At 41.0% G+C, this 144179-nt stretch overlaps 2 protein-coding genes and 1 long non-coding RNA gene across 6 annotated transcripts; 1 reads left to right on the top strand and 2 right to left on the bottom strand.

Moving 5' to 3' along the window:
• The first annotated feature begins 11928 nt into the window (after positions 1-11928).
• On the top strand, positions 11929-79985 carry ROS1 (ROS proto-oncogene 1, receptor tyrosine kinase). The gene is made up of 44 exons (XM_059468286.1): positions 11929-12051; positions 13747-13800; positions 15664-15723; positions 16421-16447; positions 19214-19274; positions 19898-20046; positions 21199-21337; positions 21817-22018; positions 22688-22764; positions 24904-25026; positions 25981-26165; positions 27245-27342; positions 27870-28381; positions 28976-29188; positions 30038-30148; positions 30642-30823; positions 31779-31970; positions 36151-36251; positions 38204-38418; positions 38804-38968; positions 39535-39696; positions 40497-40759; positions 41575-41638; positions 42220-42422; positions 42895-43106; positions 43512-43798; positions 44689-44865; positions 46672-46889; positions 47299-47440; positions 51419-51651; positions 52463-52639; positions 53643-53817; positions 54301-54418; positions 56401-56588; positions 57211-57303; positions 57655-57790; positions 58202-58364; positions 58620-58684; positions 61369-61498; positions 62310-62407; positions 63024-63227; positions 64346-64480; positions 69542-69705; positions 79691-79985. Exons 1-44 carry the CDS (start codon positions 11929-11931, stop codon positions 79834-79836), a joined length of 6942 nt encoding a protein of 2313 aa, XP_059324269.1. The 3' UTR covers positions 79837-79985.
• LOC132071017 (uncharacterized) lies at positions 72891-90356 on the bottom strand. 2 transcript variants are annotated; one of them, XR_009418067.1, is made up of 4 exons: positions 90191-90342; positions 77321-77453; positions 73661-73718; positions 72891-73556 (listed from the first exon to the last, which is right to left on the bottom strand). It is a non-coding gene; the product is annotated as an uncharacterized LOC132071017 (long non-coding RNA). The 2 variants fall into 2 exon arrangements; XR_009418066.1 differs by lacking the exon at positions 77321-77453 and having other exon boundaries at positions 90191-90356.
• A 1941-nt stretch (positions 90357-92297) lies between these two features.
• VGLL2 (vestigial like family member 2) lies at positions 92298-99343 on the bottom strand. 3 transcript variants are annotated; one of them, XM_059469005.1, is made up of 4 exons: positions 99140-99343; positions 96710-97001; positions 94447-94965; positions 92298-93339 (listed from the first exon to the last, which is right to left on the bottom strand). In XM_059469005.1, the coding sequence occupies exons 1-4, from the start codon at positions 99218-99220 to the stop codon at positions 93299-93301; spliced, it is 933 nt and encodes a 310-aa protein (XP_059324988.1). In that variant the 5' UTR covers positions 99221-99343; the 3' UTR covers positions 92298-93298. The 3 variants fall into 3 exon arrangements, with proteins under 3 accessions (XP_059324988.1, XP_059324989.1, XP_059324987.1); XM_059469004.1 differs by lacking the exon at positions 92298-93339 and adding an exon at positions 93408-93501; XM_059469006.1 differs by lacking the exon at positions 94447-94965.
• Positions 99344-144179: the final 44836 nt, after the last annotated feature.

The raw sequence follows: 144179 nt of genomic DNA on the forward strand, positions 1-144179 counted from the left end.
CATTAAAGATACTGTATTCTTAGTTATGACAGACATGCATGCTGATAGTTGTTCTTTGCCCTGGGGTTCATAAATGGTCCTAAAGGCCTTTTTCCAAATGTGATAGACATAGTTGAGCTCAAGTTAGGTCTGCCTCCAAGACTTAAATTCAGCCTGTATTTTAATTTTTTGCTCTATATTCAGTATGGCATTTGTCCACCAAAATCAGACATTCTTACCCTCCTTCCCTTGAGCATGATGAAGGTTTTGGTTCAGGGTGGTGGGGTTGGGTTGGCTGTCCATGTGGATTCAGCCCAGGCATGCACCTACTGTGGGCTGCTTGCCTGCACAGGTGAGAGAAATAAGGGCCAGGCATCCACTGTGTGAGCAGCTCTGCTGCCTAACCTGAGTTTCCATCTCCTGCTGCCTGGGCATGTTGAGTTCCCACACTAACATTTATCTATTTCATACACTTTTATCCTCAATAGCTTAAAAAGTTTGAGTGAACCCTTCATGGCGTCATTCTCCAGTGGATGAACAGAGCACCTGGGAACAAGGAAACCTTCATCTGTCGTGAGCAGCCGGGGCAGAGAACAACTGTTTGTGGCCGAAGTCCCTGTAAGAGCGCCCACCACCCAGCCACAGCTCCTCATGTGCACAAAGAATCAGGCAGCTTCACAGAGGAGATGCCTTGGGACAGCTGGGATTAGTCTGGCACAAAAGGATTCAGGATGCACACCCAGTATGCCAAATGGTGAGCAGGGTGTTGGTGAAGTCAGCCACAGCTAAGACTGTTATTAACTGCTCTAACCAGGCCAAAACTAACCCTGGTTATAATTACCTGCTCAGGCTCTCCAGTTACCTCTGCTCTCAGAGAAGATCTGAGTCCCTGCAGTTTCTGGCTTTCTCATGCAGCACCCTGCTCATGAGGGATTTACAAGGACTCACTCAGCACCTTTTCAGGAGTTACCATAATCTTTTAGGCTCAGAGTTCTGCTGTGTACATTTGAATACTGTACCATTTATAGGTATTTGACTTCCTGTTTAAATAAAGATGAGCATGGTATATTAATCAATAATTGGGATTAACGTTAGCATGTGGTACTGTCTTCTAGCTGACTTTGTAGCTTTTACTTAGAAAAGAGAGCGATCAAATGGGTTTTGATTAGTTCTCGTGGCATTATCTGATTCCTCTCCTACACTCCCACCAATATGCTCCTGTTACCAGGGATCTAGAGAGGCAAATCCTATCCTCTAAATGAGCAGGAGCAGGAAGCTCAGCTGGTCTTCAGCCTGCCTCTCAGTTACCAACCACTCTGGAGCACATGTGGGTAATTTCACCTTGGCTTCTTCTGGTTGCAGCCTGGATTTGGTGGACCATGAACTTTCGCTTACTTCCTTGCATTTTATGCCCAGTATTTTTTCTTGATGTTCTTTGTTTTACATTACTGTCCCAAGATTTTTTTTTGTTGTTGTTGCTTTGATCTGTAGAATTACATTAATGCAATAAAATAGCAAACACCAAAGCAAAGGAAACTGTAGGGGGATAGAACATAAGTAAATAAAGGTAGTATAGAAAGTAATCTTACCCCTAAAGACTTGCAGCTGAGCCAATTATTAAGAATTAGGAGCAGGCCTGATGTTAACAAGCCACACCTGTAACCAATCAGAAGAGTGTTATAAAAGAGTGGATTGGCTGGTTGAGGGGAACTGGAGTCAGTGCCTAGAGGAGTTGCCTGCAAGAACCATTGAGGGGGTACAAAACTCTAGCCATACATATCCCTTACAATGTAATGACAATAGAACTCATGCACTATGATGACAACAAATGGTGACCCTGATGTAATTTGGGAAAGGGGACTTAAATACTAAACTATATGACCCCGTGGATTGGGGAGATAAAGAACTCGACTACTAAACTGTATAACCCTGTGGATTTGGGGAAACAGGACTCACCTATATAACCCCATGGATTCGGGGAAAAGGACTTGAATACTAAACTACGGGTAACATATATCAATTGCACCTATTAACGTTTGTTAAATGTGAGTATAAAAGATTTTGAAGATAAGTACTTTGTAAACTGAGAAAATCTGCAAAACTGAACCAACACTCAAGAAATATATATATTCATGCTATAATATGTTGCCTGAACATTTATATAACTCTTAGTTCTAAATGAAATATATGCATGTATCATAATGTTAATTTATTTGAACATGTCCTTCTAGAAATGCTGCAAGTCTGTAATTAAAAGAAAAAGGGGGAATTGTAGGGGGATAGAACATAAATAAATAAAGGTAGTATAGAAAGTAATCTTGCCCCCTAAAGAGTTGCAGCTGAGCCAATTATTAAGGATTAGGAGCAGGCCTGATTTTAGCAGGCTGCAGCTGTAGCCAGTCAGCAGAGTGTTATAAAAGAGTGGGTTGGTTGGCTGAGGGGAACTGGAGTTGGTTGGCTGCTGTGAGGGCAAGGAGGAGTCAGTGCCTGGAGGAGCTGCCTACAAAAAACATCAAGGAGGCACAAAACTCTAGCAATATGGAACCCTTGCGATGTAATGACAATAGAACTCATGCACTATAATGACAACAGGAAACAAAAACAGCATGACAGAGATACCATAGTCATAGAAAATAATTATAACATTTGCAGGCAGCCATTCTACCAAGTAAAGGCTAACTTGTTGCTACATAAAAGAAATACTTATAGCTGTGTTATTTTACTAGTATTATAAAGACACACTTATAGACAATTCCTCATATGCATTACATTTATCTGAAAAATTTGTGTGAAAATGCAGTGAACTATTTTTACTGGCATACAGACATTGGAGTAGATCTACCTGGGCACTCTGTGCACCTGGAATCTCCACTAAATGGAACATTACTGCTTAGCAGTCTTGTTTGGGCAGAGTATCTTTCTTCAGATTAGTTCTTGGGCCTAATCTAAAGTACCTTGACATTACTGGGGGAGCCTCTATTGACAGCAGTGCCAAATGTGTTTTGGTCCCATGCTTTCTAGATTCTAGTGCTGTAACATTTCAAGATATTGCTGTATCATAGCTCTTCACTCTGCTCAACTTCTGCAGCTTGCAGAGCAATGGAAGACTGCATGTGTCTGCACCTAATTTAAATTGCTGTTAGGATGGTTATTCCCCAGTACACTGGACTGAGAACACAAATGCCCAGGGAGGTTGAAGGATATGGTCTTTACTTAACCTGCGCGTTATTGTGAAAGGGCACGTTAACCTTTTTTCAGAGAATAGTCTTTCTGTGGTTTGTGATTTAGTAGAAATCCAAAACATGGCTGGAAAATAAATTTTTAACATGACCAAACAAAACCACCAACCCAACCAAAAAACAAAACCAAAAACCAACCAAAGAAACAAAAAACCCACCCCCTACCCCAACCTAGCCAGAAGAATCTTCTCAGAAATAGTTGTTTTAGTTATTGTTTTAAAATTATTCATTCTCTTATATCCATTTTGATACAGAGATTTTCTCTTTTTAACGAATCCCTTTCTTTGAGCTCCACTGAGTCCTTTCAGCCTTAGAAAAGGAAATCATTGTGCTTGTGCATGTAAATAATACTGGAAAAATAATGTACTTTTCATAAACCAGTTTAGGTCTTTAATCTTGGGAGCATAAACATATGAACCTGTATGACATCCCTTGTTTAATGTTTGTCCTGTCTTAGCCTGCTTTGCATTGAGGTAGTGTTTGTCATTACAGCTTAAGCATGTAATTGTTCTGCAAATCTTTTAGGAGTCCAGATGTTCTCACAATTAAAGGCCACCTCTTACTACTTGTGTTATCATAATGCACAGAGAGGTCACTGCTCTGTTGTGCAAGATCACACTCAAACATGTCATGACCAGCAGACCCTGCTCCCCAGGCTTCCCTCTATTAAGGGACAATAATGTATCAGACCTAAATTTAGTCAACAATAGCAGCTGCTAGAGTGAAGGCTCAAACCAACTGGGTCAAAGGGTTCCTTTCTTTGCCTCACTTCCCCTCTTCCTGGAGCTCACCTGATGTTGTGTTGAGCTAATTCAATTTGCTGACGTAGCAGAACATTCTCTTCACAACAAGGTGGATGGCTTTCCACTGTGCTGGGGACCTGAATTAGCTCAGGAGAGGATCAAAACCGTGCCAGAGCTGGTGCAAGGGGGAGGGAAGGACTGCACTGCTAGGGCAGGAAAGGAGAGGAAAGCAGGTCTGGGACCATGCCAGGGCTGATGTCCTTTACAGGTGATAAATTCTCTCGGCATCGGGATGCACCTGCGCTGGCAGCGTGAGGGTTTAGCTCTGTGTGCCTGTGCCCTCCTTGCTCTGGGACCTGCCTGGCTTCTCAGTAAAGACAACTTCCTGAGGAAGGAAACTTCCCTCAGCCTGAAGGAAATTTCCTCAGCAAAAGAAAATAAAAAAGCTGGTTTAACACCCAACCCACCATCTTGCTGTGATTCTGACAGCATGGCTGTACCAGCTTGGGGGTCAGCACATATGGCTGTGGGCAGATAATACTTAGGCTGTTTAAAAGCATTGCACTTAATTTAAAATCAATACATCTAAATTTAAGTGACTGCTGCTGCAGTCAATGGAGTTGGCAGACTCAGATCAGTGGCCTTTTGAGATTCTTGAATGATCGCTGTGGCTCTCAGCTACTGGTCCAGAATTGCAGGGTTCCCTTGCTATGGGGTGACACCTGCTAGCCCACCCTGAGGGTGTACCTGGGATGGGCTGGCTCTGCCCAGCATCCCTGGGCTCCCCCATTCCCCCAGGGACCAGGCCCCGTGTCAGCCCCTGAAGCCCCTGCCCCAGGAGTGTAACATCAGGGCCATTCTCCATCCCTGGGCAACATCCCAACCTTGGCCTCTCTGTCCCCAGCAAGGTGCTGGATGATGGCCCTGGCTGCCCTGCTGTTGGCTGGGGGTGGGATGGGCTCTGCCCTGGGAACACCCTACCATGGTACTTGATAAAAATGAGAGCAAGCTCCCAGACTAAAGTGATTTCAGCTTTTATGATAAGAAAAAGAAAGGCCTAAAGCATGGGGGCCTGCAGGCCGAGCAGGAGCATTCCTGTTGAGGATGCTGCAGCACTGGTGCTGGGTCTTTTCTGTAGCGTAGTCCCCGATGTTCCAGATGGAGAGGACAGATTCAGTGGGTCAGAAGCCCCTTTTTATCCTGTTTTTTTGTCCCTTTGGATTGGTTTCTTTTTGGAGCCTTCATTTGCATGAAGGTTTAAGGTGCTTGATTGGCCCATTATGTTCTGTCCAGGCTGGCTCGTTTTTGCCTGAGGGAGGCCTCACTTTGCTTAAATGTGTTATGCTTATAACTACCCTTTTAACCCCTTTTACAATATAATAACCAAGCTAACAGTACATGCTTAACCATCTATCAACTATTTTACAGCAGTTTCTAACCTATTTTTGACAGTACCTCAACACTGCTAGTCCAGGGTGAACATCTGGTACTCCCAGCAACAGGTGTCACAGGGGACCTGTGTTTAGGGAATGGGACCAAGCCCCATGTCCCTCATAACAGGGGATTGAGTGCACAGTGGGGGAGCTCAGCAGGGGCTGGCCCTCATCAGGTTGATCTGAATTTGGGGCTGTGGAGCTCTGCTCAGGCCTTTCCCTGCACCCAGAAGGGCAAGGAGCAGACTTGTTGGTGTTCCAGAGTGGTTTAAATCCTTGGAGGATAAAGCCTGAAGCTGACTGGGCTGCCTGTGATGTTGGTGCATGCTAGCAAGTCGAGACAAAGCGTTGTCTTGCCCACAGCATTTACCTTAGCAGTTATTGCAGGTGGAAATGATGTGCTGGATTACCATCCCCAGGATTTCTCCTGATGGAAGATTCCAGCCCTCTCCTTCAGAAAAGAAGGGATTAGATATATCTCCAACTGTTTGCAACAAGCCTGTGTTTTAGAGAACATCCTTAATTTTTGTCCCCCTACTGTGAGAAGGTTTGCTCTTGCTTGCATGGAGAAAGGGATCTGCTTGTTCCTGTGCACCAGCGCCTGTACCCAGGGGTGCTGCTCAGTCAAGAAGAGGAGGGTGGGAATTTATGGGGAGAGAAAGACTGGGACTCTAGATACCTACCAAAAGGTTAGTGAGCAATGCATCCAAATAACAGTCCAGCAACACACTTTCTCAGGCTGGTGATTGAAATGGTCAAATCCAGCCCCAGTTAATTCCTGTCTCCACAGTGGGCACTGTTGCTTCTCAGTCTGTAAGGAGCTCAAGGCAGATGGGCTCTCTCCTGGATTGCTGGATAAGCAATTTCTTTTTATGGAACTACTGGGAGATGAAATGTTCAGGTATTTGGGAATGCCATGGAAACCAGGGGTGTTAGAGGTAGAGACTTTTATGGGAGATGTTTATGCAAACTGAACACCTGACTGTTCTGAAGATCTTTACAAAAATTGAAGATTGTGTAATCTGCACTACTGCTTCTGCACCTTTTGTCTTTTTCTCCTAATCTTGATTTTATATCTTCTTACACACTGATCTACAGGCTCAGAGCGATAAGTCACTCCCTCTGTGGTATGCAATCTTCTTTCCTTCTGTTTCCCTCTAAAACCCTTTGCACATCTTTTTCATGCAATCCTCTTCAGACATCCTGCATCAGGCCATTTTACCCTCACACTGTTGCACTGCCTGCTACTTGTGTATGTTAAAATTTAGTTTTCTTCAAATTTCAGACAGCACATTTGTTTAGTAATAATCAGGAAATAGCTAATAGATAACACAGTTGAACAAATCACCGAATAGCTTTGCTAATACTTTGCCAACTCACCGTCTTTAAAGAAATACAAAAAAGTGCAAGCTTTACCTACTTAACAGCAAGGTTTTTATTGTTACTTTGTGCTCACTCTCTCCTAATGTTGTGTATGATGATCACACAAACATAGTTTAATAAACTCTAATATATTATTTTCCTTTTTAGATTTCAATTTTCTAGCAATGTATTTATAGATCCATGTTACCCTTTAGCATTCCTTATCTTTTCTATCCTGGCCTAGCTTTTACATCTCTTCCTGTTAATCTCCACAGCTCAAATTTGCCTAGTCTGAAACCCATCGTTGTGCATCGTTTAATGAGACATTTCTCCAGTCATCATTACTGCAGATCAATAGAAGCAAATCCCTGTCTCCTGACTGGTTTAGCTAAGGATCTCATGCATGACTGTCTTTCCAATTTGATCCAGTTTAACAGTCTGTTTCTCCCCCCCTCCCCGACCCCACTTTTTTAATCTGCAGAGGTAGATATAAATCTTGAGCCAGACTCCAGGGGGTTTCTCTTGTATGGCCTTCCCTCTGTTTGTGCACAGCACTCCCTGATCGACTGGCTGCTATTGCCAGACAAACAGTTGTCTTAGCAGTCGCACTAACAAATGAAAGGGGAAGGAGGGAGGCTGGGGCAGTGGAGGGAACCTTTTTGCCCTAAGGGTCCTTGTTCATTTATTTTACTAAGAAATTCAAAGTCTAATGGGGGCCCATTGCTGGAGGGAAAATGAGAATAATCTATGATCTTTGGAAAAGAGTGAAAAATCCATTATCACTCTTCACATCAGCATATCTTTTCACGATGATCTCCCCAAGACAAAGATAGAAACTGATAAATAAAAGCTGAGGTTTTCCTTTTTCTGGCTCTGCCCTGTAGGCTGGTTGAGGGATTGACAGTCTCTTCTTTCTCACCTCTCCCAACTTTCCTTCTCATCAAGATAGGACTCAGGAACTGTGGTCTAACTTCAAAGAATTTTTTGTGCTGTGTGACAGGACACAAACAGTCCAGTTTAGACACAAACCTCTGTGGGCTTTTGGGTGTTCCTGCCTGCCTCCTCAGCCATCCCGTGTCCAGTTTTTGTTGTCCTGCCGATTCCTGCTGTGTGTTGTTGTTTTGTGAAGCCGTGCACAGATGTGTTTGAGAGGCAGCACACAGACAATTGTTTCATTTGATGACATTTTAGGTGCCTGACTCAAACGTGGGAGGAGATTAAAATTAGATTGCTGGAGTGGATATTACGTTGAGATTTTTGGCCAAACTTTGTGATGGAGGTTGCTGTCACAAGGGCAGGAATGATGACACAACTCCAGGTCTGGATCAGCTGGGAGTTGACCATTTGAGAGCTTTTGTCCTGTACTATTAAAATAAGCTGAAGTTGCCATCAGTTTATGTTAATGTGTTGATCTGTAACCTTTTGGCAGCCCAAAAGGTGTTTCCCAGCTGATCTTTCTGGCTGTATGTGCAACAGCCTGTGGCTGTGCACTGGGGTGAATGGTAGAGGCTGTGCACACCCACCTTGAGCCAATAATTTTAATCTTCTGCTGTAAGTGCAGCAAAGCACTAAAGCTCTGTGTCTTTGATCCTTGGTCTGCTTATATTATACTATTCATGTGCACAAATGCACAGCCTTGTGCATGTCCATGTACGGGAAAGTTTTGATTTTATGGATTATGATGATTTCAGGTATAAAGAAGCTGTTATTCACTTTTACTGGCAGTAACAATGTACATGTTTCTCCTCAAGGTATGATGGCCCTTACTCATTGCTATCAAGGCTGACCCTTTGTAAATAGTTCTGTTTTTCTTACAAGAGACTCAGAAGAACTTGAAAGATGAATCCATAGTTTGAAAAGAGCTCTGATATGTACTTCTGTCCGGGTAGGGAATTGTGATCAAGTTTTCTCTATTTTTCTCTTAATTCTCAGTCTTCTCCCTTGCGGATATACTGGTCTGTACTTGTGCTGCTCTTTGCAATAAAGGAAATTATATTCTGTAAGGAGATATGTAATATAAAGGACTAGGTTATTAATGATATCTCACAAAATTTGGATCCCTAGAACCACATCAGTATGCAGTGTGATGGAAGTGATGTACTTAAAAATTACACTTAATGTTTTGTTATTTACAGATATTGCAAACATTCCTTTTAAAGTTCAGCTTCTAAAACCCATACAATGCTCTCTTCTTGTAGAATTCCTGAAATTCAGGTTAAAAATCTAAAGACTCAGGTGACTGTTACTGCTTGTTCTCCCAGTGTGTTCAAAGGAAGGTAAGCAAGAAAGGAGATATTGCAGTGCTTTTTTTTTTTTTCTTTGAAAGTCTTGGTTTATGGGATGTTACAGTGACACCTGGTGGAAAACGGTGCTGGAAGCTGAAGAAAAATTTCTGCGCCATTTGAGTAGTTCATTTGAATCGTATCTTTAATATTAGTATTTTATTAACTAACTGTAATGGTTAGAGCCCATTTGTGCAAGGCACGTGTGCACTACCCCTATATGAGTGTGCAAAGACACACACTTATAGACTGACAAGAATTACCCTCATCAGTAACAGCCAAGCTTTCAGGTTACAAAGGGTTCATTATGTGTGTTTGATAGTAACCACATTTCCTTGTCTGACAAGCCAAATGCTGTTTTGTTATTTTTAAGGTGCTGTGAACCTTTTCTTCAGACGAAGATGCACCTTGATCATATTGCTCACCAGGAGTTAATGTGGTTCTTAACCTGGTGGAGTCACCATCCCTGGAAGCATTCAAGAAACCTATGGACATGACATTTAGTGCTATGGTTTAGTTGGCATGGTGGTGTGCAGCCAAAGGTTGGACTCAGTGATCTTGGAAGTCTTTTCCAACTATAATGATTCTATGATTCTGTATTTCTCATCTCCCAGTGCTTCTCCCTTTACATCCTGAAAAAACACCCTAGATATCCTAACAATCAAAAAGTTCCTTTAAAAAATCCAAAACGAATTTAAAAAAAAATGTTGACTGTTTAAATCCTATTAAAAGATTTTTTAAAAAAGTTTGAACTTAGGCATATTCTTTTACCTGTGCTACGTCTAAGTTAGTAATTTAATACCATGCCAGACAGCACTCTTAATCCTGAGTGACCACATAGATCAATTGTTGAACTCTGTCTGATTTTGATCCACATCAACACTAACACAAATAATATCCAGGAGCAGTTTGGGATACAGTAACTCTAAGAGCCACTGACCATAGGTATTTCAGCTATGCCTATCCTCTCTTGGATGAATAAGAGATTTTTAAAATGTGGATGTGGGTACATTGTCCCCATGCCACTTGCTGGGGTATTGATGTGGCTATATTGAATTTACTATTATAGACCTAAAAGTCCTAGAGACCAAATCCTGAAGGTCCTACATGTCCTAACTGTCCAAAGCCAAAGTTCTTTGCTCCAGGAAGGAATTGCAGCCTCCATTTGCCTGTCACCAGCTTCCTCTTCAGTGTTGCTGGTCACGTGAGCTCTGACGAAACTTCAGCCGAGATGAGCTGGATTAACAGAGACCTGCTATTTAAGCAGTCAGACTAAACTGGCTTATTTTGGCTGGATCTAAGGAGCTCCTTCTTGAGCAGCTTTGCTCATGGGCTGGAGTGGGGGCAGCATCCTTCTTGAGTGGAGAAGTGACAAGCAAATTGGGCAGTAATTCCTCCACACCTGCATAGCTGAAAGCAAACCTCACCCTAGATGAGCCTTACTCTCATCTGGAAGCTGCCTTGAGTAATAAAGACTGAGACAATGCACAAGGAAACCCCCCAGGGCAACTGGAAAAAAAGGAAAGGAAGAATCCTGGTCCTAAAAGCCTTTCCTTCCTTGGACCACATTGAGCCATGTCTATTGTCTGTTTCCATCCTGGCTTTTCCTTTCCTCCTGCCTTAGGAAAGGAAAAGCCTTTCTTTACTCCTGTCACTGCATGGGCAGGACAGCACAGGGGATTCTGCTACAGCCTGAGCCAGAAAAAACAGCATTAGGTTAATGCCAACCAATTCAATTCACCTCTGCTGTTGCTGGGTTAGTGTTAACCAGGTTCCCAGCCTGTTGTATTGCATGACTGCAGAAATGTTTCCTTGGCAAGTCAACAGGGCTTGGAAAGGTATGGTGGGAAAGCAGGTACCATTTCTAAGCAGCAATAATAGGATGTGCCAGCCTCAACTGATCACCAAATTCTGTGTTATTTATAAAGTAGCACATTTGATTTATAATGAGTAATACACATGCACAAAATGGCATAGCATTTATTTATATATACATCTATGTGTGTGTGTGTGTGTGTGTAAGCTAGATTGATCTTCTACTGCAGAATTACTCTGTGGATATCTCTGCTGGTACAGCACAGATGTGCCACAGACCAGAGCCTGGATGTGTCTTAAGCTTGACTTTTCACGGACCTCTTTAATGTGAGTCTTCAACTTTCAGCTTCAACCATTCTTTAAATCAGACACATGATTTATCAGCTTCATTTTTCTTCCACGATATAGATGCAAACTTACTTGTACAATTGTGCCTCCTCATCTAGAGAGCCCCTAGCAAATTGGCTCTGGTTAGTTTGTGTCTAGATTGCATCTGAAGGCAGACACTGGTCTGTTCTGCATGATATTCTGGTGTGGAAACAGAACATTTGGAAAGAGTCATTAAAAAAAAGATTAATTAAATTCTTTTCCATGTCTGATATGACGAATGGTATTCTAACAATGTTATTCATCATCAACAACAAATTTTCTTAGCTGCATCTACATACAAATACTTAGAAATAACTTTATCTAGTCAAAATTAACATTAGGCTGTTTTTTCCCACTGTTTCCCTGTTTCCACGTGGCTCGGAGCACCTGGTTAAGCATTGCCCTTGGTTTCCTTTTTACGTTAATGATATTTGTGTAAGTCGACACACTGACTTTCATTTGTCAGCTCTTTTGTTTCAGTGGCTTAATAAGAAACTATGGAATAGAGGTTGCGTAACCTCAAGACAAGTGCTCCAGGAAGCAGAGAAGTTGTTGAAGGAGCGGAGTGTAAACTAGGATTTGGAAAATATTATTATGATCTGACATACAGAAATTTCACAGTTGTATCTCCGTCACCTAAACTAGAAGGAGTTTGTATGGCCGAGTCAAGGGAAGAGGCAGGTTACCAGATGAAATTGTTTAAGTTATGAAGAACGCTTGCCTGTGGGTTTGCCCCCTAAAAAGGCTTGTTGCTCTTTGCTGTCTATGGATCTCTGCAGTGTACTGTGCTTTCTCAAGGAACTGTCAAAACTTATGTACAAGTAACCTGGTAAGTTTTCAAAACTTGTTCCTAATCTTTTGAAATACAGATTGTTGTTAGCACTGTAAGAACTTCATGTTGCTTATCAGTGTTTTCAAAATTTCTCAAAAGAATATTTTTTTATTAAGAGCAGAGTTCAAGAATTAACGTTTAACATTTGGATTTGTGATATCTGGTAAGGAACAAGTCCCACTACTTTGATTGCATGCAATTACTATAAATGCTAAAGACCCTGGATGGTGGGGAAGATAAACTTTTATTCTTTCAGTTTATTCATTTTACTTATTCATTTCAGTTTAGTCCAGGGCTTTTGTTATATAATTGAGGAAAACTGTAAAGTCACAAGAAATTTTCTTTCTGTGGCACACAGCACTATCCTGAACTGAGCTGCAGCTTAATTTTCAAGTTAGCTGGTTTAAACTGTGGGTAATTCTGTAAGTATTAAAATTAGTTATCAGATCCTTAGTTTTATAATTTCTTAATATTCCTTGGAATACTGTGTAATACATTCTACAACTGCAAGACAAAGATAAGGAAAACCTCTGAAATCTAGATAATTATTCTGCCTTCAGGAGTTGCCTCCTTGCCTCTATTTGCCAGAAATGTGTGGATATGTTTTAGAGCACTGTATATCTTTGCTTTGCAAAAAGGACATTTTGTGGCTTGGTGCTAATTGTGGAAACCTGCTGCAGAGAACTATCACCTGCTCTATTTTATTTCATACACTTCTCTGACAGTTTCTTTAAAACTATTTGGAGCTCTTTCACCAGTGAAAGAGTTAATTGCCTTCCCTGATGGAAACCTATCATGCAATGATAACTTTAATGGGGATCCTTTGATTTTAGTTCAAATTAATTCAGAATAAGAAATAAGCTGCTCTTCCTTTCAGCTTTGAAAGACAGGAAAATCACATTTATGTTCAATGAATGTATTGATTCAGGCGTGAAAAATGTAATCTTTGAGTCTGAGAGTTGTAAATCTTATTTTTCTCCTCTGATCTACTTGTTGTGTTCGATTTTCTTATTTTGTGACAGCTTTGGTTCTCACTATTGTCGCGGTGTACTTAGTGTGCTGGAAATGTCTTCCTGAGAATTGTTTTGTTAAGGTTGCTCTTATCTGGTTTCCAGTCAAAAATTTAAGAGCTGCTATTCAGCTTCTCTAAGGTTGTTGCATACATCCTCAAATCATTTGCACTTGAGTGACAGTGATGGTTTTGCACACTGTGAATGATGTGAAAAAGCTGGCAGGTTCACTGGAGAGCACTTTTGGCAGGAGAGGAAGGGTGGTGGCGATCACCATATGGCTGCGTAAAACCCCTTCAAAAGGTGGCCAAGCAAAAGGCATTTAGCTGGAAGGGAAGGTCTTTCCGCTCCCAGGAGGTCAAAGCCACTTGGCTTTGTCATTGAAGCCCAACATACTTGTGAAGGATTTGTTATTGACTCAGTGAACCTGAATGGGGAGGTAAGAGCCAAATTCCTACCTCAGACGCTTTGACAAACACCAACTAATTCCGCCAATGTCTTTGTTTGATGGTATCTCGGAAATCAAGTGAGAAGCTGCTTCTCAACAGTAAATTTCTCCAGATGAGGAAACATCAGCCAAAGAAATTTCAGGTTACAACAAGCCAATAACTTAGTGTGTTTTAATCAAAGAATTTTGGGGAAATATTTTGATACTTTAAAAAAATTATATGTTTGCCTACAGGAAGGAGAACTTGGAATTACTAACCTTTGCAATGTTAGTGACATCACTGGAGCAGTGAGTAATGGTTTACTTTGTTAATTATTGACATTTTATGTTCCTAGGATTTGAATACAATGGGTACAATGATCATATTTTCAAAGAATTAATGAAAATATGCACAGGTGCCTGTCTAGCATAAGTCACTGAGTGGGTAGATTTCGTTCAAATTATTAGAGACATGGATATAATTTTTATTTAAAGAAAATGTGTAAAGGGTGATGATCTCTGCTGTGTGTTATGTTTACATTTGTGATCTACAAAGTTTATAACCTCTCATTTTTGAGACAATGAGTCAAAACTAGTGTTCTGTCCAACATGCAAATCATTAAGACTGTCTTATTCAGTTACCTCTGTACAGTTAAGTAGTTTATTTCATTTTCTCAGTGATTCAGCATAAGAAAACTTATAATTGTTGAACATTTAGAGTTCTCTAGGACTTCAAATAGTTGTGTCCATCATGGGGGTTTAATGTGAGCTTTCCATATGTGCATTCTTTGAGGACTTCAGCTGATTTCCTAGTTCAGATTGCAAATGCAATTCAAGCTGGTGGTGATAGGTAACATAGAGAATAAAACTTTTCAGCTCCCATGAAGTTGCTGAATAAAGCTTAGAGACTAACCAGCAAAAAAAAAAAGATAAAAGGATGGAGAGGTATGCATGCAGGATGATAAGCATGGTTGGAACCAGGGGAGATGAGGTCTGCAGTGGGGTTTTTGCAAGTTATGTAACAAGAAGCAACAGTGCATGCCCAAAGAAAAAGTACAAGGAAGGGTCACCTTTAATATTGAAGCATTCAGTGAATATGGCCATCAGAGACCTCTCTTGATAAACCTTCAGGACCATAACAGGACTTCCAGTAGGAGGCAGATGCATGGAAATTAGTTCTAGGAAAATTATGTTAATGTATTATGTAATTTTATAATACCTATAAAACACAATTTATAGGTATGATTATAGTGGATAAATATTTTTTGAAAAGTCTCACAATACACACAGAAATAAGATGTTCTTCTGTGAGTCCTGTACAGCAAAAGAATGCCTGCTTTCTAATGGCTCAGGTTGTGTTAGAAAGTTTTTTCCTGCCACTTTCAGTATCAGTGATTACACATATTCTTTGAAGAGTGGTGGAGAATTCAGTCTTCAGTATTTGCCACAGACTAGTAACAAGCAGCCTCTCAGCACCTGGTATCTAGTGAGGCTGGGCCATTTATGATGCTGGGATCATAAAAGTCTGTGTTGTCAGTGACAATACATAGCAAGGTTGACTCACCTGTTTAATTTGCTGAGTATCTTTGCTCAGCGTTACCAGGTTTTCACTATATTTTTCATGAGGCTTTTCAACACTCAGTACCAGTCTTCTGCTTCTAACGGTGTTCCAGCTTCCCTTTAAAAAGAAAAACCTTCACAATCACTAAGAAGTAGATGGGACAGCATAAACAAGAGAGGTCCAATATCAAAACATGATATTTATTACTTCTCTGAAACCTCATGGTTTTAAAGCCGATGCCTATTGGCATGCTCATGTGGGAGGGCTTGTGCTGAACAGCTTTTCTCTGTGCTTTGCTGTCCTGCACACTGCACATCTGCTGCTTCCGCACAGAGTAAAACACAGTGTTAAAACAAAGCTGGGCTGGTGGGAGTGCTGACCACATCATAGCTGGCTGAGTAAACTCATTCCCACAACAAGACTCAATTTATTTTGCTTTGTATTTGATTTTGCATGGAGAAGGGCGCTATACAACATAACTCTCTTACTGTAGGATCTGAGTATTTATAGTAACCATTTACACCTTTAATGTATTGCTAATGGTGGAGTAACCCTTGCCTTTGGAATTCTGCTTTCAAAGACATTTTTAAAGCCATCCTCTGTCTTTGCAGTGTACACAGGGATGTCAGTTTTGGAATGCAACCGTGCAAACTGACTGTCCACTGAAATGTGTGAGTATTACCTGAGTGTGAGTATTACCTGAGCTTTGGCTCTAGAGCACTTGTCTCCAGCCTGTCAAGTATCCTATCCAATGGCAGATGTTCAAAATCCAATCAGAGCAATTTTTCTGTGAAAAGATGTAATGCCTACTTTTTTTTTCTCTGTTCCTTATAAATTCTGTTTTGGGAAATTAATAATTCTTGTTATGCAAATTGCATCTAATATCAAAGGTTTTTAATTAGTTTGTCAGAATATATGTATTTTGCAGCTCATTAAGCTAAATGCAGGTTTTTAGACAGTGAGAATGCACTAGTCCTTTTCAGGATTTTACTCTGTTTGACCTGTTTCAGAGTTGCATGCAGATGTAAATGAAGCACATTTTAGGCCCTCAGTAGATTGGTTTCTTGTTTTTACTAAACCAGGCAGCTGAGAACTAGCTTTGGTCTGGGAAAAATGCCATGATAGCTTTCAAACTCCTATTTTTTCTGCATATCTTGAACACCTGAATCTTATTCAACCTTAGCATCACTCTAATGTTGACTTTCTGTTTTTCAAATGTGGATTTTCCTTCTTTCATTATTTGCCAGTGATAAAGTTTTGTAATGTACTTTCACTGGAAGTAATTTTAATAAATTGGTATTATCTGTTTGAAATACTCTGTGATTATATTTTGCTAACCGCACATTTTATTAATTTGTTTCTTGGCAGAATGAGACATACATTAGAACGTGTGAGGTAAGTTAAATGCCATCAGAGTAAGACAAAACAATCACTATTTCAGTGATTGCTATGTCCTCACAGTGCTAAGAAATACACTGTAGATACACAAACTTATCAATTCAGGTCTAATTGTTTTTTATACTCCCAAAAGCTGAAGAATGAGTTATGTACCTTTTCAGCATGGTGACCAAGGGCAGGCTTGCATTAAGAAAGCAGACAAATCTCACTATTGTGAAACAGGACAGATCTATGTAAACAATGTTCTAGGCTCTCTCAACAGTGTTGTTCATCCAGCTTTCCATGAATTCCATCACAGACTATCCAGAGAGAATGCTTGTTAAGGTGGTATGATACCAGCTTGGCGAGAAGTGGAAACAAAGAGCTAGAAGAGCTCTTTGGGAGCTAGAGGACAAAGCTCTTGCCTGGATAGAGCCTAAATGAAATAAAATTCAATTCAGTAAGGGGCAGCATATGGCCCCTTAGAAGGAGACCTTAAGTGGGGAGTTCTGTGGATGGACTGGCGTTCACAGTGATGAGTTTGGGTCAACAAAGTGCTGGTAAAGAGATGGATGCTTTCAGCATGAACATAGAGGATAGGGTAGGATGGGGATGAGATGATTGAAAGATTGTTTTTGGCACTGCTGAGACCTCAGGATGAAGGTTGATCCCAGGTGGAAGCAATACATTTCAAGAAGGTGATGGAGGAGTTGGAGAATCATGAGTAGAATACCAACCCATTGGCAACCTGGAAATTTCATCAAAAGGATTTTTTTTTTAATGCTTTTTAGTCTGTCTAATTGTGATGATGACAAAGGTTTACTAATGCATGAAATGGTGGTTTTGGTCTGTTGGCCCAGTCCAAGAAGTAACCAAATTACTGTTGTAGAAACATAAAACGAGTGCAGGGTTTTGTTGCTTTTGTGTTGGGGTTTTTTTCTTTGCCTGTCTGGTCACACAATATGCCACTTAAATGCGCTGACTCTGCAGGGGCTTTTTTGAGATTATCTTTCCACTAGATCTGCGGACTGACTTGATTACCAAAATGTCAGGCACACACTGTCACTGCATCCAAAGGATCAGGTCATTGCAGACTGCAGAGCAAAGGAGTGGGAGTAAGAGTGAGACATTTTCTTTGGCATTAGCTCAGTTCTGTTTTCTGAATGCACCCTGTGACTGAAATCTGGTAGTATTTCTTGTTCCATCTAGGAACAGGGGATTGCCACTGAATTTCATGGGAGCAGTCACAAGAAAAGACGTCAGACTGTGGCTTATATAAGAACATTGCTGATGGATGGAGCAAATATGAGGATTTATTGTTCACAAGTAGAGCAGCTGGCAAATTTCTCTTAAAATTTAAGGTTAGGAGCCTTAGCAATCCTCTTATCTCAAGTAAAAATTGGATTTATGGTTCAGATTCAGACAAAAATCAGAAGAAAGAATAACACAACAAATAACAAATGTTCAGAAATATCTGTGTTCAATGAGGCAGAAGGCACTATGAATCAGCATGAAATCTGGGGACACTACCTCTTAAAACAAATAAGTATTAGTCATAAATTAATGCTCCACTGTACATTAGATAACTACTAATACCTGAATTTTCACCTGCTAACAGTGGTGATAATTTACCTGGAATTATTTTTTTTCTCTGAAAATGAAAATATTGGAAAAAATTGTACACTTGGCAGTGTCACTTGGCACTGACTGTCTAGATGTGACATAATGTACATAGGAATATACAGCTAAGCAAGTTTTCAAATCTGTCTTGGTTGCAACTGTGTTGTCTGAAATAACATGTCTTATCAGTTTCCATAGGGTACTGGAAGAGTGTTTCCTCAAATCATAGGAAGAGCAATTAAAAAACCTCCCTCACTTGCCATAATGAATTGCTTCTGAATGATCTTAAGGTTGATTATCACTTGAAAGGTTGCTGCTGTGTGGAGCAAACTTCAAAACTTTAAAGGCTGAATGAACTTGCAGAATAAAATGAGCCCAAATAAACCTCCTGCCTAGAAAAGCTCAAATCACCACTTCTCAAAAAGTTTGGATTTCCAGGAGACTCAGTCTTGCCTTCAATTTTAAAGCTACTGAGACCCACCTAGAACATGTTTCTACTTCTTCTTAAGTTCTCTACATAAAAAGCAGGATGACACTGTATTTATCTTCCCCACTCAGAAAACTCAGGAATTTTCTGTTCTTAAGATGCCAGTGTAGAGCTCACTGCCCTGGGGTATTTGTTATATTTGCAGCTTGTAGGCACAACTGTAACAGAAGGAGTAGCTGCTGAAAAGGAAGTGTGAATTAGGCATGGCTGTTATAAAAAAATTGCTGATTTCAGCTATTTTGAAAATTCACTGGAAATATATTGTAGGAATGTGCCTCATTCATAGGGAATACATGAAGCAGGAAAGGGTGGAATGCAACATGTGGAATATATTAGTAACTAGTCAAAAACCTTGTCTTCCGAACTCCATGGTCATCACTGAAGTGTATTTCCAGCTGTAATGCAGTCCCATGTTCATGCTTTCCACAAAGGAACAGTGTGTAAGGAGGAAACCTGTAATTCAGGGCCCAGTGAATTGATGAAAAGTCTCTCAAGAAAATCTTTGGAGTGAGTTCATGATAGTGCTATTTTTTAGATTTAATATAATTATTTCCGCCGGATTTGTGCATATGCAAAATGTCCACAGAATTTGTATGTATTTAAAATATGTCTGCATGATTCTGGAAGGAAGTTTCCCTTCACACAATGCTAACCAGTGAGTTCTGTACCTTACACAGACAGTTTCCTGTAAGTTTGGCTGTAGCTGTGCAGAGGATGCATATGGAGATGAAGCACTAAGTAAGTCTGAATAGAGTCCTGTGTCCAACTGACAGTCTGATAAATTCTTAGTCTTGTTCTATGATCTGGATTTATTTGAGAAATAGGAAAGTCTTGAGTACTTTCATTAATCAGAAAACTACTATTTTTTTTCTTTTAACAAATACACTGAAGTTTATCTTGGAGTAAAACATTTTTCCCTCCCTTTCATGGACATGAGACTTTTTGAATCCAGTCTCAACTGTTTAAGATGATACCTTGGGCCAATAGAGTGCTATTGAAATAGTCCCCTTGAAAATATTTTCAAAAGTCTCTCATGCCTTCTCCATGTTTCTTTTAACAGAAATTTTAATAAGTAGCTGTAACTAAAAATGCACTTACACAAATATGGGATAGGAGTCGCAACTGCTCACATTGAACCTGGCCCATTGCTGTCTGACTTATCAAACTGTCTTTGTCTTTAAAATGCCATGCAAGTTACTCAGCAACATTTTATATATTCTTTTATATAATAATATATTCTTTTATATGTTTTTATGGGCTTTGCAGCTTTTAGGTGTGTGAGGTAAAAGGTTTTTACCTTTAAGATGCAGGAATTGCCATGAAAGATTATTTCTTACTGTTATATTATATTTTCACTTCAGGCTATTTGAACAAACCTAGTGCACCATTTGCATCTGTCATTGGAAACCACAGTGTCACATTAGGGTGGAAGGCAGCTAACATCTCTGGGGTGAAATATGTTATCCAGTGGAAGTTCAACAAACTCCCTGGTGACTGGAGGTACACAGAGGTAAGAGAGGGCACATCCTTTTACTTTGCAAGGAAATTGGCTCTTCTTTGCTCTTTTTTTTTTTTTTTTTTTTTTTTAAGATATTGGATAATAGGTACATGAAAGAGATTTTCAAAATCATGAGTGGCATGGGGAAGCTGAGAAGCAGTGGATGATTCCCCATTTCCTCCAGCACAAGAACCAGGGACCTTGATGGAAACTAGCAAGATGTATTTCCTCACTGAATGGGTAGTTGAAATGTTCAGCTACTTCCTGGCACGTGTGAATATTAAATTGCTAAATTTAAACTCCTGAATATTAAAAATGCTGAAATTACTAAATCAGGTTTGAGAAGTGACTGGAAAAATTAGCAGAAGAAAAAAATCGAGTTCTAATAAATGCAAATATTCCCATTGTTTCATGTTGAGTCATGCTTGTGAAAAGCCAATGAGAATATTCAGGAGAAATATAGCTGTAGGCTTTCTTCTCTTTTTTTTTTTTTTTTTTTTTTAAACACCTTTCCCTAGAGAACTTTTTTTGGTTCTTGTCAAAGCACAATACTTGGCTAGAAAGACCTTTGTTCTGACTCAGTAGAGTTATTCTCATAATTTGTTCTTTTGCGTCAGCTGTACACTTGTTATCTTGCCATCATCTCTATTGGACCAGTTTACAGGGCATGACAAGTTGGTGCCACAAATCAAAGGTAAAGATAATTTGCTAAGCAGGAAGTTACTCTGAATGAATCATTGATGAAATAATAGGGAGCAATTACTTCAGACAATAAATATTTCAGTGTAACTAGGATCCTTTGTATCTGAAACTTGTGGTATACGTTTAAAATACATTGCTTGTAACATGCTACTATTTCAGCTTTTTCTTTTAACTTTTTTCTTAAAACTTACTATTATGTTGCATCAATCCTTTGATCTACCTGCTCGTTGTTGGGATTTGGTGCTGTGTTTTGAGGAAAGAGAAGAGAAAATGTTCTGAAGAGATGGAAAATCAATGTCTATGCTGCAAATAAATTTCAGAATTCCCTCTTAATTAAACTTACGATGCTGCCCTTTTCTATCCTGAAATATGTATATTGTTGTATGAGACCTCTTTTGCCCTCATGAAAGTAGCTGTAGCTGGAGGAAGAACAAGCTCAGTTGTGTTTGTGCATTAATCTAGGTAGTATCTGAAACTTCATATACTGTCAAAGACCTTCAGGCCTTCACGGAATACGTATTTCAAGTGGTTTGGATCATTACATCTCAGCTGCAGCTCCATTCTCCACCTAGCCCCAGCTACCGGACACATGCTTTTGGAGGTAATGAATTGTGCTATTAATTCCATCTTTCAGGACCTTAACAGAAACATTTGAGTTTCATTGTTGTTTCTTTGGCAGAAGACATGGGTGCCTAATCTTTAGAATCACATGTATGTTGTCTCTTGGGCAGCTGCAGAAAACAAAACTAAAAAAAACTTTAGGTTCTTTTTGTTTGACCTAGAAGATTTAGTATTTCTCCCTGCCTTTGGTTTTAAAAACAAGCACAGAAACATGGACAAAATTGTGAGGGCACATGGGATACTTTTGTACATAAATATGCATGTATTTGATTGAAACACACTCCTGTTTTCATGGACATTTAAAAAAACCCTGAAATATTGCTGAAATATTAACTGTCCCTTATAATATTTGTTGGCGTATAAATGAATTAACAGGAGTGAAACCTAAAATTATATTTAAAAATCAAGATAAATTAATGTCTTAATCAAGTACCAGAGCCAGATATTTCTCTCTTGCAGTTCCTGCAACAGCTCCTGTCATTAAAGACATTCAGAGTTCAAGTCCAAACACTGTTGAAGTTATTTGGTCTCCACCACTTTTTCCGAATGGATTGATTATCGGATATAACATGCTCCTGACCAGTGAGAATCATGAATTGCTGAGAGCCTCAAGAGGGCACAGCTTTCAGTTCTACTCCACCTTCCCAAACACCACTTACAGGTACAAAAAGAAAAGATACCAACGTGGCCAGGCGTGAGGTCACACTTCTTGCCCAGATAGCACCAAGTATGCCTTAATGCCACTTCTGCACAACTGTGCTGTTTACTTACATCCTTGCCAAAAGCAAGGGTGCCTTCCTTGAGGTAACAGAGTTACCCCAGGTAGCTTGGCTGCTTTTGCAGAGCTCAGATGGTGAGGAAGGAAAAGCACCAGTATATAGGGCTGGGTGGCTCCATTTTCTTAGTTGATGTTTTTAATTTTTTTCGGCTTGTGTGGCATGTTTTTAGTATAGTGGGAGAAAGAGGGGTCTTCTCTAGTCCTGTAAGCATCTAGAAAAATGCCTTCATTTTTATTAAATGCAGAGGTCAGCATTCTGCTTGTACTGGTAAAGACAGATTTTCCTTTGAAATGAAGTTGAGTTGTTCTTCTGAGTCTGAAAATATATTTTGAATTGAAATTTAGAAGATCGTGTTGTTGTTTTGCCTTTGAACAATTCAGACTTTGGTTGGTTTTGTTTTTATTCTGAATTTCCCCAGAGCATTATATTTAAACAGGCATTTTCTGAAAGTCAAGCACTTCTGTAGCAGCTTCCCAGCTGGATAAAATGTTTCTCAGGCAATCTTTCAAAAGGAACCTGCCAACCAAACCTGTCTCTTTGGTGTGCCATAGGTTCAGTATTGTGGCAGTTAATGAGGTCGGTGCTGGACCCCCTGCTGAAGCCAACATCACAACCCCGGCAATTAAAGGTAAAGGAGCAGCAGAGTCCTGGGGACAAACTGTGTTCCCTGGCCTGCCACATTCCTGGCAGGAGTACAGATATTTAGACTGTGAACATATCAAGGAGTTGTACATGGGGGAGTCAATAGCACATCAGAGGGAGGTCCTGCTCTCCAGCTGTGGATACGATAAGGCATCACAGCATGGAAACGATCACTTAATGTGAAACTCGTTTGTCAAAAATTCTCAATTATCTCAAGCCAAGTATGTGAAATCATACCAACTTTTCTTTTGCTCTTTCATGGAGGTATTTGTTTTATTACATCAATTAATTAATATTGAATGTAATGATGCACTATAGCTATTACTCAAAGAATTGCAGAATTATCAATTAATTGGCAGAGAAAGACATATGTTGAGATAGAACACAAATAAGAGTGAAATCAATGTTATCAAAATGTTCTTTTAGGAAAGAAAATAAAAGACTTCCCTTCTCATGAAAAGATTCAGTTGTCAAACACCTGGAAATGCTTCAGCTTTATGAAAACACTTCAAGACTGTCTCTGAATTGCCATTGGTTAGAGACATTGAACTTGCTTCTCTAGTGCTTTTTAAAATATTGTTGTTGGGTTTTTTTGTCTGTATTAGCTCAGACACACTGATGTTTCCTTACTTATAGCTCCACAGAGATTTGCTCTAGGGTTGGCTGACCCTGAGTTATAAATATTTGTATCATTTTTGAAAAGTCCAGACTGTGTTCACTATGTCAATGCAATTGGCAAACAATTAATTTAAGGTAGAAAACAAACAAGAAAACAAACCCCATAGCCCCTGAAACCCCCACCTGATGGGGATGGGGAGCCATCCCACCCCCCCTTACTAGTCACCACATAAAATTTCAGTTGTTTCCCCCTGAATTGCACAGGCACATACTTTCTCTCTGTGCTAACATGAACAGGAACAGCCTTTTGTCATGCATCATGTCCAGAAATGGTGCTACTGCATCAGGCACTGAGCTGTGTAGATCTGAGCCCCAACAAGGGTCGGGGACAGAATCTGATTTCTGCTGTAGATTGCAAGAAGCATTGCTTGAAAAGAGATAAAAAGGTAATATTGGCCTCTTGTACTTTGCTCTGAAAGCATCATTATTGAAACTACTCACAGTACATCATGTGAGAAATTCACACAGCTCAATCTATGCAGATTATCAGAATAAATTAAGACAGCATTTGATCACAGTTTTGTGATATTCGTATGAGGAAATGATATCTGATTGCAGACAGCTGCTTAAGCTGGAGAGGAGAAAAAAAAGGGAAGGATTATTTGCTGATGGAAATTAGCCAAAATCATACTTGAAATAATACACCATCTTTAAAAATGAAGGTAACAATCAATTTAACAAGGTGTGTGCTAGATTTCCAAGGATCTGAGATTCAGAAGCGAGGCAAGCTATCTTCCCCAGGTCTATGTATAGACCAGACAGAAGGTACAGATTTACTGCAGAGGTTTTCATGTAAATCACATGGGCCTTTATAAGCATGAAATCAGTTTATTTGATCAAAACTATCATTGTTGATTTTTTTATTCTGTGACTTTATTAGAAAAAAAATAGTAAGTTTATCACCTTTGAAACAGATGATATTATCCCATTATCATCTGTATCTGTAATAGGTACTTGTTTTTTGAATAAATCACTAATCATTACAATAAAACACATAAACATACTTGGCTTGCTTTTCTTTAGCTCTCTGAGATAATATTTTAGTTTGACTAAATTTTTTCAAAGTCCAGAGGGGTTAAATGTCCTATTTCTGCTGGATCTTGAAGTCACATGGGTGTCTCAGTGCCTTTATTTCCTCGAGTCAGTAAGGCTTCATTTGCTCCAGCTGACTGTCCCTCCCTAGGGAACTGTCTATTGTTGGAGGAATGATGGTGTGAAATTCACATGGCCTGTTCTCACCCTGTGTGAGGAGCCAGAATCAACTGTAATGGTTAATAACTCCATATACTTTCAGCACTCAAAAGGTTTAAGTTTTGGTCTGTCACTGCGAATGTAAGGATACATACAGACATACGTACATTTGGGCGCACATGCATGGCTATTAAGGATGTATCTGAGTTAGCCATATGCTGTGGTCATCTAAATTCTGAATTTCTCTGCTTGCCAGTTAAGGAAAAAGCAGCATGGCTCTTCCTATCCAGAAAAGAGTCTTTAAGGAAGAGATACACAGGACATTTCCTCGAAGCTGCTCAGTGCCTGCCAAATGATGCTATACACCACAACATCACAGGTAAAATCAGACTGGGCTCTCTCCTTTTCTGTCAAGTGCCACTAAGACCTCTTTACACCTAGGAAAGAATGCACCTCACATGGCTTGAGACAGTGTCTAGTCTCCCTTTATAGTCGATCAGGAGAAATAGGAACTTTGAGGACATGATGTGATGTATTTGAAGTGACAGGCATTAGGAAGCGATAAATGGTTCTCCCCAGTGCAACTGTTTCTCCACAGTATCTAGGCAGCTGGCTCATTTTTTACATTGTAGGTATCTAAATTGAGGAAAGATGAATCCACGTTTCCCTGTGATTGATATCTAATTTTTCTCAATGTGAATACAGGGAAATGAATTGATTTGAACTTCTGGATAAAATAATGCCAAAGTTCTGAAATATAGTGCTCATGTGTTAGCATACTAATGAGGCATTTAGCAGCCGGAGTCACCAGATAACCATGTTATCTCAAATTACTCGCCACTCCAATGTTTCTTACCTACACTGGTCCTTGGTGACAGTGTGGAAATCAGAGTTTATCTACCAGATTTCTCAGAGCCACAAAGACTCCAAAGAACGTTGCCCCTGACAAAATAGCCTTGGATAGTGCAGAGGTGGCACAGATTATGTCAAGTTTGAATTCTAGAGTGAGTGGTGCTTTGTGAGGAGATGCCAGCTGCATCTGTTTGACCTGTAGAGGGGCAATCAGTGTCAGTTTGCATATTACATGTCCTCTCTTTGATTACCTTTCTGAAGGGCAATTCTCTATAATATTGTCACTTACAAAGCAAATGGGAATGTTTCCTTATTATCTGAAAGAAGACTAGAAGTGAGGAGAAAAAACAGTTAACTTTTCTCTGATGATGATGGTGGGTTGCAGACTGAAAAATACGTATTTTCAAGGCAAGTAGAAAAATTAACTGAAAAATGGAAACTTTCTTATTTTATCTGTGTGCACATATCTTTCTATTTTTAGGTATTTCTGTGAATATTTATCAGCAAGTTGTCTATTTTTCTGAAGGGAATTCTATCTGGGTGAAAGGAGTTGCAAATATGTCTGATGTATCCAACCTAATGCTCTTTTACTCTGGCTGGGGGAATATTGTGTCCATCTCAGTAGACTGGCTTTACCAGAAGATATACTTTGTCATGAATGAAAAGGTAATGCTCTAGTGCTTCATTTGAACCATTACACAATTAATTTTACATGAGAAAAATTTTATTATGTATAGACATTTATGCACAAAATATAGTTACAAAAACATATTTTAATACAACATTAATATTCACATATTAGTAATTTAAAAAAGAAGAAAGTCTTGACTATCAGGTCTTATTTAAAGTAAACACCCTATTTGGAACTCTGGTTCCTTGCCTTATTTTTCTCCTTAGGACATAAGTGTTTTGGTTTTAATTTGGTTTTGAGACTGCCTTCACACCCTCCTCATATCCAGTATTGGCACACTGTTTCTCGTGGTTACCCATCTACTCTGTTCATTTCCTACTCGGCCTCAGGAGGTGGTCAGATAAGTAGATAGTGATTTTTTGCCGTCTGTCATAATTGACAAAATATGTTAAATGTTTCATACAATAGCAACAGCTCAGATTACAGCTGCTTCAATTTAAAGTGAAAATGGAGATTAACCCTGCACTAGATTTCCTACCCATAAAACATCAGTTACACTAATGGTCAGACTTTGCATGTACCCATGTAATCCTCTAATGCACAAAGGACTAGAAACCTACCCATAATGGTGAGTGGGGGATTTTTATTTTTTTAATCCTCTTGCCTGTTTGATCTTTTGCTTACTGCACAGGGAAGAGGGAACAGGAAAAGCAGTAGTGATGAAAAGATAGAATTGAGTTGTAGATTAACAGACCGATGGCAGAGATGTCTGAATTCCAAGGTATTCCTTCCAGGACCAGAAAAGCACTTCCCTTCCCTGCCAGATCATTTCAAAGAACAGTTTGCCTATACCCTTCAAATTGAGTATAGGCAGTTGGATATCCAATTTTCCCTCCAGCTTATGGGTATGACTGACAGCTTCAGGGTAAGCTGTCGTGGCTTTGTGTACAAGGGTTATCCTTGGCTGACTGGACACTCAGGAGCCCAGAAGGACCTAGGACTGTGGGAGAGGTGTTTCACTCTCTCCATCCCCTGAAGAAATCTCAGGTCAGCTTGTCTGCTCATTAGCAAACACCCTATGAATGCATCACCCATTTTTCTTCTCATTCCCCAGATACATGTCTGCCACTTAGAGAACTGCACGGTAGCTGAAGACGTCACTCCTCTTTACGTGACATCCCCTAGGAAGGTTATAGCTGATCCCTATAATGGGTAAGTGAAGTCCTTTGGGCACTTGGTGCCAAAGGTGCTATAAAGCTCCTCTCTAATTTTCTCCACTTCATTAGTCATCTAGGTTCCTGTTTCAAGCACTTAAGTTAACAAAACAAAAGCAGCAAATAACAAGTTACAAAACAACTGGAACAAGACAGATGCCATGCAATATTGTTTTGTGCATTTTCTTCTTTAGGGGGTTAGCAGAAGAGATAAAGCTTTTCCAAACAAGAAATTTGAGTTTCAGAAATTTCATGCTTTTATGAATATGAAGCTCTATGAATTTGAAATGTTCTTGCTTAGCATTTAAGGTATTATAGAAAAATATTCTCCAATAATCTGCTATTCAAAATTCCCAGAAGGTAAAAACTGATGTGTCTACTCCCCCAGTATATATGTACTAATACTCCCAAAAGTATTTTTCTATTGTTCATAAAGACAGGCACATGTCTTAGCTGCTAAAATATTTGTGGCTTTGCAGACTTCTTGCACTGTAGTTATTTGGGTTTATTTTGCTCTGTGGCCAGTTATATCTTCTGTCTCCTGGAGGATGGCATATACAGAGCAAACCTTCCACTCATTCCTGGCACTGCCTCTGCAGCTTCACCAGTGGTGAGATCCAGTGCTCTGAGAACCTTCACAATCAACTTCCAATCTAAGAGACTCATTTTCTTCAACAAAACAGAACAGGCCTTTGTGTCAGGTTTTCTTGATGGTTCAGAGTTTCACACGCTGCGATCACACGTGCGATTTAATGACATGGAGAGCTTTGTTTATGAGGATAACACATTTACAGTCACAGATGGCTCGGCAGTTTTCCGTGAGGAGGTCTCTCCAGTGGGAAGTTCTAGCTTCAATGAGTACATTGTGGACTGCAATTTGGAGTACCCAGAGTACTTTGGCATTGGCAACTTGGTTTTCTATGGACCATCAACTCAGCCTTTTCCTTTACCAACTGCTCCTCGTCTTGTCACGGTTCTATTTGGATTGGACCAAGCTGTGATCAGCTGGAGACCTCCTGAACACAGCATTGGAAGCAGTAAGTTCAGCTGATTATCCCTGAAGGCCCATTTCTTTTCTTTCTACAGAAGTAATTTCTGGTTTCACTTTTCTTGATTTGGACTTTGGTGATATCAATAGCAGATATGGATGGAAGTTATGGAATTACCTCTGCTTCAAAAATTTAGCCCGTAATTTGCCAGTAAAAGAGCTAAATTGTCTAAATTAACACAAGTGTGTGTTGGCAACTCATATGCCCCCTGCAAGGATTTTAAGCAAAACTTGATCTTAAGTATGTTATGGAGTAGCAGTAATGCTGGGTACTGGTATCACATAGGAAATGGATGGCAGAGATGTAATGACTTTTGATCGGTGACTGTGCTATGGTTTCTACCCTCTGTGCATGTATCTTTGAATACCAGAAAATCACCTGGCCAGGGAAAATTTTTGTTCTAATGTCATTCTTCATGGGGAATTGAAACATGGGGCCAGAGGGGATTTAATCTATCCCTTTCTTAATTCCACTCTATTGGCATTTTTGAAAGGAGTCTCCAATATACATCTTTCTCAAAGGTTGTGTATCACCAGTTACAGCAATTTACTCTGTACTCACACAATTGTTTGCTTCACACAGGTTTATCTGCTTGGCAGAACTGGACCTATGATGTGAAAGTGTCGCCTCAGCACCCATTTGAGGAGGAATGGGTTGTCTCAAATATTAGTAACACAAGGCTTACAGTAAAGGGGCTGGCCAGCTTCACAGCATATGAGGTGTCAGTCAGAGCTGTGTCTCCTGCTGGTGCAGGGCCATGGTCAGAGTCATTTAGAGGTACAACTTTAGAAGAAGGTGAGAATTGCTTTGTCACACAGGAAAAATGAAGAACAAAGTGTGTGTAAATCTTTCCACCTAGTGAAGCACACACTTTTGGCAAAGACTACAAAATAAGGAGCACAAAAAGGTTTTTCTTAGAATTAAAGAATACAGGATAAGTAAATTTGCTTTTATTTAAAGTAGTAAGATTTTCAAACTAGAATAATATTAAATATTATTTATGCATTAACATTGGTAGTTATCTACATTTTTCTAATGCAAATACTCTATTCAAAATATTATTTGATACAATAAAATAGGTGTTATCCCTTTTCATTGCTCTGTAAAGAACTTTATATGATGAAGTGGTTTGTGCAATGCCCTGAGGATTAAGGACAATTCATGGAAAAGTGCAGTTCACCAAATGCTGAAAATCCTTGATTTGAGCATAGATAATCAGGGAAAATGGATGTGTGCAAAATGTCTGAGATTTCCATGCCTTTGGAATGTTTTTTGAAACCTCGTTCACCCAAATTAACCTAAGGCTGAGGGGAAAATAGCTTCCAGTTTAAGGGGCTGGACTGGCTTAGGGGTGACATTTACCTGACTTTGGTAAGGACAGGTCCAAATCCACAGTGATTTTTCAGCATCTAATAGGATTCCAAATTGCCTTATTTTTCTGGATCTGAAGATGCCCTGAATCTCTGAATTTCTCAAATTATGATATTTTCATGTATTTCTTCTTTGTCCTTTATTCCTTAGGACAGGGGCAGCTTTAAAGGTGCTTTTGTAGCTTTCCAGGAACAGGAACAGCTGCTATTGAAATACAAATATTAAGATAAATTGCTTGTTGGTGTGCAAAACTGCAGTTTTCTTCCTTTGTAGCTGAAGAACAACCATATATATTGGCTGTGGGGCCTGAGGGTCTCTGGAAGCAGCGATTGGATAGCTACAGGCAAGGAGAACTCCTCTATCCTCATATAAGAAATGTTTCAGGTACATACTAAACAATTTGCACGCTGCTGCTGCTACAGGCTTTTTGGCATTTGTTAGCTCTCCATAAATTTCACCAACAGCACTTAAAGGTGAGAGTTCTCTAGACTTGAATGTCATGAAGTGCAGTACAGCAGCTTCACTGAGCCAACACTTTGGGTTCATCCACTTTCTTCTATTTTACGAGTCAAACTAATCCTTAGTGAAACCCTTCTGACATCACCACAGTTACAGCAGAGCTAAAATCAACCCTCTGAACTAAATAGGTCTGTCCATTTATAATAATCAGGGCTATATATGTACAATACATGTACAATACATGTACATTATTTCCTGTAAGGAAGCATCTACCTTCACATTAGCTGAGCCTAACTGTGCATTTGTATTGATTTTTAAAAAACTGAAGTGCCTGACTGCTTTTTATTTTTTAAAACAATGTTTGTGTTTTTTTAATTTACATGTTTGTGTAATGCTTAACATATATTTTTTCTTCAAGACCTTGACTGGTATAATAACACTCTTTATTGGATTAATTCCATGGGGCAAGTTCAAACCTGGACATTGAACAAAAGAAAAGGTACCAATGAGAACATTTATGTGTCTGACATCAGAAATGCAAGGATGTTGGCCTTTGATTGGCTGGGTCAATGCTTGTATTGGGCTGGCAAAGCAAATACGGTAGGTATAGCTGCATTTCTTAAAAAAGAAAAATCCCTTAAGTCAACAATAAAGACTCTAAGGCAGTATTTGGGAAAGCAATCCCTATTTCTTGCAACCTGAGATACATTTGGACCTTTGCTATTATAGTGTAGAACAAGGAGGCTTTTCTTTACTTAAGTGATTTTCCACAGTTATAAAAAAGTTTGGGGTAAAATATTCACTAACATTCACTAATGCAGGATACTGAATTCACCAGGTGCTAAACAGGCAAATCAAACATGTTATCAACAGCTTTGTTGGATTCAACATTGTGAAAATAAATGAAGATAGTAAAAATGGAGGCTGCCCTGTTGATCTCAGCCAAGAAGTAGATGGACTTTATTTTAATCAAATTTGGCACTATTTGTTTACACAGAGATTTTCAAGGTTGACCTCTGCTCTGTGATATTTTGCAGATCACTGCAGTTAAAAAATAATTACAATTGCACTTTGTACACTCTCATATCAGGAACACTGACATGTGAATTATTTAAAAGGTATCTGACTTCAAAATTGTAGTGCTAATTTATGCAGTGCTGTCAAATTATGCCTTTCATTCCTTGTAAGTGCAAAGTCAGAAGCTGTTTTAAAAACTGGAGCTAGGAGGCCAGATTTCACACTGCCTTGCACCCTCATTTACACTTGTGAATAGTGAATATGAAGTGGGTGAGAAGTTCTGTCAGACAGAAGGCTGCCAAAACTGGGAAAGCGAAGGGAAGAAGCTATTTCAGCTTTTTTCTTTTGTTACTTTCTGGCAAAAATGAACTAATAATTTTGCATTATTCTTCATCCTTTTACTTTGACTGCAAAAGGTTTAGGCTTTGAAAGCTGAAGCCTTGCACTGTCTTTTGATAAACAGATGTGGAAAAGTCACTAATGTACACTAAGCTGATCATAGCTGATGTGATGCTAAAGTCAATTCTTTTGTCCCTAGATCTACAGAAAGTCACTGTGGGGAGGCCATATAGACATTGTAGCTCATGTTGTGTTCCCAGTGAGGGATCTAGTTGTGGATTCAGTACATGGCTATTTGTACTGGGCCACGATGTACTCAGTGGAGAGCGCAAGATTCAATGGAGAGGAGCACCTCATGATACAAGAGCAGCTACAGTTTTCTGATAAACAGGTGACTGATTTTTTACTTCTCTTTCTTTCTGTGAGAGATGGTGTGGACAGGTAGTGTGTCTTTTAGTATTTAGATCTCTTGAATATAGTCAGTGTTCATTAGCTGCCAAAATTGTGGTTGTAATGCTACTCCTTCCCACATGTGAAAGGTTCTTTTTTTCCAGATGATTTAAGTCTAATGGTCACTTCTGGCTTTCACATCAAAATATGGATCCAGAGCTTCATAGCATCCTGCCTCTTTTGTGATGTTCCCCAGCTTGCAGGACCTGACAGGGCCAGTTTTGAGGCTTAGCACTTGCCAGAGATACCAGGGTTGCATTTTGGGCTGCAGAGGCGCGGTTACAGGTTTTACCTGTGGTGATGAGAGGGGGGCAATGGCATCTGCCCCTGCTGCAGCCTGGCACAGCTTGCTGCTGCTGCCACAGTGCTGGTGAGGGTACCACATCTGCCACCAATCAGAGGAAAAAAGGGACAGGGACTTGTTGTTTTAGCTGTATTAGGTGGAGAACAGGTCCCATGCAGAAGTAGAAAGGAGAGGGAACATAGAGATGCTAGTTCCACCAATAGCTCACCAAAGATCCTGTAGTATGTGGAAGATCAGTAGCTCCCTTTTCCTACCTGGAGACACTTTGTTATGCTCTGAGGCCTGCACAGCCTCCATATCTCTCCTGACTTCTCCACTGCCTTTCTTCTACATTCACCCCTCTCTGATGTCCTATCAAGTCTCTTAAAAACTTGGTTCACTGCTGCCTCCTCATAGATGAGCTTCTCCAAATCCATCCTGCCTCTGCCACCATGTGAGATTTGACCTCATTCTTGGTAGGTGGAATTTGGTGTTGCCTACACAATGGAAGAACTCTGAGACTGAGTTTTCTCCTCATGAAAAGATCTGCCAAGGTCTTAGCATATTCTTTCCTCCCTACCTCCCTCACTTTCTTCCTTCCTTTAAACCCCTGTCTTTGTTGTTATTCCACCTGTCATACAAATTGTACTCCCATTTAACCTGAAGCCAGATTGTCCATTAAAGACCCTCTCCAGTTTTAGAGATCCATTTCTCTTAGTTAGCTTTGTATCATCCCCCAAAACATTTTAACTTTCCTTTCCCCAAAGAAAAGAATTTGGTGTTTCTCTGATTATAAAACAAAGCCAGGCCTTGTTTAGTCCATGAAAGGAAGTTAATATTCTGAAAGGCCCACTAATCTCACAGGTATTTTACTTCCACGAGGGCTTGGGAAGAAGGAAGGCAGGTTCTGGTGTGCCACCTGCTATAATTGTAATCCTGCACACAGAGGAACTGTAAAACTTATGTACATGAGAGAAAAGTCTGTGCTGCCAAGACCAATCTATCTCCCAGCCCCAGCCTCCCTACCCCTCTGTGGAAGCTGGCTGGTGTGGACTGTCTCCATGGGAAGGTATATGTTGTCCAAGCTCAGCAGCACACTTGGACAAATCTTCTGGATGATCTGTGGCAAAGGACTGACATGTTCCACTTTATTCTAAGTGGCAAACCTCAACTTCCTTGCCCTTCTCTTTTGATTCTCTACTTGCTTCTCTGGATCGCCTCATGCTAACCTCAAATTTCTTGTTCTTGCTTTCAGGAACCTTGGCAGCAGTAGGATTGCTTGTCTGGTCCTGTCTTTTTTTTTTTCTGCACCTTTCTCTATGTCAGTGATACCAGCCTTCAACCATTCACTTATTCACACCTCCTACAAACAAACATCTCCTCTCCTGCTTCTCTGCTGCCCTAATCTGTGCACTGACTTCTGAACTCAGCCTCCTGCTGTGATGCACACAGGCAAAAAGCCAAGTACAAATGTCTAGATTGAGAAGTGACCAGTTGTAGATGACAGGTGTTTCTTTATTAAAATAAATCTCAGAATAAAACTATCAGAAAAAAAAAAGGACAGCACAACATTCTTTAATGATGGAATTGTTGAGCTGGTTGTTACTGTTTCAATATCAAGAGGCAAATATATGTTTGCACAGGTACTAATATGTATTTTCTTTGCACAATGAAGCTCTTTATGTGAAAAGGGCATGTTTTATCTCAGTATTAAAGTACAGATGTAATAGTTAATTGCTGTTATCCAACAGTTAAAGAATGTTCTCCATGTAAGTGATTCTTACTGGTATTTGCCATCTGTTTTTCTGATAAAGAATTGCTGTTCAGCTGGATCTTCAGCAGTTTGTAGCTGTACTTCCTTTTAGCTTGAAGTCTGAATGCTAGGAATAGGAATAGAAGAGCCTACTGTAAAAATGGCAGGTTTCCTAAACAAATACAAAGGCAGAGCTTTGAAAGTCTAATTTCTTTGGCAGGAACTAAATCCTTCTATGGCAATTATTTTGTTTTCTGATCAGTTGTTTAGCTCAGCTGGTGTGTATTGGCAGAGCTTGATTGACTTGAGCAGAGCTCCTCTGATTTATTCCAACTTAGGATCTGGCATAGACTTTCCAAAGCTCTTACTAAGTTGTTTACACTGTACAGTATGATAGAACAAAAGTAATTTTATAGAGGAGCAGCAAAGTGCATTATATGGAAGTGGGGCCAGAACCCTTTTAGGTGTGGTTTCAATATTTTTAGTCAAAGGGTATTTCAAGTAGCTAAGTTTATCCTGCATCTCATGATGTTCGGGTACACTGCACCATCACAAATACATGTTGCGCCCAGAAACTAGTACCTCTCATGAACTGGGAAGTGCTTGCCTGCTTTTGAAGCATCACAGAAAGGAGGTGTTAAACTGCTGCCTAACTCCTGAAAATGAATAGTACAAATATTTATTTGCCTTTTAATAATGAGGATACAGGGGTCAGGATAAAGAAGATGGACACATCTATAGGAAAATGTAATACCTGCAGAAAAAAAAATGGGGCAAGGAAGAAGGACCCAAAGGTTCAAAATGGCAACATAAATTCAGGAAGATGTCATTTAGTGTGGAGCATGGGAGGGAGAATAGGTAAATGGGATAAAATATAGCACGACTGACTAAATATACACTTGGGCACATACACGCTGTGAGATATTTTTAACAGGACAACCTACAGGAGCAATCATTCAAACCTTGATTTTCTGACATACAACGTCAACAGAAATATGTCAAGAATGTGATTACATAAGGAGCAACAGACAACTAAGTGATATAGCATTTGCTTTCCTGTCATCATCTTCTGCAGTTTATTAATGAAGAGTTAGGGAAAAAAAAGGCTGTTCCACTTAAATACATAACGGAAATTTAGGCTTATAAGCGAATAGTTATGACTAGTGTTTGCATGAGAAGTTTGAGAGCTGCTGGAAAACATGTTCAGAGAGGCCCCAAACAACTTGTAAGCTGTGCTAATGATATAAAATAGACTAAACTTGATAATGTTTAGCAGACTAACTTATGGAAGCAAATTCTTTTTTATTCACAGAACAGATTATTAAAGATCTGATTTTTATTACTGTTGCATATGGTATTGAATCTGTTGTTTACTGCAGAAATAAGAAAACTCTATTTTGAATATTATAACCTATTAAAAAGAAATAACAAATCTTTCATGTCCCTTAAAGGAAGATGAAGCATTGAAGTAATGAACAGGAAGATTGTTTAGTTTCCTCCTCCACTTTATTTCATAATAAATTATTTACAAAAATTTAAATATTCAAATTTCCTGCTTAATCAAATAAATGAATTAAAATTTTGCATCTATTTTCCATAAGTAATGCAATATTTTAACTGTTTATGTATAAAATCAAAGCTGGAAAACAAAGACAAAAGACCTGAAATGCTTTTTTCAAAAGGTGATTCTGACTTTCAGACTGGATATCACCCACCTGTTTCAGACAAAGAATATTAAAATACCAGAGGTATTTTGGAGATTTTGACAGGTACTTCCACTAAGCACTTGATATGCTATTGCCATCATATCTGAGGTACTCAGATACTCCAGGGATGAACACTGTGATAGGTGTTAAAAAAATGTTATCTGGAAAATCATCAGCTGCTATAAATAGGAGTCCACCAAGGACCTGATTATTTTCTAGTGCTATCTCTTTTTGTGTTGGAATAAACATTCATGGTAGTAATGCTGTTTTTGCCAATAAAGAGGAACTCATGATGTCGTCTAGACAGCTGTTATGCCTAAGGGTGCTTATCTCAGAAGTGAAGATGTGTTCCAATTGCTAGCTGGACTGTTTTTTTTAGGTGGTTGGTGTAACCTTGGATCTCACCTATGGTTTTCTGTACTGGCTTGTGCGAGATAGTCTATATCTAAACCTATACAGAGCTTCTCTCTGCAAAGAAGGGTAAGTAAATGTATTGCAGAGATAAGAAAGTTTGTATTCCCTAGTTTTTGTCATACTCTTTGAGAAAAAAATGTTGTCCAGTTTTGTATTTGCTGAAATGGCCTGACAAAGGCAGGAATGATGAATCTGACTCCATGTTCTCAGAAGGCTAATTTATTAGTTTATAATACTGTATTATGTTGAAGAATACTGAACTATATTAACTAAAGAATACAGAAAGGATGCTTGCTTAATGCTAAAAAGATAATAATGAAAACTTGTGACTCTTTCCAGAATCTCAACACAGCTTGGCCCTGATTGGCCAATGAGTGAAAACAACTCACCAGAATCCAATGAAACAATCGCCAAACACATTCTACACAAGCACAACACAGGAGAAGCAAATGAGATAAGAATTGTCTTTCTTTTCTCTGAGGTTTCTCAGCTTTCCAGGAGGAAAATCCTGGGTGAAGGGATTTTTTTAGAGAATGTGAATGCCACAGTCCAGTGCTGGGCACACTATTTACTAATTTAATAATAAACAAAACCAAGCGCTAATGATCATGGCTAGATAATGGCAAACTACATATTGTGGTGGTTGGTAACAGTTTTACAGTGAGAGAAACAATGTACAGAACCTCAGCTGAACTGAGGTCGGGCTCATCAATTTTTAGACTTGGATTTAGGAAATAATTGCTCCTTATTGTCGGTTTTATCTTGGCATTTACAACACTTGACAGCTTCCAAGTGCCTGGAGCTCTGTAACTGGCTCATCTTTCTTGAATCTCAGGACTTGAACTGACACCTCTTTCTCACCTGAGCAAACAGTACTCAGCAGGCTTTCTTCTTGATCATCCTGAACGCGAAATGGCAGCATAACTCCAGAAAGGAAAAGTTTATTAACACGAAACATAAAGAACACAGTTTATGGGTTAGCTTGATTATATACTAAAACCCTGAGAAAAATGGTGGTTTTTCTCTAAGTGCAAAGTGTATAATGTGTAGTGGTTTGTGAAACTATGTTTTTGCTCCCTTCCATGCAGAGAATGTGATTATATTAATTTTTTTTCCAAGAATCAGATTAGATTGCTTAAGCTTAATTGAGCAGCATCTGTATTTACATGTGCCCATAATTTTGCAGGCTGGCTTTGTGTGGAATCGGATGGAATTTCTGACTGACTTTAGACTTGCTATGATTAATAGTAAACACTTAAAGAATCAAAATATGTTGATTAGTTTTAGCTGGAACATACAGCTCCATTATGAACAAATTGGCAGCCATAAATCATCACAGAATACTGAGATTAGAAGTGATCCAGCCTAATGGACCTGGATGGTGTGTCAAATCTTTTCCGAATTTGTTTTGGATGGCATTTGGAGGGCTCAAAGACATTTCTGAGATGGAAAAATGACCTCTCTTACAGCATATTTAATCTCTTACCAAGATAAATTGGGACCTAAAAAGGCCTGTAAGTTTTGACATACGATATGCAAGGCAGATTAAATCACGGGTGATCCCAGTGAAGAATAATGTTAGTAGATCTTAGTAAATAATGGAAGAAAATCATCAGGGTCAAATAAATCTGGGTTCCTGATCTAGTGAAGGAATGAATCCATGCTCTGAGGTAGACTTCACTGTTTCAGTGGAATTGCTGAGAAAAGGTGGGCTGATTTTCAAAATTCTCATTTTTCTGCATCTATACAGTGGAATTTTAAACCACTTTATAATTGTTTTCCTATGAAATAAAGGGAATGAAGGTCCTTTTGTTCTTTCTGTGATGTCTCATATTCTGAAATTCTTTAAAGAGCTTAAAAAAAATTTGATTTGACTTCCTGCCTCCTACATTTTAGAATTTGAATTATAAGTATTAAGAACTTGAATTATAAGAAACTTAACAATATGTCAAACCTTGCATAAATCTGTTCCCTCTACATGTGGGCTATCAGTTTGCTAATTTCATACATTTCCACAGTTGCAGTAATTCCATCATCATGGAATTTGCAGCATGGAGTACTTCAGAAATATCTCTGGGTGCACTGGAATACTACAGTGGTCGTCTGTTCTGGATTAGTAGGCTTCAGTTCATTACAGTCCAGGAAGTCAATCAGAGCCTTAGCATTCCCTTCTCACAACCAGCAGAGTTTACAGCCTTCACCCTTGTTCAGGCATCACTTAAACCTTTGCCAGGTACATTATTTTCTTTATTTAAACTCCTCAATAAAGGTATTCACTGTCAGCCTGCGATTCTTCATTCTTGAATTTCTTCAGTAATTTGACAAAAGATAAGGACAAGACCAAATTATTAATAAATATATTAATAACTTGTTAATAAATATATCAGATATACCTGATATATGTATATATATATCGCCTGATAAATATATCAGGATAATGTGCAATTATAAAAGCTGATGGTGAACATATGGATAAAAAGAATATGTGCTGTTGCTATTTATTGTTTCTATTTAATGTTGGCTTACAGGATTTACTTCCATGTTCTAAGCCACATTTGAATAGTCTACCTATTCCTCACATTCTTTAGTTTATTATTATTTCTTCTGTTTATGGACAGGAAACTTTTCTTCTACACCAAAAGTGATTCCGGATTCAGTGCCAGAGTCTTCTTTCAGAATTAAAGGAAATTCCACAAGTTTCCTCATCACTTGGAGTCCCTCCACAAAGGTGGAATGGGGAACTGTCTTTTACTGCGTGGGATCCAAAGCTCTACAAGTGAGGATATTGATGCAATCCCTCCCTATTATCTACATATATTACTCCATCTACTTGCTGATACATCTATTTTTAAAAAGAAATGGAGGATTTTCTTCTCTGACATTTAAAAATTGGTCAAGAACTAAACTATATTGCAAACACAGTGCAAGTTGCCCAGTTTCTCCACCACTGCAGCCAGCAGTGGCTCTGGGCTAGTGGTGGGGATGGCACTAGTCAGGCAAGGAGATCACAGTGGTCAAAAATTCATGAGAAAGCCTCTCACAGTAACTCAGAGAAAGAAGTGTCCTCTGAGATGACAGTGGGACAGGCTTTGCCTGAATGTGAAATGTAGCCTTCATCACTGCTTTAGTGCATTTGGCAAGCTTTACTTTAAATTCAAAAGGCAGATTGCTGGCACATGGCTACCCATCACTGCAGTGCCACAGGAGCTGGTGAAACAATGACCACTCACAGGAAGAGAAGCTGTGTTTTGATTTAGTTGACCGGTTTGGTGAGGGGATTTTGGAAAACTGAAGGCCTTTTGAGCAGTAAAGAAGTCTTGCTTTATTTTGTTCTAATTTCATTTGCAGCCTCTGGAGAATGAAGGATGCCTTCACCCCCATAATCTGACAGTGCCATCCTACCGAGTGGGTTGGCTGGAACCATTTGCACTCTTTGACTTTACTGTCACTCCATACACATACTGGGGCAAGGCACCAATGACATCTGTATCCCTTCGGGCTCCTGAAGGAGGTACTGAAATTTTACATCCTGTTCCTCGTGTGTAATGGGTACTGGGAGCAGCTCAGTGTCAGCGAGTGAAACCCTGGTGTGAAGGATGAGCAGCTTTCAGAGCTAATTAGCTGCAGGCAGAGTTGCAAGGACATGTTTCTGAGTATCTTTGCCAATCATCTATTGCATACATAAATGCAGACAATTGAAGTAATTGAATTCAGAGTAGAAAATGCAGGGCAATATATCCAGCATGTGCCTGTGACTACAAGCAAGAGAGAGAAACTGAATTCATTACAATGAACACGAAAAGCTGCATGCAATATCTTAATCACTTAGTAGATTTTTAAAAAATGCTATGCACATTTTAGTCTTGCTTCAGTGTTTATTTCAGCTCTTATGCATGTCAAAATTAAGTTAGTTAAAATATAGTGTTGAGTGACTGAAGCACTGAGAAAGCTTATGAGATGCAGTAGATTTTGAAGTGAATAGGAGAGGGAATAGAATATGCTCTGTGTTGTGAAAATTTTTACAGCCCCATAGTTACATACAGGACTTGGCTAAATAGATATCCATAGTTACATACAGGACTTGGCTAAATAGATATGTCCCAATCACTGTGCAGGAGTGCATTTTTTTTCCTGTTTATACAGCTCTTTCTTTTGGCTAGGCAAGTTAAAATCAGATAGCTTTGCATCAATGAAAAACAGAAAGGAATAACCATTAAGTTTTAGATAATCTTCTGTAGAGTTAGTTATGAGTTAGGGTTTGTGTTTTAACAGGAGTATTTTGTTCTGTGTATCTTTATTTTTTCTACACAGTTCCTTCAGCCCCTAGGAACCCTAGAATATATGTGTTACAAAATAACCTACATAGAAGTGATGGGCAAGTCCTTGTGGAGTTCAGGTGGGACAGACCTGAAAGGGATAATGGAATATTAATGCAGTTCAGGGTTTACTATCAGCTAGTGAATCAGAGCAGCACTGCTGGCACTTTCATGGAGTGGATTGAAAGCAATGTTAAACCCACCCAGATGCAGTTTTCTCTCAAGGATGTGCTTCCCAACCTGACAGTAAGGTTTCAGGTATGAAAAATTACTAAGCTTGTCTCATGCTAGGTGGGAGATGTTATCTGTGCAGTCAGATGTGTTTGCCTGGGAGATGTTTTTTTTGCTTGGGGCAAGAGCTTGTGGTTTCTGCTTGTAGAACTGCTGATTTGCTGACTCACCCATCCGTACCTGGTTCAACTTCTTTTTGTATCACGTTGTTCACTAAATGGTGAAGCCCAAAAGAAAATTTTCTAGAGGTTTCCCCAAACCACTGCTAGAAACTGCAAGTTGAACATGGATTCAACTGGTCTGGTGGAGAGTGACAGGCCTTTTGAACAGAGCCACAGTTTGAGAAAGTCAGGGACTCATGTGGCTTCCATGGAAAGAGACTTCCAGTCCAAAACTTGTCAAGAAGTCGTATTTTCTTTGGGATAAGATTTTTGAAGCAGACAAAATGTGTGCTAGAAAGGCAAGTTAAAAACAAGAGAGCATATAATAGACCAGATACTAATAAGAGAGAACACCGTGTTGGTTGCAAGGTCTGCAAACAGTAGGAATTGTTCTAGGCTGGGAAAGGAAACAAAAAGACTGTCTGGAGTCCTTTGAGCTCTAACTATTAGATGCAGCATGGATTGTCAATCTCTGGGCCACTGGTTAAATTTCTCTTCATAGCCATGGTCCCAACTTGAATGCAGCCTTTGAACTGACCAGCGTAGCCTTGTGTCAAACAGAGCACACACTTATGCTCCTAGATGAGCAGACAGGGGTTTTGTCTCTGTTGGCTCTACAGGATCTCAAATGCAGTCATTTATGCTGTTAGATAACACAAGTATCAATCTCCTGTCCCCCAGGTGCAGGCCTTCACCTCTGTAGGTCCAGGGCCTTTGTCTGAAATGGCAGAGAGGAATTCATCAGGTATGGATGATTTAGTTGCTATCTCATGGCTTGTGTGTAATAGCTGGTGAAATGACAGTACAAGAATTTGGCAGTCTGATAAATAGCCTGCAACATGTTATGTAACATACAGCAAACACAACAGAGGAAATGGTTACCTCTTCTGATATGAAAGATTAACAGATTCCTTATAATTCGACTAAATTTTGGGAATTTCAAGCCTTTCCTCAAAACTATGCTAAATTAGCTTTTTTGTGCAACTCCAGGTTAGCATGGAGCAGTAGCTTTTCACCTGTAACCTGTTTACTGCTAGAGATCATAATATATTTCTTGTTTGGCTGTTAAAGGTCATTAAATGACCAAATCTGTTTTATTCTGCTTAAATTTGTTAGGTAATTATGCACAATGCCACTGAAAATATCTTAGTAGTTTGAATGTCATGACATGAGGGCATCTCATTGCTTTATTTATTTTCTGTTGCAAATACAATACGTTCATACCCAACATTTATTTGTATCTTGTACTTGCTTTCCTTATGAATGGCTGTGTTTATCTAGGATGGGATTTTTTTTGTTAATTGTGCTGTGCTCTTTTCCTTCCAGATCTTTTCCCTATCCCAACTCTAATAACTATTTCTGCCAGCAAGTTGTTTCTTACTGACATAGACAGTGGTCATACCATCTGGGAACTTTCAGCCAAGACTGATGTAAAGGACATCTGTTATATTGCTAATAATGACAAAGCGTACCTTCTCACTGAAGATTCTCTTTTTATTCTTGATATACAGAATGCTTCAATGTTTCAGGTACTCCTTTGGTCACTCCTTTACTTGAGAGAATCTAGGAAAATTGTCATTACTTGACCATTATTGCGATCATTTTATGGCCAACTATGTTTTTGAAAAAGTAAAAATGAACAGTATGCCATTGTCAAAGTTTTCCTATTAATCATAAATGGTTTACGGACATCTGCTTTGTTCATAAGATATTTTTATCAGATGTTCAATTTCAAATTCATACTAGTAAATACAAGAAATTCATATTTTGTATCGCATTTAATTTAATTTGCATAATTCTAATTTCAAGAATATGGAAGCAACAATTGATATTTGTGAAACAATAGTTTTGATTTCTCTAAAAATATTGCCAATCCACGACACATCTTTGCATTTTGACTTCTACTTCCCAAGTAGACATTTTCTTTCAGAAACAAATTGGTTTTCATAATGTGTTCACATCAGGTTGAACAATTCTGTGCTTTTAAATTTTTTTCTTAAGTTTTTCAGAGATGCACATCTTCACAATGTCACTGCCATCACAGTTGATTGGATTGCAAGGCATCTCTTTGTTGCCCTGAAAACACCACAGAATGAAACTCGAATATTTTTTATTGATCTTGAGCTCAAGAAAAAATCTCTACAAGCCTTGAACAAGCAGCTCAGCAAAAGTAATTCAACTGTATCATCTCTGTTGTCATATCCTTTCTTAAGGTAAGGTACATACTAGTAATAACGTTTTTAAGAGCAAATTTTAGACATGATTTTCACTAAAACTTGAACTGTTAAGGACCAAAAAGGACTTTTTATAGAGGACGAGTTTTGGCATTATGTAAATCTCAGAAATTTTTAAATGTAGTGCCACTTAAGTACTGCTAGTTGAGCTTGGACATACCTAATTTCAAAAAAATGTTAGTGTTTGAGTAACAATTTTAAATGATGCTTAAATACTGATAGGTACTTCTATATGTGTAATGCAAGTGAAAGTCAGCACAAATAACATTTTTTTTACAGTAACCATTTTATCCAGAATAACCAGTTGTTGTGTCAGACTAGCATTACATTTAGCTTGGTCAGGTTGAAGTTTTCCTACTGAAAGCAATGCATTTTCTTTGGTAGCCGCTTGTACTGGCTGGAAGAGTTTGATAACGGCAGCCACGTGTTTTATTATGATATTCTGAACAACACCGTGCACCACATCCTGGCACATGGATTGGTAGAAAAACAGATGAGGAGCTACTGCACCTGTAATGTCACAGAAGCAGAGCTGGGAAGGCCTATCAGCATAGATCTGTCTGACTCCAAAAATCCCCAGCTGCTTTTCATCAGAGGAAGAGACGAAATATGGGCCTCAGATGTGGAGGGTTGCCACTGCTGGAGAACTATCAAAATACCGAATATTCAAGGTCTGAGTGTCTTTTATTTTTCTAGGTAGTTTGTGATTCTTGCTGTCTCTTAATTCAAACAACTTTCATTTCAGGAAATAGCATCCATGAAGCACTGATTATGGAACTGATTGATCTATAGTCAAATGTTTGTGTTCTGTGTTTCCAGTTGTAAACTTTATTCATACAAACTAGAAGAGCAGTGTGAAGATATTTACTGATGCAAGTGTGTATTCTAGTAAAATGTAAAAGAAATGCTACAGCCTCAAGTGCTACTTGTCTATAGATTTCATTTAGAATATTAACACATTATTTTGCTAGGGTTTTGTGTTAGTTATATCTATTGCAGTTAATCTCAATGAAAAGATACAGTAACACCTCATGCCTGAGAATGGCATTGCAGACTTCATCATGTGGGGAAGGTACTTCACGCAGGTAGATAATTCATCTTGTATGACAAACTATCCGTGTTTCACTTCTTGTGATAATAACATTTACTCTTGGTTGCTCAGTTCTGGAGGTGTGCTGGTAAAGCTGCTCTGCTACCAGAAGAGCTGTCTTAGCTGCTCCTGAGAGATGGCAGATCATGGTGGTTTTCATCTTGGAAAAAAGAGCAAAGTTTCTTTAGACAGATCTTGCTTTCGTGTTTCATTTCTTGAATAGCAGTTCTCATAATTATGGGTAATTAAACACCTTCAAATCTACACCTGTAAACTGGAATAGCAGTGTCTCAGCATCATGAGATCTGCTGGGAAATATCAGAAATCTCTTGTCAAGAGGAGGTCAGTGGGGATACAGTGTGGCCAAAATGGCTGTATTGACTCACTGTGAAAACACGTACCCTTCTGCTCTTGTAAAATCATCTGCTCAGGGTTGACTATAAAACTTATTTATGCAATGTTTTCCTACAGGTAATAAAATTGGCAGCTTGACTGCAGATAAGAAATTTATATACTGGACTGCTGAAACAAAGGAGTACACTGAAATTTGGCTAGCAGATAAGGAAAGCAGAAGACATTTTCTTCACAAGAGAGCAAACCACACGCTGAAAATCTTAGCTTACAGCTCAGCAGCACAATCATATCCAGGTAAATGGGATTTGGGTTCTTTTGTGAATGTCACCAGTTTCTATCAGAGCATGTGTTTAAGTTGCAGATGTGTATTTATGTAAAGTATGCTTCATGGATTCAGATACCTTCTACACAGAAACAGTTTGGAGTTTTTAAAAATGATGAATATAAGGACTGGCCTTGTGTTGAATACAATGGAAGGTCATGATGATGAATATTTCATCTCTTTGTTAATGCCAAACTATGCCTATTTTCAAAGTTGTGTCAGACATGGAGATTTAGAAAAGGTGGTGCACATTACAGCACAGAAAAAGAGAAAATATGTTCCACAGTGTTGTAGCCAGAGTTTGATAGTGATGCCTGTTGTGACACAGATTTCTGAGTTTGGTCACGAATATCTAAAACTAAAATGAAGGTCTGTCCTTTCAAAGATAAAGAGTTAAGAACTCTGCTTATTAAAGCGACTTATAATGAAGTACCCAAGAGACAACTACAGGTTACATTATAGCAGACCCAGGCATCACTTAGAACTCCTGATATTTTAAACAAACCATTGTAGAATGATAATGAAATAAATAAAACATTAGTTTTAATAGACAATTAGGATTCATGATACCTATAGGGATTATATTTATAAATGCAGAGGTGTAGAACAGCTACTAGCATGATGAATATATTCAAAATAATTATTGAACTCCAATTTTACATAAAAAACCTGGCAAATATACAAATGAATATTTTAACAAGATTAACTTCTTTGTTATAAAAAAATTTCACATTCTTTTGAGTAGCTGGTACAGTCATGCCTGCCTGTGGCTGCTCTGACCAATGCTCAGGCTATTCTTGCCAGCACTCTGGGCATGTTTGTTCTCATGAGATCTGTGTGGGCTTGGCTTTGATGTAGGAGCCTGGTTTGGCCCTGGTACAGAATGTGCCAATCCCTATCCCCAGGGACAGGGTTTCCTGCAAGAGCCCCAGGCTTGGCTGGTGCAGAAAGGGAAGAACCAAATTTCAGTCCAAATGGATTATTCCTATCCAGAGATCCCCACGGAGATTTTCTAATTTGCATTGACAGCTGCAAAAACATTTGGAGGAATATGCATGAACCTGACTTTGGTAGCAGTGGCAGGGTTGTTCACTTTGGGAGAAAAGATGTTAAGTATGAGGTCAGTTGTCGTGGCCTAAGGGCAAGAACAGGTCCTTGTACCTTCTTTCCTGTGCACATGCCTAAATTTCTTCCTTCTTAGCAGGAAATCCATTTAATATATTTTTATGTTGTTCTAGAAAGAACACCAATTTTCTTTTGTTACTTTTCAGTAACTGTCATTGTCGTTTTCTACTGTTTTCTCCCTCCAGACTCCTTTTCCACCTCCCACATTTGTCTCTCATTATCTGTTGTTACATTACACATGGAAAACTGTTTGGAAGAAAAAGCAGATAACATTTAATTGCTAGAGAAGGCAATGTCTATGCAGCATAACTGTCTTTTCCATTACAGGCAAGTTTGGGCTCATCAATGTGTACTGCCCTGACAAAGATGTAGCAAATTGTACAAACTACATCTTCTACTTCAAGAAGGACCTAAATTTTTTATTAAATTGTATCTTGTCAAAGATAAACAAGCGTTTCTCTGAAGACCAGTATTTTTGTACCCATGAATCAAATAAAATTGTTTCAGGCAGAATTTTCTTCTGTTTCTCTTTGTGAGAGCAGAAAGAATACTTTGTAGTTGTGCTTTCTCATCCGAATGATGGTAGAATCCCATGCAAGTTTGGGTGGGTACAGCCATAATTTTAATTTTTAATCTTTTAATGTCTTTCCTAGATAAAAGATGCCTGATTCTCTTGCCAGACACTGAGAAGCCTACTATCCTTGCTACAACCAACACCAGCTTTACATTAAGCTTGCCATCTGTCACACCACAGCAGCTCTGCCCTGGCATATCCCAGCCTACACCGACATACCTGGTATTTTCCAGACAAATTACAAACATCTGCAGGAACTCAAGGCAATGTTTGTCTGCTCCACAGCAAAAAACATTGGTATGGCTACTTCACACAGAAATGCATGTGATACCATCTATAAACAGGGAATGTGACATTCACTTCTAGTGACTTTATGAACCATTCTGTGGCTTTCTGTCAGCGAGTTTTACCATTTCTACATCCCAACAGTAATTGTCCTTTCTCTATGGTATTTGGAAAGTGGTAGATACCTTAGTTTTTCCTTTGTGCAAGAGCCCCCTGCTTTTTGTCTTGTTTTTTGGTATGTACTTTCTTTTCTGTAGGAAACTGTGATTCAAACATTCTTTTTTTAAACACTAAAGTGTTTTACAATGCAAAAACACCACTGTATTACTTTTTAAGCACACATTTCATTGGCAGATGATTGGGTTGACATATGACTCTCTTTTCTAAGAATGCATGTTTATTATCTGATTTGGGCTTACAGGAATATCAGAGTCCTATTGCTGTCTTAGAGAACCTACAGCCATTTTCAAGTTATGCCATACAAGTTGCAGTGAAAAACTACTATTCAGAAGAGGAAGTGCTGCCTGTGGGAGAAGGCACAGTTGGAACAACTCTGTATGGAGGTTTGTTTCATATTTTATTCTGAATTTGAGCTGAGTTCTCATCTCAGAGGAAGATGTACACAGGTTTAGGCTGTAAATCAGAAAGCAGACAAACAGTCTGATTAAAATATAACCTGGGTAGATCTTCACAAGGTTTTGGCAAACAGGCTTGATGAATTTGTAAGATTCATTCAATACATTTGTATGTATTCTTCAATGTTTTGGCTTATTTGCTTCCTGAGGAAAGATAAATTATGGTTAAAAGTGGCTAAACAGTTGCAGTTTCTGCCTTGAACCACATCTTTAAGTACGTTGTGTTTGAATGTAGGTGTGATTATGTATATTTAAATATCTGTTTTAGGTATTCATTCAGCATTAAGATTTTTTCCCTTGACTTGATGTCACTCTCATGATTGCTGTTTCTAAGGGTAATGCAGATTTGTTTTGTTGTGAACCAGGCTGAAAAGGCAACACTTCATTTTTACTTTTGGCCTGAATGAAAACAGCTCATTTTCAGTTGATTTGAAGAATTTTGATGTGTTCTTTCAGTCCTTGTTCTTTGGGAATACTACAGTCTGAGCTGGATGTCTCCTGTGCTTGTAAATACCTCAGTTAGGGCAGGAAGATGATTCTACTCATACCCTGCTTCACCCTACCTGTTTGCAGCTGTGGGGCAGCTGCTGTGCCAGTTTTCTTGAAGCTCTTGACATTTTCCAGAATGAAAAGGATATGCAAAAATTTCATGTTATGTGTTTGCATGTGTTGCAGCCTAGCCCAATAGAGTTACCTTGCTCAGCATTTTTTCTTGCTTTGCATGTGCAATTCTGCACATGCACATTTGTCTTTGTGAGGAGCTGTCTTTGTTCTCCTCTGCCGATACATTTCTCTGTGTTTTTGCTGAAGTCCCTTGCTGAAAACATGGAAAGAAAACCATTATGAGGGGTAGCTGTGCCCCATGGTGCATATAGTGCTTGCTCTTCTGTTGTGTCAGTTTTGCTCTGTTGTGCCTGGTGTCAGCAGCCAGTGTCAGCTGGATCCACATAAACTCTTCATTTGCAGAGCCATCAGGCACCTCTCTTAATTCCTAAGTCAGCAAGTCAGAATTATAGCCAAGTCTACAGTATATCTGTGTTTTGCTGAAAGACTGTAGAGGTGGTACCTAGGGATGCTTGGTGTGCAACTCACTGGGATGTGGGAATGCTGTGGCCCCCATCTTCATTAGTTTTCTTGCCTGGGTTTTGTTCTGCAGAGTTGGAGCGGTTCTTTTTTTTAGAGAGGGTAAGGGAGTGAAACTGAGAGGCACAGAGCCCTTGGGCACTGGCTCCCTTAGCCTGGCTGCATCAGGGCTGGCCTTGGCTGGCACTGAGCTGTGCTGTGCAGCTGTGCAAGTGGACATTGCTGTGACATGCAGTGAGGGAGCCACAGCTGGACTCCTAAGGTTTTTCTTTACCTCTTTTTACCTCTCTGTGGATTTTGGCTGCTTCAGAAGTTGATAGAATAACTGGAATTAAAGTATGGACGGCCACCACTACGTTTTTCTTACTTTCCTCAATGTCTCTTTCCCCAGCAATCAACTGTGCCCAAGAAAATATTTTATCCAGAACACCTGGCAACAAGTACATGCCAGGAGTCCTGATTGCCTTTCTTTTTCCTTAGGGATACACTCTTTAAAGGTTTCTTTAAGGGTTCATTCAGAGAATAATCAGCCTCTCTTTTTGCCACCATTGTCCAGAGGAAAGCATCACCTGTGAGCCGCCCTGGCTTCTCTTATGCACAGATCATTCCCTGTTTTTTATCCTGGGAGCAGTCACAATTTTCCCCTTAAAAACCCTCTGTTTAAGGTGAGCTTCTTTTCATCTTTCAAATGGAAGTGAAACAAGAGGTGCAGGCATATTATCACCCTTCTCATAGAATCCAGGCATGCTACACTTCCACAGTTCTCTAGTTCAACTGTCCTGGGTATTTTTCTCTTAACATCAGATCCCTTAGCATCTGCACCATCAAGCAAATCTGCTCCCACCCTATGTGGATCTCTGGATATTGTGAGCTGGTCTCTTCTACCTTGCCTGCAGTGAGAGGACTGGAGGCAATGGCCTTTATCTGAGATGAGAGATTCAGATTAGATATCAGAAAAAATGCTTACACTTTCAGGTGGTCAGGCACTGGAATATGTTTCCCAGGGAGTGGTGGTGGAGTCACCATCCCTGGAGGTTTTTAAGAGGCACCTGGTGTTGGGTGATGTGGTTTAGTGGTTACAGTGGTAGTTCTGGTTGACAGTTGGGCTTAATGATCTGGAAGGTCTCTTCCAACCTTGAAGATTCAATCTTCCTATGGAGTAAAACAAACAAACACCCCCAAACACCCAACAATTCTAGCCTTCTATCAGTTGATTTCAATTTTTTGCATGGGATTCCACACCTGTAATATAAAATTTGTGTGATACATAGATTTAATAACATTATATATTATTTGGATGTGGAAAGAATTGACACAATTATTTTTTGTATGGGAAACTCTGCTATGCTGCAGCAATGTACAGCCCTTCAGTGATGAAACATAAAGGTAGATTATAAAATAGGAGACTGGATTGCTCCACTCAAATGGAATTTTTTAGTCTCATGTTAAAATGAAATCTGAAACTCAGAACAGGTTTCTCTAGTTGAGACAAAATAAAAAATCTGGATGAAAATCAAGTCTTAGACAAAAAGCAAAGCAACCAACAAAATACCCTCCGCCCACCCCAGCTTACAAACCCTGAGTATTTTGAATAGATATTTGTATCAGCATTCAGAGCTTTTCAAATTTGTTGAAAAACTTCCAGCCAGCTGTAAATAGAAGGTATATGTGTCCTGACACTTATGTTCTCAATTTCATGAATGTAACTGCCAGTTTAAATTGTAATCAGATGCTGCTAGAGCCTCTTGAAGTGTGTACACTATTTAACACCTCTGAAGCTGTGTGAATTCCCTCAATGACTTTTTCTCAATTCTCTAATGAAGTGAAAGAAGCTTGGAATAATTTGTGCTTTCCATCAAATAGCAAGGTAGAGGGAATGAAAAAAAGAGGAAGACAATGCATTGCTCCTGCCACAGAGTGTCACTCTTACTCCACATATGTTTTAGCTAGACAAATAAAAATTTGTCCTTTCCTAGTCTAGTTTCTGTATATTTCATTAAATAATCTCTGGTCTAGCTACTAGGATATGAAATAAAACATATGGACTCATCATTTTGATGTGGGAACATAAATAGTGTAATGACTTGTTAACTTTTTACCTCTCTGGACAGCTCAATAGGAAATAAAGAATTTTTTATACAGATCAGGGACATACCTTATACCATTACAAAGTCTGTGATCTTAAAGCTTCAAAGCAAGGGTTGATTTTTCCAGAACAATTAGTGAGTAACTAGCTGGTATGGACATCTGACCAGCAACCCAATTTCTCCCTTACACAGCTCAGCCAGACTCTGTTTCTGAGAAAAATTTTTAAATTATGTGAAATAATGGATTTTATTCCCTCATAAGTTTCCATTCAATAAAAGACTTTCCAATCAGAGTAGTGCACAGTTTTTGTGTCTTTTTTCTTTGTGAGTGTGTGCATATTCAAGTAAACATCGTATTAAACTCACATCTGAGACCTTGATTAGGAAGTTAAGAAGGAGTAGGAATTCAGTAATATGACTATAGATGTAGAAGTGTACATATATGTACATACATATATATATATATATTATATATGTGTGTGGGTGGGTTTTCCTGGTGTTCAGGTTTTTGTGGGTTTTTTATCTGTATTGGGATAGCCAAGAAAATACTAAAAGTCCCTCAAAATATTTTGAACTTGTCTTCAGCTGACTGACAATACCAGAATATGAGTTTTACATGTGTAGAGTTTCAGTCCTGTGAATGAATTATATTAATACACTTACATCCTTCTTTTCTTTCCTTGGTGACGTTTCTTGACTACTCTAAAAGGGAGATTAATTTTTCTTTCTGTTTCAGTACCAGAGGCAGTTAGCACTATTAAAATATTAGTTTTGTCTGACACCACCATCAACATATCCTGGAGTGAACCTCTGAAGCCAAATGGACCTCTTGAATTCATCCGCTATCAGATCTCTGTCAATTTGTTGCCTCCTGTCCCAGCGACACCACTGCGAAAAAGTGAATTTTCAAATGAGATGCTTGCCTGGTCTGTCAGTAGGCTCCAACCTGGAACAAATAATTCCTTCAAGGTATCATTGCAAGTAGTTTTAATGGTCTGTTCAACCTGCAAATCTTTAGACTTCTCTTCTGCAAAGTAGACAAATAAAAGTATGCAATGTGGATTCATAAGAACAAAATTTGCTGCTTCTCCCTTTACAGATGAAGGCTAAAAAATATAGTAAATCTGGACAGCAGGTCTATGATCAGAGTGACATTTTCAGAAGTAAACATGTTGTCTGCAGAATGTGCACAGGGTATCACAAATAGAGTGATTTACACAGTTGGGAGAACATTCAGATGATGGCAGGAGGGGATCTGTAGGTCCTAATTTGATTTTAGGCTTTTGTAAATGATTTGGATAATATAATGGAAAATATATATACACACACATACCTAAATACCTGTATGTGTATATGCAAGTATGCACACCTAACTGGTCATATTTGCCTGTGGCTTAGTGAAAAGCAATGTGCTAGGGCACTTCTTGACTTTGAATTTCTGTGGTTCTAAAACACTGCCTAATATGTGATGTGACATCTGCACAGCTGTGTAAGATTGTGTGGCACTTAAGAAAGATCTAGAAAGAGAAGGGAATTGGTAGAAATCTGAGATGAGAAGCTAAGAAGAGTCTCTGAGGAAGGGTACTCCTGGACATGAACTTTCAGCCTGAAGGTATATAACCTTGCAGCTATGAGGGGCAGAATCTCTCTACACCTTAATCTCTATTGCCTGAATACTCTCTTGTTTGAAACGTCGGTCTGCCAAACACTTGGTTCTGCTAAAGCAAAGCTGCCTTTCCAGCTGCTCTGGTATTGTACAGTTCATCCATTGCCTTACTAGGTTCTTGCTTTCCATCCTGATGAGAACTGGTTTTCTGAAAGTGCCCCTGTCATTGCAAAAACATTTGAGACTCCAGCTGCACCTATCAACATAGTCCCCAGAAACACCAGTTTCCAGCTAGAATGGAGAGCTCCTCTGCACATCAGTGAAAACAACTTCTGGTTTGAGCTGCATAAGGTAAAAACACCTCTAAGTTTTGGGGTGGAGTTTTTCAGATCAGAGAAAATTTGACCTACTCTGCTCTGGTAAGCAGGACAGGGTGGGTGGCAGGATGTACATGAAGAGTCTCAGTGGATAATTTGGGCATGGTGATGTCAGTCTTAGCTGCTCAGCAGGGGCAGGATGGAGTCAGCATTTGCCAGGAACAAGGAGCAGTGCAGCTGTAGCATTTAGTGCTCCACAGTGCCAAAGGACATCCTGGATGACCTCACCAGAATTCCTTCTGAGTCTCCTGTTTCAGCAGTTCTATCCCTGTTTCCTCACTGCCCTGCCCCAACTGGGTTTGCAGTTGCAAATCCTATGTCTGCCCTGCACAAGAAAAAGAAGAAAAGGTTTCTCAGCAGTAAATATTAACTACAACCTAGTATCTGGATTTATCTTCCTGTGACAGAGGTGAGGAGAAAATGCCAGAGAGAAGACCAGGTCCAAGAAGTAAGGAGTAAGGGCTGCAGTGAGAGCAGCATGCATGGAAAATTCAGACTTCAACATGTGAACCACTGGATGCAGAAAAATTCTTGTCCTAAACTGGATCATGCAGATTCTTTACTATAGAGAATCAGATTCAATAGACCTACACCAAACATTTTCCTGCCCTAAAATAAATGCCACATCACAATTCCACTAACCCACCACCTCCTTTCAATTGCATCATGGCAAGCTGAACTCATGGGCACGATGATCCAGAAATAAAAGGGGAAGGCTCCTTTTGGCTGTGTAAAGCAGGCACTTAATCTGTTATTCTTTGTTACTGCCAAGACTTGTAGGTCTCCTGAAAAGAAAGAAGAAAATTAGGGTTTGTGTCCTTGGTCTCTGAGAGGACAGAGTCCCATGGTTGAAAGAGCACCTGCGTCATATTTCCACTATGATATTAAGAGGTGGCAAAGTAGTTGATCTACCCAGGAATAGAACTGTGACACACTTTCAGCAGAAAGTTGACCATAATGATATTTTATTTCTCTAGTGGCCAACAAAAAGTGACTGGTTTTCTCCTGTGAACACTACATGCACAGGAAATCTTGTTTACAAATGCAACCTCACAGGAACTCTTCCTTGGACCAACTACTTAGTAAGAGTCACAGTAGTTTATGTCACAGGAGTGAAAAGCACTTCCTCTTCCACAAGCTTTAAAACTACAGGTAAGCACTTAACGCATAACAAGATGTTAAGACTTTACAGGATGTGAACATTAAACATAATATTTTCAAAAATTTAGCAGGGAATTTTCTTATACTAAGACCCAATAGTTCTCTTTGTTTGAAAAATGAATAACACAATACCATACATTAAGATGTAATAGGGGGAAAGAAATGAGATTCATTTCCAAGTGGAGCAGAGGAAAGAGTGAGGGGAACTGAAATGAACTGTCTGTAATGCAAGTGAACTTATTACTGGTGAAAAATTTGGGTAAAAATTTACACGTGGGTAAAAATTTTAGAACTCATCTATCACAAAGAGAAGGCCAAGAATTCATTCTCTCTGAGGATTATTAATATAGACCCTCTTTCCTTTTGTATGTCTAAACACTCATGTGTGCATCAGATTTTTCTCTGTGCCTGTTGGCCCTTTGTCATGCTACAAACACATTTTAAGGATTCTGTTTCTTCCCTGTTTGGCTTAAGCTGGTGTTCCTAGTAAGCCAGGAGTTCCTAAAAGAGCCGAAGACTCCAAAAACTCTCTACAGTGGGAAAAGGCTGATGACAATGGAAGCAAACTGATATACTACATCTTAGAGGGCAGGTAAGCAATGCATGAGGCACTCTTCCCATAGGTAACAGCCCAGAACAAATCTGGGTGTGCTGGGCTTTTCAGGTTTCCTCTGATGGGAAGAATGAAATGTATATGATCAGAAAGGCTCTTCCCATTGGGATCTCTTTCTTAGATAAACCAAGAACCCATAATTTCCAGAATTTCTGGAAAACACAGAACAACATTTTCAGAGTAATCTTGAAATAGAATTATATAATTAGATCTATGTCAGGGAACTAGAGGATTTGGAGAGAATTTCAAATCACAAATCTTACATGTAGTATGTATTTTTGGCTGATATATATGTATAAATATATTAGTGTTCAGAGGACTGAAAGAATATTGCCAGAAAGAAAGTATTCCCACCCATGTGGGATGACTGCATAATTTTTAAAGTGCTCTGTGATCAAATTCCAATTGCCTGGGCTACTGATGTCACAATAGAGTGCCAGCTCACTCTTATTCCTGCACTGGCATTGGAAGGGCTGATTGGGCAGGTTAGAGTATATTGCTGTGGGCAGTGACTTTGAATTTCTAATTTTTTGACCATGACTCTGGAGAGATTCCTTTAAAGCAGTCAGTGCAAAGTTTAAGTAATGCATTATTTTAAAACTAGGAGAATCTATCTTCTGAAATATTCCAGTGATTGTTTGAAGTCATTACTGATGGAGGGCAGCAATTTTCTAAACTCAGCCATTATTTCTTTCTCTGTGCTTATGAAAGTTAAGCACTGACAGCACTCTCAGCTGGAAATGCTTTACCTATATAAGTTTTCACCCAGACATATTTTCCTGGTGCTGTAAGCTTCCTACAGTTCCATGAGCATGCAGGAGCACTGACCTGCATGCTCTGGGAAAACAATAATTTTGATATGCCAGGAGATATTCTGTACCTGATTTGCTGCAGATGGCTAAGGAAAAGTCAGTCCCTTGGTCTGTGCCAGGGCTGTGCATTAGCTGCTCCAAACTCCAGCTTCTTATTTATGTCTGGAGTCATAATGCTTCACTGAGGTGGTCTTTTAATGTAGTCAACTTTTCTCTTGCAGTTTTGAATGTACACAGGCTGATGGTTTTGACTGAATTTCCCACCAGGTAGAAAAATGTTAGGCTACTTGCATGGCATTCTAGAAAATGTTTGCCTAACCCTTTTAATCAACCTCTGTTTTTCATATAGCTATAGTGGCAACATGTACACACATAAGGGTGTGAGTTTTCCCATGTCTTTCTGGTTTAGAAGTGTTTGGCCTTTTTTCTTCATTAAAGTGTGTTGGGAGAATGAGTGACTCGCTCATGAAGGTCATTTCACATGATGTATTACGGTGTTGTGTGACATGAAATGATATTTTAGATATGGCCTTTCAACTTTAAGTATGTGGTCTTCTTTTGGTTGGTGAATAATCAGCTCTGAATTTATTGTGAGCAATCAATCTCAGTCCAATGGGGAAAGGAAGAAAAACACCCAGCAGTCAGCAGATACTATGGGAAAGTGGTTAGCTAAAGAATGGTATCTCCACTGCCAATGACTTGCTTCCCATTTAGCTTGTGAAACCTGATGCACAAGAGACACTGAATTACTCTGGGTCTGGAAGGGAAAAAAGCTCTAGCACAGTAGATTTGTTTTTGTTTTTGTTTTTTTTGCCATAAAGCTAAATAAGAACATTTTTAAATCTTGACTGCGAGGCATATACTGAAACAGGTGAATCAGACATATATTGAACAGTTTTTCATGTGTAAAGTGTTCTAGTATTTAATTTCCAATGCCAAGATAAAGATGTTTGGTTCCTAGCACAGCTGAAATGGCATGCCAGAATTTTCTTCTCTGTAGCCAGAATCCCATGACCAGATTGAGCTTTTATGCAGGCAGAGAAATGCTGTGAAACCATGAGACTGAAGCAAAGAATAGGCTGGGGGTGAAGCAGTAAACTGCCCTTGTGGCATTAATGACATTCCTGTGTCGTGCTGTGCATGCTGCAGGAAACAGTCTGGCAACAGCAGCAATGTGAAGTCCACGTGGGAGGTGGTTTACAATGGCTCCTGTGGCAGTATTTGCACATGGAAGGCCAAGAACTTGGAAGGAACTTTCCAGTTCAGAGCAGCAGCTGCAAATGTGCTGGGACTTGGTGAACACAGTGATGTTAGCATGGATATAATTTTGAGTGAAGGTATGTCATGTACTTCTGTATTCTGTTAATCCTCGTTTTGTTATTCTAAATAGTCATACCAATTTAGGAACAGAGACTGGCTATTTTAATAAGAATAATCTTGCAAAGATAATGTCTCTAATAGGTAATAAATGGCATTGTTTTTATTGTGACCTCTGCTGCTAGTGCTCATCCAGACTCTTTTGCTCAGAACAGTGGGCCTGAAAGGTGCTTCTCCTCATTTATAGTACTTTGTCTCTGTGGCTCTGCTGCTCTGCTTTATGATGTGATTCTTGGAAAAAAGACAAGCTCATCCACTGGGTAGAAATATCAGAATTACTTCTTGCCTTCAGCCAGAATGTTAGCCTTTCACTTTGTGGGTGCTTTTGGAAATCCCACCTTGAGTAGTCAAACAGTTCAGCATTTTCTGTTTCTGCATACACATTAGGTCGCAGGAATGGACCAAGTCTGGGGGAGAAGGATTAGTCTGACCAAATACACACCCACATAGAGCCTACAAGAGAACTTTGTGCAGTGAAAGACTTTTACATAGCTGAAGGGTTCTCTCAGGTGTGCTCTGCTGCATAGGATTGCATCGCATTCATACACAATAATTGAACAAGTTTCCTTTTCTCTTTAACAGATAACATGATGTCCATGGGCACCATCATTGCTGTTGCTTCTGTGGTTGGAGTTGTTGTGCTGTGTTTGGCTGTGGTCATGCTATTTGGTTTTGGTATGTGATTGAGGTTTTTGTTTACCCTTGGTTTGCCAAGCCTTGGTGAAAGGCAGTTCAGGGGGTGGGAAATGATTGGCCTCCAGGTTTAGGGAAATGCTCCCTCCCTAGGATGGGAGCTGGGAGGAATTTGTATATTCTAATTCTTTGGGGCCCTAGAGATGGCTTATTATATTTTTGGTATGAAGGGCAGGATAGAAGTTCACTCCATCTTCAGGCATTTCTTGCTGTTGATTACCTGCAGGGAGAGCACAGGAATGCTTAAGGAACTCTAATACTTGTGTGTATCCTTATAAAAACTTGACCTTACTTTGAGAGTGAAACACTTAATGATCTCCTTTTCTATTCCAGTGTGGAAACAAAGATTGAAATCCACAAAACCAGCCTTGCCTGGACAGATAGTGTTTATCAAGGAAGATAAAGAACTAGCTCAACTCAGGGGGATGGCTGAGACAGTGGGACTAGCCAATGCCTGCTATGCCATACGGTAGGTCCTCAGAGCAAATGTATTTTAAGGACAAAAACATCAAAGAGGTCTTTTCTGGACCAGTTTACAGGGCACTGATCCCTGAAACCTCAAGGTGGAGTTAGGAGCTGCGTGTTTGCTGCAGGGCAGGTCTGCTCCAAAGGATGCCCTGCCATGCTGCCCCTCTGGCACACAGCCCAGCCTGGATCCCCCCCAGCCCATCCTTCATGTCACTCTGGCAAGAAACACAAGTGCACACGGAAGGAAGAGGACCTGGTGTTTGTTTTCCAGTAACTTCCAAAGCATCCAGGCCTCACCTGAGCTCCCCTTAAATATACCTGCTGAGGCAAAGAGTACCAGTTTCGCTTGAATTTTGATAGAATTTCTGACATCCTTAGGCATGAACAAGTGACTAGTATTGCTGTTTTGTAGCACTCTTCCTTCTCAAGCAGAGATTGAATCACTGCCAGCTTTCCCTCGGGACAAACTCAACTTACACAAATTTTTAGGAAGTGGTGCCTTTGGAGAGGTATATGAAGGGACTGCAGTAGATATCCTGGCAGATGGAAGTGGAGAATCCAAAGTAGCAGTCAAGGTAATCACAACAATCTGTTCTCTTGCAACAGAATGGGATGGGCAGAGAGATCTGTCTCAGAGGTTTTGCCTGAGAAATGGGTGTTGGGCTGATCTGGGTGTTTTCTTGCAGTGTTTCTTGCAAATCTCTTGTAATGATTTCTGGGAAATAATGTGTATTTAAGGCCACATCTATGTCTGATGGTTTTACTTAAGCACTATGTAGTAACAGTGATGATGATGAAATGTTTCTGCACTTCTGCTTTCCGTTGAGCAGACTTTGAAGAAGGGTGCGACAGACCACGAGAAGAGTGAATTCTTGAAGGAGGCACACTTAATGAGGTAGGGACAGCTTTGTCCCTGGGCACCCTTCAAAGCTGGTGGTGGCTTTCCAAGGGAATGAAAGTAGCACTTTCCTCTAAACAGATTATTGGGGCATTTTTGGGGTTTTCTCATGTTTCTGTCAAACTAGTAAATCACTACTGATGAATATTATGTAACTAAAGCTGTAAATCTGACAAGCAAAATTTAAGCCATAGACTGCAAGTTCAATATGCTCATATCATGGATTTATTTGGGATTGTACTGGTGTATTTCAGTATCTTTGTTCCCCTAAACCAAGTTAATTGCCAAAGGCAATGGTCAGAATTCAACTTATCCCATTTTACTGAAGGAAACAAATCAGAATAAACTGATGCCTAGAAGTTGTAATTTTCAGTGGAAAATATTTTTTAAAAATGTGCCACTAGGGGCTGCCACATACCCCTTCTATTGAGGTAGTGTTAAATTATGCATCTGTCACCACTGCAAGAATTTCACATAGCAAGCTTTGTGTTTCAGCTGGAAATCTTGTTTTCTAGAGTGTCCCTAGAAACAAGCTCAACTGTAGTTTTCAACTGGTACTACAAGACTGAGAGTGTAGTTTAGTTTTCAGATGGACTTTTGCATTTCTTTGACTTTTATTTTATTCATGCAGAAATAAAGGCAATTTTTAAAAAATAAGGATTAATTTCTGCGCAGAAAACTTGGTTTATTCCAGTTATTAAACTGGAAACTGATTTTCACAGCATTCAATTTTTTTTGTGGTTACATGCTTAAAAATATATCTTGCATTTTTTGCCTTTTATGACACACTGTAACTGAATGAGGTAAAAGGATTGTTAAAATCAAAATTTGACCATGTCATTACAGTGCAAATTAATGATAAAGAGTAAGAATTGTGTATAAGCTCCTCATAATCCATTTTCAGTCTACCTAGCAATCATAAACACAGTTAAGGTATTTTTTCCTGTGTAGTACTGTGTAGAAATTATATTAACCCATAGTTAAAATTTCTGAGGTTCTCTCAATTCTTGTTGCAGATAATAATCCAAACCCAGGAATCCTGGAGGAGTATATAATTGAAATTTTTTTGCATTTAAATGTAAACATTAACATGAGCCCATATATATACACCAATACAATGAATCAGAAATGAAGAGAGTAGAAAAGTTTATGTATTATATAATCCCCATAGTCACTAAAAACCACCAGCAGCAATGACAAAAATAATAACAATAATAACAATAATAACAACAACAATAATATTTCTTTTATATTATTTGAATATTTAATTTTTTAATATAAAACAATTATTTTATTCCATCATAGAGGGTTTAATGATTTCATTTGATGTTCATCTGTGAGGTCTCATAAATTAAACCAAGGATAGAAAGGAAAAACAAGTGCATCTGAGTGCTTACATATAGATAAGGTATATAAGATACAAGTTGCAAGATATGTAGGTGCAACTTTTATTATGCTTGCCTTTTTGGATGTTCATTAAAATTTGGCTTTTAATGTTATACATGTTGGCTCAATTAAGCCAGAACTATTTGTTCCTTTTTATTGGTATGCAGCAAAGGGAAAATTGAGTTGCTTCTATTTCAAAAAGTCATTTTCTGTTGGTAATTGATGAGTCATTTGTGTGCAAATACGTGTAGGAAATTGTTGTGTCTGTCCCATCCCTCGGGAAGTAAGGCGTGAGAGTTCAGTGGAGAAAGGTCTGCACTGGGTGCAGAGGAAAGTGCCAGGTGTTCCTTCCCCTCTTTTTGTTCCTGAAAGTGCCGAAGTTTGTCTGATTGAGAGGTATGTGCTAGGGGCCATGGGGAACTGTCAAATTCTAAATCGCACTTTTTGCAAGAGTCTTTGCCCACACCTGAGATTAGGTGAATTGAAAGAGATTAGAAGGAAAATGTCCCTCTATTGTTTGTTTACGCTGCTGCATTTGACAGCATCAATTCTACCAATAGAGTCAAGTTTCTCTGACTGCTTGTGCAAGTGCTTTCATGCAGTGTGAGAGAGGAAAAGCATTTTCTAACACAAGTGAAGTGATTCAAAAAACACAGGCACTGACAGAGGCAATAAATATTCTTCATTCTTTGAAGAATACTTGCAGTACTGAGAGTACTGATTGCTTTGTGATAATCCCTGTTTTAGACACACACACAAACAATTGCTAGTATACTTAGAAGTATTACTCATATGTATTTTCTTCCTCTTGCAAATGTACTGTGAAAAACTGTCCCCTGCTAAACTGTGAAAATAATATATTGCACCTTGTGCTTTTACTTTTGTGTATTTCTCTGAATCAGCAGTTCTACTGTGAATATAGTAGTAAAAATACTTTATTAAAAGCATGTAGATACCTTTCATGTAGAGGTGATGAATCATCTTATTCCTAGAAGAAATTGCCATTTGGCTACTTTTCTTTGCTTCCTGGAAATACGATGAAGTGTGCTTTTTAATATGTGTGCATGCATTAGAGCACCTGTCAAAGACAGTGTAAGCCTGTGTTTTGGAAGGATGTTCCTGAACTCTGCCCATGACTGAGCAAATCCAGGCACCGAGCTACTGAATCATGTTCATAGAAGCAGGACTGTAAAGGCCAAACCGCTCATTCATTGCTTGCAGATATAAACACTCTGTTAGCTATCAACCAGCTGAATTTCTCATATGTCATCTTACATTTGTTTCCTTCTGTTTAGCAAATTTGATCATCCCCACATTCTGAAGTTACTTGGTGTGTGTCTGTTAAATGAACCTCAGTATCTTATCCTGGAGCTGATGGAAGGAGGGGATCTACTTAGCTATTTACGAGGAGCCAGGAAGAAAAAGGTGAAGACCATAAGAATCATATTTTTAACCTGTAACTGCCCACAGTTTCTCTGTTCAGTTTTTCCCTTTCTAAAAGTCCATGCTGATGTTCAGCTGTTTCTGTACTTGCAAAGTCTGACCTGGTTTTTCCTTAACACCCTGGGGACGTCAGTATTCAGTGCTGACCTTGCAACCAATGATGCTGTGAAGAAGATTGAATGTCATTAGATCACTGACCAAAATTGTGGTTTCAGTCATGAGATGTCTGCTGATTTCTCACTGTGAAAATCATAAACTGTCCTTTTGAAACTGGTAATAAATAATGGTGGTCATGTATGTGGTTTATTAGGAATCATAGAGGGGTTTTTTTGTCTTTTAATAACAACAGTATCCTTAATGTGAGAGGCATAGTCCGAGCATAGAAGAATATACTGTCCCTGTGCCTGTGTCCTCAAATTCTTTAGAAGGAAAGAAAAGAATAAAGGATAAACAATTTCAAGTAATTTTTTTCTCCAATTAGTGTGCGGATTGGGAATATGCATGGCATTGACGTGAGGTCAAAATCAAATTTTATAGCATTATAGCAATTGCATAGTTCATTTACACAATCAGATACAATCTGCAGTCATTGCTGAATTCTACTGAAATGGATATACATGTGTTCTACTAGAAAAAACTATTATACTGATTAATGCAGCTATACATTTCAAATGGGGAAATACATTTCAAATGGGGAAATATATTTCAGTGAGGAATTCTCACATGGGGAGTTTGTCATTCTGAGCTGGTAAAGCTGGAAGAAATAGCTAACTTCTGTCTTTGTTTCTTGTAGCTCCAGAGCCCTTTACTGAGTGTCACTGACCTCTTGGATATATGCTTGGATGTTTGCAAAGGCTGTGTCTATTTAGAGAAAATGCATTTTATACACAGGTACAGAACGTACTTTCTTAGTCTTCCCAGGTTTACTCACAGAAAACTCATTATCTTACCCAGGAAAAAATGTCTAGAAAAATGTCACAGTGTAACATGACAGGAGAGAGCACTGGAGTAAAATCTAAGGCTATGCTTTTCTGCTAAATATCACTCACAGTTCTTTCCCAAAATAGTGGGCTTCTCTAAGATCTCAACCAAGGAGTTACTGCACCCTAGGCAAGAATCATATCAAGTACAACAGAGAGAAGGACAAGTGGAAGATCCATGGTAGTGTCTTTGTCTGCCTAGTGGGTAGCTTTAGAGGACACAGAGGCAGAATTTTCTCAGAGAGGTACAGGGAAAAGATGAGAAGCAACAGGCACAAATTACAGCAAAGGAAATTAGATAATGTTGTTCACAATATCCCAGAACAATCGCTGAAACAGGTCGTCCAGAAGGGCTGTGTCATCTCCAGTCCTGAAGATATGCCAAACTTAACTGGGTGAGGCCCTAAATCACTCCATCCAGCCTTGGGGCTGGCACTGCTCTGAAGAGAATATTGAGCCAGAGTCTTACAGACCTGAGTTTTTCTGCAATGCTAACTCCATCCTCTTTTCTCTGCCTTACAAATCAGGGACTTGGCTGCTCGCAACTGCCTTGTGTCCGAGAAGGAATATGGGTGTTCATCCCGGATAGTAAAGATAGGAGATTTTGGGCTTGCCAGAGATGTCTATAAAAATGATTATTACAGAAAAAGAGGAGAAGGTCTACTCCCTGTCAGATGGATGGCTCCTGAAAGCCTTATTGATGCTGTCTTTACAAGTCGCTCTGATGTCTGGTGAGTTACAGCTGCCACAAAGCTGTGGCAAAAACCATATTAAATTCTGCAGCAAGAAAACATTGGTTTAGAGGAGGAATTACAGGGTTGTATATTGCCATCTCTAATAATTTTTAGGCTCTGGAAGACTTCCTCCTAAGTGAAATTTTAAGGATCTAATGAAACATTTGATACCACGACAATATATTTAATGGATAAATTTCTTTATGCTTTAAGATCTTTGGATTTTGGCTGGCAGGAACTAGCGTCACTCAAATAATTTTACAGTTGTACCAGGCCCACAATGTGGTTCTTGCTTGATTGGGCAGTGAATTGACTGCCTGCATGCTGTTCCATTTTGTTTTCCATTAGGTTTATTGACGTTTCCTTCCAATAGCCAAATACTTTGCCCTTACAGTTTCACCCTCTTCTAGTGACTTTTTTATTTTGAAGACCAGACTTTGCAGCATCGTCAGGGGAAGGTCACGGTACTTTTTTTTGTGGAGGTTAGCTAGAAGTGTGCATTTGAGTGGCTTTGAGTTTATTGTGAAGAAGCAGAGATCCACTGTCAGGAGACATGACAAAAAAATCCACCCAGAATATACCAGATCCATGAAACCTGGTATTCACACCAGTTCAGATTTAGGTGGCCACATGTACTCAGCCCATGGGTCTTGTCCAAGTCCCCAGTGCCTGCCCCTATCTATTTGACTGCTACTCTTGCTCTTATCTAAGAAAGTAGTTTAGTACTCTGTGCCAAACCAAATGAGATGCTGATTGCTCCACAAGTGGTGCTTGGGAGAACTTGTCTTTCTCCATTTTAAACCACACCTCTAGAGATTTCAGAACACTTGTTTATATGAGAACATGCTCAACCTGAGTGTTTCCTGGGAAGGATGTGGGCTCTCAGTGTTTTCTGAGCTGCAGCTCAGCGAGTCTGGGAAAGCATCTCAGTTCTACACATTTATTTTAGCTATTCCAAGGCTGGCTTAGGGACAAATCTGAATTATGTCTTTTTACTCCTTATTTTTCTGAGTCTTATTCTTAGGTTAGACACAATCTAACTGTTAATAGGGAGATTTCAGGATGGCTATGGTTAGTAATTTTTCTCTTTTTCTTTTTTTCATGGTGCTTCTCAGGGCTTTTGGAGTACTAGTGTGGGAAACATTGACTTTGGGTCAACAGCCATATCCAGGCTTCTCCAATACAGAAGTTTTACACCATGTACGATCAGGAGGAAGGTTGGAAACTCCAAACAATTGTCCTGATGACCTGTAAGTTAATTTGTTAAAATGTTGTTGATAATATTCATAAGAGGCAAGAGGCTTTTTGCCAGTTGGTCATAATTTTGAAGGTTGGTCATGCCCACAAAGGGCCCAACATCCTCCAGTTTAATTTCCAATGAAACTGGCCAACCTGCTAATTCATCCAGTAGACAAACCTGTGAATAAGAATTTAAGGCATGGATCTGGTAGTAGTGTAAGAACAGGCTGAGAGTACCTGAAGATATTGGTTAGAAGTTAAGATGGCTCTAAGAAAGACTTTACTGGTACATCATGTGTCTGTGACTGTAGATAAAACTCTCTTTCTTAATGGTAGGTGCAGGAATATGCTAATAATAGAACATACGTGAAAAATAAACTCTGCCCTTTGTAGAGAGGATTCAAAACAAGCCAGTAAGAAAAGCTGAAGCAGTACAGGAAAAAGGAAGTCTGCACCTCTGGTTTGTCTTTATCTGAACTGGATAAGTAAATCCTTCAATTTCTGTTTGTGTCTTGAGCACAAAACTCAGGTTTAATTGCAAAATTCTTGCAATTAACAGAATAAAATAAATACATCAAGTGGATCAAACCCATACTGTCCAGAGGTGTGTGAAGGAGGAAGCAGAATATGAGCTTAACAATCACTCAGTATTTTCTAATTTCATGTCTCAATTTCTTTATCACACACTCAGCAAAAGCAGTCACAGCAATGCACTTGACAGCTGGTTCTACAAAAGGAGAGGCTACTGGAGTGAACAATTCTTACTCCCAGGGCAGAGGAAAAGACTTGAGAATAATTCTGTGTTTGGCAGGACAATATCTCCATAATAGATCTTACACTAGTAAGAGTGTTCTGAGCTTAAGAGAAGAGTGATTATTTATCATTATGTAGATATAGCTGAAATACCATGTTAGTTATAAAAAACACAGAAAAACCCCAAACCAAGCTTTAGCACTCGGAGGAACTGAAGAACTGAAGAGATTAGAATTTTACTTTAATAACAGAGGGAAAACTGGAAGTCACTGAACAAATGAAAGCCCAAAGAAATTTTAATTGCAATATTTTCTGCTGAGAAAGGTTTCCTAAAAAAAAATTCTAACATCTTCCCTATGAATAAAAAAGCACAGGAGGCAGCTATATCCATGTACTAGTCTGACATTCAAACTTAAGCAAAGGCTCATAAATTGCCTTAAAATGAATGACTGGATCTTCAGAAAAATCAAGAAAATTTTGTTTGAAATAATTTTTAACATCCCAGATCTTGAATGTAGCAGAGCAGAGGTCTTACATACTGGGCTGCCTGTTGTAACTTGTAGGATCAATGCCTAATAGTAGTTTTTGAAAGCCAAAAAGCTGATGAGCTTAGACTCTTGTACCATCTTTTATCTCATTTGGTGAACACTCAGCACCTGCGTGCAGCTTCTGTCAGTAGCATAAACAGCTTTTTGCTGCTTTGCTAGGTCATTAATGGCAAGCCAGGATTCTTGACATTCCTGCTTCCTTCCTTGTGGTTTTGAACCTGCATCAGGACATCAGCAGTCAGTAATTGTCTCCTCAACACTTTGGCTTGCTCATTGTCATTTGACAAAACAAACCATCACTGATAGGAAGAGAGTTCAAAGGCCAAAGTACTTCAGCTGAGAAGTGTTTAGGAATCTGTGATGGGCTCACACTGCAAGTGCAAGTAGGGCAGGCACAGAAACCTTAGGGTGCAAAAGCATGAAGGAAATGGGTTGTTTGTTTGGTTTTTTATTTGGAAGGGGGGAAAATTTCGTCCCCTTGCCTCCATAAGTTGCTACTCCAGGAACTAATCACCCGCTTTTCCCGAGCGACCTGTGACTAGGTAAAGCTTGGTAAAGAATTGAAAAAGGGTCTTGGGGACGTATAAATGAGACACATATATTGACACATGAATTAGATCTATGAATGTAAATACATCTGCAGTCAGAAATCCACATCTGGCACAGCCACGTGGGTTTGAGGCTTGCATGCAAGAGAATGCCAAGGTTTGGACTGAACTGAGTCAGAACTTTATAATTTAACAAATCCTCAAAGGCCATGGATTGCAGTCTAGAGAATTTGTACAAGCACCAGGACATTTGCTGACTTGAAGTTGCAGTTTCAGGAATGCTCAGTCTTTTGCAAACTTACACGAGCGACTTTGATAAAAATTTTTTATTTGGTAACTAAAAGCTTTTTACAATTTTTTTTCTGGCAATGATGCCCTGGAGGGATTAAGAGAGTGAGAGAAAAGAAGGACTTGAACAGAATGTATCAGATGAAATCAGGGACTTTTTATCATGACAAATTTTCTCATTTTCTAAGAAAATCACACATCAATTGTATTTCCCATTTCATGTGAGAAAATAATTGGTAATGCTTGTAGCTTCTGTGCACTATAGTGCATTTCAGGAATGTTCACATTCTGCCTCCAATATCAGATATTGAATATTAGTTCTTTACTTTTCCAGGCTCTCAAATTCTAACCAGCACTACATAAGCAGCTCCGTTGGACATTCAGTTGTTGCCCCCAGATAAAACACAGGTGTGAACTGTGGGTTTGTAGGTGTACATCTAGTGTAAAGGTTAACTCTTTAACCTAACATAAACCTTTAGTTAATGTTGTGTTTGGAACTGTCATTTTTCACTTCTTCCTGACAGGCTTTCCCCATGAAGTAGGGGAATCCTCTGGATCTCTTTCTCATGAAGTGATGTGCTATTTGCTAGCCCATGTTTGGTTTCCCCAAAAATACAGGAATATGTTCAATCTCTCACTTACGTGTATCTTGGCATGTCAAGCTGTCTTTCTCCCTCTTCACTGGTCTCATACTCATGCATTTCTGAACTAATGAAAGCTTGTGCCATATGACTTGAAACTTTGGATGTCACAGCATGCCTCAAAAGCTAAGTGTCATGCCAGAAATAGCTGTACATGTAAAATTTGCAGATATATTCTGAGACAGCATGAAACCTAAAGCCTATCTGAATTAAACACTTAGTGAAAAATACCAGTACTGATACTTTAAGCCAATCACCAAGTAATTTGATTTAGGAAATAAAAACATGGAATATAATTAAAATGAGAAAATTACAGTACTGAATTACAGTTTTGGCAAAAGTTAATATCCTTACTCCATAGCAAAACTGAACAGCTTTATAAAGCAGGTTGTCCAATAAAAATAGTTATTCAGAAAGGCAGAGATTGGTCATAGGAAACGAAACAAACAAAAAAAATTAATATTCCACACTTGTGATGTTCTTGTTTCATAAATGAAAAGTGAGTAAATTTAGATTGTATATAAGAAAGAATTATTTTACCATAAGGGTGGTGAAACACTGAAAAAGATTGCCCAGAGAAGCTGTGGATACCCCATCCCTGGAGCTGTTCAAGGCCAGGCTGGGTGGGGCTTTGAGCAACTTGATGTAGCGGAAGATGTCCCTGCACATGGCTGGTGGGTCGGACTAGACGATCCCTGAAGGTCCCTTCCAATCCAAAACATTCTCAGGGTCTATGACTTCTGCATCGTATCCTGTTTCTTTCTTGGTCAGTATCTGGCTGTTTCTTCCACAAGGCTCTGCTCACGAGAGCCCAAGTGCAAGCCTGACGAAGCACAGCACCTGAGCTCATATTTTTTTGCCTGGATATCCTACCAACAAGCATGACCAGAGAGAAGATTGTTAGGCTTCCAGCATCCAAGGCTGTGTGACAGACACTTTGCTGGCAGCAGAAGGAAAACCAGTTATTTAACCTTATTTTGAGACATACTCAGTTCTTTTCTTTCTATACTTCCAGAGTCATCAATGACCAGTACACCTAAAAGTAAGCAGATTAATTGATTCAGAGTGTTAGGAAGCCAATACCACTTTTTAGATTCCTAAAACAGATTTTCAGAATTTCATGGAATCCTCTTGAAAAAAACATAATTACTCTGTTCAACTTGAAAACCACAAGAATACAGGTTGATGGCAAGTGGCTTTGAAACAATTTTTCTACTCACATTCTCACTTGACACTAATATTTTAATGAAAAACACCATGAAAAATCAGAAGCCAAGGGCTTTTTAAGATGCCCAGTTGTAGTGAAGGACAGCAGTCATCTTTTTAAGACGGATAAGCGAGGATCTGAGCAAGGCAATTCATTTCACATAACAGATTAACGCCTGGTGTCACATAGCAGCAGGTCTGGGGAGATGTTTGTCAGGGGAGGGTTTGAACTTAAGGCTTAGAGGTAAATGCTCCACATTCCAGATGCAGCTTCCTGAACCAGCCTTTCACTGGCTGCTCTCTGGTTTTGAGGCTCTGAGACCTCTTTCCACTCCCAACACTTAGCATATCCAGGTGCCGGCTGTGTTTTGGTTTTCAGCCTGTCTCTCCCTGGCTTTTGTAGGATTTGGTTTTGTGTAGCATAAACTCACCTTGAGCAAGGAATAAAAACCAATCCTATCATTTAGACAAACAGGAGGTAATTTTCCCACTAAATGGTAGCAATAGTATTGTCCAAGGTGGGCTGGAATCCCTACACCCAGGGGAAATTCATACCATGTTTGCCTTTGGAAAGCTTACTCCTATTTGTTTTGGTCTGGAGGTAGAAGTTGAAATTAACTCTCCCTGTGCTGGAGGGTTTGCCTTGAACTTCTCCTGAATGTGAGGTAGCTTGAGTTGAAGGAGGATTAAATAAGTTGGAAACTTCAGGTTAATTTCTGATTTTACACTTCCCTAATTTTTTTTTTTTAATTTTTTTCTGTGAGAGGATTTCCTCCTTGTCTGCTTTCTTAGAAAGTATTCCTGACTTCTTCAGTCAGAGTAGATGTTCATGGCAAATGTGTATTTTTTAGTGTTATATCTGCTTCCAATCTCAAAAAGATCCATGGTAAAAAATTAAAATGTTTTATAGTAATTATTCTCAACTTTAATTTGATCTTTAATTTTTCATTGCCTCAGCAGGTGCTGATGATCTTTGTACCATACAGAAATTTTTCAGGCCAAAATTGCTTCCCAGATCTTTAATGGTAATTGTTGAGATGAATGACTCTATTATAATTTTTGTTTGCATTTAATTTTTTTTTTTTCAGATGTGATTTAATGATGAGATGCTGGTCCCAAGAACCTCACAACAGACCTACTTTCTCTTGTATTCATGACAAACTGCAAGAGATAAAACAATCTCCACTGTCCTTCATCTGCTGCCTTGAGAACAGAGAGGCATCAACTGGAGTCATCAATGAAGCTTTTGAAGGTGAGTCTGGGCCAGCACCTGCTCTTCTTGTGGCCTCTGCCCTGCATTTGTCACTGCCTCCAAGTCTCTGGCTATTTCATGGAAACAGCAAAGGTTTACTTCTGTCTTAGCTCTATCATACTGAACATGTAAAGGTTCCTTCTATGCCATTGAGGTACAATGAATTAGATGAAGGCTGTGTAAGATTACCAAGCAAAAAGGCCCAGATGAGTTTGTAATCCTGACTCACAGAGATATCCAATTTGCATCTGAATTCTTGGTAATTCACAACCCTGTTCCTCTAAAATAGATGCCTAAGTTCCTTGCAGAGCCAGGAGAGCCTTGGAAGGCCTCCATGTGGAAATCTGTCCCAGTTTCAAAGACGTCTATGCCCTCTCCATGAGGTAAACATGGCCATTAGGCACTTCCTCTAGGAGCACTGGTTCAGCAGCCACCTGCAAGTGAGGCACCATTTAGACACCCAAGTAAGGCAGCCTTTATCCAAGCCAAACCCTGGTCATTGAGGTCTTGCCTATGCTCTGCACACTGTGAACAAATAAAGTGGTGTTAGGGAAGACACACTTAAGGTATGGGACACAACAAAGCTCAATTATATAAGAACATTATTAAGATTGTGAACACAGGAATTAAGAAAAAAGGTAATGCTAAATTTGAAGTTGTCTGTGCAACTGGGATGTAAATCATCTAAATATGGAAATTAACTTCCTGGCTGGGCCTGAATAGTAATCTATTCACATCCTGCAGTAATTCTTAACTAACGAAATATTGAGAAAAAGTGAACAATATTAGTAAAATTGTGATCTGAATTCAACAAAAAGAAAGTTTTTATCAGTTGAAACATTTCACTTTTATTTCACAGATTAATTTTTTCATTTAATCTGTTTGCATGCTATGGTTTTATAATGAAAAATATTGAATGGTTAAAGAACTACTTTCTGTTCTAGGAAAACCAAATCTGACTGAAATATCTAAAAGCTAAAATATCTAAAGGCTTCATTTTGAAGGTGATTTTTTGTGGGTTTTTTTTTTTCCCTTCACAAATTGTTACTGAACTAGGAACTCGCCTGATTCACAAACAATTTTGATACTTCAGTACTTCACATTTTCCTAAAAACTTCCTGATCCATCCCAGAAATGATCCAGTGCTCAATTACACAACTACACAGACATTTTTCTTCAGGATATGAAGAATTCAAATGTTCAATTCACTGCCATTGTCCAATTGTCACTTAATTTGATATTTTGCTAATCTTTATAATTTGGTGAAGTTTTACAAATATCAGTTTATTTCCACTACAGTTCCTCTTTATGTCAAATCATGCCTGTTCATGGCATGTTTACGTTACAAGACTAAAAACTCTATAAAGACATGAAGGGACCAGCACAGATAATCTGTCATTTCATGCTTTTTTAACAGCTGATTTTGCACCCTTATGCTATAATGAAAAACAATTTGCACATAGTGTAATTCTTTAGTTTCTTTAAGGGTATCTTAGCTCTCAATAACAACATTCAGGAAAGGATACTTGGTCTGGCACAAATGTAAGAACTTACATTTGGCATTAGCTCAGGAAAGGACTACAGCCAATTAATTAGGCACTATGCCCAAGCTAATAGGCCTTACATTCCGGATGGACTTTATCTCACCTTAATGCAGCTGTCTACAGGCTAGGAGCCTCATCTAGGATACTCTTCTAGGGAGCTCTGAGTCAGAAGCAGAAAGTGACAGCTCCTGTTTTTTGGCATGTATCACAGCAGGAAAGGGGTCACCTTTTGCCTGATTCTTCACTGATGATGGCTGGCATCCAGGTGGATGGCATCCAGAACCATAATTTGGTTCACGTAGCATCACAGGGTGGGTGAGACTGGAAGGGACCACTGGAAGTCACCCAGTCCAACATCCCTGCTCAAGCAGGGTCCTCCCAAACACATTGCTCAGGATAGTGTCCAAAATACAACATCTCAGCTGTAGTATCTCAGACTAGATGTTTAATTTTCAGATGGCTACAGGAGAACAGCATCCACTGGACACAAGGCTTGCACCCACTCCTGAGCTAGTTTGATTTCCTGGCTTAGACATCTCTCCTCTGTGTTCCCTAACACCACATGCAACAGAAAGCTAACAGAGTTAAGTTCTTGTGGCATTACATCAATATCTGTCAAAATGTTTAGTAGGGCTGAAATTTCTGGAGTAACCTACTTTTCTTCTGCTTGGAACTGGGGAAAGGGTCTGGATGATTGGTTACCATGTTTGTGGTGCAGTAGACCTGGCACAGATGTAACATGAAAAAGTTTTAGTTTCAGTGCAAGTCTCTGCTTATCATGGGTCAGATAAGCCTGATCTTTCTCCAGCTGTTAACTTGCTCAATTTAAGCAAATAATTACTTTCACTGAGATGACAAATACATATTCTTAACGTAAGAAACATTATTTTGCCAAAGTTTCAGGTTCTGCCACACAGCAGAGGTCACAGAAAAAACCCATTGTTTTGTTTATTTGCCAGGAGAAAAAGTTGCATTCTTAGAAATTACCAAGTTGTAAAGGAAAACATGGATTAAGGCTTCCATGAAGTGTAGTTTGAAGGATAAAAATTTGAAAAAAAATCAGTTTAGTGCAGAAAATATGGTAGTATAATGGACTTTAAGGGTGGTCTTAATAATAGCTCTGTACTCCATAATGTAATTTTAGTCAGAGAATCGGTTGAGAGGAGTAACTTTTAAAATCAGACTCCATTAAACCTGCTTATAGTAATAATAATTTAGTTGGTAAAATCTGGCCCACTGTGGTAAGCAGGGCAATTCAGTGTAGGCAGAGCTTTGGCCATCAGAACTTCTACTTGGCACACTCTCTTCCTGAGCCTTGGGCCTTTCCCCACCAGCTGTCATGTTCCCTCTTCTGGCTTCCTCTCATTCTTCCCTTTCCATAGGTTCTGCCCAGCTGCTGTTGCCTCAGACCCATTGCTGGATCTGCATTGGGAGGAGAAGACAAAGCAACTGTTTTCATGCTTCCATTCAATGTTTTCATGGTTCAGTTCTCAAAAGTCCTTCTTTACTTCTCCTCAGGTTCATTTGGTGATTCTCATATAGGAAATACCTTTCAGGAGACAGGGTAGCTTGAATTTTATTCATCTGCATAGCATCCTTCCATTTAAATGGATTTTAAAAGACTAAACACTTGACTAGCTCTTTACATGTATAACGCAATATTTATTTTCCTGTATATTTATAATTCACCTGTAGGTTATCTCCCTCTTTCCCCAAGCACAGTCTTAATAAGCCAAATAAAATGTTATGCTGTTTACTTGATTGAAGCTCTAGAGTCCTTGTGATGTCTTATTGTTGCTGGATTTTCTGACCAAGGACACATGCATGTCAATTTTCTGTAGCTCTCCAGCTTTGAATTAATTGGACGGCTTTTCTGCCTGCCATGTAAATCTCATGCAGTGGAATTCAGTAAGATGTGGGCTCCAGAAGTGAGTTTGATTTAAGCAAGAAAAGGCCATTCAGGTTCTACTTGAGTTTCCAGACTAAAATGTGTGCTCCCCTATGACCCTGTCAAAAACAGTTTGGGGCATGGAATATGTCTCAGACTGTAATTTGCAACACATTGTATAATAAGTTAGTGATTTTTAAAATTTGTATTTATTTCTAGCTGGGACTAAGTGAAGTGTTCCTTGTGTTCATAGTAGTAGTAGAAAGATGACAGCCAAAACAAATAATCCAAATTCTGTTCCATGATGGATTGTCCTCAACAATATTTTCCAAAAATGTTACACAGTCATTGGCCTTTGTGTGTAATGAAACTCTAGCCACGAGCCTCTAGCCAAGAAATGCTTGCTCTCTCCAGGTGACCTAGTTTCAAAAGAAAGAGACAAATGTCAAGCAAAGTGAAATTACATGCCTCAAAATAGCTAAGATACTTTGCCTTACATCTTCCAAATTCTGTTGAGTCTTACCTAGCCACACTTCTAGCAGGTCCATGCATGCTGTTGGTGATTTTCATAGGTGGGAGAGCTGAAAAACATTAGATTTTCTCAGTCACCTTAATGCCAGTGCCGTGTGACACAGAGATGGCAAATGTGGGTAAACCAATACAGACAGGCTGCTAGTGGACAGCATGCTAGCAGGAGAGGATGGGGATGGCAAAAGGGGCACATGCTGTGTTATTGCAAGAGTTACCCTTCTAAAGCAGGCATCAAGTGTCAATAAACACGCCTGAGCAATACCAGTGCCTCCTGGTGCTGCTGCATTGGAAGGGAGGGAAGTAAACTCAGGGCCAAGGTCTACCAGTTTACAGTTTTTCCTTCTTGCTCTGACAGGCTTCCCCAAGACATTGATTTTGGGCTTAAAGTAGCAGTTACAATATTTATTAGAGTGAGGGCAACATTATCCAGCTGGAGGACTGAGACACCAGTGGGTTTTGAATTCAATGGGAATTTCCTGAGCACAGGCCCTGTCACCAGAGTTCCCATTCATTGCTGAAAGATAGTCTGTTCTTCCCCCAGTTCCAAGAAGTGCAGCATGCTAGAAGGACAGCCCTGCATTGCTGTAAAAATAACTGGACCATCTATTTTCAGACATCAGTTTTTACATTTGCACATATAAGAGAGCACTATAGCTTTTCAGGTCCCGTGAGTGCCCCTTTACAGATGGAAACACCTGTTTGATTTGGCAAACGCCTTTCCTGACATCAGACAACTGGGCATTAAGCAGCTGGAGAGACTTCTTGCCTTTATGACCTAGAAGGACTATTCTTATCAGGGCTACTCCTCACTATGGCTTTTGGACCTATATGGAAAAAATGTTAAATTGCTTAGAAAAAGAGGCTCCTCTGGCAAGAGGAGATGCCAGACATTTGGAGAAAATCCAGGGTAAAAGACTAAAGACTGAAAGGAAACTTATTTGGCCTCAAAACCATGATTTTTTAAATTTTAAACTGGAGATATTGCTTGAAAAATGTGGCAAGATACAAGAGTTAGAATTTAGTAATGTTTCTTTTTTCCATTTTTCTTTCCAAAGGCAGTGTATTTATTTCTTCAGCAGTTCAGGTACTTGCTAAAACTGTCATCTGTATTTTTTTTTTTTAATCTCAGTGCAAAATTTTGCACTGAGAGGACTTGATATTAAAGAATCAGCAATTTCATCATTAATCATATGTTTGCTCTCTGTACTGGCTGAGTACCTGTTTTCTGTTCCTCATGTAAGAGTCATCAGTTTATTTCCTAAACCCAACTGCCTTTTAAAAACTACTCCACAGACCTCTCTGAACGTAAAATAATCACTTGGGCAAATGGAAACTTCTCTAAAGCAGATGTGTTGATAAGGAACAGTTTTAGAACCTTGTATCTAGTCTCCTTTGTATTTTTCTGAAATTCAGTAATCCTCTTCCCCACTTAGCTTAGTGAGCAGCTGACCCACAGCCTGCAGAGGTCAGAGAAAAGCCTGCTTCCAAAAAAGAGTGAGTGGTTGCAGCTTGGTGAAACTTGGTGCTGTAAAAGTTTCTTATTTGTACTCCAGACAAATGGTGTTTGATTCCAGAGAGTGCACATGAGCCATATGATTCTGCAAGTGAAATCACACCAATACTTTGCTGTAGACCAAAGGAAAAACTCAGATGGTGTAAGACTGTAAGAGCTGACATTTGTGTAGACAGATGTGGATAGATATAGGCTACTAAAACATAAAAACTGCCTTTACATTAGGTGTCTAGGCTGTCACCAGAGACTTGTAGACACATTCAGGGGATGTTAATGTGTAAAGGCAAGGATGTGGATTAAGTATCTCCACAAAGTGATTCATTCCTCCTTTCTCTGTTGGCTGTAAAGACAGCCTAGGCAAGGAGCTTCAATTGGACATGTAAGACCTGGCTGGTTAAAATTTGGCAAAATGAAACTTGTTTTGTAACATGGAGAAAGGGAGCTCTTTCCTATTTGTATAGTCTTACTGCATTGCAGCACATGTGGAAGTGGGTTTTTTTTTGTGCATTTATATTATAAATTTAAAAAACTAGGTAAGAAGCAGGTTTATACCTGTAATTACAAGGACACAAATATTTCAGTACACAGTTCTCTAAAAAATACATTAAAATAAAAAGAGAGGCACTGCTTCAAGCAGATTAGTGCAGGGGAAATGTAGGGTGAACAAAATTCTCACTTTTAGCACCTTTAGTGTCTGACAGAATAGCAAAGCTCAGTGAGTCACCCTCAAACCATGCAAGATCATATGCTTCATCAGGCAGGAAACACAGCTATATCTCCACTGATACATAATACAGAGTGGAGTATTAAAACGGATATATATTTGTTCTATTTATATTCTTACTGGCTATGTGCAGAAACTGAAACACAGCTCCTCCAGCTCCAGGTGGCCATCAGGTATCAGGAAAATACTCTCTACACAGGAGCTGTCTCCTTGAACTAACCAACATGGCTGAAGTAAAGAAGTCAAGGTTCAATAGCCACCGTTTTCACCCTTAACAAAGATATGTCATCAGGTGTTTCTCTCCAATGTGTTTGCTGGGGGGTGTATCTTTCATCCATGCCAGTAAGTCAGCCAGTCTCTTGTTTACTGCCACATGCATTGTGCATCAGTGACAAAGGACAGAAAAAGAGAAGGGTATTACTGAGAAACAGGAAATGTGGCTGGACTTCTAAATACCTTACCATACTGAAGGTGCTAAGCATCATATGGGATTATGTCACCCGAAATTAGTAACATCTCAGGCTGGCTACTTAACTGGTGTAAATTGGTGGCACCCTACAGGTTTCAATGGAACTTCATTAATTTATGCTAGCTGAGGGTCTGGCCCTGAAATAGCTGTAATATAAGATCAGCATCTCTAGATCAGTTTATTCAGTCTCAACCAATCAGTTTTTCTACTGACATTCTTTCTCTTCTTAAATGTTGTCACCTTCTTGAATTTAAACACCAAAACCCGCTTGTCTGCTTATCAAGACACCACAAATATTTGCACCCTTCCAGGCAGGACTTCAAAACATGTCGTGAGCCCCCAGAGTTTACCAAGCAGGCAAGGACCCACGGCCTGGCTCGGCTCTGCAGCTGCCCTGCAACAGGAAGCAGCCGACTGAGGTGCTGGGATGGGGAAGGGAAAAGCAGAGATTTTATCAGGTCAGGGCTGGTCTTCTCAGAGGAGGCTAAGCAAGCAAACTCTACTCCTCTATAGTATGAGTCAGAGATCATTGTTTCGTGTGTCAGCTAGTGTGGGGCTCTCTGGAGTAAACTTCTGCCTATCCCTGGAGAGAGGGGTTGTAATTCATTTACCTGCAGTTTGGCCCACATATGCTTAATGCACAAGTTCTGAGCACAGCCTTTAAGCTTTAAGCACAGCTCTACTAGGAAAAACTCCAGCAAGGTCAAACCCGCATGCATTTAGGACCTGAGACGTGTCTGTGCAAGTACAATGCTGAGCTTTGAACTTGCCATTTTAGCTGTAGGAAGCAGCCTGGGACAGCACAGAGCTCAGCGGGATCCTGCTTCTCAGTGGGGTACTCCTCAGCCCGTACAAAGCTCTGGACTGACAGGGCAAGCCTGCCTCGTGCCCTGAGGTAGGTTGTTTAAAGCAAACCTAGGTAACTCTACACTATGCAGCAGCTCACCATGTAGACAACCCCTCAGAATTCAAGCCTGTGTAGCTGAGTGTCCGGCATGACTTCAGATTTTATGAAGGTGCTCCTTGGACGTCTCCTCTTGGGGTGTTTTGTTGACTCAGGCCAGCCTTGCTTGTGAAATCTGAGGGGATCACATCACATGGTTTATCCTGCATTTACTCACGTATAACCCAGCATGACTGTACATCAATCAACTAATTTTAGCGATGTTAAAACTGAAAAGAAAATAGTGATATCTTATAAATATACCAACCTGCCTCTCCACTCCAGTTTCTCTCTATCCTCCTTCAATTTCTTAACATTTTTTGGGAGGACTTTCCAAAGATTATTCAGAATTCTCTGAATTGACTTACAGCTTCCCAGGGCGCTGGTTGGGCTTGTAGTCCTCACATTTCTGGGGAAATGTCACAATATAACATGATTTTTTTCTTCAATCACTCATTTTTAGTATTTTGTGTCTCCATCCATTTTTCTGCTCCAACTAAATGAGCAAAAATAATTCGCTTGCTTTGCTAACTACATAACAGTCAAGCATTGTACTATATAACTTGAGATCTTTGTGCAGCTTTGCCTTGTAGAGCAGAATGGTGCTAAACTTTCATCAGCGCTGAACACTGCACTAAGAGATGACTCAACAGTGAAGGAAAGGGCACTTACAGTCAAAAATGTCACAGTCAAAGTGGTAATGTGTCTTACACATGTCATGTCATAGGAGAAAGGTCATCAATATTATATTCTTCCTCCATCATTGGATATGATAAGAATATTCTGCAAAAATAATATTTCTTCCTTATTGCATTCCCACAGCTCAAAAAGTAAAACCAAGGCAAGGTGTTTGAGATTTTAGCTCTTTTTTCTTAATGAGAAACACAGTGGCGCATAAGCTGAAAAAGAATTATAAAATTTTATATATTCTCTAGTTCTTCAGACCTGTTGGGGAAAGAATTAGTAATGTATCTATATATCTGGTAAAAATATCTCAGTGACCTCATACTCACATTTGTGTAAACATCACCTCATCAGTTCCAGATACTTATACAGGAAACAAATCTGAATGCTCCTCTAGTGTTCTATACTTAGGCAGGTCAGCCGGCATATGTCTGGTCTGTAAATACCCAGTTTTACTTGGGTCCTTATTTTAAGGTTTCCCTCTTAAGAGTTTGCTGTAAATGTCCCCTCAGCATTTGCCTGTGTGCCTTTTCCAAAGCAAATTGTCCCTGAAGGTTGCCATTAAGTTAAACAAAAAAGACAACTACAGAGAAGAGCTGAACTGGTTGGTAAAGGCTTAGCTGGAGCTGAATTACTAAATATGGCCATAATAGCCCTGAACTGACAAAGTGAGTATCAAATGATTTCTCATTGTTGTCAGTTACTGTGGTATGTGACCACAGTTTGCTCTGTGTCCCAAACCCCATCTTGCTAACAGGTTTCTAAAATCAAAATTCTCTTTCAGGCTTTTCCTGATAGTATTTCCTATGCTAATGGACTCTAGCATGTGGAATAAATTTCTGACTTTATAGCCTGGGGAGATGTGTGATTATAGTGACATAATAAATTGTGTGTTGCCTAGTGGAATAGCACAATGCTTGTGATTCCTTTGAAAAGATAACCCTGAATGTCATATGCTTAATTTTTCAGTTATGAAGTAAAATAAGGAGGGAGTGTAATAAAAAAAGGTACACATTAAAAAATAAATGCAAAAAATAGTAGCAATTATAACTTGAGTGCTTAGTTAACAATTTTTATATTTTAAAAAATTTATATCCCCTGCAATAAATCTCAAGCAACTATGTATAGATAAACTGCATCAAATTAAGGAAAAATGGAAAGTTTTTTAAAACGTGAAAAACACAGTGGATTGCCAAGTGTAAGCTTCTGGAAGAGCAGAATACTACAGAGACAGAAGTCTAGATAGACCTCTAGAGAGACAGTATATAATGATTTTGTAGATAGAAAACTGCCAACGTTACAGGACTCCTTAGCAGTATTATTAACAGGGTTACTACAAAGGTTCAGATTAAAATCACTTTTGCTTTATGCTTCTTTACAAGGAAAAGAAGCAAGTCATGCATTCATGACATTATTGCTGCCTCTGGAGGTATGAACACTGATATGAACCTTTCCCAAGTGATTTACCTAAAGTTCTGGTCCACACAGACAACAGCAGAAAATAAAGTTGAATCACCATTCTTATGGGGTCACTAGACCAACTTTCTCCAGCAGCTGTCTGATTTTGTTTGCTTTCTAATACCGCATGTATATTAGTGAGTGTTGTATTTTCTTTTTTTTTTTTAATTAAGTTTTTAAAATATTTTTCCATTTTATTTTCCTTTCTCTTTTCTTTTTCTTTTAATGCAGATAATGATATCCCATGTGCAGATTCAGACAGCATTCTTTCAGCCACACTAATGGAAACAAGGAATCAAGACGGCTTAAATTATTTGGTACTAGTCAAAGAAGGCAACCCAGATGAAGAAAGCATCAATTCTGCTGAAATTAGTTAAGTCTGGTTACCGCTATTTAAGAGAGTGAAAGAGAAAAAACTCCTCAAAGAAGACATAAGCCAAGGAAAATATTCTGCATGTTATCATACTTACAGAGATGTCTGAAAAAAAAAAAATCAATTCTTTAATAAAACTACCAGAAAACATAATGAGGTACTGAATGTTGTGTATCAGGATAAGACACCAATTACATAGCCTTTGATTTCCTACATGTTATGGTTTGGGTGCTTCACAGGAGAGAGTTTAAAGCAAAAAAACTTGTACCACACAGTAAGGGATTTTACTGTGGTATTAAGTTTATGCACTCACATGTGCCTCAGGCACACAGCAGCCCCTCCAAAAAGGGAATACTGGTATGCTGTTTCAAAAAACAGACCAGCTTTTTTGTGAAGAAAACCAAACAGTTGAAGTCTAGTTTCATTGTGCACAAACAGGATTTTACAAACTGAAAAAAACCCCATAAATATCAAACTCCAAATCAGAAAGCAGCTGAAGAAAGGCGACCAGGTTGTCCCCTGCTACAGGTGGTCTGTTTCCCTAATTAAACAAATGTCTGCAATCATCTTGCATATTAAGTTGCACATTGATCTGACAGTCAGGACATTCCTGTTTTCTTAAATTTCTTCTCCTTTCCTTTTTGAATGTTCATCATCCTCATTTATTTTTTATCATACAGGGTGAAGGGAGGTGCTCTTCCTTGGTGTTTGGAGATCAACTCAAAGTATATAATAAAATTTTATACAAATAATTATTCAATAAAAGACAGCAATAAGCTTTTTTCTAACTTCATCATGAACAGCAGTTTGCAAATTATACAGAGCTATTCACTGACATCTTTCAGGAAGCTAGAAACATGCTGCAATTTTATGCAAATATTTTATAATGGGGCACACTAGACAGTAGTAAAGGTTCTATCTGATGTCAGAATGTATACATTTGTGAGAAGCAACTTCACTGCAATCAAACTTCAAAAGTTTCTTAAATGGAGATTCAACACAGATGAAAAAAATGTGGAGTGTCAACATTTTACTAAAATGAAATAGAAATTCCTAATTTTGAATTAGGATTCTTCAAGGTTCCTGAAAAAGCTCTTTCAAGCATTATATAAATATTTTTCTTCATCTACAAATCAGTGTAAAAGACAGATTTGCTAATAAATACAATTGCAGCACTTCGCTATGCTCACCAGACCATGAGCAATGGATAAACAAATAAATACTGTATTATGTTTCCTTCCTCTGTGAGTGCTGCTTGATTGGTTGTACAGTGATTCCTTCCATTTCAGTAATTTAAAAATTACTAACGTTTGCTAACCTATGGCATGTGGTAGCCAGAAACCAGGAGGATCCCTTTGCTGTAGCCACCACACCTGAATGTGCTCTGTGTGTATAGTTTGACTTAAGTCAAGAAGGCTGCTCAGTCAGCAAGCCCCAGACAAAGGTTTTGAACAACAGAACTCTGTATGATAGCTTTTTCTTTAGCAGGAGAAACCTTCAATCCTCCCAAAATTTTGTCAAGACAATACCTTTCACAGGCCTTATGAACACCTGCGATGTGATATCCCAATTCAGTTCAGTTTTGTGTCGTTTGCATTAAAAAAGAATCATGGAAGAGCCTAACCAATGTGTGTAAACTGGGTTAGTGGGAAAGATGAGCATCAGGGACAGAGAGCAGCCAGGAGTAATGCCCTCCAGGCCTTGAAGCAGTCACAAAACCACAAAGCAGTACAGAAGGAAAAAGGGGAAGGTAATTCTTGTGTTCACATTTTGTAAGTGTTGCAAGGCAAGCCTAGTTTTAATGAAAAAGTTAGGACAGCATGATGAGAAAAGAGTGCCAAGTTTAACACACTGCCAATAAAAGAAACCTTAGGATATTGACCAGTGATCTATGTCTTTTGTACTTGATAATATGAAAAACATATTGGACAGGATAAAAAAAATTAACTTCTTGATCCAAATTTGAGGATCCTGATCTATAACTTGTTGAATTCAGTGGAAGACACAATACCTACCCTTCCCAGTAATTGCAGTCATCTGAGTCATGCTCAGTGATATAGTGTGAGCTCTGAGCATGGCCCTACCCTTACACTGGCCAAAACTCCATTGTCTCTCCCTCATTTTCCTGCCTTAGAGAAGTAAGTATGCAAATGCAACTATTCCAATGAGTTATGGTAAAGCTGAATTTGATGCAGGCAAAGTTAGCCTCACTTGCTTCCACCCATGATTCTACTTGAAGGGAGTTTCTTAATCCCTCATACTTCTGTATCACCCTTCTCCTTACACATCTTCATGATTTCATCTTCTCTGTCTTATTGGGGTGTTGCTTTCTCTCTTCATTCAAACTCTTCTTGATTATTCATGTCTTTCTCAGCAACACTTAGTCACTATGAGGAGGTCACCTCTTGCCTTCCAGCAGACAGGTCTGATTGCAGTTTTCATGCTGCTTTTTGACAGAGTAGGAATGAGAATGAAAGACCTCTTAAACACATTCTCTCTTGGGCAGGGAAATGGGTTCTACCTGGCCTGTGTTTACCTCTATTTTTACCTCCTCTTATCACAGATCAAGGGAAAGAGTCAAGAAACCCTTGAGTTCAAATGTCTTGACTTCCATGGCTACAGATTTTAAATAAATATAGATGGATTTAAAGAAAATAAATGTTTATCAGAAAGATTATATGTGAGATAAGGGTAGTATAAGGCATGTGCACCATGCTGTAAATCAGGTTAGATATGCTAAGCTAAGCTGATGTACAGCAGTATAAAATCTGTCTCCAAGTATTTGGCTTAAATTTGTCCTGAGACAGGTAGACCTATGCCCAGCCAGTTCCTAAAAAAAAAAAAAAAAAAAAAAAAAAAAAAAAAAAAAAAAAGGACTAATCTCTTTAAGTCTCCTCCATTTTATTGCTGACCATGCAGGCACTTTTCAGCAATATCTAAAATATTACTGTGTTATCAGTATTGTTTTGGCTGCAAATCTAATATATAACACAAGATGATCTGCTGTGAATAAACTCCAAGCCAGTACAGTCTCTAAGCTGCTGGGGAGAAGAGACATGCTCTCAGGCACTGAGATGGGGTGATCTCCTGATCACCAGGAGATGCCCCAGGTGAGTCTCTGGGCCACAGCCAGTTCCTGTCTCAGGCTCTTTGGTGTTCCTTGACACCAGCACAAACACTGAGCAGCAATGGTGAGCACACTGCACAAATGATGCCACACACACAACCCACAAGTGCTGGGCTCCCAAATGGCCATGGCTGAACTCTGAGCTGTGCTTGGATAGACATGGATATATTGCGTGTCTGTAGCTGGTTTGCCTTTGACATGCACTTGAATAGGTGAAAAATATTCTACTTCTGCCTGTAATTAGAATTTTCTACAACCCAGCACAAATGCTGTGATGATTAATTAATGTTTGCAAATTATTTTGTAAATGTGAAGGGTCATGGCAGATGTTACTGATTTACTAAGGCAGAATTTTCAGTCTTCTGAATTTCAAGTCTTCTCTTTTTAGCCCTACAGCAGGTGGTAGCACTCAGCCATCAGTGCATTTCTGTTTTTCAGGGTTGATTGCAAGAGCTTTTGAGCTGGCACATACTGATGACCAGAGCTATCCAAAAACCTGTGTACCTCATGCTTTCTATTTGGGGTCCATGATCAGGATACTATGAAAGTAAAACAATTTTTTATGACAAGAATTTTAAGTTCTTATTAAAGATAAAGTTATGGAAATGTCCATGTAACTGAGAGATATGCCAGGCTCTAGCAGGATCATTCTCAGATTCCCATGTGCCACAGAGGGAGTGCCCAGTGACATAAGCTATGGGAATGTGGCTGAAGGGAAAATGTACACAGCTTGAAAGGACGATTTGTTGAGGTATGAAAGGCAAACGACATCCTTGGTTTTATCACGTTAGACAGAAAAACTTGGGGTGTCAAGACAATTTCTTTGCCTTTTTTGTATTTTACATTCAGATCTCATCTTCTCTGGGAGACTTTACTGTCATTCATTCAATGGCATCATCACAGGATTTGGGAAACTTAAGAATGACCACCAGAAATGCAGAAGGTTGTATTGCTATACTGCTAACACAAGTTTTTTTCTGTTAGTGTTTGCTACCTGCTCATAAGTGGCAAGGACAAGAAAGTCAAGGACCAAGTTCACCTCAGCCTAACTTGCCTGAGAGCATCAAGCCAGGCTCCAGCACTGAGATTAAAGTTGTTGTTCATCAGCTTTCCTGGTGCCCTAGATAACTCAGTCTAGTAACACTCTCTGATTCACAATGTCTTTCAAAATTTGCTTCTCTCACCTTTTGTATAGAAGGGCACAAATATCCTGACAGCAGAATCACTGCACCCTTGCTTTCCATGATGGTTTTCAGCAAAGAAAGTTTTACCATCTATTTCACTTGGCTGATGTCTCCAGGTAATTTCCTCTTTTTTTAAATTTTCTTTGCCATCTGTGGCATGCTGTCCATGATAACTGAGTCCTCAGGTGTGGCTTTACTAAGCATAACCAGGTGAAATTGATCTTCTTTAATTTGGGTTTAGAACTACGCATTTTAATGGTGAAGGCAAGCTTTAGATTCAAATTTACCTCTTTCTACACAAAATTTATATTATTCAGCTAGACCTGAAAAAGGATGTTGCAGAAAATAATGTCTGTAAGATAGGCTAGCAGGTTTGCTAATGGTTAAAAAATTCTAGCTCAGTTTCATTTAACTAATTCTTGAAAATCTTTGTTACACACACACTTCTAGTTGCAGAAGCTTGCAAATCAGCTGGACTTTTCAAACAATCGTGGCTCCATTTATAATGACACTTAGCAACTCTTAACTGATTATGTTTTACTCTAAAAAATGGCCAGAAACACAGGGTATCAAAGCCAAGTTAAGATGCCAAAAATATTGTTATTGCTACTGACATAACTGATACTGCTGTATAAATAACCTTTTTTATGATGTGTTAACTTCTTTATATGACATCTTCAGTTTGGAGGATGTTCATTGCTGTCTTCTATCTTTCACTGTAAGAACACAGTTGTAAAATAACCACTCCCTGTTTGGATTTTAATTCCTTTTGTAATTTTGTTGACATAGCTGGATTTTCTTTCTGGAACAGAATCATTTAGGTTGGAAAAACCTTCTAAGATCATTAATTTCAACCATCAACCCAGCACTTCCAAATGCACCATGTCCCTAAGCACCACATCTACAAGTCTTTTAAGTACTTCCAGGGATGGTGAGTCCATCAGTTCCCTGGGCAGCCTGTTCCAATGCTTGATAGCTTTTTCGGAGAAGAAATATCCCACAAAACTCAACCTAAACCTCCTCGGTGCAACTTGAGGCTATTTCCTCTCATTCTGTCACTTGTTACTTAGGAGAAGAAACAGACCTCCACCTTCTTACAACCTCCTTCCAGGTAGTCACAAAGAGTGATAAGGTTACTCTTAAACCTCCTTTTCTCCAGGCAAAGCAACCCCGTTTCCCTCAGCTGCTTCACATAAGATTTGTGTTCAAGACCCTTCACCAGCTCTGATACCTTTCACAGATTCTCAGAATCAAGGTTGGAAATTATCTCCAAAATCATGAAGTGTTGTCATTATAGTACAACAATTCTATTGTCATTGCAAGGGTTCCATATTGCTAGAGTTTCATACCTCCTTGATGTTTCTTGTAGGCAACCCCTCTAGGCACTGACTCCTCCTTGTCCTCACAGCAGGCAACTGACTCCAGTTCCCCTCAACCAACCAACCCACTCTTTTATAACACTCCTCTGATTGGCTACAGGTGTGGCCTGTTAACATCAGGCTGGCTCCTAAGCTTTAATAATTAACCCAGCTGCAACTCTTTAGGGGGTAAGATTACTTTCTATACTACCTTTATTTACTTATATTCTCTCCCCCTACAATGAAGTCCAACTTATGGCCAATCACCACTTTGTCAACTAAACCATAGCACTAAGTACCATGTCCAGTCATTTTTTGGACAATTCCAGGGACAGTGACTCTGCCATCTCAGCAATCCATTCCAGTGCTTGACAATCCTTTCCATGAAGAAATTCTTCCTAATAGCCAACCTGAACCTCCTCTTGCACAACTTGAAATATGTCCCCTTGTCCTGCCACTTGTTGCCTGGCACTTCGCTACAGCTTCCTTTCAGGCAGCTGTAGAGAGTGATAAAGTCTCCTCTGAGTCTCCTTTTCTCCAGTCTAAGCAATCGCAGCTCCCTCAGCTGCTTCTTATAAGACTTGTGCTCCAGTCCCTTCACCAGCTCTGTTGCCCTTCTCTGGTCATGCTCCAGCACTTCAATGTCCTTCTTGTTGTGAGGGGCCCAGAACTGGAGGTAGGATTCCAGGTGTGGCCTCACCAGTGCTGGGTACAGAGGGACAATCTCTTCCCTGGTGCTGCTGGCCACACAATTTCTAACACAAGCCAGAATGCCATTGGCCTTCTTGGCCACCTGGGCACAGCTGGATCATGCTCAGTTAGATGCCAACCAGCACACCCTGGTCCTTTTCCTCTGGGCAGTTTACAAGCCATTCTTCCCCCTAAACTGTAGCACTGCCTGGGGTTGTTGTGACCCAAGGGCAGGCCATGCCACTTGGCCTTGTTGAACCTCATCCCACTGGCCTCAGCCCATGGATCCGGCCTGTCCAGGTCCCTCCACAGAGCCTTCCTGCCCTACAGCAGATCAACATTCCTGCCCAGCTTGGTATTACCTACAAAGTGACTGAGGCAACACTCAATTCCCTCGTCCATATCACTGATAAAGATATTAAACAGGACTGGACCCAGTACTGAGCCCTGGGGGTCACCACTTGTGTCTGCTGCCCTCTGGATGTAACCCCACTGACCACTGCTCCCTAGGCCCAGCCGTCCAGCCAGCTTTTCACTAAGTGAGCTGGGTAAAACCCTGGCCAAGCCATGAGCAGCCAGACTCTTCAGGAGAATGCTGTGGGAAACAGTGTAAAAGGCTTTGCTGAAGCCCAGATAAACAACATCCACAGTCTTTTCCTCATCCACTGAGTGGGGCATCTTGCCATAGAAGGAGATCAGGTAAGTCAAGCAAGACCTGCCTTTTGTAAGCCTGAGCCTGATCCCCTGATTGTCCTGCGTGTGCTGTGTGATGGCCCTCAAGGTGATCTGATCCAGTCGCATCTTTTCTTCAGGGAATGCTTTCTGGGATGCCTACCTATCTACAAACAGAAATAAATTTCTGGGGAAAAGTGTTACTAAAAGTCTCTTTAGAATTCTTTGATTTAGTTTTATATTGTGAGTAAAATACTCAATCTTGATGGAAGCAATATAAAAAAAAGTAGTGACAAAGTGACTAAAGCTGCAAACACCCTATAGTTACCATGTCTGCACAGCTGTGTTTTGGCTCAGATCACAGAGTCCTGCAGGTCCTAAGAGCAGGACTTAAATATATGTTACTGGGGCATGGGAAGTAATAAAAGATATATGAGTTATAGGATGGCTTTTAAAAAACAAGCCTATGTGCAAGGAGGTTGGACTGTGAATTGTCTTGAATTTGTCTAAGGACTAAACAAATATAAAAATTGCAAATTCTTATCTGATCTACTTTTATTTTTAATGGCATAAGTGTCAAGTTAATTGGCAAATGAAAACAATAACATTCTCTGGGAAATACACTCCCAAAGAGTGTAAACAAAATCAAATAAAAGTGCTGTCTTAAATACAGGATTTGCATTTTCTTAGCAGAATAAACTCTCTGCCTTGACTGTCTGTGCACTCACTGAAGTGGAGGTCATGGCTAGTGACAACTGGGAGCTGTTCCTGGAGCCTTTCTTGCCTTTTTAGGTTATGAGGGTCTCTGTGTGTTTAGGATAATATGATTGACGGCTCCACTCCGGCCCCAATTAGCACCCTATAATTTATTAGCTTCTGCTTTCAGATTATGCGCTAACTTCACAAATATTTCAACCACGGAAACAGCAGCTATCAAGTGTCTCTTTCCTGATCCAGCTCACTTGGACTGCAGTTAAATACAAGGAGGGAGCTGTGTAGGTCTGTCAAGACAGAATAATCATTTGTGTCTCTGTGCAACTGGGGCTGTCACAGTTCTTTAGATCCCAGCTTCTGGAAAAGAGGAGTTTTTCCACTGGGTCAGAATCAGGTGTTAGGGTTGGTTCCTGCCACAGAGGTTCACTGCAGGATTGAGACCAATTGCACTGGCTCTTCCTGAAAAAGCCCATGTTTGTCCAACTCTGTTCATCATGTAAATACTGACTCCATGCAAACAACGTTGGCAGGAAAGTTTGTGTCCCTCCTCACACTGTTTCTTTGCTCCTTGCTGCTGTGGTGCGGGGCCAGAGTACTGAGTGCAGGAGGGAAGAGCCTGGGTGAGGCAGGAGAACAGAGAGGAAATGGAATGCAGGGTTCAGGCTGAGGATAGAAGTCAAGGAGAGGAGAAACGGAGAAGTTGGGGTGGGTATGATGAGGGAGGAGGAGCACCTTGCAACTGTACCCAGGCCAGGTAGGGCAGAAGGAAATGCACCATGCCACAGGGAGATGGAGTACCCTCAGTAATATCCAATGTGCTATTACATCTCCTAATGGGACAGCACTCCTGCCAGGTGCTTACCCTGCCTTTACTATGAATGAATAAGCAACTGGCACATACCTAATGAAATGCTGCTGTCTTTGGCCAGCCTGTGCTTTTGTGGGCTGCAGCCGACAAATGAAGTGCCCATGCATGAGATGGGGGGCCAGGAGAATGCACACCTGCACCCTGCAGCCCAGCGCTCCTGTACCTCTGCACCCTGCACCAGCTGCATGCCTACACTCCTGTACGCTGCACCCCTGCACACCTGCACCCTGCATCCCTGCACTCTTACACTCCTACAGTCTTTCACCCTGCACACCTGCACATCTGCATTTGCGCTCTCTGCATCCCTGCACTCCTACACTCTCGCACTCCTCAGCGGGCTCTTCCAGCACCTTCCCTATCTCTTGGGGGACCTGGTGTAGAGAGGGCAGGGGCAGAAGGATGGGACATAGCACCCCAGGGCCTGTCTGCTGCAATTTGCACTTACAGCTTTGATGCACATTATTCCTGGGTTTATACCTGGCTAAGGAGGCTGTAGAAAGTGCACTGCTAAAGTAACTCCTCCTTTAAGACTAGAAATGGACATGAAGAACCCAGGCTGAGTAGCTTGTCACTACATTCAAATTAGATAACAGTGTTATTATGCTGGCAACTAAATTAACAGCATGGTTCCCTAAGCTATAGTCCCAAAGCTTGGGAAATGACTGAAGGAAAACTTTTTCTTTTTCTTTTTCTTTTTCTTTTTCTTTTTCTTTTTCTTTTTCTTTTTCTTTTTCTTTTTCTTTTTCTTTTTCTTTTTCTTTTTCTTTTTCTTTTTCTTTTTCTTTTTCTTTTTCTTTTTCTTTTTCTTTTTCTTTTTCTTTCTCTTTCTCTTTCTCTTTTTCTTTCTCTTATTCTTTCTCTTTTTCTTTCTCTTTTTTTTGTCTTCTTTTTCTCCTATTCCTTTTTTTTTAAATGATCTTGCTACTTGATACTTGCATTTCCCTATGCAAAATTGCCTAGCATACAAAATCAGTGTCTCACTCCTGAAAATAACCATAGGACTCTCTCCTTTCCCTGCTGCAACTGCTCCTCTGGGTGGCAGGCCTGGGAAGACAGCCAAGACACTACAATCCTCCACAGGAGCTGGCTCATCCTTCTGTGATCAAAAGGGCACGTTAATTACAACACTTGCCCAGAAAAAGATGCACAGCAACTGTCAGTTAGAGAACGCTGCTGCATCCAAAGCCACCAGCAGCATTTTCCTCCCTTCCAAGAAGGGCCCAACATTTAAGCCCTAGCTAGAGCTTGTCTTGTGAGCCTAAATATGACTTCAAAGGGAAGGCGAGAAGGGTCGGCAGCTCCTGACCCAAGGAGGAGACAGGGCAGATACATTTCCCCAGCAGCAGCAGCACACAGTCTAGGGGACGCAGAAGGGATTATTCAACCTCTCTTTCACACTCTCTCCCCTCCCTTCCTCCTCCTCTGCTGCGGGCTCCTGTGGAAGACACACTGGGAAAGTAGGTAAGAAATAAGCAACACTACCCTAAAGCTCTCCAACATTAGACTCTAAGTGTAGAGGCACATATAAGCATTCAAGAGTTTCATGCTTAACTCTTGTGACTGCAGCAGTACTGAAGCAAAGACCTCATTAAAATAAAGTGGAGACTGCTCCCACAAATGCCATGCTCTATCCCCACCTCCATCCTTCCCTTGACAGATCACTTTTAACCTCAGAGATAATCAAAACAGTATACTCCTTCATGCTTTGCTGATTTTCGTCTATTTTCATAAAGGGAATTAAATACCTGTGGTGAATACATCCAGAGCTCATTTTGGAAACTCCTTGTGGAGGCTACTGGGCAGCAGCAGGTACCCTTGCTGTGTCCATGCTCTGCAGCAGATGCTTTTCCTCTGCCTTCTTTGCTGGACTCTGCACGAATGGGTCTGAAGCTGTTTGTGTCTGTTTGTCCATCCCAGCTGGGCTAGTCTGTTTGTCAGGTGGGCAGCTAGAGAGCACAGTGGGGTGCATGACATTCAGAAGGGGACAGCAGGAGGATCTGCTGTCCAGGCTGCAGAGACGGGGACTCACATCCCCTTCAGTGCGTGACAAGCATGTGACAGGTAATATTTACGTAACATCTAAGAAGGGTTTCTTTTGTAATTCCAGATTTTCTACAAGCATTCATGACTAAGGGAGTAGCGACCTATGATGCAAAGAGGAATGAAACAGGGTTGAGAAATGGCATGGAGGTCACGTGCACTCTTACTGCATTAGGAGCTGTGGCCCCAGTCCTGCAAAGACTAATGCCCAAACCTTAAAGGTTGGTGCTCCTTCAGGAGTCTGAATAACACAGAGCGAGCAAAACTGCAAGGATTAGCCAAAACAGGGCATGTATGCTTTCAGGCTGCAGTCCACCCAGAGTAGGACTGTTTTATAAAAGTTGTTTGTACTTTTAGCACCTTGAGCCACTGTCTTGGCTTTTGTGTTTAGATGTTTTCATGATAAAGCAGTAAAAAATGTACTCACAGAACAAATGGCAAAACCAATATTCATGGATTCATTGGATAAATTCTCATGCTCGAATATATTCACAGTCAAAATGGATTGTAAATGGCAAGGTAGCAAATGACTCATTTATGCTTAAATGAATATTTTCAAATGTATTTGGGCTGCGTCACTCAGGCCTCCTTGTTAAGAATTGCAGAGAAGAGGGGAGAAAAAAAGAAAGAAAAAAGAAATAATTGTGGTGAAACACGACCAATCACAGACTCAGATTTACCTTTAAAAATAAAACAAACTTAAAAAACAGCCTGAGAAAGCCCTCAGGAAAATGTTCACAAAATGATCCTGCTAACTTTAAGTTTCTGCAGTCAAACCAGTGCTTTTAATTACTTTTCTGCTGCAAAAAGTTGGTGCCTTCTTCCTTGATAAACACCTTGGAATGCTTTTTGTTTAATAAATAATGTAAATTCTGGAGTCATTCCCTTGCCCTTCGCAGCTTGTCTGGGCTCTGGATATTTGGAGGCTGAGGGAAAAATACCCACTGGTTTGTCTGGCTGAGGGAACCACGGCAAGCTCCCCCTGCCATTTGTTAAGCTCTGGCTGGAGCTGCTCCTGGTCAGCTTCTCACAGTATGTACTCACACTGCTTTGTCAAACTCTTTCTGCTAGGATTCCTATTCTTTCCCAGAAATTGAGTTTTCACCAAACCTAGGAGAAGCAAGTTTGGGTTATTCATAACTCCACTCCTGACACAGGGTGAACATTATGCCAAATTTTGTGAGAGTTTGAAAGGTAAAAGCTCTGATCTCAGAACAAAAATTCATTTTCTACTGCTTCTCCAAGTGTCAGGGGCTAATGTTAGGAATTTCCTACTAAATGCTTTAAAATTTGTCAGCTTCAAAGACATTACATTAAGGAAAAAAAAAAAAACAAAACAGAAAAACCACAAAACACAGTAGTGTTGGGAACAGATATTTGTCTATAAAAAAGTCATCTTTTAGGTATAGGGTAAGTGCCATTTCTGCCCTGTTTCATTAATTATTCGTCACCTGGTAGTAACACTTAAATTTACCACCTCAACAGCAGTTCTATATGCTACAGTCCCCTCTGTTAGCTGAAGAAATATGGACCAGCTCCCTTACTTTAACCAATCTGACAGCCACACTATACTCTAAAATGTAGCACTGCAATGGTCTCATATTTTCTTATATTTTGTATTTATCTCTGTGTATTTTTCTTACCAAGAAAATATTTTCAGCTGTTAGGATTTCTATTTATCTTTCATGCAAAATAATAAAATAACTCACTTCATCCACATGAGAGATATGGTTTCTGGTTCACCCTGAAGTTTTCAGTTTGCCTCATTTCTCTTATTTAGCTTTAATTCTTCATTAAAGTACACAGAATGAATGAAGGAGATACCTTTAATACAGCTTTGCTACTGTTAAATATCTATTTGCCCCTTTCAAAAACCCCAAACAAAACAACTACTAAAGTGACAAAATGACAGCAACAAGTAGACAAAGGGAAGTGTTAGAGGCAACTCAGCACTTATGTCCACCAAGTGCTTTTTGTGCTGGTGTTCCCTTTAAAGGCTGTTGGGTTGGAGGTGAGCCATTCTTCATTGGATTCCTTTCTCCCCCTGCTTTAAGAGGGTAAAACTTTCACCAGAAAATGTTTATTGTAAAAACAAAAAAAAAAAAGAAAAAAAAAAAAAGAAAACACCAAAAAACAACCAAAACCAAACAAACAACCCCACCCCCAACCAAACAACTGTTATACAGCCAATGCAATGTGCCGAAGTCTGAGGAGTGCCACCTTGGTTTTCGTCTTTCTGGGATTTAAGCAGTTGTGAGGGGAACAGCTGCATATCTGTAAGTCCAGGGCAGGTGGCCCCAGTCAGACACTTGCCACTCACAATCACCAAGCTGAAAAATCTGACCAGTTCCTTGATAGTCCGAAAAAGTTAGTGAGTTCCAGTTTCTTCTCCTTTTACTTTTCTATAATGCAAAATAAAAATCCAGTTCAAAACTGCTGAGTATCTTTCCCATGGTTGCATTCAAGAAATAACTTTCACTGCCATAAAAAAATATTCACACCACTAAAAAACCCCCAGAATTTCCTCTGTTGCCTGTGTGAAGGCCAGTCGTTTTGCATCACCATCCACGATGTCATTTGACTCTTTCAGAGTAGTCTGGCTGCAGGTGTGGGTGTGGGGTCTGCTTAAATAGAAGTTCAATGTCTTTGGCTCTCTTCTTGCAACAGAACAACTTTCCTCTCCGAAATAAGTCTAAAGTATCACCCTTGCAATGCCAGGTCCTTTTAAATCCCGTTGTCTTTCCCCGAGCAGCAGGGCCACGGTGGGCTTGGAAAAGGGCAAGGGGGGATCTGAGAGTCTTTGAGTCAGCACATCAGCTCAGAAGGGATCCACCACAGAAGGAGTAACGGCGAGCTGCAAACCAAGATCAGAAGCTGTTACAAACTGACCCGATTTCAGCTCTGAGTGCCACCATGTCTAACGGGTAGAGAGCTACAGGGGAGAGCCAGGGGAAGAAGAGTGAAGGACAGCTCTAAAACCAGTACAGATCCTTGCTTTTATCCTGAGGTTGCAAACCTGAGAATAGAGAGAAGAAAAAAAAAAAAAGGAAGAAGAAAAATAGGTACAGGCATTTAAGAACAGAGGAAAACAAATTGCGTTTCTTTCCAGGTGAGATCAGTCTAAAGCATGGGATCTCCAGAGTCCCAGATGGCTGTGAAACAAGGAGAAGAGCCCAAGCTCAAACAAGGGGAGGAGCCCGAGCTCTCTCCAAGACTGGAGAAAGTCCCTCCTGTTTAAAGTGAGGACACCATAAGGAGCCATTAGTGGTTGCAGTAATGAAACCAGCATGGAGAAGACTTTCCTTCCCTTCACAACCACTGACTCAGGATCTGTCACTGCTGACTGTGCCTGCACACCTATTTTTGTCAGCACTACAACCACACCTTGGTTCCAGACACCCCAACAGGCACTGCCAGGGGAAGACCACTGCCTTTTTTCTCACCAAATGCAATTGTGCTTTCATCTCAAAAACTGGGAGGAGAAGGTAATTAAGGAGAGGAGCTAGTTCATGAACCTGCATGGTGTCTAGAAATGACCCCTCTGGGCAGCACATGGATGGGGCCAAGCAGTGACCTTTGGGGCTGCTCCATTCTGCTCTTCACTCTCGCTGCTCAATGCAGGAGCAAGACCAGGGCCAGGACAAAAGTACCTCAAAGCAACCTGTTTCCTCAGGGAATGTTTGAGGGCTTCAGAAATTCAAACAATGTTGTGGAGATGGGACGTGTTGGCCTGTCTCATCCTTCCTCTCCTTTCTTCACTTGCCTGGCCTGAAAGCCCCAAGAAGAGCACTCAGGTCAGAGCTCAGGAGTCACACATGGGGCTTCCACCCTCAGTTCATTCCCTTACAGCAGAACCTCAGCCGCAACCCCGAGTCCTTCCCTACTGCTATGGAGGGTGTGGAATAGGGAGCAGGGTAGCAGCTGAGCCAAGGGAGTGGAGGGGCCAAGGGCAGCTCATTACCTGTGTCCACATTGAGGCCGATGCTCTGTGCCATGTCTCCTGTTGCATTGGGGAAGGGGCCTGGCGTCGTCCAGGCCGCAGCAGCGCCCACTTCACTCTTGCCCAGTTCGCAGGGGGGGCTGACGGGTGCGGGCACAGAGGCGGGCGTGAGGCGGTGGGGCCTGACGGAGGCCGTGGGCACCAGGAGCGAGCCGTAGCGGGGATCAAAGTGGGGCCCGTAGACCTCGTGCATGGCGGCAGGGCGGGGGTAGGCGCTGCTCTGCGTGCCGATGTAGGGGTGGTGGTGGTGGTGGTGGTGGTGGTGATGGTGGGCGTGGTGCCAGGGCTCGGGGCCGCCCTGGTGCAGGTGGCCGTGCAGGGAGGCGGGCGCGTAGGGGTCGGTGGCGGCGGCGAAGGGCAGCTCGCTGTGGGCCGCAGCTGCCAGGGGGCTGCTCAGACTGGCCGGCACCGAGGAGGGCTGGTACGTGCTGTTCCAGAAGGACGGCGGGAAGATGCGCTGGCTCATTGGGAAGGATCCATCTGGGTGAAGGAAATGGGAAAGAAGGTCAGTGATGAGCACACCCCAGAAGACTTGATCTCCTTTCCCCAGGGTTTTGTCCCTTCCTGATCCACCCAAACCAGTCCTTTCATTCCCTTTATTCCATGAAAAACTGGCAAGGATAAGAACTTGCTCCAAACAAATATTAATTCCTCTCCGACTAAACACCCAACACACCTGTCCTATGGCTTATCCATGAAGCTGCAACTATGTCCTCCAGCTTTTTCTTACTACATAGATGGGCAAAATGTTGTTACCTAAGGCAAGAGAAACATCTCTTTCCTTCAGTAGTGGAAGCTGAGGGCTACTATACACCACTTACATTTTCAGGTTTGGGTTTTTCTTGTTTGTTTTTGTGATAATCTCCTTGTCTAAACATTTATGCCCAATGTTTCCTGGAAAGAAGCTGCTGCCTCAATGCAGTAGCAAAGTGGGCAGGAACAGTGAGAGATGTGACTAAAGGCAAGTTTGAATTACTCAAATATCTGGGGCAGTTCTCCATCTATTACAGCCATATGTTTCTTAGGTATATTGTCAGCCTGTTTGGGAAGCCCTCAGCAGAACTTTGGAGATTGACGGGGCAAAGATAAAGACCCTAAATTTTCTTAGCCCAGTTAGCAACATGCAAGATGGACTGGTGATTATTAATATCACAAATAGATGTTATGTATGATTAATTGGGAATGCACACTGTTCTTGAAAGAAATAGAGCTGTGTTCCTAATACTTCTTTGCCAGGGAAGTATGTCAGCTCTGAGCCTTGGCATTGCTTAGGAGAAAGAGAAGCAGTTCATGATGAGCAAAAAAACCTCCTCTACTGCCATCAATTCCAGCACTGAATATCTCTCACCCGTGAAATATTCTTGGACACTACAGACAGCAATCCGTGCAAGGTCTGGGAAACCAGCCCTGGCTGAGCAGGTGGCCCTGTGAGGGAGGGTTGCTAAGACTGCCCACAAGGAAGTGCCAGCCCTAACTCTCTGGCAGATGGAGTGTGGAGAAGATTATTCCCTTCTGCCCTGACTACTCTCGTGGGCCTGTCCAGTGTGAATCAGGCGTGGATACGGAGAGCTGTGCATAAGCCACGGCCTTGGACTTGACAGCGCATGGCCATGGCCAGGTCTGCAATCCCTTGTTTTCCAAAACTTAAGAGTCCTTGTCAGCACTCCAGCAACAATCAGGGTGGTGATACACACAGGGCAAGATTCGTGGACACACGCAGTAATTTTCTTTTAGAGGTGGGAAGCTGATCAGATTGTTCCCACATTTGCTTTTTACTTTGCTCCCATCACTATGACCACTCTAAACTGAAAGCTGGGGTCAACAGGGAATACACTGGTCACAGTCACAGTCTGGGAGTCACTCCGTGGCTAGTTGTGCTGTAGCCCTCTCCAGGTAAAGTACCTGCAGTGAAAAGACAACTTGCTTCCCCCAACCGCCTCTCTGGCTGCTTTCCCCCTGGGCCATGCCCCTCTGCACAATCTGAAGGAATTTTTTCTTTCCTTTTTACCCTAAAAGGGCCAAACAGCTGGCAGCTCCTAGCCTCGAATCCCAGGGGATGCTCGCCGGACCAGCCGCTGGTGGGAAGGAGGAGGGAGCTGGATGCGGAGCCGAGGCGGGGACGAGGTGCCGGCCCAGAGGGGGCCCAGCATCCCCCGCATCCCCCGCATCCCCCGCATCCCCCTCATCTCCCGCATCCCCCGCGCCCCCGGTGCTGGGCGCTCACCCCGCCAGGAGCCCGCGTTCCGCGCCGCCTTCGCGCTGCCCAGGGAGAAGCTGCTGGGCTGGCTGAGCGCCCGGCTGAAGTGCTCATCCACCACGGCGCTGATGTCCCCCTGGAAGTAGGTGAAGAGGACACAGCGGGAGCTGATGTACTCGGCCTCGGGGGGTCGCTCCTTCTCGGGGCTGCAGTCCTCCTCCTTGATGCTGGCCGCGGCGTGGCTGGAGAAGGAGCTGCCGGCGCTGGCGCTGCTGCCGCTCTCCGGGGCTTCCTGCATTTTGGAGTAAAAGGCGAGTTTCTGCAGGGAAGGAAAGAAAACGGAGCCGGTCAGCAGCACACCAAGGTGCTCTGGCCCTCCCTGTGCCGTCCGGCGTGCAGCGCGGAGCCCTCTCCCGCGGTCTCCCCGAGAGGATGCCAAAGTCTGCTCCTCGGCTGCCCGCCGTTCCCTCAGCAGACACCACAATCCCCTCATCCCCATATCGCCCTCTCAAGTCCGGGGGCAGCGAAGGGACTGCAAACAGGGCCGGGGGACCGAAATCCACGGGTGCCGAACGGGATGGAGCAAGACAGCCGCCGGGTGGGGAAGGTGCGGCCGGGCGGGGGTCACACGACCGGGTCCCCCACACCAAGCCCCCCAAAAAAGGCTCTTAGCAGAGCTGGCTTCGGAGCGGACAGCGGCCGCCAAGGGGCTGCAATGCCGGGGCACGGGCGGGCGACGGCCGAGCAGCCACGGAGCAGCGCCGGCAGCTGGGAGAACGCGAGAGCCCCTCGGTCCCCGTCTCCGAGAGTCTGTCTGGTGCAAAGAGTGTCCTGTAACTCACAGCGGCGAGGTTAGAAGCAAAGAGGGGTGAAAAAAGACTGACAGTCTCAAACAAACTTCAGGGCAAAACTCAGCATTTCCCTGGACACCAAGAAGCTCCAGGTATTTGCTGCAAGATTAATCTCCTTTTATTGTATTCCGCCGAGTGGGAAAAGAGCGGGCGTTGTGAAGTTTTCCGGATGTTTCTCGTCTTCATGCGCGTTAGCGTGTCTGCAGCTGCTGAGAGTTTCTTAGCAATAAGCGCTGGGACGCGGAACCCGGGCTTGGCCGCCGCCAGCAGAGCCTTGGGGCGGCCGGCGAGGAAAGAACCGAGAGGACGGGGCAGAGTCTTGGGCCAAGACACGCGGTATATTTGATAATGTCACTCGTCGCGACGACCGCCTTTCCTCTTGGCTCCCTGTTCGGCCATTGAGGTAATGATCATCCCCCTTAATAATGTCATAAGCCGGGGTTTGAGAGGGTGGTGGGAGGGAAGGCAAGGTGGGGAAAGGCATTATCTGCTATTTGTGACGGGTCCTGGGACCCGCTGCCGGGCGCTGGAGGGGGCAAGGGGACCGCCGCACGGCGGGGGCTGCACCCGCCTCGGGCCCGGGGCGCCGTTCTCTACATCCATCCCCTTCTTCGTTATGCTGGGGGAGGAAGGAATTAATTTCTGGAAGGGGTAAGGGCGAGGGAAAACCTGGAAACGCAGCGGGGTTGAAAGGAAAGCGGTGCGCAGCAGGTGCAGCCGGGGGATCCGAGCCGGACCCACGCGGGACCGTGCGCGTCCCGGCCCAGCAGGTCCCGCGCAGCGCGGGCCGTGCGTGCTCGGACATCCCCGCGGCCGGAGCGATCCTTTCCTTGAACCCTCGGCATCAGCTGATACCCGCGCCTTCCCGGGCCGAGCTGCACGCAGCGGGGCGGCGAGACGTGCCTGCAGCTCACCAAGCACCCGCGGAGCCCGGGAGACGTCGCGGGGTCCCGCCGCCGCCGAGAGCGCCCCGGCACACGGGAGCATCCTGTAGCCCCTTGCTCCCCTTCGCAGCCGCGGTTTCCTCCGCTATCGCCAAACCGGGCAAACCCCGCAACCTCGAGTCTCTCTCGCCTACCCCGCTTCCAGAGCGTAACTCTGGAGCACCCCTCCGAGGCGGCTGCAAAATCTCTGCACCGAGCGGCTTCCATCGGGATGCCGGCGCGCCGGGGTGAGCGATGTCCCGGGAAGCCCGGCCTCGCAGCCCCCGACGGTCCCCACACACATCGCCACCCCAACCCGCCGAGCTCGTAAGTAGCTCGTCCCGGCAAAGAAAACAAACAAGCAAACATTTAAAAAACAAACAAACAAGCAAACAAACCCCCTAAAAATCCTTCTGAGGGTTAAAATCGTCCCCTCTCTCCAAAGGCATCCCGAAGTCCGTCGTTTGCCGCCGGCGTACGTACCCTGCCGAGCCCCGCGCCAAGGTGGGATGCGGTTCTGCTCCGCTCACCATCGCAGGCTCCCAGATCTCCCCCCCTCCCGCCCCCCCTTTCCCCTCCCCTTCTCCTTTTCCCTTTTTCCCTTTGGTGAGGCCCCAGATGGCCATCCTCCAGACGATACCCCTCCCACCTTCTGCCTCTTCACCGCTGTCCCCTACACGTACCTGGTGGTAGGGGCTGTAGGCTGCTGCGAAGTAGGGCTGGGAAGGACCGTACACTTGGTACATAACATCCAGACAGCTCATGGCTGGCCGCGGCCGAGAAGTATTTTTTTTCTCATCAATTCGTGTTCTGCAAAGTGGAGTAATGCTTCGGGGGAGGGAGGTTCCCCGGGGTTAAGAGGCACCACGCACTGGTGGGAGGAGTGAGGGGGGATGAGGCCGCGCTGGGCTGCGCTGACACCCCCTCTCTGCCTTCTTTCCCTGCCTTCCGCCCTTCCTATAGCGTGGCTCCCTCCCGCAAATACGCCGGGACTGGAGGGGCTCCCGGGCCGCCGGGGGATTCCAGCCCCGGTCCCGGCGGGTGGCAGAGGCGGGGGGAGCAGGGAGACCCCGGTTCCGGGCCCCGGGTCTGCCCGGGAGCAGCGGGGCTGGAGGCGCAGGGGGAGCTCTGGCCACCCAGAAGGCTGGCGGGGTGCAGGGCGAACCGGGGGTGGGCGGAAGATGAGGGCTTACCCAGCGGGTCAACCCATCTCCCGCTGCTTTTGGTTTTATTTAATTTATTTCACTGCGTTCCACGCGCCTCCTGCGCCGGGTGCTGCCCCGCTGCCCCCGGGCAGGATGCCCCTGCCGCCCGCCGGCCCTCGCTCCTGGCCCCGGCGAAGGGGAGCTCCGGGAAAGGCAGGGATCTGGGTGACCCCATCCAAATTCCACCAAGCCCGGCGTCCGCCGGAAAATGCCACCTCCAAAGCCACAGGAACTGAGAGGTCTGATAAACCGAAGGAGGAAAAACCAGTTGCTCCCGAGGAGGATTCTCCCCAGAAACTTTTAAATCATTGCAAATCCCGGGAACGGCGATGCTTTTGCATTTAATAGAAACTAAAACAACGCCGGGGGCAAAGTCACGTCAAAACAACAAATTATCGTGAAGGTAAACTGGATTTACTCCCTGGCTTTCTGCTGAGTGTGACACGCAAAGTTGTAAATAGGTGAATGTACCTTCCCTGCTCATTTTAAAGGAGTTGCATAGGAGGCAGATTATTTTTTTTAACAGAGATGTAAGTTCTCATTTCAATATCAACTCTTTGAAATGTTCAGCTTCATGGTACGGGTCACAACTACTGTGAGAAGAGACTCTTCTTGTTTTCTTTTAAGCACCTGTAATAAAGCAGAAAAAATATAGGAAATGCAAGGGAAATAATATTACTCCATTTTCAAATGCTGATTGGTTATGAAAGTATTGGGGGAAATCTGAAAAGAATGAACACTATGAATTTTGAAGACCTGGAAATATTTAAACTAATTTTAGCAGAAAAACATATTTAAAACAAAGCATGGACTGTATTCTGTTTTCTTCAAAATGCAATTTTTACATTCCAAGTGTTAGAAATTGTTTTGAAAGTCTGCTGTTCACCAAAATCATATTTCAGTGCCTAATGATCATGTTTCAATGTTTTCTGCACCAGGTGCAAGGTTTAAAATTCACATTTAAACAAATTTCTTTCTCTGTATTCTTGGGAGTTTGGGAAATTCGTTTTTCATACTGCAGTGCAGCCTAAAACACTGGGTCTGTGACTTCTGCCTCAGTGTTCCTCCTTCCCACATCAGAGCCAATTTTGTGTTGGTGGTCAAGAAAATGAGGCTTTAAAATAAGAAATGTAACTTATAGTCTATACTTTTATTTATCCTGAGCAATAAGCAAATAATCACAGCAGAGGGAAGGACTCACTCTGTGGCTGGTGTCCAAATTAATTCAGTCAGCTAAAGAACAGCCCTTCCCTCCTCACAGCAAGAGACCGAGGGATCTCACTTGGGACAACGGGATCTCACTTCTCCTCTGTGTCCCTGCTTGTGAGAGGTAGGGAGCTTTCTCAGCACCACAGACCTGTGCCTGTTTCAAAGGTAATGGTGTGCTGGGCAAGGTACCAAAAAAGGCCCATTTCTCAGAGGGTAAGTCCAATGCTCCAAAGACACAGAATGCCCTCCTGCTCTTCCGACCAGCCCTTCACTGGGACTCTGTGCCAGAGCAAAGGTAGGACCAAGGCTGAGCACTCCCTTGTGTGGGAAAACCCAAAGTGTAAGAGCAACATGTGTGACTGGGTGCTGTGGTGTGACAGATGATCTTCCCCTGGAGAATCTCTCCTTGGGGGCTGAATTCAGGGGTTTTACCTCAGGCTCAAGTATATGCGAGGGGAATTGGGTCTGATGGGGCTTGGTAGGAATTAGGTCTCTTTTACAGACAGTTATTTGGCTGTAAAACTGCGCAGTGTAAGACACAAGTAAACCTCAGTGTCTTAATGCAGAGCAATAAAAACATTCATGCAAATATGCTGGCAGTATTTTGCCTCTTTGGTGAGTCTGTGAAATTAGTCCTGGTATAGGAAATTATCCTGGGAACCTGGGGTCAGAAACTATATTCACTAATGATCTCACTGTGAATTTACAATTATATAAAAACAATCTTCCTTGGTCTTAAGTAAAGAATTTTAGGTGGGTTGAGTCACATAACGAATTACAAAAACTTGGAAAGAAACAGCTGAGTTGCCTCAGAGAGCAAATTATGACAGCAGTAAAGAAAAGCACAATTTTAGAAAGGACATGGGTTAAGAACTGGCTGTGTCCCATCACACCACTGGCGTAGGCCTACTCCTAAACCACACACTGGTAAATATTTCACAGCAGCAATATGAAAAGAAAATATTGTTCGGAATAAAGAATGATAGGTTCTGATAAAGAGCGAGATGCAGAACCATGCCTCAGAAAGCATTCCTATATAAAGCAAGTCAGTGTTATCTTCTAGCTAAGCTGGAACATTTTACAAAACGAGAATTGGGTACTACCGTGAATGGTTCAGCAGACAAGCAAACAGACCATGAAGCAAAACATCAACATTCAGAAAGACTGGGACAAAAACATGGTAGCACTGACCACATTAGTTGCTCACCTTCCCTAGAAATCTTACATCCAGTGCCAACCTGCCAGCCCCTGGTGTGTGAAGGTTTGAGCACTGAGTATCACGTTCAATTAAAGGATTAAGTGTTTATCATCCAGAAGGGACATTTCTGATATATCACTCTTGCTGTTCATAATATACTTCTTTAGAAGCTCAGGGAAATTGTCACTGCTTCCAGTAATGCTTTTCCAAATAGAAGATACCATGAGGTGGGTGGAGAATCCAGCCCTTGCTGCAGCAATTTGCCACTCTGCTTAGCAGCCTTCAGTGTTTTTCTCTTCCAGCTTGGGTTGGCTTGGCTTCAGCCTCCAGCTGTTGGTTCATGTAATGCCTTAGTTCACTTATCTAAACAGCCCTTTTGTATGTAATATTTTGTCTTATGAAATTGATTTTATTCCATATAATGTTTTTTCCTGCCAAAATAGATGGAGCTCCTTAACTTTCTACTGCAATTCCTCTAATAGTTTTTGTACCATTTATTTGCAACCTATGTAATTTTTCAACATTGTTCTAAAAATATTGAGGCAATAATTTGTTATTTTTCTAGTGTTTGTCTTGCTGAGAAATACCTTCTTTGCAACTGATGATTATAACTATTAGGTTTTTTTGCCATAACACAAATTTTAAGACATGATACTGATGTGCTCTCCCACTGTAATGACCACTGTATTTTCAGTTTTGATACTACAAGTACATAAAAGACATGGCCTGCTTGGTGGTGAGGAGCCGACCGCATTGGGAACCTCCTGGAATTTCTTCTAAACTCTTACATATCTGACTGAGATTGCAAGCAACTTGGCTGAAAACTGCAAGGATCCCATGTGAGCCTCTGACACCTGCTCATGATGCCTTGTACAGTCATCCTTTCTAAGACATTTTCCATCACTTGTCTTCCCTGGTTGTAGATGTGCAACTCTTCAAACAGCTCCATTCATGTGCTGTTTGCTCTTGAGAATGCCAAGAGGCTCAGCAATGGGCTCAGGTATTGCCAAATGTCCCAGTTCTCACTTTACTTACCAGCCTTCTTGTTACTATGTTACCTGCTAAATTTATTGCTGTGATTTCATTTCAACTTTCAATTTACTGATGATCTTCTTGTACAGTCCACAAACAAACTAATACAAATATTCCTATATAGTGTTCATATACTGCACTCCTATGTGGCAGTAGTCATATTTCTAAATGCTGAAGATTGTGTGTTGATTTGTTTCTTGTATTTTTTTGTCTATTTGCTATGTGTATCACTTATATTGGGCAGTGCCTCCTCCATGAGATGATAAAGTTCAGTTTCACTAGTCTTCCTATTCCTGTTCTACTTTACTCTCTAATGCTTTAATCTGCCTGTAGGACTCAGCACATACTCATAGCTGAACGCACTACTTGTGAGTTTACATGGGTCAAATTTGACTGAAATGAATTAAGATAGATAATGCTGTTCCTCTTTCTTATCTTGTCAGTCTTTGTGCTCCACATCCCTAAAAGCTTTTTGTTTTTTAGGGCTTGGCAACTGTTACCATGGTGTTCTCAGGGATGTTTTTGAGGTCCAGTCTCTGAGTCTGTATTAATGCAGAAGACTTTAGGCTCAAGAGCTTCTTGCTTGGCAGTTTTTGTGGATACTGAATAAACTGACATTAAAGATAAAAAGTCAGTATTATAGATGTAGTAAAACACAAAGTAAAAATCAGGGACACATATCACTGACTTCATTGTCTCTTTCACTGTCCTGAAAAACCCGTGTTTCAATTTCAGAGAGTTTATTTTGATCTTCCTTTGAAGGTATGATTTCTTTTCCCCCTTTTCCTTTTTCCCCCTTTTTCTCTAAGAACTAACTGTTAGCTGCTCCTTATCCCCACGCTTGGATCTTGTTTGGTGTGCGTTTGTGCATGTGGCAGCACGCCTGCTCCAGAGACACGCTGTGCAGCAGCTGGAATGCACGTCGTGATTTTTGCTCCATGATGTATTTCCAGGGGAGCTGCAGCCCAGCCCAGGGTGCAGCATCTGGCTCATGTCACTCACCCGTCCTGCCCAGCCCTGACGGGCCAGAGGCATCACCTGTCTCTCCTCTACTGATGGCGGCAGATGAAGAGATCATTGTGCAGGGCTGGAAGGGAAATCCAGAGCTGTCATGAGGGAATACATTCACACGCGTGAGAACACACTGAATGCATTGAATTTAGGGCTTGATTTTGTGACAGGAAAGTTCATGGAAGTTTCTTCCCAAGTCAGCACAGGAACAGACTCTGCTTTGCCCTCAGAGGCAGAAGCTTTTCTGGTGCAGGTGTTTTGGCACATTCACATCTGAGCTGAATCAGTGTGCACCTCTTTCCCCCTCTCAGCACTGACCCACAGAAGACGAATCTGGCTTCTTCTGAGATTCATTCACCAAGACATATATTTTTGGTATTTGTATGTAATATCTACAGCACATATTTTTTCTCTGCTCAGAGAAGGAAGGTAAGTTCAGTGAAAAATTTCCTTAACAATCGCCACCATGCATAAAATAGGGGGGATTTATGTTTTATTTTACTTTTTGAAAAAATTCCTTCCTGTGAAAGCAGAAAAAGGCTGCGTCTGCACTCTTTTGAGGTTTCTTAAGCACCAGCCCTTTAATACAGGCACTAAACTCCTGATGTAATTGTGAGATATAGATCCCCTGCAATGTCCAGTCTCAGTGATTTTGATTGCACAGTCATACCTTTGCATGTTGTGTTTTGAAAAAGAAGGTGGTTTTACATAAAGGCTTTAATTCCTGTAAATGCTCTCATTTTAGAAGCATCTTTCTTTCCACTCTTCTAGACAATATTTCAGAGAGAGGGAGGTAGGTGGCAGAGGAAGACTGCAGCTTGAGAGAGGAAGTGGCTCGATGCAAGGAGCAGCAAGAAAATCAGGTTTTCAGCAGAGCACAAACAGGTAAGGTATGTGTCTTTTAATGTCTGTACAGACTTTAGTGTACTACCAGCAATATGAAGCTGGGATGAGGAAAAGAAAGGCTCTCATTTACTTCTGGGTCTAAGTCTTCCTCAAGTGGAAACTTTAGTTGCTCAGGGTGGGCAATATTATATCATACAGAAGGGGCTCACTTCTGTTTTATTCAGTGTGTATTTGGCTAAGCTTTGAGAGAATGCCACTAGAAAATGGTAACAGACTATACTTTAGCAACAAAACTGCAAAATAAAATAGAAAGAAAATTCATAGCAAAATACTGGAGGTGGAGCCATGCTACAGGGAATTGTGTTCTCGTTGCCTGGAATTGCCCCAAATAATGTAGCTCCTGGGTTAAGTGTAAATAGAGGTAATTTCAGGGCCTGGAAAATGTCCTGACTTTATGAAACTGCACAGGGCTTGCATTTAATTTTTTTTAATGGTTACATTTAATAGAGAACTTAGTCCTCACAGCTGCAAAATCCAGCTCCATCTTCAGAAATGAGGCTTGAAAAACATACAAGGAGTGAGGAAAACAATAAGAATCAACAAATATACTGTCACAACAAGTATACACTGTGTAAGAGAGAAGGGGACAAAAGGATATGTCATTTACTTTTAATAATATCTAGATATTGCAGTCCAGTCCACTGAAAACCAGTGTATGCAAAGTCATATTGTAGCTGAGATGGAAATTCTGACTTAGTTTCCTATTGGTATCTGTGTAAATTTACCTCTTTTAATATGCAAATATATTAGTATGCAGATGACTTATTTGTAATAAATAGCAATGCTTCAGACTCTATTGAGGACACGTAGTTTGTGCCCCATGCCCTTTCTTGCACATAAAATTATTAGAATAAGCATGAAAGAAATGAAATCCCACACCAAAAGCACACTCTCAAAGGTAAATCATAATGCTCATATCAGGGCTCGTGTGCTGGGATCCTCATGGAGGATGGCCCTACTTTTAAATAAAGAATCTCTTCTCATGCTGAGGGAGGCACTTCCTTGAATTGCCAAGAGTTTTACACATACATATACATGTGTATACATACATACATACGAGTCAGTCAGTGAGCTGGCACAGCAGGTAAGAGCTTAGAGAAAGTAAGCCATTCTCATACCTCTGCTGAAGAAAGCTTGTGTGCATTAAAGAACTTTTTGTCTACTGAGTTAAATTCATGGAGATACTATTCTAAAAAAATCAAGTTTTTGAAATGCCGATCCAGTTTTTATAGCAAGGTAACAGAATGCAATTTTCGTTTCTGAAAGATAACACAACTGAGGAAAACATTAAAAATTATCTTTCAATTTTTGTTGAAGTTCTGTATATAGCTGGTAAGAGCCAAGCACATGGTTTGGCACATACTTGGAGCTGCTGTTTCACAAGAAATTAATAGACAAGACTCATTTAGCCTCAGAATTTGGCATAATATTTAAATGAAATTTTTTAGAAATTGATGCAGACAGTTCTCTGGTGAGATGGGAGCATGGTTTATTGTAAAGGAGAGTATGAAAGCTGAAGAGCTGGCCAAATGCAGAGGGCAGCAGGAAGGTAGCTCAAAGCCATTTCTGCATCCCTGTCTGTTGAAATAATACAACTGCTGTATTAAATAAATTGGCTTGTCCACCATTAAGGCATCAAGTTTTGTTATACTGTCTCTTGCTGGTCACAGGGACAATTTTACCAGTCTGTGTGCCTCTTGTCCTGATTTGCTCCTTTATTTCCAGCCTGGGAATAGGCTGGGACCTGGCTTCAGTGGTTTTGCTGTGCAGGGATGCTGCTGCCTGCAGGAGCCCTTGTGCACCTTCCTGGGGAAGGCAGGTACTTGCTGAAGCATGGCCAAGGGTGATTTCCAGGGCAACCAGAAACACTCAAGAAAAAGCTGTTGGGGAAGTCCTGCCATCAGCTCCATGCTCCAGAGGAAGATCAGGGCATTCAGGAACCCCTTACAGCTCTTTTCTCTCCCACATGTGGTGTGCCTTGTCCCAGGGACAGAAGCTTGTCTTTCAGCGTGTGGCTCCAGCCGGCACGTGCCAAACTCCACAGTCCTTGCATTCCTGCCGCATGGGACATCGCCTCCTGCCTCTTCCCACATGGAGCACAGCCTGCTGCCATGCTCTGGGGCAAACCACACACCCATTGTTGGGTGTTGTGCTCTTTCCCAGGCCAGTGTGTTCTCATGGTGGAGGACAAATTTTATCATTCAGCAAAACGCACCAGGTGCCACACTCCGATTACCTGCAAGTGCTTGAAGCCAGTGTCAGGAAAGATGTCATATAGCCTATTTGCTCCTATGTTCTCTCTTGCCCTGCATTCTACATGTGCAGAATAATGTTACACTGCTTCTTTTCGGCTTGCAGCCAGGTTGGGGTGTGTGTCCTGCTTCTCACTGGGGCTTCAGAAGTTGGTTCTCTCTCATGTTACTTTTGTGCATTGCCCTGGCACAGTGTCAAATGTCAGTTGCCTTGGAGAAATAGGGTCCATCATTTCAGTGTTCTACAGTTTGCCCTGCTCAGGGATCCTTCCACCAGGATCCTAAAAGCAACTGCCGTGTGGCATCCTACTCTATGCTCCTCTTACATGAGAAAAGCAAGATGACTCCTGCTCCACGAATTGTATGTGTTAATCTCCTAAATCAGTAATGCTGCCTCGCAGCTTTTGCATAGATGAGAGAAAGCTGGCACAAGGGTAAAATGAATTTTCTAAAGGGTATTCAGGGTATCCTGACTCTGCATGCTTTTATCCAACTAATTTTATGTGCTTTAACCACCACTATGTTTTCTTCTGCATCTCAGAGAACACATACTAAAGTATAGATTTCACACATATATGAAGTGCTAAGCAGAAAAAATTATCATCCTCACTGACTTAGTAAAAAGGCAATTATGTCTCTACCAACACATTTATTTCTTCAACTCTGTCCTTCTGTACTCACAATTTGTCCTAAAATGCAAATCAGTTACAAGTTTCTTTATCAACAAAGTCAGTACTTTTGCTTTTAAGAAAGAATAAAAAATATTTAAAGTATGTGTGAAAGTATGCCCAAGATATATAGTGCTTTTCACACCAAAGAGCTTCAAATATTTTAAAAGATGTAGTTTACATGTCTGCTATACTATTCCCACCAAGATTATTCATCCATTTAATAACTACCTACCTACCTACCTACCTACCTACCTACCTACCTACCTACAAGCTTATACATTTCTGAAAATTATCAAATACCTAAGCAGAAACAATTTGAGAGGGATATCATGGAAAGAGAAGCTGAGCCAAGCCTTCAGATCTAAGGGATATGATTGGGAAAATTCTGAATCAAGGACTGGAAAGAGCATTTTGTCTTTTGGGGGCGTTGGGTAGCCTGAAAGCTAATTTGCAGCAGTTTCACGGGCAAAATTCACCTCCAGTCTCCTTGGGGGACCCATAACGTTTCCAGGTTGCTGTTGTCTTTTGTAGAAACACTTGATCAAAACCTGGGACACTAATTTCCCACAGCTCAACTGAGTTAATACTTTTCTCTTGTTTTTAAAATTCATGTTCAAGAGAGACTGGAAATCTACCTGTATTTGGAACTTTTGGAACACCCTTAAAAACCCGCATCACACGTTAATTACTATAAGCACTGTAACTGATCCCCTTTTTGCTCTAGTGTATTTGATAGTTTTAACAGAGATTTCCCTGATGCTGTTGCTTTTTGGTGATGATCCTCCTGTCAAAGGAGGGAACATTCAGCTTATGTCTTCCTTCTCTGCCAGAGTCCTCCTTTCCATCCTTTTTGCTGGAGCCAGCCCGGTGTGGTTCCTTCAGTTTCTGTGTTGAGACTTCATTCTGTGCATGCCTTCAGCAGGTGAACTTCGCTCCTGCAGGCCCAGTTTGGATTTGGACATTTTCCTAGGAAGCTGCACCCTCATCTCAGCCCTGCATAAGCAGCATTCCTGGTGTGGATGGCCAGCTGGCTGTTACAACCTTTTTTCACACCATGCTATGTAAAACTACACAGGGCAGGTCTTGTTGATGTGTGAAAAATGCTTCTAACAGCCTGCTCCCATGTGCACTGAGGTTTCCAGCTTCACAGACTCCCTGACCCCAGTGAGCAGCAATGCAGGAAACAAGGAAATGCTTTGCTATAGGCAGAGAATGGAGTAGAAAATGAGTGCAGGAATAGGTTTGGTTTTCAGAAGAAGTTTCCAGAAGCATGCTCATTGAGAGTTGGCACTGTGGGACAACAAGTGCCATAAGAATGAGCCTAAAGAAGCACTTGTTATATGCACAGATCTTTTAAAAAACTGTTTTACTAACTGTTTTATATGTATTGACTACTTTCCACTGATCAGCTTGCATACAATGCATGTACATTTGGCTTTTCTGGGTGAATGGGCCTTGTGAATGCTCAGAGTGGCACACCACTGGTGCATCAGTCACGTGGGATGTAACATGCTAGATAAGCATATTCTGACATGCTGTCACAGAGGGACAGTTGGTTGTGAAGGAGGCAGTAAAAGTGATTAAAAAGTGCATGCATGTTCATGTGTGCAAATATACATGCACACACATATATGTATGGAAATATAATAGATAGACAAATAGATATACACACAAATATTATTTTTCCTTCTCTGACAACCATAATGAAAGTCTGAAGATGAAGATTTTCAGGAACTATGAAATTATTCACTAAAAACTGGGAAACGGGTGCTTTTCTTAAAAAATTGGGAAACTTAACATTCAGTTGAAGAACTGCCTCAACATGAAGAATGTGGCCAGGCCAGCAGCTGACACTTTTCTGAAACCAGAAGATTCCAAAAGCAGATCTTTCTTTCTCTCCTAGAGGTCATGGAAAGTAGATGTTCCTAGAAGGCCTCTGCAAGGGAACACTTCCAATCCCCAGACTGCAGCTGCTCCTGCACCACATACAACTGGATGATTGGAGACCTTGGCCAAAACCTGAGTGGAAAAACCCTAAAGCACTGCTCGTGTTCATGTGGCAATGTCTGGTGGAAGTGTAACAGTGGCACATACTTTGGAGGAAACCTAGTCTCTGTCTGTTTTCTACAAATTAAATTAGATGTCTATGCCATGAAAAATTCACTCCCAAAATCTAATTTTTTGTTATTACAAAATCCAAGGCAACTGGGGCTAGAAATATTTACATCTGTTCATGAATATTCTGGATTATAAAATGTCAATAATCTGTCAGGAGAAATTTTTGTTTCTTTTTCTTTAGTTTTTGCTTACCTTTAGAGAAGGTTGGAATGTTTCAGTTTTTTTCCTTGGCCAAATTTTTGAACAAATAGGAAAATACTGAGCAAATATGGAAATATTGAGGAAAAAATTTTCCACACTCATTTCACCTCTGGAATACTCTTCCACTGATCAGTCTCACCTGTGCTAGAAGATTACATCTGCTAGTGTGTAAAGTTTTATAAATAAACTCTCAGTGCATATGGCACAACTTAATCTAAAAATGAGCTGTTAATTGAGACAGGCATAGAGGAACAAGGTTAGGAAAGAAATGGGATTCATTGGGAAAGGGATAATTTATACTTAATGTGGTAGAAGGTCATCCAGATATAAAAATAGTCTTTAGTCACTTCTCCTTACTCCACTTTTCTGAACCTGCCTGTTTGCCTCTGGTGTGCTGTGAGTGTGGTATGAACAGATCTCTGGATGCAAAATAGAGTGACTGGGCAATTTGTCATGGCATGGGACAGCCCTCAGGGAGCTGTTCCTCTGGCTAAGCTTGTTGGAGAGAATATGTTTGGATTACAACCTCTCATGGTTTATGGTAGCACTCTTGATTAGATCTCAGCTGCTTCTCATGGTGGGAAAACCATCAGATCCAAAGAAGAACTATATTTTTGCAGACCTCCTAGGTATGAAGGAGGCTTCGGTGGGGTAAAGGATCTATTCCAGTCATCTAGCATGGCATCTTTAAATACTCACATGTCAACTGGAAGCTGAGAAACATGATCCTGTTAGATTTGGATATGCAGTGGAGACAGACCTATCAAGGATTGATAGGGAATACACTGTATGGGCCATAATTGTACATTACTACAAATTTTTTTAAAAATTATGATGAGGAGATTTCTATTTCATTACTGGTTTGGAGATGTTGAGAATAAAAAACGTTTTGACTCTTGGCTCCGCTTTTGCCATTGGGGCAAAATCAGGAGCAAAGAGAAAAATTTAATCTAGATTTACTTTAATTCTAGATACCATCCCATGTTTTATGAAGTCCTGGTCCTACTTGAAATCCTGTTTTATGAAGCCTGCAAATATGACTTGGAAAGCAATCCTGCAGCCCTGGATTTACCCCCAGTGAGCAGAGTCTCATCCACTGACTCCCCAAAGACTATTTTAGAAAGAAATGCTTGAAGCAAGACGTAGAGATAGGGATCTTAGTAAAATGTACTCTTAAAGACAGTCTTGTATACAGTGGTTTCATGTTATATAATGGCATGTCAGACATGGTCTGTCCCAGTCTGAGGACTGAGCCCTTTTCACTCAGCACACACAGTCTCAGGCTGGTAACAACCCCATGCCTTGCATGGATGACATATTTTGGTAGACAGTGAGAGGCTGGACTCAGAGCTAACATAGAGAAAACAAGAAAGACATAACATGTAAAAGAGTATTTCACGCACGTCCAAATTATGCCTGTAAAAAAATATTCTTGTGAGAAAAATAGCACAGAGCAGGGAGGAAGGAGAGTGCAGTGTGGTGGGGCGGACAAAGAGCCACCTCAGGCAAGCCTGGCTGAACAGCGGTTACCATGCTATAAAAAATGGACATGGCAAATGTACTGCATTTGCTAAAGGCTCCATGAAACTCCAGGGAAAACAGAGCGTTCACAGAGTGGCTCTGCCGACAGCAAGAAAGTTTCATTATTATTAGTCATATGCTGAGGATGTCAAGGAATTTTAAGGCTGCACTCTTTGCATTTTTAGAGGTTATTAATGAAATAGCATAGCAAGGTGAATTACATTAAAATATTTTTCTAACCATTCCAGAAATCTTGGTCCAAGTTGGCATAGGGGGCTGGCAAGTGAACTTTTGACCTAAGCTCAGATTGCTGGGAGACACATCCTCCTTGTTAGTTTCGGGTGACAGTTCACTGTACTGGAGGGATCCACTTGTGTGTAAAGAGGCGAGTGGGGGAGGAAGATTTAGCACTGCATTTTCACAGTGGCAAGAAATTCCATCCAGCTCAAATGTGTTTTGGCCCACTGCCCGGCTCCTTGTCAGACATATGACCATCACTCGGCTTCCTATTTCTGGCCCAGGATAAGCAAGCCCCACTAGCGGTTAAAATTAGGCAACTGACCTGTGACAACACATGTTGACTCTCCAACAGAGGGTAGACATATTTAAAAACCAGAAAAGAGCTAGACACACCAAGATTTAATGTCAGCGCCATGTGCAATTCATCAGTTTGGGCTACTATAATTCAGATAGCAGCTGATCTACTTCATGGAGAAGACTTAGCAGGATTTTCTGGCTTTCTTCTGACCAAAGACTTCCTATAATGATTGCTAAAGAGAAGATTATGCCATTATTTTTTTCATGGTAGAAATCCATAGCCTGGCTCCTCATCCTGTCATTATGTAGTTGTATGATGGAAAATTTCTGAGAATAACAAACCAGGACATCTGGTTTACACAGAGCTACACTTTTGTTGGGAAAGTTTATTTCCAATTGAAACAGAAACAGACTAGATGGTTAACAAGGAGGCATTTTCCATTTGTCAAAAACAAGTCAGTCAAAACATTTGTGCACATTTGGATGACTTTCTTGAATGCAATACTCTTATAGCCATTACACTTGTTTCTGCTGTTATCATGCCTACCTTCATCTGCTTGGCCAATGGCATTAGTCATGGCAGCCTGTCTGTCAAGATCATACAGTTCTCTGGGCTTTATTGCATTTCCCTAGAACCTGAGATACCCTCCTTGAACCCATTAATGAAGACCGCTGGCTGTCCTTGAGATCCCTTCCTGAGCCTTTTCTGCATGTTGAGGTATATCTAAGAAATCAGCCAGGGAATATTAGGCTGGGTGAGCAGGCTGTGGTGGTGGTTGATGTCTGAATAACTGTAGAGAGCTTAAGAATTGAACATGCATTTTCATATAGGCACAGTAGCCGTCCTTCATCACGCTTGACATCTGTGTTGCTCAATAACAGCACTGAACCAAGGAGTCTGATGGTGATATCCTGCAAACTGATCCCTTCTGTCCTTGCATTGCACAACCAACCAATCAAGTCAGCCTTTTAAATCTTTGAATAGCTCAATTTAATACATCCTCTCCTCTCCTCTCCTCTCCTCTCCTCTCCTCTCCTCTCCTCTCCTCTCCTCTCCTCTCCTCTCCTCTCCTCTCCTCTCCTCTCCTCTCCTCTCCTCTCCTCTCCTCTCCTCTCCTCTCCTCTCCTCTCCTCTCCTCTCCTCTCCTCTCCTCTCCTCTCCTCTCCTCTCCTCTCCTCTCCTCTCCTCTCCTCTCCTCTCCTCTCCTCTCCTCTCCTCTCCTCTCCTCTCCTCTCCTCTCCTCTTCTCAATACATTGCTTAAGCAGAAATTTCCAAGAGACCTTCAGTTACAGCACAAAGCAGGATACTTGAAATTACTAAGAAATACACTTACTAAACAATAGAACAGTAACAAAATGTGCTTCTGCAAATGTTTGTTGTTATTAACAGTCTGGTATTTTAAATTATTCTGGTCTAACAAAAGCTTTGAGTCCACTGGAAGTGCATCTGTTACTCATGGGCTTCTTACTCTTTGTGGGTACAAGTGACATTGCAGGGGCAGAGAAACTCCAGGTGCCAGCTCAGGTGTGACAGCATGTGCTACCCTTTGGATGGGAGGGTGCCAAGGCAGATCCATGTCAGACGCTTCAGGACAGTGTTCCCGGCCCTATCTTGGGTTCAGGGCACAGTGAGGTGCAGCTGACTCCAGGTCTGCACCCAGTGTGGTTCTCATGCTAAGTAAGTCAGGGCAGAGCCAGATGGAAGGATATGGGGACAAAAGCACTAGCCATAACTCCAAGGTAGTAATTTAGGCTTTTTGATTATCTGGGATATTCCTGCCTTCTACTTAACACCATGGAGAAGATGGCTGTGACTGTTGACACCTGAATTTATTTATTGCTGAATGTCAGTGCATGTGTGGGTGTTTTAACACCTTGCCACTGCAATGAGGTTCATCAATATGGTCCAGACAGAAAATGGCTCATGGGCTGGTTACAATTTGTACAGAAAATAAAACATTAGACCTTCAGGTCAGGCGGAAAAACCTCCTTCCTCTTCTCTCTCTTTACAATACTCTTCACTCAGCAGGGTCTCACCTGTCTTTTCTGCTCCTCTCCATCATGTTCTCTGCCTGACCCACAATATGCCAGCAAATTCCCATGCTTGCAGAGTGCCAACAGCTGTCACTCAGAAGAGAAGATCAAGAAAATTCCAGGCAAAGAAGAAACAACTTGTCCAGTTAGCAAAGGGATTGTGACCAAATGGAGCAGGGTTAGAGGACTGACAGAGTTGGTTTCTGATTATAATTACATCCTCACAGGTGAGATGTTACATTTCAAGATATAAGCATTTTGCTCTCTATGTTTCAGCCAAATCATATAAAATGTTTAAAATAGAATAGAATATAGAGTTTCAAACAGTGTTACAAATGGATATGGTTGGAAGGGACCACAGTAACCATATGGTCCAACCTCCTTACTCAAGCGGAGTCATCCTAGAGTGCACGGAACAGGATTGTGTCCAGGTGATGCTTGAATATGTCCAATGAGAAAGACTCCATAACCTCTCTGAGCAACTGATACCATGCAGTCACCCGCACTAAAGAATTCTTCCTCACATTCACATGGAACTTCCTGTGCATCAGTTTCTGTCCATTGCCTCCTGTCCTGTTGCTTGGCACCACCCAGCAGAGCCTGGCTCCATCCTCTTGGCACCCCTTTCAGATACTGATAGACATTGATGATGTCCCGTCTGTCACCTCTTCTTGAGACTCAGGCCCAACTCTCTCAGCCTTCCCTCATAAGAGAGATGTTCTTTTCCCTTTTGTAGCTCTTTGCTGGACCAGCCCCAGGAACTCCATGTCTCTCTCCTACTAAGGAGTCCAGAACTGAACACAGCACTCCAGATGTGCCGTCACCAGGGCTGAGTAGAGGGGCAGGTTCATCTCCCTTGACCTGTTCGGAATGCTCTTTATAATGCAGCCCAGGATGCCATTGGCCTTCTTGGCCACAAAGACACACTGCTGGCTCATGAACAGCTTGTTGTCCACTGGGATCCCCAGGTCCTTCTCCTCAGAGCTGCTTTCAGCAGGTCAGCCCCCAGTCTGTACTGGAGCATGGGATAGTTTTTCCCCAAGTGCAGGACCCTGCATTTGTATTTGTTGAGTTTCAGACAGTTTCTCTCTGCCCATCTCTCCAGCCTGCTGAGGTCCTGCTAAAGGGCTGCCCAGCACTTTGGAATATTGGCCATTCCAGGATTGTGTCTTCAGAGAACTTGCTGAGGAGGCATATCCCCTTCATCCAAGCAGTGGGTGGATTAGTTAAACAATACTGGGCAGAGCAGTATTGATCCTTGGGGGCACCACCAGTGACAGGCTTCCCACCAGACCCTGTGTCACTGATCACAGCCCTCTGGGATCTGCTGTTCAGCTAGCTCTCAGTCCTCCTCACTCTCCACTCATCCAGGCCACACTTCCTAAGTTTGCCTAGGAGAATGTTGTGACAGTGTCAAAAGCCTTTCTAAACTTGAGGTACACAGTGTCCACTGCTCTCCCCTTGTCCATGCAGGTAGCTGCCACATCACAGCAGGCAATCAGATGGATCAAGAGGGATTTACCTTTAGTGAACCAATGCTGACTACTCTTGTTCATCTTATTGTCATCCATATGGATGGACATGTCCTCTAGAATGAAGTTCTCCATCACCTTTACAGGGATTGAGGTGGTGCCCCTGGGTCATCCTCCTTGCCCTTTTTGAAGGCTAGGATTACATCTTCTTTCTTTCTGTCCTCAAGCACCTCTCCTGAACTCTGTGAGTCTTCAAAGATGATTGTGAACAGCCTGGCTATAGTCTGCCAGCTCTCTCAGCACTCGGGGATGCATTCCATCAGGTCCCATGGACTTGTGGAAATAAAGTTTGCCCAGGTGTTCTCCAAACGAATCCTTCTTGACCATGGGAAAGTCTTCCTTCTAACATTCCTTTACTCTGGTTTCCTGAATCAGAGTTGCCTGGGGGTTGGTCTTGCCAGGGAAGATTGAGGCACAGAAGGCATCAGTAATTGTTATTCAGCATCCTTGTTACTGGGGTCTCCCCTCCACTTAGCAATGGGTCTACATTGTCCTTGTTCCCCAACTAAGATTAATTCTTCCTTAAATACTATAGCCTCCACATTAAGTATTTGTTTTGAGATGCTAAATTTCAAACATAGAGGGTTTAATTGAGTAGGAGGACTTTGCACAATTTTAAAAAATCCATTCTTGTTGCTTTTGGGTCTCACTTTTCCTACTTGCTATTACCAGTTGGCCTGAACATTGTTGGCCCAGGTGCTGTTTCCTGATGCCCCTGAGTTGTTTCCTCTTTCTTTTGTCTCTCCTATAGCAAGAATTTAATGTTGACTGAATCTGCTCAGTGAATTAAGCAGTACACTGATTGTGGCTCCCTGAAATGCTTAAAAATGTCTGCCAGTGTAGATGGCCAAACTGTCATTAAGGTGCTCTCATGCAGGCATGAAGATCCTGCTCACACACAGCAATTCATCTCAGTCTCCACAGTAGTAACAAATGTCATCTATATACAGAAGCTACTCACATATCTCTTTTGGCTGACATTATTGATGCTTGTCTTTCTGGACACATATATTGACTAATTGCAACTGCCAGTGTTTTAAGAGTCAGATCAAATAATAAAAGTTGATGGTGGCCAAGTGGTACTCTGAACTCCCAGGGCCACTTTGAAATATGGAAAAATTATTTCCATTGGTTTGATAGAACAGTATATTATACTTATGGAGTCAATGTTTTAAAAATGTGCTCATTCTCTACATTTGCTCCTGCAAACATGCCATCAAGAGAACCCTTTCCTGAAAAAAGCCCTTCCCTGCATAATTCCTGACAAAGGGAGCTGGTGAAATGGAGGAAAGAAAAGCAATATTAGTACAGTACCTGTAATCTGCTGTGAATTATTATCATAATTCAATATTTCTTTAGGCTGCACTCACACACTGCTTTTTACATTAGCTTTACCTTTTGATAAGTTTTCATCTATTACAGAAGTCATTCAAGTCAATAGTGTGACTACTTTGATTTCCTATCCTGCAATTTCAGTAACAGACCATGGTTTTAGAATAATAGAATTGAATGTTTTGGATTCTAAAGGATCTTAAAGATCAACAATTCCCAACATTCCCAGCCTCCCACCATGGACAGGGGCACTTTGGGAAGTTTTCCCTGTTTGTTGTTCATAAGGCCTAAATGTGCCTCAGAAAGGCATTGTAACCATTACATCATGCAAACCATGTCTCTTGTTCTAAATGTCCAGGCAATACATTCATCTTGTTCAACCTCATGGAACTGCTTTTCAAGAGCAGCTGTAAGTTCTTACCCCTTACCCACAGGCAGAATTAACTAGCACTCACCTGACCCGGTGTAGAAGACACTTTCATTCACCTGACATTTAATTACTTGTTACCTAGCACCTTGCTTCTGTCCTCCTAGGCATCCTGTCTATTCTAAACTTCCTCTCTTCCTAATGGCATATGCATGTCCTGTTCATATAGCCCTCATGTCTAAGGGCTCTGCCAGGCTCATGCAGCAGCCTCATTCTTCTCCCCCTCCTCTCTGATATCTGCTTACCCTGAACATGACTTCTGAGTCACTGTGCATGACCTTATTTTCTTGCTGCAACACAGTGTACCTGGTGAGAAGATTGGCAAGGCACTGCATTGAGCAACTCTTGTCTTTTCTTCATCCCCAGACTACAAAGAGTGCAAGGCAGTAGTTTGTCAGGTAGGCACAGAAATGGGTCCACTGTCACTGTGACTTGACTGTGCCTGTCTCCACATCACTTTTGATCCACAGGATGGCATTCTGTGAAAGGCAGGGGTTTGGTTTCTGCTTATCGATACAGATTTTTTGTTAGCAGAAAAGAGAGAGGGTGCAATCTCATTCTCTCTCCAATCAATCTGTAGCAGTAGCTCATTAGTGTTACCTTTAAATTTTGGCATATTGAACATGGAGAGACTTAATCCACTCTTTAATCTTTGCTTTCTTTTCTCTGACCACAACACTTGCAGTCCTTGCATTGCTCCTCCAGAATGCTGAGTGGAGTAGGAAATAGGAGAAAGCAGGAGACATGGCTGAGGGGAAGAGGCACTGTGTCTACCTTCATCTTTTTCTGAAGCTCTTCTTGGTCCACTTTGGCTATATCACCAGCCAGCACTCCCCTTTCTATCCTGCAGTCCAGGGAACACATACTTTATTCCCAGCTGAACCTGTTTAATTAGAGGGTCTCCATCTCCCTCTTCACAATGGATTTGTCTTTTCCTAAAGTGGACAGTCTTGATCCTGAGCTTATCACCCACACATTGCCACTGAGGAATTGCCACCAAAATTCAAATTTCATCTTTAGATTTAAGATTTCTGTCAGAAAGAGGCTGTCTTTCTGGAAAAATATTCCTCCCTCATCTCTCTGTTAAATGAAGTTATTAAAATTACAAGTACATTTTATTTGCCTCGCTCTTTCATTAAGGCTCATGTAGGCTCTTCACAGCACCAAGGCTTGCTGCCAAGAGAAGGAACTGCAGTCCAATTTTGTGCAAATAACTCTGGGCTTACTCTAACAGCACCTTTGTTTTTCAAAAGTGCTCTCTAAGTTGGCAGATGCTATTTGGTTTCCCTCCACCAAGCACCTGACTCAGGCTTGCAGCCTGGAAAATGTAACCTCATGTTAGGCTTTGTGGATTGCCTAAGAACCTGATATTCCTAAACTCTTTCTGCAGCCATCTCATGAGATCTCATGGTGGTGACATATAATTATTGCCATATAAAAAGGGAATACAAAATAAGAATTAAACACTGCCAAGAAGGTCATGCCTCTGAGACATGAAAGAGAAGCTAAGGAATGGCACAGTGTCTGTCCTCCCATGAAGATTACAGAGGACTCTTCCCTCCCATTCATCATGACATAACTTTCCTGTGGGGATTATAGCATTTGTTGACAAGGAAATGTAATAGTAGGAAATTATCTGATGCATTTTGATATGTCTAAGTGATATCTAGCAGGTGGAAACATGAACAAAAGCCTCCACGTACAAAAACAGAGTCCCATGCTTGTCTTTTATTGACAGCACTTTATTATTTATATTCTGCAAGGACAACAAGTAGAAATGCCAAATCTAGGCCAGGGCTGAGAGAGCCAAGTCATACATCTGGACAAAGGAGGGACAGAATACTTAAGTAGTCAAAGAAGGAAGTAGGGGTAATGTGCTGGGGAAAGTGTCAAGAAAAACGAGAAGGAAGAGGAACAGAGATACCAGGAAAGGAAGGTAGATTTACTATTACACCCTAAAAAAGACAAAGATGATGACCCTCAGTGAATTTAGGGAGTGTGGAAGCTGACTGTTTCATCAATGTAAGATGTGAAATTACACCTACACTCACAGTTTAAAGTACTTTCATGAAGGACTGCATCAGGGCATCTCCCATATTCAGCACATCCACTACCAAGTGTGAATATTGGTTTTTATGCCCTTCTCAGCAATCATTTTTTGCTTTTAGACTCTGCCTAAAGTTAAGTCAAGATGCAGAACACACCAACAGGTGTTCCCAGGCCTGGAAATGAATGACTATGGGACACTGTGTTGGTTGCAACAGATTCAGTAGTGACGTCTACAGCATGCTTTGCATCTGAGCAGCATGTTTACTGTTCATGGCATTGAGCACTGACATATCAGTGAAGCCCAGATGAGACAGAACCATTTTTGTTAAACAGACACGTTGGCTTACAATGACTTGCACCTTTCCCTGTTTAACTTCATAAGTGGCATTGTCTTGCCCCATAAAATGCAAATGACAAAATTCGCTCTCATCCTAATTTGTCTGAACACAAAGACATAAGGTCTGCTGAAAAGTGTAACTCAGCTACATCTTCTTCTTGCTCAAAAAATCAGGAGGAATATTGAATGATTCAGGTGATTCTAGAAAAGTAATCAATGACATCCTTATGATAGGAAGACTGCTTTATCCTTAACAGTCCTGAAATCCTGCTGCTACATACCTTGCTCAGCTTCTGTTTTCATAAAAACAGGGTTTACCCCTGTTGCAGACTATCACGAAGTGGTCTTTGGTATGTGCATTCAAGTAATAAATCTTGGCACTGGCAGCTTCTACTACAACATAGCAAGCTCAGTTATTTCAGCTCCATTTTCAAGGCAGATAATGTAGATTCTTATTAATACTTCATATTAAGGCATAGTTGTAACCTGTTGCTACAGAATGAGTAATATTTTGCCCAGATTAGGTCTTCATTTTATATTAAAACTTCAACATTGTAACCTTTCATTGAATCAATCTGAAGATGAGTTTGATTAGGCAAGCAAAATTTGAGCATGTGAACTAGCAGGTTTTTTCATAAGGAATGACGTTATTGACTACGCATGATATAGCGGTATGACGGCAATCCACCTCCCTGCAGACTCACAGTAATAGAGAAAGCTCTTTCCACTGCAGTAGGTGGGTGTCAGCTGACTTCCTGGAAGCAATCTGTCACTAGGTTTCCAGCAAAGAACTTTCCAGAACTCAGTAGTGTTGGTGTGCACCACAAAACCCCCAGGGGAAAAGCTGGCATCAAGCCTGAGCTATACCTGGTATTGGGGAAAACCCCTGTACCTTCAGAGATACAGGAATGGCAAGAATCCCTTGTGAGAGATGGTTTGTTTGCTCCTGTCTCAAAATTCCTCTTAATGTTCCCACAATATTCAAGATCTCAGGTATTCCCTCACATCAAGTGACCACAGTTAAATACTGTCTGTAAATTTGGGACTGTTACCCATTTTCACACTTAGACAAAAGGTTCCACCTTGAATCACACCATAGCATTTGCTCTTCTGGTCATCAGGCTAGCTCTCCCTTTCTTTAAATTTTGACCAAACCTGGAAATGTTTTCCCCAAATTAACAAGGAAAGGGCAACAAAATTGTACAAACATACCAGGCTTTGCAAATGCATGAATTGTTCTTGTCGAAGAGCAAACTGAGTTGGGATGTATCCAGTGTAGAACTTCTCCTATAAATACAATTATATAGATTGAAACTACATAACTAGAGATTTTAACCCCAGTCCTCCAGAGGGACTAGCTTTCTCTCTGGAGACTCTGACTGTATGTCCTGGCATCACATCACAATTTATTCACCCTGTTCATCGTGTTTTAAGCACATAAAATCCTAAGCATGTCTTCCCTCAAGTATGTGCATAAACCAAGCCACGATTTGTCTGGCACCGCTCACATAAGGAGAGGCATCTCTTTGTGCTTCCAGTGTGCACCCAATATACTATGGGTGTGTGTTTCACTGTGAAAGTGAAACTAGACAGAATGCCATTTAAATAATAAAGTGAGGTGACATCACTCCATTTGCTTACTTGAATTAGAAGATTACTCACTGCATCTTCAAGTCTCAGCTGACCCGATTTGAATTTTAACCAACAAGTAAACAAGCCCTATTAACAACACTATTCAACACTACTTCTAGCAAGATGCCAATAGGTTTATAGCTAAACAGTATTTCAGACCATCAGCACCCAGTCACTAATTTAAAAACTGACCTTTCAAATTTACCACGTGGATGAGCCTGGGAAGTCAAAGGACAAGGAAAAATCTTATAAAAAAGAAGAAAGACAGCTGCCAAGGGTGCAATTGGATCAACTTCAGAGTAAGTCTGTAGAACAGAGTGGCATTTGCAAAGGCACTGAAGAGCCCTCATGGCATCAGGCTGGTGGTGGTGACAGAGCCATCTGTCCTGTCTTTTTTGCCCTTTCCTGTCTGCCATTAATTTTCCACAAAGGCTCCAAGCGACAGTCCCCTCATAGTGACCATACTTGGAAACAAGGTGTATGACAGGCAGGGGGAGAATGGCAATAATCTCTAAGAGCCCCCGTGTTACGGCTCAGGAAAAAATAGCTGAGAGTTTGCAAAGTAGCAAAGAAGAAGTGAAAGCCGAGAAGATCTGCTGACAGGAGGATTGGGCAGGCACGCACCCCCTCGTTACACGCGGCGCAGGAGCGGAGGCGTGCGCTCTGTGTGCGCGCTGCCCGCAGTAAACAAGGGAGTATTTCTGGAGCAGCTGCCCTGTGTAAGAGGAGAGGAGCCTGTTGCTGTCCTGCAAAGTTACACTTTTATAGTAGTATGCATCTCACGCTTCTGAAACACTCTCATTTCTGGCACTAATTGTGCCAGGCTTTCAAAGAGCAAACTGTTTCTTGGGGTTGAAGCCCGTGTTTAAAGATAAGATATTTTGCTGAGCTGGCTCTGTAAAACATAAGACTACATGTCATACTTTGGCTTTTAAAATGAATAACTATCAATCTGATCTCTACCACAATATGTGACAAAATTAATATTGTTTGGTTTTTGTTCATATCGGTGCTGGGTTCTTTACCCCTTGACTAATTGTGTGTGACTTATCCATGGAGTTGATGAGAACTGAGTGTTTAACAAGACTGTGACTATACCCAAGGATGGGTACTACCCAGCCCTTATTCCTATTCCAAGTTACTGCTCTTAGGACCCAGTAGGATAAGTGACTTCATATGATGAGCTCACTTTTTTATTTTACATTATTTCTGTTACTTGCAATTTGGCAGAACACAGTGACCTGCCACCAAGTGATTTGTGTAGATATTCCTGACAACAGATAAGGCCTAGTGCTTCTTGGAATCAGTCACTTAAGTTCTTGTTTTCTTCCTTTCTATCAATAAAAGGAGGGAGATTTCTAAGTTCTATTATCCAGGCAATGATTGTTTTTCTTACAGAGCAGGAATCTTTGAGTCCTCTTTCATTTCAACTTCTCAGATAGTCTCTGCTTAATAAAATAGGACATTATCTCCCTCTTATACCCATGGTTAAACAAAGAGGTCAAAACAGCTTATTTGTTCAGCAGATTATTAAATGTATTTCTGATGCCCTGGGCAATTTCTTCTGGCTTCTAGTTAGAGTTAGAGGTGCAAAGTTTCTGTAAGTTTTGAAGCCCCAGGAAGAAACATTCCTCCACAAGGTTTTTCAGGTTTTCTTGAAGCTATTTATTTTTTAATAACTGAAGGTTGAAATACCACAAGTAGGTGGGCTACCTACTTGTTACTAAAAGAAAATTTTCCTAATTTTGAGAATGTCAGTAATACTGTTTAGTTAAAAGAACAAATTAAGTTTAGTTAAAAGAACAAATTAAGTTTAGTTAAAAGAACAAGTGTATGTTTCTACTGGAAATAGTGGAAATACAAGTGCTTTATCCTGGCTGGTTTAAGAATACAAGAGATTAAAGTTTTGCAAGAATAGCAATCTCCTTTATGTGCTTGTCTAACTACATCACTCCTTCCTAAGAACTTTGTGTTTGTATATGTGCTCTTCGGGTTTAAATAATGAAAATTGATCTAATAGTTAATACTCAACTTTATTTCATGAACTTGTATGTGGAGATATTTTGTATTGCTAACACTACATGAGACTAAGCCATTTGTCCTAAGGAATAGAACAATTTTAATAACTCAAAGCTGCAAGTTTTTCAGTGGAATAACATCATGTGGAAGGCTTAATTTTAGAGATAGATTATTGATTGCTTAAAGTTCAGCAGCTACATCCTTAAAGAAAAAGACACTAGTTTCTTCTTACTGTTTCTTCCAAGAGAAATTGCTTTTTCTATGTGGAAAATGTTTCCTTCAAATTATTTTTCAAATCTTTCCAATTTCTTTTGGCAGACATTCACAGAAAAAAAAAAGGTGAAAAAAATAGGTTTTTTTTCCCCTTGTAGTTTTCAAGTTTTCTCCCAGAACCTCAGACATTTCAGCACCCTAAAAGGGCCCAACTGTTGTGCCATACCTCTGTGAAGTTGTTGGCAGAGAGGATGTCACTGGATAGAACATGTGGCAGCTGTAAGAGAAGGAAAATACCAATGATGTAGCCTTGCCTCTTCCCCTTCACTCATCTGAAAGCTGCCGTAGAAATACTCCTGTACCCTGAAGAAATTGGGACTGTGCTTGGCTAATGTTCAGAATTCACTCAGGTGAGAGTTTTTCTGCATGATCTTTATGTTTGTGAACCTGCTCAAAGTTTAGATCTGAATTCAAACTTTGGGAGTGTTGAGATGTGTTTTTTCCTTCACAGCTGATATCTGGGGATGCCAGGGGGTGGATAGCTTTGTAAGTAGCTTCCAATGGAAATAATTAAATTGCAGATGGCAGCTCTGTCTGTGCTAAGGTAGACTGTGCTTTGAACCTTCTTCTCACTTTTTAATAGACATGTGAGAGAAGTTCAGGGTAAAATCAGGTCCAAGTAGAATCAGCTTGCTGCTGATTCCAGGCTAGAGTTGTTGGTGCTACAGCAAAAAAGATGTCTGGATGCACAGAACTGGCCAGAAACATGCAGGTGGGGTTTGGGTTTATGGTCTTGTGGACAAGCATAGGCATGTTGCTTGTCATGTTCTGACTGTGTGTCGCCATCAGCTGGAGTGAATAACCTTCGCTTCTGAAAGGATTTTTGATGTTTTAGAGAGCCCAAATTGTTTTGAGTCACCAAAGATGGAATGTGAATGTTCAAAGGAAATCTCTAAAGGAGGATCTCTAGAGAGCATAGTACTTGGATTTACTCTTCACCAGAACAGCCCACTGAAATCAAAGTCATGGAGAGTTCACAGAGTTCCAGTGGCAGAACTCTTCAGATGACTTTTGCCAAACTGAGAATTTGGGACAGTTGTGATCCAAGGAACATCTGTAAAATAAGTTCCTTAAACATTTTCACTCAGATAGATGTGTGTGAGGGAGCCCTGTTGCTTGATTGTAATTTCTAGTGCTCTATTTCTTTTGGTAGAATTACAGAAGCAGATTAGACTAAGGATGGTGGAAGTGCACAGTGAGAAGGTGAAGTTGCATTTGCACAGAATCAATGTAAACCTTTGGTCAAGGCTATCCATGTTCACTTCCTGAGCTGGCCAATCAGTTGGAGGCAGCTTGAAGCACCTCCACACCAAGAAATTATGTTGTGTGTGTGTAACACATACAGGACCATAGCCCAGTACCTCACATGTACAAATGAGCTGAAAAGAGATTTAGACAGCTCAGGTAGATATAGTAGCACAAATAGAAGCTGATGGACACATTGCTTCATGGTTATGTAATGGAATTGGTAGCCATCTATAATTGTCCAGCTGGACTACTTAAATGAACTGAATAACTAATTGAATCAATCTCATGTTATAAACTTTTTTCATCTGGACTTTTTTTTTTCTCATTACATCCCTGTAATGTCATTGTGGCAAATTTTAGCTGCCATTTTCCCCTTGAAGGTATTTACCAACATGGTGCCCTCAGCCTCTTGTAGTACAGGAACTTGGGGCTGCAGGATATCTGTCCAGGCTGAATGCTTTCCTGCCAGTGATATCAAATTATAAGTAGCTGCCCTTATCTACTTATCATCAGAAATAGCCAAAGAAAAATGCACAAATGTAAACATAAAAGGCAACTCTCATAATTTTCATACTTGTCATACTTCACCATAAATTAATGTAAATATCAGAGGGCTTGTTCTTTTTGACATGACCTGGAAGCTAGTTTTGCCTGTTGACACCTTATCTTCTCACAAGATACTGTATATTAGTAAAGTTAATTGACTAATCATTTTCATCACTGGAAGTGTAAGTAAATAATTCCATCTATTTCTACCTAGGCTTCTGTTTACGGTCCGAGGGTGCCAAGCATTCAGACTAAATGAAAATATACCCTCTGGTAACCATGCATGGCATCCCCCATAACAAGCTGCAGAAACTCTCTGAAGCATTGCTGTTATGTTGTGGGGAATCCTGAGAATCTTAGGCTTAACTCACCATGCTGGCCAGGCTCCTGCAGGGGCGGCCAGGCAGAGGCTGGGACAGCAGGGGGATGAATCCGGGCAGACCTGTGCTAGACCACCACCATCTGTCATTTTTAGGGAAAGGAGGCAGGTCTGACAGTAATTAGTTATTGGTGGCTGGGAATGTGCGTGAGACGATGTGGGAACACATGCTTCAGCTAGAGGAGAGGAGCTGGAGGATTATCTAATAGCTGGTGCTTTTCATTTTTGAGTGTCCCTGCATAATCAGCCATAATAATTTTGTATCTTTCTGATAAATGAAACCAGTTTCCCTTCTCCCTCAGAGGTGGGGAAAGGAAATTTTCTGCTGCTCCTTCCTTCCATATCTTTGCCATCTGGTGAATTAAAGAAAAAATGACTATGAGTTAGCCCTTGCAGTACTTATGCATTTGCTGATGAGACTTCAGTGGGTTGAAAGTTTTTAGTCCTGAACTTTTGCTTTAATTTGTGATGAAGATTTTCTAGATGATGTAGGGACAAGTTATTAAGTCACTAGCTCCCTATCTGTCCCACAGGAACACAGGACCAGTTTTTTCTTTTGCATCTGTACCTCAGAATTTGTTAGAGAATACTTAATATTTCCAGAATGATCATATAGTGTGCTGTGTTCTGTTTCTCTCCTTGTGCAAAATTTAGCTTTGTCTACAGAAGTGTCCCAAGTTTTCTCTGGACATTGTGCATCTAAAAAATACAGCCTGAACACTGCCACTCATTCCTACCATGCTTTGCTTGTTTGTATGACTTGTACAGAAACTTTTCCCTTTACTCCTCTCCCTCCTGTCTAGAGGAGAGTGGGGTCCTGTGCTGGCCTGTGTGTTCTCCTGCTTAATTTTGTCTTAGCTCTTCTGATGTGACCTCTGCCAGCAAGGGTATCACTTATGCTGGGGAATTTTGCCACTCACAATCACCTGAGCTGAGACCACCGACTCAATTTCCCTGCTGGGCTACAGTCCAGGGAGGCAACAAGTGCTCACTACTGCCAAGGCTGACGTCACTTGCACGTGGGATTTGCCGGTGAAAGGCTTCCAGGGAAATGCTGAGAGCAGGATGGTTTATTCCCTACTAGAATGTGCCAACCTGGTTGCCCTCAGCAGCTTTGGCCTCAACCAAATTGAATCCTGTCTTTTCATTAGGTCACAAGAGGTGATGACAGCTAATTACTTCTGCACAAAATGAACAGGTATTTTAAGTTTAAAAAACTGGATGGCAGTTGAGAAAAGGACCTAACCTGTGCTTAAGTATCCCTATATACACCTGCATTTAAGGAAGGGCTCTTGAATAGGCAGGGACCTGAACACTTAGTTAGATGCTTCTAGTAGTGAAGATTGTAGTGCACAGAGCCAGGGACTGTGCAACTTTGTGCCCTTATTTAATTGGTGCAATGTATTTCACCAAATAAAAAAGCCACTTATACTTTAATTTAAAGAAATAATAACTACTTCCATATATGTTATTTCACATCTATAGCTTTTCCTATTTCCAAAAATTGTCATATTAATTCCCCAGATGAACTTTTTAAACATTTTTGTGTGTTTATCCTATGGATGGTACTAATTTTTGAGGCTTTAACCACTAGTCTTCTAGTTTTAATATGCAAAAAACCTTTCATGTGGCTATGTCAAAACACAGACTTGTTTGCAAGTTGTATTTGTTTCAGATCAAGTTGTCCTCTGAGGAGCAGTGTGGCATAAAAGGTACAGGGGAGGCAGTTAAATGGAACACTTAATAGGGAGTTAAATGGAACACTTATTAGGAACTAATCTAGCAACTGGAACTGATGGGAACATACAGGGTTGTGAAATGTGAGCCTACAAGATGTCCACTGAGAGGTATCCATTCCACTTCATCCTCCCAAGCCTTACTTCCCAGAGATGAATGCTGCTTTTCTTTCTCCAATCAATTAATGTGTTTATGATAAAGAGCAGTACCACACTGATTTCTTTTTAAGGGTATTTATTGAAATCCCAGAAATCTTTCCAAATAGAGTTTCTAACAACACTTTAGGCTGCTAACTTTCTGAGGCAGCACGCTATTTCTTTTTGCTTCCCAATGCACTGAATGGATCTCTAACCTTGATTTGATTCCCACAGAAAACAAAACAACTTTTGCTTATGTTTCCTCAATGAAAAGAATTTTAATAATAGATGTTTCTTGCATTAGAGTTTGCATAATCCTCAGGGACATAGGCAATGTTAAAGAGTAACAGCACCATGAGAAAACCTTTCTGTAAAAGAACATCACAGATTACTGCAGTTAATGAAGAGAGAATATTTTCATGAAGGAAAATATCTGCAGATGAGCACACACTGCAGGTTTCTAATTCTGAACACCTGAACTAATTCTGTATTGGACCTTGAACACTGTACCATTTGAACACTCTATCATATGAACACTTTGAACATCCGAACACTTTATGTATTGGGGATATCAGGTAGAAACACTTCTGTATGTTCTTCCTGGTCAAAATTCAAATTTTGCGATTAGTATAATAAGCCACTTCTAATAATTGGAAATTAGCTTTATTACTTTGTTAGTACCAGAGTATCTTTTTTGTCAAGCTCAGCTTGACAACCGCAACAGTGCCAGCCTAGTTCAGGTTACTGAGCACCATGCAGCTCCAGGAGCAGAGGACCCTGAATGTTCTGAAAGGGAAAAAGTAGCCTCAGAAAGCAGACATGACAAAGGAATTCCCTGGATTGGCTAAAAAAACCCAAAAAAAACCCCTTCAGAGTGCTAGAGAAAAAGGAGAAGGAATAGGCAAAAAAAAAAAAAAAGATAGTTCATAGAAAAACTGCAAAGTTTTATGAGTGAAGGCTATGGAGAAAAACAGTTTCCTGGGATGCCATGAGGATTTAGTGAATCCCACACTCACCTGTGAATAATGAGACATTCCAGGCCATCTGCTTTGCATGGATCTGATTCATTATTTTCTTGGCCACCCAATTGTCTGGAAGGTGTCTGTCATGGTTGGGAGAAATCTTCTGGACCTAGTTTGGTAAACAGCACCTTTGATATTTATGTTGTATCCTTCTCCTCATAATAATCTAAGCTGAAAATATCCCTGATTGAAGCGATACAGGGAAGAAAAGAAAGCGTATGGAAAAACATATGATACACTGGCAAAGGAATTTTCACTATGAAAAGCACTTCCATAAAATTCTTCTTTAGTGACTAAGTTGCTTCAGTGACCACAGGAGAAACCAGGGAACTGGATATACTGGGAAGTCTTAAATGCAAACTGGGAGCATTACTAGGGAAGCTGGAGCTGTACTTCCAAGCAGAACACTTGCAGCCTGTACTGGGTTCAAACACAGTATCACAGTTTCATTGACTGTATTCATAGCAAGGAAAGATGTTTAAGAACAAGTAGCGAAATTTTCTTTAAATCAGAAGCACTGTTCTCATCTCTCCACTGCCAGTCAATTTGACATGGAAGGCAAAAATAAGCATGGGCTACTGTGTGTTTTCACTTTTGTACAACAGATTTTAATCAACAAACCCATGATATATAAACATTATGTCAGCATGTAGTTAGAAAATGTCAGATGTGTAAAATAATTCAGATTCTCTTATGCCTGACACAGTCTTGGAGGTATATTAATGTTTCCACCAAACAACACAATGATCACCTTTGCTTGGGAATACCATGCCCTTCCAAAATTAAATCTCTTGCTCTTTGAGTAGAGGATGTATATTATCAATAAAAATAGAAAGAGATGGAATCTTTCCTTTCACACAAATTTTGGTATAATCTTTACCAGTGCATCAGGATCATAAGAACAGCTTTTCTGTGACTGCAACAATGCATGTGCTGCATAGAATTAATTACCAAGAGGTGAACTGTGTGGGTGATTTCTGCTTGGGAATAGCTAATCAAGATTTCTGGTGGTGGGTTGCCTCTGAACATGTAACCTGCTTAACCTGTAACATAATGAGAATAACTATGAAGCATCAAGTGGCTACCCAGCAACTCTGGCTATTTATGTTTAAGTAGTCTGGTACAAAACTCCAAAATGCAATGCTTCCACCTGCCTGGATGGTTTATTGTTGACTCACAACTGTGATGAGGTTTAGCAAAAATGAGTTATTATTTGTATGTTTTTATAGTGAATTTGCCCAGAAATAATTTTTGGCCATTTAAGAAAGCAGTTCAAACCAAATTTCACACCCTGCCATCCTTCTCCCTGGACATGAGGTAAAGAAAGTCTCACTGAGTACTGGAAGCACTGAATGCTGTCCTTCTCTACTTAAGGACTTAGTAGGTAAATTATGAAGTTGAGCCTGGAAAGACCCCGTGTCCCCACTGTCCCAGGGTTGCTTTCCTGGCTATGGACCATTATTATGAGAACTACTTAACTGACCCCACCCTTGTGCATTTTCAGTAAAACGATATTGAAAAATTTTCCCTACTCCCAAAATTCTAAACAGTTAATTTTATCTTTTGTTAGGAAATTTAGCAGCACAAGTCTAGAGAGGCTCAGGGCTGCTCATCCTTCTATTTTAACTAAGAATATAGAACCTATTAGGTACACATACATGGGAAAACTACACAACCAGATGTAAGCTAAATATTGGAATTTAAAAACCATAAATTTTTTTATCCAATATTTGTAAGGCCAACACAAGACCAAGGGGTATAATTAGCAATCAGAGGGATGTTATCTAGAGATAATATCATTTATGCTTGGTAAAAAATTGTCATGGAGCCTTGAACTAATGAGTATTGAGTACAAGATTTGATCTTCCTGTCCCTAGACTATCATCACCACCAAATGTGTCAGTAACTTGAAGAGTCAAGACTTTAATATACTCTGTATATCTTGTTTACTTGTTTCTCACTGCAGGGTCAAAAACACTTACCAGGGGTTATTTCAGCTGAGCTCTCAAAGCCCAGCTTAGTTTCCTTTCTCCGAATGTAACACATGCAAACCAAGCCACTAAAAGAGCATTTGAAATATAAATCTTTCTGGAACATATACTATGAAAAGTATCTACTGGTAGGGCTAAATTGGCAAATTACAGCTATCTCAGAGTTTACATTGTCTCCACCTTATAGATTCTACTGTTGCTCTGTGGCTGCCTATAATAGCTCCTTGACATGCCTAGAAATGCCATTTTTATATGGCCAATTTTTCCCTATTACTTTTCCAGAAATTATAATCATTTGGCTGGTCAACATAATTCTCAGCTGTGCTGCAGCAGGGAAAACACCAAAGAGGGATACCCCAACTGAGGACAACAGCACCATGGCTCCGTCAAATCGCGTCTGCAGTACACTGATTAAGAAAGGATCTGTTATATTGGAAAGGTGTTTACAGTCAAAATGAATGAAACAGGATACAGATAATTGGGAGGGCCATGTTACTGGAAAAGAAACATGGAACAAGCTCCTAATTCCATTTGAAGATAATTAGGTGGTCTGTCACTTTAATAAGATGTTTGGGCTCACAGATTCTGCTTGTTGAGGGTATTTCTTCTTTAATTGGCCTGTCAATTACAATTTGTCATGAAATGCTGCAAACTCCTTAGGGCCTGTTCTCAGTCTGTCTTATAAAATGGGTGCTGGAAAAGATTTTTAAAAAGGCATTAAAATACATACTTGTTTTTATTCCCCTAGTTAATCTAAATATTTGTACTATTCAGAGCTGAGCTACAGAAGTCTTCCACAACTAAAAAGATAGGAGTTACACTCGTGATCCAAGTTGCAATGGAAAAATTAGATTTAAATTGAACATGGTACAGGGGACACAGTGTTGCCCTTTCCTGGTGTGACGAGCTGAGAATGCTAAAGCTGAGCAAGCAAAGCAGCAGAATAGGTGTCCTACTGGAACAAAAATGTTTTTGATATCTTTAAGGCTTAGTTGAGAAATTGAAAATTAACAAGTACTTTTTAGAAGGAGCATGGAAAATAATCAAGTGTGAAATTGCAATCTATTGACCTCTGGTAATATGATGTCTTGATTTAGAAAACCGCCTTACCAGCTTGACAAACAACCTAATGCCAACGATACTGGACTTTTTATGGTAGCTCGCTAGTTACCCAGACGAGGAACGGTCACCATGTGACAAACCTTTAACAGCTGACTCAAAGGCATGCTTGATCAAAGCAAAAGCGTTTTCCATGTTGTAATTATTTGTTTCTCTTTTCCTGGCGGAGAAAAACAGTTTGGCTGAGTACAAGGGTGCTGTAAGCTCTTGCTGAGGAGTAGTTTTCCTTTAGGAAGAAAAGACTGAGAAGAGTTTGCTGTCAACTTATACTGTTGATGAAAGCAATAGTGTTAACCAGTACATGAATTTAATATTGTGTTCCTGAGCATGTGGTGAATGTATTCTCACAGAGTTGCAGTACCAAGTATCTAATCTGTTCTTGTCCTCTCCCTTTGCACCGTTCAGGTGGTATGAAAGAGTTATTGTAAAAGAGTTTTCTATAAGAAAATCACACTTTCTCTCCAATGACAGACAGACATGAAGAGGGCAGGAGCAGCAGCAAGCACTCTTCAACTCTGTGTGGAATTAAATGGGTGCCAGAAATCCAGGAATAGGTGATTGTGGATGCAGATGTCAAAACCTAAGTCACTATTGGCCTTGTAAGTCTCATAATTACTGGAACTATTTGAGGTTTCTGTCTAAGCCAAATCTTGTTCCTCGCCTCTTAGGAATTGCAGTGAAATGCCCTGATCGTAGGAGGTGTGAAGTGTGTTTTGCAAACCAGCATTTGTCTGAAAGCACTCAGCCCCACCTCAAATCTGAATGGAGAACAGTCTGCTTTAAGATTTTTTCCAAAGCTTGGATTAGGTAAAGAAATACTAATTTCCTCTCTGGATTTCCTCTCCTTTTTTTCCTAAGGCCAGGTTCTATTAACACATATTCACCAACTTTCCTCTGCAACAAAATGTTTATTTGTTTGTGACCTTTGCTTCATTTTCAGACTGGAATAGTCCAGCTGGAAGAGGCCTGTGAGGATTATCTAGTCCAACAGCCATTTTAGATTTTTGCCTCGACTTGGATCTGAAGTGAGGTGGCTGCAGCCACAGCACAGAACAGTGACCACTGTACAACCACAGCTGCCCGCTGTCCGGTGCTATTGCCATGCATGGGCCCTGAAAGCTTGCCTTATTCTGATGCTATGTCTAGTGGTGACTTAGCACTCGATTTGGGTAGGAGAATTAAAAAAGCTAAATAAAATAATGACTCAAAACGCTACACATTTGTTCAACCCCTTGAATAGCTGTTTACGCTCCTACTTTTACTATAAATTGGTACCTCATGGCTTCTTTGTATAAGACAGTGAGCTAGTCTAGCGGGATGACCTAGTTATTTTTAAAGCCTGCTTATGTCAATACTCTCTGTCCTGTGACCATGTTGGCCACCATTATTTCAGGGTGAGGTCAGTCTTTTTCTTTGCTCGGGCCCCCTGCCAGTTTCTCAACACCTGCCCTGAAAGTGACAGCTCTATGGGTGTCCTCATAAATTAAAAATCATGTGCCTCTGCCCTGATGCTTTGGGACAGGCACAAAGTTAGAAACTGTCCTGTAACCCAAGCCCTGGGGCTGCTGCATGGGACAGCTGAGCAGCAGGCAGCGAGCCCCAGCAGCGGGGGGCTGGCCACAGTGCAGGCCTCAGGCAGCGCCCAGCCTGGTGCCAGCGGGCATGGGGCTGTGCCAGTGGGAGCCAGGGATGTGATCCTCCCCATGGGAAAGGTGGAGAAACCAATGGGCTAACAAGGGGCTCCTCTGGTTCTGGGCAGTGCCTTTGTTTTTGTGTGCCCAGGATGAGCTGAGCTGGCAGAGGCAAGATGGGGAGTGAGGAGTGGGGAGCAGGCTCTGTGCAATGAATGGGCAAGCCTGTGCACACTTGTCACATGTATCCTTTGCCACCTCCCAGCTCCCCTGTTACAGCTTTGGCACCACAACACTAATTCAATCACAGGTGTTCCTCCTTCCAGCGTGCACTGTAGACACTCAGGCAGCATACATGTTCTCCATTGCCTGACAGAATCCTGAAGGTTCAGTTCAGAAAGCACTTAGGTGTTCTCCTTTCCCCCCAGCCTGGCTTGTCAGTCCACACCTCTCACCACCCCCACCATGAGGGTTACATCGACCTTCAGGGAAACTTGGACAAATCAGAGAAGCTGCAACACCCTACTGCTCCTATGGGTCTGCTCCTGCCCCAGGTATGTGCTGTGACCCATTTCAGGATCCATGCCAGGAAGTGCCCAAGGAGCTGCACGTGCAGTATCACAGCACCACAGTCACTTCTCAGCTCCATAACCATGGGTGCCAGACACGAGTGCTGATGTGACCCCTGGTATGGAGAGAGGTCCTGGCATGACAGCTCCCAGGGTAAAAAGCAATAAAAGCAGTGAATAGAAGCTGATCAGGCATCCTTTTCAAACCATTTGGATACTGCCTTCAGAGGGACAAGCAAAATCTGTTACCCTGTTGGCGTAGAACCCTTAGATGGATGAATAAATTACAACAAAGTAGAACCCTCTTTTTTATTTTTTAAATGATCCATTACTTTTGTTTTAACAGAGACTGCTTTTTGAGACTTTCTTCTAGTTTTCTCATGAGCATCTTTTAAGTTGCTTCTAACAACTGGATATTGTATGGTTGATGCTCTCGCCCATTCATTAATAAAAGGCTGAAGAAGGGTGCTGCTCACTGTTTCTACAATACAAACTGAACACTTTAATTATAAGATCCTGGTCCCTTTTAATGCTTCCCATATTCTATGTCAAAATAAATGCATATGCATCTACTGCAGTGCTATTGGCAGTGATGCATTCTGTATTTTGGGAAGTCTCTCGTTATGAGCGCTCCTTGCATTTCTTTCAGGTATTTTTCCAGTTCTTTTCCTCTCCCAGCCCTGTTGGCAGCTGGTAGTATTGAGGACTCAATGTCCATTTCTTCAGCTGGTAGCAGCAACAGCAGTGGTAAGGCTGTGGGCACACACACTTTGAGACCTTCTGCCTTAAAAGCATCTGTCATCCCATCCCTGCATCTGGTGACATTTTATAGGTAGATAGGACAATCTGGATGAAATTGTCTCTGGGGAAGGCTGCTCTGCTGCTGGCAGAGTGATGGGCCAGCTCCTGCCTCTGTGACATCCCCTTCCCAGTTGCCCCGCCTGGTGCAGAGCTGGGCAGTGTGCCGAGCAGGGAACATACCTCCTTTCCTATGGGTCTGGTGGTGACAGCAGCTCCTGGCCCCTGGCCAGGGTGGCTGGGGCCTGGGAGGAGGCTTTCAGAGGTCTGAGAGGCATCTGCTGGCCCAACAGCTGCTGCCAGCAGGCAGGCAGGGCACTGGGACAGAGCAGCCTGCTGGGCACTGGAGCACAGCCTCATGGTGGGGAGGGGAAGTTGTAGGGATGCAGGAGAGATCAGTGGGGGCTGAGACATGATGATACCAGGGAAAAAGAAATGGGAAAGAGACCACTAGTAATGAGAATAAGTAGAGATAACTCTTTAGAACAGTACATAAGTTAATCTTGCCACGTCACTGTCTTTTCCTAATGGAAAGCACTCACAAAACCAGTACTGTCAATAAACTTTGGAAAAAAAACACCTCTCATCTTTTCAGATCTTCAGGCAATGAAGCCATTGCCAAGGTGATCATCTACTTGTCGCCTGTGAGCAATGCTATCAAATATTTTAAACCAAAGCAAGGTGTCACCCCAGTGACAAAAAGCAACAAGAATTCCCCATGCCTTTGTTGGCCTAAAGTGTTGGTCAGCAAAGGTTGGTCTCAGATTGCCTTGGGGAAAAGAAGGCAGTCCTAGTTACACTGATCTATTAGCACCTACAGCTGCCTTTGTCAGTTTAGCAGTAATATAGAAATAAGGAACCATCCACTGGAGTAAATTTTTCAGGAAAAAAAGTTATGGTAGTTGTTGAAGAACGTAAAGATTATGATATTTCTGCAGGTGAAATTACACAATTGAGGTAAAATATGGGGCTTAAAGAGTTAATACTTGAGCTTTTTGCCTTTATGCAAAACTTTTGGACTGAGTCAGAATTGTTCAGAAATCAATGGAAAATGAATCCTTTAAACTATTAAAACCATGAGGCTCTAAGATTGTACTTGCCTCCTAAAGTCAGTATTGCTTTGTCAAATTAAAGCATGACATAAGGTGACAGCTATTTTTATTTTTGCTCTGTGACACAACTATGCTTCCTGCATATCCCTAAAGAAGTAATTTAAACTTCCAAAATCCTTGTTTCCCTTCTCTGTGCTTTCTTTTCTCATCAACTTCAACCTCCATTGACTGGGTATGAGGCCTCTGTCTCAGTTTGAGCTTCTCAGTCAGTTTAGTTACGGGGTCATTAGTAAAAGCAGTGCTGTGTGAAAACACAGAACTATTCAGTACTGAGAAACTTATGATGCTGAATTAATTATACAGAAGAAAAATGTCAGTTGTGGCAATCATGGTGAGTTGACGGCACAAAACAGTGATTTGTCTGCTGAAACTTTCCTAGCTGTTCTTCACTGGCTGCAGATGTGGTTATGTTTGAATTTCTGCTGTTGGTAATGCAGCTAGGGATGAACACAAAACAAAAGGAAGCCTGCCTTTCTCCTGAAGGATTGATAATCCAAGATCCTGAGACTGGCAACATGCATGAGAAGGTTTTATTTCATTAACATAACTGGTACAGACTTTAGTGTATATATCTCCTTTGCAACTACAGTTACTCTGTCAAGAAAGGTCTTGACAAAATGTTTCTACCTATCAGGATAATTTTTATTTTTTACTCATTTTCTTACCCACCAGTATTAGGTTACTTGATTTGATTTTTGTGGGATAGTTCTGTGCAACAACAAAGTAGCTTGAAAACCAAAGAAAGCCTTGGTGGGGTTTGGGATGTTGAACAGCAACATTGCTGCCTTGCTTCATCTTGTGAATAGCTTTCAGCACTTCCGTGTTTAGCCCACAATGTATTTAAGAATTCAACTTAGACTGTAACTCTAGGAGGTAAATATTTTGTTTGATCAGGGTCTTAAATATTTTCTTGGCTGTGTTCATCATGTGAAAACTTCTGAACTAAAATTTGCAAAAGGTTAGAGTCACCTTCTAATTTCATTATATACTCAGGTTTCTATGAAGAAAAATGAAGCAGAAAGCAGACCAGTGTTGCCAGATCAATTTCATAATGCCAACACTTTTAAAAGCAAAAGTTACTAATTAGTTTTACACTGCTACAGAGAAGAGAAATAGTTTATGTTGCAGGCATCCTTTCTAAGAAGAGAGGAAAAACACAAGAGCTGATTTCTGTGCCCACCTTTGTACAGATGGGAGCCTATGTGAAAGGGAAATGTTCATGGCTGTGCTCATGATGTGCCAGTGGGTGTCAATTAACCTTGTATCCTGGTGGCTGTTGATGATGAATCATTAATCTTCACAGCATTTTTTTTCTAGTATTTTAATATATCTGAAGAGATGCACAACTGTCACTGGCAACAAAGCATCTCCTGACTGTTGACCTCCCATGAAAACTCTAGGTGTTTTCTATTACAATCCAACAAATAGGACTGGACAATAAAAAGTATTCCAGAATGTGTTTAAAAATACTTCTGTTTGTTGAATCATTGCACACACTTTGCTGCATTCAGAGAGTTTGGTATTCAGGTCTTGCCTGAAGCTAATGACAGAAACACCTCTCATCCCTGTGAAAGCTGAAGGCCTGGTTTAAGTGCTGTGGAAACAAGTTCAGCATCTCTTGATGTCAATTTGATTATATGCACATGGATCTGCTTACACTTCATACATACAATGCCTTCATGCACTCCAAGGCCAAGAGAATTCACAAAACGGGACTTGCTGAAAGGTTTCTTTCCTCCAGCTTGTTTCTCTGAACTCAGCACCTCATTGGGAAGCATGACAGCAAGTTTTCTGTGCTAGCAGTATTTCAATAAGGCACAATGTATCAAGACGAACTGGAGGCTATCCAGTACTCCCTGTTCTTGATGTCTTCATCACAGGACAAATTTAATACCTATTTGATTTCACATGCTGCATTTTGCCTGATTTGCGATGAGATGGTTGGCATATTCATGCACTGTTCTCACATATGTGTTGCCTAGACACTGTGCTGAGAATAGCAAAACATTTGGGGGACTTCTTCTGCCCTCGTTCTGCCCTGGAAAAAACTTGCTGTTGACATGCACAACATCTTAGGGCTAATAATAAAAAAAAGGAGGGATATCTCATTGATTTGCAGATTTGTGTCTGCAATCTATGCTAGAACCACTTCATCATTTTCAGTGGAATTAGTCTAGACTTCTCCCAAGGTTAGTATTTTCACATTTGGTTAAGGAGAAACAAGAATATATTTTCTGTTTCTCTCTTATTTCCCTGTCAGCCTCCAGACTGACATGTCCATGGAGGAGTGAGTATCCACAACAAAGACAGGCTGCATGTGTGTTTTCCATGCTCCAGCTGCACGGGAGCCATCAAGGCTCCATGTAACAGGGTGCACTGATCTAGCCTCTCTCTCTCTTTGGAGGATCAGATTTTCTAAATGCTTAATGGCAGTGAAGTTCTCCTGGTGACCAGGCTGGTATTGCCTTCCTCACAGGGACTGTTAAAGCACACTGCCTATTATTCGCCTACTCAATTAATTGCCAAGGAGACAGAGGAAACATGTACCCAGCGGAGAAAATGAAGCCATTTTTATTTGCTGGCTAATCAAAATCCAATGGCTTTTGAAGACAGTGTGAAATGATCATTAATTAGGAGGGATACCTAAATCTGAAGTTTAAAGAACCTTGTGCAAGCCAAGGAAACAAGGCCTGGAGGACAGAAATTGTTCACCCACAGGGAAAGGATGGCTGCATGGAAGCGCACAAGTCCCATGGCCTGTGGAGCAACACCTGCCTAGCTGCATAAATTTTTCATGTTTTCTTGTTAGAGTTTATCCCAGAGGGGGGATGGTCAGTGATTTCTACCAACACAGATCCTATTCCTTCATGTTGTTAGCTGCTTGTCCTGACAAGATTTGGGCATGGTGTCTCTGAGTCTCTGTGGTGACCTGAGCGTAGCCACTGTCATGAAACAAGTGAGATGTACCTAGAAGTTATTTGAGAGTATGTAGGACAGTAAAATAAAACAAAATTCATTTCCAAACTAAGAAAAATATGGAAGTTCAAAGGTCTCCCAATAGTTAGTGCTCTTCTTTTAAACAGGATGTATATGCAAAATATTACATCTGAAGGTATTAGAAAAGATATTCTGCAAATACATAGCAGAGAGAAAATCTAATACTGCCAAGGCTGAGGTTTCAATCCCCACATGGGCTGTTCGCTCACTAGTTGGACTCGATGATCCTTGTGAGTCCCTTCCAACTCCAGAATATTCTGCCATTCTTGTCTGTTTTTTCACAACAGTATCCCTGAAATATTTTGTGAGTAAAAACCTCTCTTCAGACTCAAGTCGGAGTTGGACTGTGGTTTTGAGAAGAACTTTTGCCAGCGTTGTACCCATTTATTAAAATAATTATGTGATAACCCCAGCCAGCTGTATGCAAACTTGAGGATAATAGAAGAAAGCAAAACTAGAGAAACTTAGAAAATAAAATACAATTATCCCAGAGTCAAGGGGCTGGACTATTTCTCTCCTGGGAAATAAAGACTTTAATATGTGTAGATCTGACCCCAACCACTATCTTACAGATTAGCCTGAAAGATTGTGCTCTGGAAGGGCATGCAGAGAACTCCATGTGATAATTTCCTGGAATTTCTGGACTGAAACAGATAAGAGTTGCATGTTGACATCTGTGAATTGATGTAACCTTTTGTTTGCAAGCTGATCAGACTGTGATCAACAAAGAACCATGATCAAAAGCCTTAGATAAAGGATTCAATGAGGTTAATTTGGGAAAAAGAAGTAAAAAAAATCTGACATAAGTTTCACATATATTGAAGTGGTATTTACAGACTCCTTTACAGAAGGACTGCTTCCTGGTTAAATTTACTGTCTTAAGTCTAAATGATAAATCATATTAAAATATGTGTACTGGTCAGAAATCTTCAAGAAAGCAGTATCTATGGTTCCAAAAAGTACCAGCATGTGGAAAAAACAAAGTCATTTACAAATACATCATATTTGGCACTTTTTCCTTGCAAATGAGGAAAATGAAGAAATATGGACACGGTATAAAAGTTTTAAAATCCTATGATTTTGAAGAATACTATACTAAGAAAAGTTATATTATCACTGCTCTTCATAGAGAAAATTGGAACAGATCTTCAAGAATAAGTACTTCCTCTGAATTTATAAAGTCCAGGTATTTTCATTGGTGTTACCCTTTCCAATAATAGTTATACATGGAAGTTTGGGACCAAGGTCAGAAATGTTTAGACAAAACGTGGAATTTTTCCATGGATTTTAATAAAGTCAGATTCAGGCTTTACTGTGTCTTCTTTCCAATACCATGCTGTTTGCCCAAGACAGTCACAAGCCCTAGCACCAACCTGCCTCTGATGTAGTTCAGTGTGAATAAAAACAAAATGTTTATGGGAGAAAAACTACCTAGACCTATTATTTAACTATTTAGACCTGAAAAACTATTTTCAGCCCTGTATGGAGATATTCTGGGGCCTAGTGTAGAAGTATTGAGCAAGCACATGGCCAAAAGCTGAAGGCTGAAAGTTCATACAAAGCACACTGAAATACATAGCTATGCAAAAAAAAAAAATAAAAAATCACTTTCTCTCAAATGACTCTCAAGATTTGTCCCACACGTGTGGACAGCTTTCCCAAGATTTATCAAGCCACATTTTCAAGAATGGAGGTTCATCAGCTTTTCTGGACAAGTGTGTCAGTGGTTGTCATAAAAGATACTTTCCTCAAGTCCATCCAGCACTTCTGTGGCTACAGCTGGTGGCTGCTGCCCCTTGTCCTTTCACGTTTATCTCTGCCTTTATCATCTCCACAGCCCACTGTAGATACACTGCTGGAGGACTGCTGTTAGATTCACCTCTTGCTTTGTCTTCTCCAGGCCAGAAAATCACATCTCCCTCAGTTTTTCCTTTCTTCTTGGATGCTCCATACACCTAACTGTTCTGCTAGTCCTTTGCTGGACTATTTGCAGACTGGCTGCACCCAACCACTCCCAGGCTGCTCTGCTCCTGGCTGGGGCTGTGGAACAGCTCTGGCTACCAGGTCCTTCCCTGTCACCCTAGGAGAGCCCTCACTGCTCCTGGTCCCAGAGGAGGTCCCAGACAACTCCACATCTACAGTCCCATGAGCAGAGGAGAAAGGAATAGTTCCTTTCCTCTGTCTGCTGCTTAAATTCCTACTATCCACCATGATCTCTGGTGTCCAATGTCTAATCCTCTGAGCCACTTCTCCAGCCTTCTTTTAGGAGACAGCTCTAACTACCCTTACAAAGCCTCCCTGATAAAATGGCTGTCATGGTGGTGCCCACTTTCCATCATTTCTGTACAATGGCAATTGCAGGGTGTATTTAGGGGCACAACATATTTATATGCCCTGTTTCTAATTACCAAGATGCTAAAAAGAATGTGTAAACTGCTTGATAATAACATGTGTGTTAAAAACTGGCTGGAGCATTTATTAGAAGAGCATTTCTTTATTCTTTAGCATGTCAATGTATACAGGGAGGATGGTTTTCCTGTTCTTTTTAAAAAGAAAAATGTTAGGCTTTGATTCTCTGGTTTCTTTTCATCTTCATCTAGCATAAAAAGCTTCAGGGAAGGAACACAAAAAGATAGAATAGCAAAGAAACCACAAAAGGAAGATATCAATAAGAAGCAGCACTGACTATTCTCTAAGCAGTTTCCAAGCAACTTTTAATGGAAGGTCAGGCACAAGCAAGATAGAGGGAGGAAAACCCAAGACATTATTTCATACAATAAAGTGACTGTGAATGCTGCCAGTTACAGAGGAAATAGATTGGCCAGCCTGAGCACTTATTTATGTTTTTCTGTGAATATAAATGAAAATCCTCTACAAAGGGTACTATCAAATTTGATCGGGAGTGTTAATTCCAGCAATAGGTTTGCCATACTCCTTGGAGAGGCTTTCATCTCTGAATGTGTGATGTTGACTTTGTGGTAATAATAATGATCCTGCTGGACTCCCTCAGCTCCTTCTCTCTGAAGATCTACAATGCTTTCATTAATTAATTAATCACACCTTATATTTGCAGCTCCAAGAATATTTGACATGAGTTATGTGGATGGGGCAACTGAGGGATAGAGATAAGGAGTGACCTTACCAAAATTGTTGTAGTTGTCCCCAGACATCCTAACACAGACAATGGAATGGCCAGAGATGTGCCTCCAGTCAAGGAGAGACAACCATATGTGAAGAAAAATTTTACTCCCCAGCACTGTGGGCTGGCTACCACTGGTAGCAAGAGACACAGGTTGTACCTGAAGGACATATTTCTGTATGTGTAGCTCATGAGTGGTGTTTACTTCTTTCTTCATCCAGCACTCAGCAGCTTTAGACAGTTGGGAGCTGAAATAGTCCTGACCCTGAGTGCCATAAGAGACAGTATGAATGCATCACTTTGGTCCCAAAATCATAGAGCTCAAAGCATCCCTCTGTGCTCTGTGGCTTGTTATCATGGTCAAGAAGCAAAACTCCAAGTGTCCATGTCAAGAAAAGACCTAGGAAGGGTTTCAGGGGTTGATTTGGAGGCCTGAAATTGAAGAAGCCAAATTGGGAATGCTGGCCCACTGAGTAGTAACAGTAAGTGCAAAACAAAACTTTTCTCTTCTAGATTCAGTCTTGGGGTAAAATGTTTAGTTGACAATATGATAAAGTCCGGTTTGATAAAATTTGCTTCTCATGTCTGGATGTTCTGACGTCTGCACCAGGATGATAATACAGCCTGTCTCTTTATGTGGCACTTCTCCTTCCCCATCCAGCCTGTCTTCAGGTTAAAAGAAAAAAAAAGAAAAATAAAAAGTGAAACAATAGTCTGAATTTGAATTTTTAACCAGAGAAAATATTTTTCCAGGAGTTACTGATGATGAGGTTCTGGGTCAGTATCCTGTATGCTCAGGAGCCTGAACAAGAGAATTAAGAATCATTTACACTGGGAGGTCCTCAGCCTTGATCCTAGGTTAAATCTGATGGCCCCACAAAGCTGTCTTGGATACCCCCTAGGACATGCCAGATTCATGCACCACCTCCATCTAGACACTGTTAGATCAGAAATTTAATGTTGTCAGGCTGCAGAGGCTTTTTGCTGTGTGGGAATGGGGGTCCCACACACACAGAAGAGAGGCTGTGAGGAATTGTTGCAGCTGAACATGAGACTCTGGGAAGCACCTCTCTGCACATGCACTTCTGTGTGCTTTCCACAGCTGAGGGGTGATGCTGAGGCCACTTGTTTTGCTCCAGGTCCTTGCTTGCCAGGCACAGCTGGTTCATAATCCAGTCCACTGGGACCCTTAAGTGGAAAGAAGTCACATTATGCCCTTGAAATACATGAGAGCTAGTGGCCAGATAGTCCAGTGTTTAAAGACTGAGATTTGAATACAAGCTTACAACTGTGGTGTCTGTAGTACATTTTGTCTGGAGAAATTGATTACAAATATTAAAGGGAACAGACTAGATTCTTAACATGATTTCAGCTGCTCAAACCTGCTCAGCTTTTACTTTCAATTTCAGGCATGTACATAAGAAGACTTTCCAGAGGGCACAAGAAACAGTCTCAGAATTTATTCCCCAGTATGAATGGGTTAGTTACAGTGCATTTTCCTTGTCCTAAAAATAGGCTGAGTGAAGGTTTGAAGGTCAGTTTTTGATAAACAAATCTGTTTCTGTGCTCTTAAAATGTATTACTAATAAGACTGTTTTTTTCAGATGATCAAGGGTAGCTTATGAACCAGGGTACAAATGTCTGACAATATATACTTATGAAAGAAACTGTTACAGTTCAGAAGAACCTTGTCTGTAAAATACACTCAGATATATCTGAAAAAATGCTGTGAAAATCTTAGTGTTCTTACAGCCCTTCTCCTCTTAGACATGATTTTTATTTTTTATTTAAATCACAGCCC

Source organism: Ammospiza nelsoni, chromosome 3, assembly GCF_027579445.1.
Source record: "Ammospiza nelsoni isolate bAmmNel1 chromosome 3, bAmmNel1.pri, whole genome shotgun sequence".
NCBI lineage: Eukaryota > Metazoa > Chordata > Aves > Passeriformes > Passerellidae > Ammospiza > Ammospiza nelsoni.

Excerpts from the sequence above, each read along its gene's own strand:
- VGLL2 (XM_059469004.1), bottom strand. The coding sequence starts at position 99,220 with ATGAGCTGTCTGGATGTTATGTACCAAGTGTACGGTCCTTCCCAGCCC. Across the intron at positions 94,966-96,709 it reads GAACGCGGGCTCCTGGCGGG|ATGGATCCTTCCCAATGAGC; the intron begins GTGAGCGCCCAG and ends TCCTTCACCCAG. Across the intron at positions 93,502-94,446 it reads CGGCCTCAATGTGGACACAG|GTTTGCAACCTCAGGATAAA; the intron begins GTAATGAGCTGC and ends CTCTATTCTCAG.
- ROS1 (XM_059468286.1), top strand. The coding sequence starts at position 11,929 with ATGAAGAACGCTTGCCTGTGGGTTTGCCCCCTAAAAAGGCTTGTTGCT. Across the intron at positions 25,027-25,980 it reads TATACACCACAACATCACAG|GTATTTCTGTGAATATTTAT; the intron begins GTAAAATCAGAC and ends TTCTATTTTTAG. Across the intron at positions 29,189-30,037 it reads AGGTACAACTTTAGAAGAAG|CTGAAGAACAACCATATATA; the intron begins GTGAGAATTGCT and ends CTTCCTTTGTAG.